Consider the following 122,509-nt stretch of genomic DNA (forward strand, 5'->3'; position numbering starts at 1 on the left):
TAATTTATTTTTTTTTTATATATGTAGCAATTTTTGTAATTATTTTTGTAATTATCATTCAAAAATTCAATTGTTTCAATCATAATCATTTTATAATTTGATATTTTATAGATAAACATACATATATATATAATAGTTTAATTTAATTATTATAATTTGATCCATTTTCTAATTCTTTTATGTTATTTGAAAAAAAGAAACAAAAATCAAATAAAAATTGTAGTTTTCTTTTTAATTTAAATTATATAATTATATCATAAATTTTCATCATTTAACCCAATGCTAAAATTGTAGTTGTTTTTATTAGAATAAATATTAAACTAATTTTAATCAATAATTTTATATTTAGATTATTTATTATTGGACTAGAATAATAATAATTTTTATTATAATTAATATTAAATATTCTATTACCACTATTATTCAATATAACTTCAACTTCACGATTTAATTTATCTTTATCAAATTGATTTCCTAAATTATTCATACCAGAACCATCTCTCATATCATCATCATCTTCATCATCATCGTCATCATCATCATCATCGTCATCATCATTATCATTACCATCTTCAATATTATTTAAATGATTTCTATGTTTATTATGTTTACGATGATTATGATTTCTATTATGACCAGTTCCACTGGTACCAATACTACCGGCACCATTAACACCATGTCCACCAGAATTTCCACCAATATTTCTTCCAGTACCACCACCATCAATACTACCATGCATTTGATCATCTAAATCATCATTATAATCTTCATCATCACTTGGATAATTTATATCACGAGATGCTTTTCTAGCATCACTATGCCCCATTAATTGTTGATGTTCTTTATTACATAAATCTTTACTACAATAACAATATGTGATACCATTTGCTGTTTTACAATCATCAATTGCAAATACATCACATGTTCTCATTATTTCTTTTCCTGTAAAAATTATAATTAATTTGTATTAAAAATTTTGAAAAATTTTTTTTTAGTATAAAAATTTTATAAAATTATTCTGCTAATTGCTGACTAGCTACATACTTTAATGTTATTGATATTCTATTTAATGAGTTAAAATTACATTTTCAGTTAGTTATTTGCTGGTTTAGAACATTAAGAACGTTTTATATTTATGGCAATAAGAGAAACTAATCTAAAACTGGTCGCCGACCTACCAAACTGAAAACTCATTTATTTTGTGATAATTTTAATCGGGAATCATATATAATTTATGGGAATCAATAGAAATTAACATTAAAAATTTCTATTTTTAAGAATCAATTCAACAAGTGATATTGTAATTGTCTTGTGTAGTGTAGTGTATAAACTAGTGTTAACTGTATTCAAAGATTTCTCAACACAAATTTCATTGAATCAGGCATTAAATCAGGCCACCGTGAATGTTTGTAGTTTTTTCGTACATATATAAGAATAATTTAATGCTTTATACTTGTATAATAATTTTGATAATTTTTAAAATACCCTTTTAGTATATTTAATGATATGTTAAATTCAAAAAAGGAGTAACCATTAAATTTCTTTCTGAAGACAGTAGAATTTTAAGTACCTACATCAAGGCATATTTATTTTAAGACATGCATTAAAAACATGTTGAATACACGAGGATTTTGCTTAAACAGCATGCAATTGCATAATTTTTGAATTTATTTATACAAATTTATTTTAACACTCAAGTCATACATTTATATTCTCTATAATTACTGTTATATTATCTGATATTATTACAACATTAATTAGATATTTTATGCCAATAAATTTGAAGAGAGAATAAATTTATTTTGTAACTAAATATTTTATTAAAATTAAAAATAACTTAATGGTCTTTAGTTTTTAAATAATAATTTTAGTTATACTGACCACATTGCATACATTTTATGAGAGATTGTGATCATACTATGAATTTTACATGAACAGTTGACATTTTCTGCGTTTATTTAGGAAATAGGACTACTCGATCATCTTTTGGGGAGCTTACGGCTGTATTTAACTTAACAAATAGGGTATTTTTGAATTATTTGCTATTATTCTTAAAAAATGATTCTCTGATTTTCTTGATATTTCATTTACGAATTCAGTCATGTCTTATATAAGCTAATAACATTTTTTCAGAATTTATTTGACCTACCAGGCAGTAAGTATAAACCTTTACTGTAAGGCAAACTAAAACTGTGTAGTCCAACAATTGATTACAAAGAAAGGATCAAGAGATTTTTTTAGAGAAATCGGAGCCTGGAAAATGAAATTTCACTGCGCAAGTATTTTATAATTCAAATTTAATTAGGACAAACATTTTGATTTCAACTTGCTAAACGAACTTAGAGGAAAAAACGGTATAGAGTAGTATAAGAAAAAATTTATTGGAATTTGCATAGTAGTCGGTTATTCAGCAACACAATGCAGTCGCTTATCGTATGTCACGTCATATGCAATATTTAAAAAAAATTCTTATTCTTAAATATTAATTTTGTTGTCAATTAATTATTGGTTTTATATTTAAATTTTATGTTTATAGAAAATATTTTTAATGCACAAGTGATAACGCCCTGCGTTCATTACACAAATACTTAAAATGTCAAATATAAATATTCTTTAGATTTTCGCCTTATATAATTATTAATTATAAATTACAAAATTAAGCAAATTTTTACAACATACACACACATTATTTTTATTATTTTATTATAAAATTTATAGTGCGTAATGTCACTTTTCCTTCAATAAAAACTATCACGTCATGTAAATTTTGAAATATGAACCCTTTTGGAAACATTTTATATCAATAAATGATGAAAGTCATTTTATATAATGTGTTTTATGACATTAATTTAATTTTTAGTTGAAGACATGTCATGTTAAGTAAAGGTAATTAATGTCATATGCAATCGTTTATGACATGAAATAATTTTTCGAATTAAATTAATTCCATTTTGTGAGGTGATATTTTTAACGTATAAGGCAAAATTAGTGTTGTTAAGAAAAAATTAAAGAAGTGTTATATTTTTTTTTATCATATAAAGTTCAAGTGAACAGACAATTATTTAAAGAACATTTTAATATATTGTTCCAAGAATTTTTGGTTTATTATAATTTTCCATACATGTATGTATGTTTATGTGAAAACATGCATGCTTGCTATTTCATGTATTTTTAGGCACGAAATGGCAAGCATTTTATTGAAAATTTCGAATCATAATCTTTATCACATCTACTGATCGATTCTGATCCACTGATTGAATGAAATATTGTAAATAAATTTAATAAAACTGTTCCTTAACGGCTTCAGAATATAATATTTTTTTTACTCTCAAAAGATTCGTAATATAAAAATGGATGTATGGACTTACATAAAAATTTGAAAACTTCTAAAATTTCTGAATAAATTAATATACACGAATTAAAAAACTATATACATATATAAATTTTATGAAATCATTTTTAGACATTTTTGTCCGTCCGTCCGATTACAAGATAACTTAAAAACGAATAATACAATCGACATCAAACTTTTACAAGTTGTTTCTTTTCTGCCAAGGACCGATTGGACGAATTCGAACAACGGGTTTGGGTAGCTCCCATACAACATAGAGAGGTTAATTTTAATGGCAGTCGCGTGTCCAATCATACATATCCGTGGACTTTCTATAGAATGATTTCACAGGTTCGACATACGATGAAAGTTAATTCTAAATATTTAAAAAAGCAATTTTTAAACTCAGATTGACAAGGTGCAGGGTATAATTCGGCCCAATTATGCCAATTGAAACGATTTTACATGTTTCTGTGTTGCTTGACAATATGAGAAGTGTTGTCCTTTGAAATGAAAATATAACAAAGAGTACAAACATTAAAAATTTATGATTTTAATTTGATTTTTTCGTATTTATTTTTGTCTCATTAATTACCTTTAATTTGTGTTATGCATCCCAAATATTCTGCTGGACATTCAATTTCAAATTTCTTTAAATCCATTGATCTATCCATTTCTTCACAGGGTGGTGAATCAGGATATTTTGCATCAATATAAAGATTTTCATCACCACAACTGTAACATTTTAATGCGAGTGCATGGGATATAGCTGAAAAGAAAAATAATTGTTTTTTTATTATGAAAAGAAAAATTTAAATTAATTTATAATATTAAGGTATAGGCTCTAGGAATTTTTATGTAAGTGTTAAAGATAGAAGTTTTTAAAGTTAAATTTAAGTCTTAACTGAAAAATTTTATTATAATTTTGTTTATTATTAATTTATGTACTTGGAAATTCTACATTCCGTAGCATTTCCCTTTACATATATCGGAATTTGAAAACCGAAAACTCAAAGTACAAAGTATAGAATCAGTGGCAAGAATAGTTTGTAACAATCGGGTTGTTGCCCTTCAGATTCGAAAGTTAATTGACTCTATCTTAGAGGTTATAGAAGTTACAGTATTTTGAAAGTTTGCGAAAAATAGACGGTAATATGGTCACAATTTTTGATACAAGTTTTTGAAATGGTCGGAGTTTGTATGATAACTGCCAAAATAATATAAGCAACCACTGTATGAAAATAAACAAAAAGTTGTATGAATTGTGTGCGTGACAATTATCATACAACTCTTAAAATTTTTCATTCGTACTAGTATCAGAGAATTGGCACGGTCACCTTTATATTTTCTTGATTAAAATCAAATTTTTGCTAATAGGGAAGATTTTGTTTTTAGAGACCATTAGAACAAATACCAAAACAGCAAAAAGGAACCAAAATGCAGAAAGTAATAAATTTTTGAGCGAAATGACCCTGTAGTGTGTAAAAAGTGGTATTGGATTATCACTATCCTAAAACCATATTATAAATATAAGATTTATTAAACTCTTTACAAGATTTATATTATAAAAAAATTTAATTAAAATAATTAAATTAATGCCAAAATCACTTTATTATATTAATTAACTATAGTATACATAGAAGTATAAAGGATAAAAAAATATTTACATATACATACAATATATTTATATATATATACCTATGTAATTATAATTTTGAAGTGTTAAAAAAATTCCACTTAATACTCTTGAATTAAAAATAAATTTGATGGGCATCGTGTTAAAATTTCTTTCTCATCTAAACTCAAACTCTTTAAATTTAATTAAATGCCTGCGGGCTTAAGTATTAAAAGTTAACTTTAAAATTTAATATAATTTTATTAATTTATTCTGGGAAAAAAAACGATTTTTGTATTCAACAAAATTTAATATTAATTCGTTATAAATATGTATATATATATATATATATATATATATATATATCAATTTATGTATATAATAAAAAATTCGAAAGACTTGATTTTAAGTGCGATAACTAATTTAATAAGCTAATTTCTTTATATACATAAAATGTCTACTATAATTTATATACCATTGACTTATAATTATTTAATATATATATGTATAACACTTTTCATTATAATTAAAAATTCTAGTATACACTTTTTAATATTTATTTAACAAAAAGAAGAAGAAAATAAAAATTAATTTTAAATTTATTTCACAAATCTCAAATGAGAAGAAAGTATGAAAACTCATTCATATTTGTTATATTTGCAAGGAAATTGTCTGTTAAGTGTTATAAAAGCTTAATTGCATTTCCTGTAGTAATATTATAAATTAAAGAAAAGGTATTTGCATATATTAGTATAATTTTGTTATAATTCATAATTTTTGAAAAAGTGATTTTGCAATCTGCTCTTCATACTTAATTAATGGGTGCGTTCAAAACGCTGAATCACTGAACGCCTTTAATATTGTTATTGATATAATTCTTTACTGAACAATTTACATGATCAGTCTCTTAAAGCGATTTATTTTCTCAGTTAATTTTTTCTTTTTAGAAATTAAAAATATTTTATTAAAATTTCATTGATAATTATTGTATAATCAGAGCATAAAATAAAATTAGTAGTATTTATTAAATATTAATAAATAAATTAAAAATTTATACAGCTAAAACCAAACGTAAATACGACTACTGTACAGTAAGTTAATAGAAAGTGTCACATAAACTAAAAATAAATTCAACAAAATCAATGCTACTGCACAATCTGGCCTTAAGAACTCTTTTACTTATGTTCGTACAAAAAACAGACGAATACAAACTAATTTCGCGCAATCTACGCATCACTGGCTCGGAATTTTGAAAAGCTCGACCGAACTTAAGTTGCTGGGATTCCCCTGTATTAAAATTTGACACAATGAAACCGTGGCAATCATGTTACCCACCACAAGTTGATCAATAAAAACTTTATCGGAAACCATCTTACGACATCGAAGGGACCTTAAGGTCAAAAACTGAATCATACTCTTATGAAGCTGCAATCTAAACGAATCCGATCAATCCATTCCGCGAAAAGCGAAACGAAGGAAACAGCTCTGCACAGCTTCAATACGATTTAAATGAATTACAATTTTATGAAAATTACATAAATGAAAATTTTCATATTTACCGCTCACTCTTAGTACAGTTGGAACAAGAAAAATGTAAATTCGTATGAAAAAACTCTGACTCTTCCACATCCTTTATTGTTTATGCAAATTTTTTTCAAAAAAATTCGCCTATATAGAAATTTTAATATTAAAATCAAATAATTTTTTATGTTTGGAGAAATTTCCAATGAAAAAAATTATTCTATCACAAAATCTTTGAAACGTAAAACAATTCCATAAAAATTTAGTTATTATCAAGTACTTTTCAATTAAATTAGCGAAAACCGAAAATATTGAAATAATTTTTTTAATAATTTAGGTGAAAATCTTTATTAAACTGTGTTAATAAAAAGTGTCTATAGAATTTGTGCCACAAAATTTCTTCTTTTATTATTTTATACTAGGTATAAATGTTAATCCCATTATTCTAACAAATAATGTGATTTTATATTTGATTACTGATGAAGGGATAATAATATAGTTATTTCACTTATGTGAGATGAAACTACTTTTTCTATTTCAATTGATTTAATTTCACATTAAGCCACAATAATTTTGAATAAAGTTTTATTTATATTGTGCGATCCTATATTGAGTACAATTTGATTTTTAAATCTTTGATGAGCAATATACACACAAGATATACTCACGGAGATTTTTATTCACGAATTTAATTTATAAAGTTAATTAATTTTAACGATTCAATTGCCGTAAACCAAAAATTTTATCTTTTATATTTATACTTTTTATTTTATATACTGCGAATTCTAGTTAATAGAATTCTAACAATAATGTTAATCCATAAATGTTGTGGCATACTCATTCAATATTTATTATGTACATATTAGGATAATATCGATGGTGAGATGCATAGATATGCTAAGTAATAAATTTTTCAAAATGCGTTTTTTTACACCAATACTAATTTGGAACGGCCCTTTTTGTGTGGTATAGGTTGCAGTAACGTAAGTGAACTTGTTTCCGAGATTGTCGGAGTTCAAGTAGGTTTAGTGTAAATGCCGAAGTAGTAAAAAAAGTGCTTTCTTAGAATATTTCCATTACAAAAACTGATATACTGACAAAACACAAATATGCTAAATGCACGACCTTTTTAATTATACAACGTTAGAGTAAGTGGCTTCTTTTCGAAAATTTTAAATTTGCTACTTAGTATATTTGTGCGTTTCCACATCGATATTATGCTTATACACATATTTGTACATAGTTATATATATTTGCTTTATAATCTTATTAGTTGAATTAATTAAATATTAAGTGTGAAAAGTTTATTTAATATTTAATTAAATTCTCAAAATATTCACTTCAAAAGTATTCATTTCTATTCATTTCAATTTGTTCAAATAAAATTATAATATTTAATTTTATATTTATTTCGAAAAAACATAATATTATGGTATTTATTCGTGTAATATATAAGGACTCTTTTAACAAAATTCGAAATAATGGAAAATTTGTTTTGATTAATATAATATGCATGAATTGCACTGATAATAATTTGAATATCTAAGCATAATATTACGAATATATATAGATTTTTAATATATAGTACGATTATATTATATGGAAATATAGAATATACTATTGATGTATGAGATTACTATAATAAATGCAATAAAATTCAAGTATAATGAATTTCAATTTGATTAATATTATATTTAATTGTTATCAAGTTAATTGCGGAGTGCATATACAATATATATATAACAGTTTAATATTACGCTATTATGCAAATTAAAAAAGTGTTATATTATTGCAAATAGGGTAGTTGTCTATTAAATATATAACTATTAAATATAATAATAGTCAAAATATAAGACCAAATACTTTAAAGTCACAAAATTTTGTCTTGAATATTTAATACGCAACTGTTATACGTATATTAGATGTGAAAATGCAATAATTTCAAATAATGTTACTGAAACCCCTCGTAACCTTTAGACAGTACATTCGCTTAAATTTTAAAACAAAAGAAAGTGAATGAACTCATTCAAATTAATTTAGGGCGTTTTATTTATAATGCACACTCTTTGAAGCTAAAATATTAATTAATAAACATTAATTTAATGTTCTTGTATAAAATTATAAAAGTGAAATTTGATATCAATCTTATCAAAGATCCTTTTATAAAATAAATACATTCAAATTAAAGCAAATGGTTTGCAAAGTAGCAAATTTCTAATTTATTTAATTGGTATATTGAGTTATTGCATACTTTCAGGATGTGAAGTAATATAAAAGAAATTGGAAAAAACAAAGTGGAATTAAAATTATGAACGGCAAAATCGATTAGTTAAAGGGAACCATGTTTGACAGAAATTTGATAAAGCTTACGATTTCAAAGGAATAAGTTGGCGAAAAATAAAATTCGGTAATTTTGTAGATAATTGGACTACAGTAGGGATGGGAGCATAGAAAAAAAGTTTAATTTTTGTCCGAAATAGATTATGTACAATTAAAGACTATAGAAGTTGTTAAAATTTTGAACCCATACAACTTGCCATCTAAGATAAAAATAACGTTACGAGTTTAAAAGGAACGAGTTGAATTAGTTAACGGTTAATTTCAACGGGTATTTTGTTATATTATGTTTGTTTTATTCCTTGTCCTAGAAGAAACAATTCGCCATTTTTATACCCTGCATTTCGTGAAGGGTATATTAACTTTGGTATGGAGTTTGTAACTACTTGAAGGAGTCATCTGCGGTATAAACATATATATATATTCTTGCTCAGCGTAAAATTCTGCGTCGATTTAGACATGTCCGTCCGTCCGATCGCACGATAACTCAAAAACGAATAATGCAATCGATGCCAAACTTTCACCAGTTTTTTCTTTTGTACCAAGGACGAACCCTATTGTTATTGGACTAAGTCGGACAACGGGTTCGGGTAGCTGCCATACAACTCAAAGAGTTTATTTTAAATATTTCAAAAACTAATAAAGCTATAAATATAAAATTTTGTATACATGTGTCCAATTATATTCTACACATGCTCTAAAAATTATAATGGGATAGCTGCACCGGTTCGGGTAGCTCCCATACAAATCCAAAAGCTTATTTTACATAATATTTGGAAAAGTAATAAAAAAGTTCCAAAACAATATTAAATGTTTATGATTTCGTCCGACAAACGGACAGAATTTACGAATTATATTTTTTTGCTCAATTTTATTGTGAGTGTGTTAAAAGTAAACATAAGGTCCATAAAATTTAAATATTTTCATGTACATTCAACATATTTGCATACAAATATATTGCATGTATGTAGCTATGTATATTAGTGGGTGCACTGCATAATAATATGAGTAAAATACTATGAACAATATGATTGTATTACATATTCAATATTATTATTGTTAATATAACGGGAAAACTAATACTGTTGAACACATAATTTACAAAAATGTCAAAAAATAATAATTATATAATGATTATTATTTTAAATTAGATTTTTGATGGCACTGAACTTTTAATGTAATATTACAAACAGTATGTTGTATATGTGTACATCTATTTTATACAAAGATATTGTGAATGATATTAGAAGTGTCATAAAAATAAATAATTATGTTGACATTACTGCATAATACTTATTTATATTCTTTTATTAATAGATAATATACACATATGCATACATAAATATGTACATGCATAAAGGTAATACATATACATACATATTTACGTACTTATTACGCATAAAATTAAAACTAAATAGGATGCATGTATCCGGATTTTCATCATACATCATTGCCAACATAATGAGTAGAACAAACACAAAAATAATGTCATCAGTCATCACTTTTCCTTGTAATAATAACAATAATAATAATAAATTTTGTTGTATGTCGGAAAAGAATAAAAAAAAATTAAATAATATGATGAATAATAATCATAAGAACAACAAAAAAAAAAAATAATGTAATTCATCAATTTAAGCTCATTTAAAATCACATCAATTTTTGTTCTTTTTCATACGGTATAATCATACGATATGTGTATTTAGGTACAAATATTATAATACGTATGTACATTCATTAACTAACTATCCACAAATATTTAAGAAGAACAGCTTTAGATTAGAAGAAAAATTGTCATTCATTAACGTTTGCTACTTGCATTTGAGAGCCTATAGTTTGAAATCTGACAGCTAGAAGAGGAAAAAATACACACATTGTTTCCTGTCTTATTTTAAATAAGGTGTGATGACTACTGTTCAAGTAAAATTCAAAGAGAAGATTAAAATCATGCTTTCGTTTATAAGAAAAAAATTCTTATGTGATCATCACATAAGCTTTAGTATTTTCTTTAGTTTAGCGAATATATAATACCTTACAATATGAAAATGGGCTTCAAATACTTGTTTCAAATTTTTGAGGATACTAGTAAGGTTTTAGTTAAAAACTTTAGAAAAACGCGAATTTTGCTCTTATCTTTGGACCACTAATATTCTCTGCAAAATTTGTCACCGATTAACGGCAGCGAACTGAACTGAAATATTTAATTTTAACAAATTCCGACAACTAGTTACTTAGTTCGGTTTCCTGGCCGTGATATTTTCAAATATTTCATAAGTTAATTGATTTAATACCCTGATACCTGATTTCTTTACGCTTCTCTATACCATGAAAAATACTTTGAAAGTCTTTGATTGTCTTTCTCCTAACCCTACTCCCTTATTTAAAGTATTAATGACGTAAACGTTGATGGATTTGCGTTTTGTATTTAAAATTATTTCAATGTTTTAATTTGAGAGAGTGTGATGACTTTAAGCAAGTACAAAAGTGGCATTATATATTAAAATATTAAAAAATAAAAATAATAAATAAAAATTGTAACGGTGTTTATTAAAAATTTTGACATTAACAATTGTGGATTCCGTTTGAATTACTTATTGCTTCTACAAATGGCGATATTTTATTTTTTATAATAATGTGTAAATTATGACCTCAATGCATAACGTAATAGAAAGATGTCGCTACTGACTATACTCATACACTGTACGTACATAAACACATCTACCTATATTTAATATTTTTCACATTTTTAAATAAGATTGATAGAAATTTATCACTCTATTTTAATATGAACGACAAAAATTGGGAAGTATGTGTGTTTATTTACTTACATTAATATATGTGTGCCAGTTCTGTGACAAGACAATGATAAATTAAGAGAGTAAAAAAGAAAAAAACGAGAATTTGTTTTGCTTTATTTATTCAAAGACTTCAATCATATTAGTTTGGATAGGGTTAAAACATTTATCATCCGAAGAGGAATCTAGCATGTTTTGCTTTATTTCGTTGTATCTGTAATGGTACCCACTAATTTTTGTTGTCTTATTTTAATCAAATACGCATTTTATGCTACTTACTCTTTATAGAGTCAATGTCACATTCAAATAAAATTTATTATTAAAAAATTGTAGATTTCCTTTTTAATAATATTATTATTATTGTGACATAATCTTTACCAATATTTACACATAAACATTGTATGACATATATGTACATATACAGAAACCATTTAAAAATTACCAGAAGATTAAAGTCAAAGGATTAAGTACTCATTTCCATAGGAACTAATTAATTGATTTCCTATTTTAATGAGTCATGAAATGAAAATCTTTAAAAGTGTAACAGAACTAAAGCTGTTTGTAATGGGGCTTTCAAAAGTGTATATGCGCATTTACATTAGATGCATTTCATATTTTGCATATATTATATTGTAGCTTCTATCTGTAATGATTTTGTTGCTAAAGACGCTCAGAAATTACTTTTTCCTACTTAAACTACACGATTTATGAGTACATGATTACAAAAATTTCAATATTTTCAAATTTACTTCAATATTTTTTTCTGTTAGCAAAGCGTAATATAGCAGGCAAGAAGCAACTTTCGTCGATTAATAAGGCTTTTGTTTTTAATAGATATTTAAATTCCAAAAAAAAAATTTGTACATATATTCAAAAAATTCTCATATTTCAGCTAATATTCAATATTTTTTTTTGATTTTTGCTTTGTAATCAGTTTAATCTTCTAAATCCAGTTAGACAACTTTTATAATCTGCTATATTAATAATTATTTTTATTTAATAACTAAAGTTAAAAGAAAACTTGAAATTCTTAAGCTATGAAACATTTGCATGAAAACGTAATTAATATCGTCTACTATATAAAATAAAATAAAATTCCATAATATAACAAAAAAGTCAATAAAAATCTTATTTTGGTGGCAATACATAATAATAAATACAATAAAATCATAGTGTTACAAGACTGCTTTAAAATTCTCAAGTTTATATATGTATGTATATAAAATTAATATTTATTCAAACACGATGTATTAGTCTATATGTCGGATAGCCGGGTTGCTATCGGAGCGCTGAACTCATTTTCAGTATCCTTCGCGGCAGTATGGAGCTGTCTTGAGAAGCTCAATATGTTAGGCAGATGCCACCGGGTCACATTGTGTTGGGTGCCGGGCCATGTGGGCGTGGAAGGAAATGGGGCCGCTGATGCGTTTGCAAGGAATGGGGCAAACAGACCTCTTCTTGGGCCTGAGCCCTTCTACGGAATCGGACCAAATACTATTCGTTGGGAATTAAGGAAGGAATCAGAAAGAAGGCGGTCGGAGCGCTGGAGAAGTCTTCCGGGGCTGCGGCAAGCCAAGGAGCTCCTGGGAAATTATGACCAGAAGCGACTTAAGAAAATTATAGGTATGGGCAAAACCAGGTGAGAGTCTTCACCGGCATTTTGACGGGTCACTACAGGCTTAGGGGACACCTTAGTCGGCTGGGCCTGGAAAATGAGGATACTCGCAGATTCTATGGGGAGTATGGGGAGACCTCATTGCACCTCCTGGGGGAGTGTGATGCTCCTGCTCATAGGAGGGGGGAGGTGCTGAGGGGCTTTGCTCTAACGGTGGCGGAGTTACGGTCTTTCACAAGTTGCTTGTGTTCATCAGGAGGTAGGTCTCGAGCGTATATTGTAGGGCATGTCCCGCACTCGGATGGGGGCGCACAATAGATCCTTATACGTGGTCGCGGTGCACTGTTGCCCCCATCGTACAAATCTACAAATCTAAAAAATCTAGTATTAGTCTGTTGTAATTGAGATAATTGTGTGATTTAGGAGGAAATAGCAAGCTGGAGCTAAATTGCATATACATTTTTGAAGAGTTCACCTTGCCTTTAACATGTAAAGATGACAGAAATTTTCCATGTCGGACGTTTGATTTAAAATTTTTTAATAACATTTTAGAGATTTGATGTGTATACAATTTTATTAACAGTTAAAAAGATCCTAATCATCGACAGCGACTCTTTTACGATATTCTCGTATTTTTCCTTAAGAATACAGGCGAACCTTCAATTCTAAATTAATTTATAGATAGAATTTGCATAAACTTATTTAATTTATTGCTCTGGACAATATGTTTTGTAAGTTTTTTTTTATCAATTGTGTAAACTATTAATTAATTGCAAAATAAAAGCAAGTCAACTAATTCAATGATATATGGATAAATATTTTAATTGCTTGAATAATTAAGCTTTATATACAATAAGATTAATAACAAATTATAAATTAATGACTTATAAGTTGTAAAATTATAAAATAGCATTTGTTTCACTAGGAAAATCTTGATAAAATTTACGATTGTTAATTAATTACTTGGAATCTAGAAATAAAATTTCTTGGAAAATCATTAAAAAGCGGGTGTGGGTATGTTTAAGTTTTTTCACAATAATTGTACAATAGTCTGTTTAGATTGAAAGTTTATAGAGATTATACAAAGCCGGTATAGATTGATTAAGAAAAGTTACTGCAAATGCAAATTAGTTTTAAACACAGCAATTACGTATGCAACTTAACGCTTAGATAAAAACATCAAAGGTAATTGTTACATTGTTTCAAATTTATTGCAAAGAAGACAATAAAAACTAAAATAAGTATTAAGATTCTCAACACCAGCTCCTATGTAGAGAAGTTAGCTTGAGAAGAGACAAGAAAAATTTCTTAAAATTGAAACCTCTTAACTCAATATTTTGGTATATAGAAAAAATGTGAATGAAAGTGAATGAACTCGTTCTGCAATAATTTGCAACCTTAAATTTGTATGATGAGAAGAATGAGACCGTTGTTGTTGTGTGGCTTAGGAAAAAAAAAACTCCATTTACTTCGCATATAAATATAATTTGGAAAAGATAGAATTTTAACAGAGTTGCCATAATTATAAATTAATGCTAATTTAATAAAATATTTAACATTTGTAGTGTGAAAACAATAATAGAAGAATTTTAAAAATTTTAAGAATAGAAAATGACAAAAGAATTAATTAAGAATTTTAAAAAATCTTCATATGATCAAAGAATTTCATAAAATTTAAAAATTTTTTTTTCTTTTTGCATTTTTTATGAAATCTGTCAAACTTATTTGAATATCTGTCATCTAAAAACTGGAGACCAAAGCGGATAAAATAAATAAATTTTATTTTTTTTCCATCTCAAATGAAGAGTTTCTTTTTCTTTTTTTTGTTAAAAAGCTTTTAAATTTTGGCAGAATTTCATTCATATTGTAAAATAAATAAAGTTAAAAAAAAAATAAACAAAAAATAACAATAAAAATTTAAATACGACCACTTTTTTTTATAATGAAAAAAAAATTAAAAAAATTAATAATAAATTAAATGAAAAATATAGTTTAGGAAGAAACGAGAAAAAAAATACCAATAAGAAGAAAAAAAACGAAAAACAATAAAAAAAACGTCTTATGATTAGTCGCCTCTGGTAACAAATTGGGACATCCACGAGAATCGCTCGTTTACGGTTGAACACCGTCCAAAAAATTATTTTCAAACAGCAAATTTATGCAAACATGCGTACGTAAGAATATATATGATTATACCCATACAAATGACACAAACATGTCTACATTATTTAGTATATTAAGTAGGTAAATATAAATTATATTTTATTGTGAGCGAAAAACTAAAACGTGTTAAGCGCAATTTTAATGAATTTCAGTTTTATATGGAAAATAGATTCGGGACATTTCGTTTTTAAAACATTGTACCGTTAATAAATACTTATGGTCTCCATATCAATGATACGCTGAAAGACATATGAATGTTAAGACAAAATTAGTACAAATATTTGTGATTGAATTTTTGGATATTTCAAAATTTGTATGTTTCGGTGATTCTGCTTAGACGAATTGTACGAAAAGATTTCTAAACTAAATCATATTACAATCCACTGAACTTCAATACATAAATACACAAGAATTTAGATTTGTTTCCAATCGTACAACAGCCGGGAGAGTAGAAAAATTTAGGAAGCCCGACACAAATTTCGAATACTCAATTTCGAAACCACAGTCCGAAATATCATATGGCAAATGCTTTTAAATTAAAAAAACATATGTAAACTAAAAAAAAAGTAAATTTAATTTCCAAATTCTAAACCCAATTTGAATTTTATGATATTTCTTTAAATTTTTATGATATTTCTGAAAATTGCACATAAAAAGAAATCTATTTTCACCATATCACAAAAATTTATTAGCATACAAAATTTTCATGTTCACATATACACATACATACTTCATTATAAAAATTCTGTGATATTAAAATAAAATCACAAAAAGAACATTTTCGGTTTAAATTTTTTATTCATCGTTTCTAAAATATGAATCAGAAACAGTTGAAATTCTCAAGGTGAAAATTTGGGTGGCAATCAACCTGAAACATATTATAGCAAACAATAAACTTTAAATTCACTTTTTCAAATCATCCAAATAGTTAATATAATCCCTGTATCCGGATTCTTAAATTTTTTTTCGGGTATTAGATAAAATATTTCGAACATTTTAAACAAATCTACACGAAACGCTAAAAAAAAAACAGCAAATGATTTGTAAAACGTTTTGTTGTTTTTATATAGAAAGTTAGAAGAACAGGTGTACCGATTATTCTGTTGAATTTATGTTGTTCTTTTTTAATGACAAATTAATTTTTTAGTATGGCCATGTTTATATTAAATTAATTTTTTAATATTATATAGCAGATGGCATGTTCATGTTCAATAATAATTCAAAAAATTAATCTGATTTTTCATTAAAATTGAAGAGAGAAAAAAAAAGAATATTGTAAAAGTAAAATTATAATTATTTTTTAATTATACAAAAATTCTTAATGATGACACTGACAAATAATGAGGTAGGTATTGAACTAAAAACATAATGTGGGCGTAGATTATTATAGCAAATGTTTGTGGAAAATAAAATAAATTTGTGATTGTTTTAAGATTTAATGACTATTTTTTTAATAATTTAATTTCCAATTCAACGCCTTTCTCTTCAAAGCCTTTCCTCTTAAAATTAAAAAAATTTATATGTATACATATTTTATAATATATTTCTAATAAAAAAACATCCACCTTGTATCGGACATGTAGGTTATAAGTGTATACCACGACAATAATTAGGTATTTTGAATTAAATTAAAAATGAATTTTTATATAAGAGAAGATTTGCAATATAAATCAAATTCATTTAATTATTTATGAATTAGTCCTACTCGAATAACAGTTTAGAAGTGTATATTTAAAAAACAATTATTGAAAAAAATTTAAACATGTTCTTAATACAAAAATTTTTAATGACATAGCAGATATTTTGAATTTTATAAATGCTTTCATAATGCATATATTCTTTAAGTTCAATTCTAATTATAAGACTCAATATATTCAAAATCAGAGTAGTTATTAGTTAACACTATTAACTAATAATTATTTCACAAAATTTATTCAAATATAAACAAGATTGTAAACATTTTAATTTTCTGCGCTATTGATTTTTGCTTTAAATTGTCACAGCAATTTCATTCAAATTTAAAATTTACATGTAGTATACTAATAAAACCTTTAATGTCAAAGTTAATTAAAAACAAGAGAAAATTAGAAGTAGATGATATCAAAATCATGTTAAAGTTGTTAAAATGTCACCTTCAATGAAATATAATATGGGCATAATATGAATTTGTACTAGATACTGCACAACAAAAAAAAATTTGTTTTTAATATGCAATGATTTACGACAATTAAATCTAAATATGGTAACTTGTAGTTACTTAATAGTAATTGGGAATTCATAACGAGGTTATGGAAAAACAGTATTTTTATCAAAAAAAAATTATTAAATTTAATGAGAGAATGACAGGCAATTTAAATAATTGTCATTTACTTACAGTGCTTAATATAATTTTGGATTCAAAAACTTCTATATTATTAGAATTAAAATACTAGTTTCCAAAAAATTTAATTCTAATTATGGTAAAAACTTGAACTCGTTGACTCATAATTTTGCATGATTTCAAAATAAAATTTTATTTCATTTGATTTTGAGCAAAATTATATTTGGATTTGTCATATTTATTTGCCAGATAATGGTGAAACTCGCTAAAAATTTGAAAATATTTTGAAATTGATCAAAGAAGTTGTCTTTTTTTCTAAGTTAGAAATTGAATTTAATAATGAAATCGAAATAATAATAATTGTTTTATGTTAATTTTTGTTGACCACCACTCAAACTCTTAAGTCCATGAATAAATGCAACATATGCTCTAAATTCAAGAGTGTCAATAGGGTATAAGGTGCTTACTTCTCATTCACATAATGAATCGGATGTGCATCAACTGAAATAAGTTAATGTTTTAAGATTTTGTCATCTTGGGATAACAGAAAACAATAATAGTGTCAAATTAAAAATAAGAGGCAAAGTGGTAGCGGACGTATCAGTAAAGTTTACGTAATTGATGAATGCAAATTGATGAATGAAGTAGTATATAACCACAGCCGAAATACGTCATGAGTTTGTGGCAATGTTGTGCTTTGAAAAGAGCAGCGACCCCTCAATTGATGACTATAATAAAGATTCATGTTAAAATTATATGGTTAAAAGTTAAATATGCACATTTATTAGTATTTTAGATTAATTTTTAGAGGTTAACTGGTAACACTATTACTATAAAATTTTCTAGAAACCGTTTTTTAAAAGCAATAATAAAATATTTTTGGTGATGCAACATAAGGTTTGGTACACAAACAAAATTAGATTCAGATTTAAATTCAAGCATAAGCGAAAGGGAATGCAAATCATTGTTGCTAGTAATTCTGATACGACAATTGCAATATGGAGTTTTATCAATGAAAAGCCTTAAGAATCGTTATGTTGTAATAATTTGCGGACCATATCATATTGATTAACCCTTTTAAAGCTGAAGCCCATTATTATTATAGAAAGCTTAATAATAACTTAATAAATTTTATAATATTTCATATGTCCTAGTTTTAAATGCATTTAATCTTCACACTTATCATGCGATTTAAAATTTTAGTTAACAGAAATGCTTAATTCCATACCAAAATAGCAACAATATGCACGTAATGAACGCATTTCCTAAATCGATTGGAATTTACAACCGCATAATATGTAAATATTAAAATTTCAAATTTTATGAATTGTCGTAATATTTTGTAAATCGCGTATAAAATTGGGACCACATGGTGTCAAATGAAAAAAAAAATGATTTTTATTTCTAATAAACCAAAAACATTTTATAATGACATGGTGTGTTCAAATCACCGCACATATAATTTTTTTTTTATTTGGTTTTCTATTTTTCAATAATTAATTAAATTTTGAGGACATTTATGAATATTTTACAAAACAAAATAATTATTTGCATAATCTACGATGATTAGAGTTTTTTGTTTATTTTGAACGCATATTGTGAATTTTAAAATTCATTAATAAAATTATGTGAAGCCACAAATGAGTGCATAAAGGTGTCAAATTAAATTATTTATAATTTTATTTTTATTTTTCTTTTGGAAATTTTTGTGTAAAATTTATTCATAACATTTTTTTTTATTGCATTTATTTATTTTTATAATTTTTTTTTTTAAATAAAACATTTTATTTATTTTTGTAGGTGATTTTGATTTAATAATATTATTTTGTTTTTGTTGAAGAAATAGATCCAATATATTTTCGTATATATAAGGGTCATGGTGGAATAGGAAACAATGGTAAAGCATTAAAATGCTTACATAACAAAAATGTGCTCAAAATATTATTATATACAGTTGAACACTGATAAATGCACACTGATTTATTCGTAAATAAATTGCATTTAAACGATCTTTGCATCTATGCGTGATGGAAACGTAAATTTATATCGAAACGTATGTAAAAAAAATCGAGACTATTTAGTAGAATTTAAGCGAGTTTCACGTTTAGACGTGTTGTTTACATGTTCGTTCGACTATAATAAATCGCATTTATACGTTAAAGTGGCGCACATAATAACGTTGTATAACTTAACATACGTGGATTTTTTTTAATCAAATGGATGATTTTTATTCAAAAATCTACATGAAATTTATCAATATCGTAATTAAGTTTTAAAAGTTACAATATTTTCTATTTTGTTTTCATATTGAAATTTTCTCAGATTGATTTTTTTTTTAAAATAAAATTTTTAAAATTTTAATTTAATTTATTTTTAGCTCTAAAAAATTTTTAAAATTCAATAAGAGTTAAAAACTCTTTTATATCAGGCGCCTTCTATGATGACTTAAACTTTAATTGGAACTGGAATTTAATTGAAACTGGAATTTAATTAGAACTGGAATGCTCTATTATTAATTAACATAGAAACCAAAAAAAAAGAAGGTTTACATATTTTAAAAATTTTTAGAAATTTTTATTGTGCCCTAAAATGATAAGATATGTACAATTCACAAAAATATATACCGGTGCCAACATTGTTAACCAATTATTGCTAAAACAAGCGTTTAACCAAAAAAATGGTGCCTTTTATTAAGTAACCTTATAAAAAAAACAGCAATTTGATAAATAAAAGTGATTGAATTCATAAAATAAAAAATTATAAAAAATAATTTCTAAACAAATTTCACTAAAGCATCGTAAGTACACGTATGTAAGTGAGTATCGTAAGTACATACATAAGTGCGTATATAAATAACAACAGAAAAATTGTATCCTTTGAGATGCCCTTTTAAAAAAATATATTAAAATTTCAAATATTTTCCGCCAGAAAATATTTTTAATTTTGAGGCGTTAATAAAGGATTGTATTATGTAAAAATTGCAAATTTCCGAGTCAACAACAGATACCAGGAATTGTAAAGAAAAGTCACAATTGTCAAAGTATAATATTCAAAAGGAATCTGCCACCATATAACGCAGTTATTGTTAAATTAATGATTAAATTTTTAATCGTCAGTGAAATTGATATTTATCTTTCAATATCACAATCCCGTATGCAAAATACTTGTGTATGAAAACAGATCCTAGGCTTAGATGATGGGAAATATGTGTATTAGGAAAAGTGAATTACATTATGAGGAAGAATTGAAAAAATTCAAGTATTTTCTGGGAAAAGAGCTATTGTCAATATACAACAATATTTTTATATGATTGTATTAAAATATTTAGGAAATTTATACATTACGAATTTTATGGGCTGCGCTAATTAATTAAACATTCAAAGTATTTCATTATTTCGAAATATGATGTTATAGGAAAATGCATCCGGAATATTATGGTGTCACTGATCCGATGGAATTAAAAATAGGCAGACCACCATAAAATTTTCTTATTACATCATGTTAATATCGAAATCTTTTTGTCAGTTTTTGACTTTTTCAGTTTTTTTGGGGCACTTAAGTGTACAAATCTATTGTACACTTAAGTGCCCTAGCATATTGCTTTCTTTCTGGAATAATAATACTTAGCTCGAATTTGTACGTAATTACGTTACAACAATGTTCAATTGTTTCGCGTCATTGCAGCATTGAATTTTTGATTTCTAATATTATTGACTTCAGCCAAATAATGTAGAATTTTAAACTGATATTCAACTCTTCTGATACACTTTAATATTAACAAGTTGTCGTCAACGAGATTTTTGTTTTCTTCATTATTTAATAATTTTGTTCTGAAATAATATAAGAAAATTTATCATAAAATTATCATAAAAAAAACTAGTCCAAAAATAAAATTTAATTTTATGCTAATTTGCTAAAACGCTTAGAGCATTTAAGTCACTTGATGAACGTCACATTAATGGTAGGCTTTACAATTATTAAACTTCAAATGCGTATATAGTATTATTAATTATTAAACGCATGCAGGTTGTAGAATAAATAAACTAGGCATGTGCAAAAATTTATTTTTATGAGATGATTGATTATATTAAACGTTATGTACATAATTATAATAATAACCATCTTTGATTAGAACAGTATTAATCGTTGTCATGTCAAAATATTGTCGTCTTTCTGTACATGTCTATATATGTATGAATTTTCGCTTGTAAGAAGTATAATAGGTTATCAAAGTATTAATAATTATTTCTGTAATAATTACTTAAAAATTTATCAAAATGTCAAAGAATATTTTCCAAATCAACTTAAATATTCTACTTTTTTTTCTAATTTATCTATCGAAAATTTTATATAGTTTTAGGAAAATTTTGAAATTTAAATACAGGTTGCGTACACCTAATACAAAATGTTATCATATATATAAAAAATGTCCTTCAGAAACTAAAATATAGTGTTCTCAGGTGGCAATGCCGGCATATTTTATTTACAATTTTTGATTTAAAAATTCAAATTATTAAAAATGTTTTGCAGATTTTGACATCATTAAATCAATAAATGTAATCAACTAAATGTAAATTGTTTAATCATACCTTCTAATTTTGGTTGCGAATATTTTATGTTCCCCGAAATACAAGGAGTACTTATACCCCATGAGTACAGAGAGTATTTAAAAGTTATTACTTACTGGTAACAATATTTATATAAGCATATAATTTATATAAGAAATCATGCATAAAAAATCTATGAATATATTTTTTCATTCTACATTATGAAGGCTATAACATGTGCGTACATTTAAAATTTTTAAAAATAATTGAATTACTAAATATTATCCTATCCAGTTGTGCCTGTAATAAAGTGAATAAATAAACAGATACGATTAAAAATGACTAGACATTAATAAAATATTTCATATATTTTTATTAAGATTTAAATTATTAAATGGGAATGTGTGTGTATACCCCGTAGGATGTTTTACAAGTAAAATTTAGTATATTAACGGTAATGGTAATCTTGATGTCCCATAAAAATTTTATTAAAAGAAGATTTATGGAATTTTTATGTAATTAGATTATAATGAAAAGAAGGTTACATTGTAAAATTCTACAACTTGAGTTACTGACAAATGAAATTAATTCTCAAAATGTGACTAATTCGTCATAAGACCAAAGAAAGCTAATATGAAATATACGAATCCAGATCAATAGGCTGACAAATAAACGGCCTGGCCGGCAGACATCTTTTAAAAATAGAATATAGACGCTTCCCTAACATGGAGCACCATAAGATCCCTTATATTGTATGCAATGCGGTCGGTAGAAATGCCATTTTTAAATTCTTAACATTTTCAGTCGAATTACAATAAAAACGTCACTTAAATTCGGTTTTTCTAGCAAATTTCAAATATTCTTTTTTTTCAATACTAAAAGAAAATATTAAGGGTTTTCAACGTATACACACAAATAGAATGTTTCAACAAAGGTTAGGGAAATGGAATGCTTCTTTAGACATTTATTTTAATATTCAGAAATTTTTTATTTAAAATAAAAACAAAATTTTTCCATTTGTATTTTTATGTATACTTTAAATGGAAAAAATTTCAATGATATGGCAATTAATTTAATAGCGCAATTTATTTTGTTTTCATAAATAAATAAAAATGTTTTCAATAGAAGAATCCTTTGTTCTCTATATATGCACATACTTAATTTTATGAAGGAGCAAGCATTAATATCTAATTTTTCTATTATGTTTTTCATGCATACTTACTATTATTATAACTCACCGGCATTGAAAACATTATGTTACTGTAGGAACACGAAATTCTTAAAAAAATCTAGTTTATTCCAATGGACTTAGTTAATTATTGCTGTGCAGAATTTGAATTAATAACTTAATTATAAATATCAAGGACCTCTTACATAAGGGTATCAGAGAGATTCGATGATATTCCCGAGACAGGACTCTAGAATACACTCTCTTTTCGATTATGCATCGATATTGAGGTGAACACAATATCGGTAGAGTTCAGACAATCGCAACCAATATCAAAATCTGCATAAAATTGTCTGTGATTTCCCCATTGCTTAATGGTGTCCGTTCACATTATGTTGAAGGTATACACGTAGTTTTTATAAAACGAAATAAATTTTCGATGTTTGATTGTAACAATTACAATTTTGTTATGAATTAAGGTACATTAGTTTGATATAATATAGAGAAGATTTATTAGTAAATCATAAATTAAATTAAAATCTATGAGGTCTATCAAAGAATGTAATAAAATGCTTTTAAATTTTATATTAAATAACTACATACAATATATAAAATGTATATGATCCAATAATAATGAAATGAAAGAAAATTTATTGTTGATTATAACAATAATAGGATCATAATAATAAGATTGTAGATTTTTATTATATAAGAGTACATTAAATGAGAATACAATCATATTATTTACTGAATATCATTTTTAACTAAATTACAAAAAAAATAAAAGAGTGCCATTTTTCAATACTTGTTTTGAGTTTTTGAAAATAAATTTTTTGAAGAGATACTTTTATTAAATTATGGTAACTCAAAATGCATCATAATAAATGTTCTTAAAACTAAATTGCATAGTATATTTTTAAAGATTGTATTGAGCGGCCGAAGCAGCTCACAATACGGGGAAAACTTATCACACGAATGGTGCCCATTTAGATGTTCATTTTATTGAGATTCCACTTTTATCAAATTAATCCTATGCACCTAAAAGGTATCGTTATTTTTTCTTAATGATTACGAGATAGTACAACTAATAAGTTAAAGTTTTGTGAAGACAAACGTTCATTTAAAAAATTGTCGGGTTGTTATTTTTCGTTATAGAATGCTGCTATTTGCCACCAAGTACAATTGTTAAACAAAAGAGAAAGTTGTTTATTTCTCGGGAACACCTTCTCGGGTACAAACCAAAGATAATATTGTAAACTCTCATGTAAATGATTATTGGAAAAAAATTTTATAATTCTTGATATAAAAAGTCAAAATTAGTAGACAAAAATTAAGTTCAATGTAAAGCGAAGTTGGAAACAAAATACTAATCTCAATATATAGCTCAAATAGAGCTACCAAATTATGGAGAAATTGTCGAAAATACTAGCAAATGCCAGTATTTTCGACAATTTTTGAACAAAAAAAAAAATCTTTTGTTTTTTTTTGCCTTGATCTTTTACTTAGGTCGCTGATCTTTCTTTAATCGCATGGGAATTATATTAAGCTTAAAGCTAACAAGCTTTATATAGCTTTAGATTTATATTTTCGTTTTTGTATTTTAAATGTGATGTCCGTCAAAAATGTTCATTTAAGTTGGTAACTTAAAATTTCCATACCATTATAATTTTCGTTTTTTCCGTTTCGAAAAACGTGACAATAATAACGAAAAAGGAAAATAGAGCCGTGGCGGCGATAAAGGAACCAAATAGAATAGAATTTTTTTTTATAGATTTTATCGAATATTTTTAAAAATTTGTTCTCTTTTTATTTTTCTCTTTTTGGTTTTTCTCTATATTTATTTTTTACTTTTCTCTTCAAATATAACCTAAATAAAATGTTATTTTATAGAAAATAATTTGTCAACAAAAGAAGGAAATAATATAAGACGAAAAACCAACACAGGAAAATAACAAAGAAAAGAAAAATAAAAAAAAAAGCAGGAACTTAAGAATAGAAGAAAACATAGAAATTTCTGAAAACCGTAAACGAGGAAAACAGAAAAAAATAGTTAAGGTTACAAAAGGAGGATTGGTTCGGGCAAACGAGCGGGCGGAACGTAGGTTTTGATAAAGAACATCCAAGATAAATATTATGTAATAAAAATCCATGTTATTTTTAATGTTGACTGTGAACATTGAAAAGGAATCGATAAAAATCTATCTTCATTTTCGTTTTCATAAAAATTATCTATAATTTTTTATTTCGGTTATAAAATATTTATGTACGAGTATTATGTACTTATTGTGTGTATTATTGTATATATAAATATGTGTAGGAGGGTTTTCTGTTATATTTTCTATAAAATAAAGAACGAGTATACAAATCTCTTTTTATATATTTAGAAATGAAAACAAAGAGAAAAATTGAATTGAAATGAAATAAATCTAAATTTGTTGTCAAAATGTATTATGGTTGAACTTTTAAGATTACCAAGGTACGTATGTATGTATGTGTGGATATAATAATGTATTTGCTTTACCTATATGGACATGCAATGGAAATCAAAATAAATATTAATGGGAAAGTTGTAGGTGAATAAAGTTTCTGTGAAATAACCATACACAATAAATTGGTCCAAAAAAAAAAGTAGGAAAAGTTTTACAGAAAACTTTCAATTTCTTTACATTTTTTTTTGAGGAAATTGTAAAAAAAATTAATTCGGAACAGAATAGAAAAATTTTTGGATTTAAAATGATTTTTTTAAGAAATAAATTGAAAAAAAAATTTTGTTTATATTTTTAATTTCTTAATTAGATTTTCGATTTCTTCATGTTTTTTACTGATCGTCTTTGTGTACTTGAAAAGTTTTTTTTACAATCAAAATTATTACAATTATTACAATCGGGACTGGTTATTCTTAACTAAACTTGCTTGTACTAAATTACATAATAGTATATAAAAAATTTTTCAAAATAATTTTGATAGTCATTATAAGCTTTTAAATGTACTGAAGTAGCCAAAGGAACGAGTCAAGGCAGGAATAACAATTCCATACATACTTGTAATAATTATGAAGATTACTGTGGAAAGTAATATCGCGAAAAACTTGCCAACAATTTCTTTGTACTTCTATAACCTCAGTTGATAGAACTTCCAATTAAAAAGCAGAACAGGTTCAAGTCTATTTTGACGAAAATTTTTTCTCGGTTCTTTCGCTCATATATTTGTTTGTATGTTCGTATATTTGTTCGTGTTTTCCGTTTATTAATTGAAATTGAAGACGAACTTATTTTAAGCTAATTTTATTGTAGTATTAGTTATTCTGGCATAAAGTGCTATCCCCACTCCTCTTCTACCTTTATTTTAACATATATAAACCTTATATTAAATAAAATAATTGAATTTAAATTCATATCTAAAACTCAAGAGAATTTTACTACTATTATTTAATGATAGTTACATGGATAATTATTTTATTATTCAAATGTGATTGACATTTTGACAGCTGACATATTCAATTTAATAATTTCGTATTGTTAATTTGAAAAAATAAAAATTGAAATTAGATATATGTATGTATGTATAATATATAAAATTATTATATATTTTTTTTATATTATATAAAATTTTGAATAACTTAAGTATTTTTGAGATATTCATGTTTCGTTTTATTAATATTTAAATATTATTAAAACGAAATATGAATGTATGTAATATGTAAACCATCTACACGAGATAGCAGTTGCCATACAAAATAATTAAATAAATAAATTTTAATTTAGTAAATTTCAATGTTTTAAAATAAAAATGAATAGCTATTGACATCTCTTTAATAACATTCATGTTTCACTTCATTTAAAAATTTAATAAAATTTTTAAAAAGCAACCCTTGTATCAAATGTACTGAAAAGTAAAAAATAAATTTCGAATATAGTACATCCAATAAAAACAAAGTTGAAGAGTTTGATTAAAAGTGGTGTTAAAAGTTTTGTTTGAAGAATCTTACAAAAACGGATTTTGAGAAACAAACGGCTAATTTTATAAAAAAGATTTTGTTTCTTGTACATTGCATAAAATGAGTTGTTTGACGATTCATCGAACCGAAATTTTATCAACTTTACTCTTGTAGTATATTTCTAGGGGAAACAGTCTACAACTTTTCCTCAAATTTCAAGCATGCACAAATATTGTTTTTCGCTAGGAAGGAGTTGCATAGGAGCTTGTGAGATCAATATATTGCATTGTAATCGCACTTATTTGAAGCCAATCGGATTGGTAGAAATAGTTTAAAAATCGGTTAGAAAACCACAAACATTTGAGTTACTGCAAGGGTTGTAAAATTGTTAAAAGTATGAAAAGAAAAGTATTATCATTTTCTGTTAGAAATGTATTACATTTAGTTATAGTTCTAGAAATTATCATTATATTATAGATCTAATCAAAAGATTCTGTGACATGCAGAGATGTAATTATTAAACTAATGTAATTCTTCATTCAGTATAGATGGGCTGCAAGATAATCAATTAATTATAGACTATATCCTACTTAACAATTAATTAACACTATTGTTTACTTATTCCATATAAAAGTAGCCATAGTTTGGGGTTGTATGTACTGTTTTATAGTTTCTTTATATAATTTAAGAATCTCAGTTACACTGATTCCAAATTTACAACTTTTACATAATTTATATATGTATATACATATGTATATCTTTATCAAAAAATTACTTTATGGTTATACCGAGTGACATTAAAAACAGTTCCTGTTGGAGATGCAATTTCTCTCATGAAATAAATTTTTTGTTATAATTATTTATAACTTATAAATCATAGAATACAAAAAAAAAATTATATAATGTATATCTTTTGTTATTTTTCATTTAAAAAAGTAATAAAATTTAATTTTGAATTTCATTTGTCATCATATTTAGGAATACTCAATAGATTTAAAAGTGTTAAAGAAATTAAAATTAAATTTAAAATTTTTATAAACAAACATTATTTTACATTCATAAACATATACATATATACATATATATATTCATACATACGTAAATATAACACATTTAAATAATTCATGGGCTCAAAATTGATTTTAATTTCTGAATTTTTTACTTTTATTCATGATATCATAATATTATGATAAAAGCTGTGATGTTGTTGCCATAGGTAAGCAATATACAGTAGCATTTCAAAAATATTTTAGAAAATATTTTTGTCATATACATATAAATATTCATATAAATCTGTAATAAAGGTGAAGGATTGATAAATTGGAGGGTTAGTTTACAAAATACTTAAAAAAGAAATGAGGACTCTAACAGACATTCCATTTTTAGTTTTACAACTGTTTGATTGCTTATTTGTATTTCGTAGGTTTAGATTCAAGCGCGCACACATGCATCTGTATGATCTAACAGTTTCTAGTACACATACAATGAAATGGTTTCTAGTTTTTTACTAACCGGTTGCAATTTAGTAATTTCAAATAGTTTAGTTGCTAAATTATTGGCGCAATTAATTTTCACAATCAAACAGTAATTACAAAACAAAAAATTGAATGTATGCTAGAGCCGTAATAGTTACTTAAAGGAACTCGCACTTAAGAGCCTTAACTCTTTTATCAATAAACTTTATAAAAAAACTATTTCAATATTATATTTATAATATTTGAATATACTACTCACTGTATATACATATAATTTTTAAATATCTGTGTGTTTCCGAAGTTTTCTATTTCTATCTTATTCTTTCATTATATTTCTGAATATTGTCTCTATATACAGTTTATAATGTACAAAATAGGTAAGATGAAGAAGAAAAAAAAAATTTATCCAATAAAAAATTTGCATTAAAAATTTTTCATATTAAAAACGATTTAAATCGAAACAAGCAATAAATCGGTATTAAAGTGACAATTTAATGAAGTTTTATTATTGAATTTTTTTTGTTTTTTTCTCATTGTTATCATCAGTTCAACACTATCTTTTACAATGTAAACTTCATTTGAACATATTTTCAAAAATGCTGGCTGTATGGACCTACATGTATTAGGAAGTGTTTACACATTTGAAAATTTTATAATAAAATTTCGTTTGACACATAAAACTGTACTTGATCAAATCGTCTTTCAAATTGAATTTAATTTTTTGATTTTTCTTGCATTGTAATTTCCTTTTTTTTTTTGGAAAAAATTATAGGAAATTAATTACTTTCTGACACATTTTATGTCAAATTTTATTTCAAATTTAATGTCAAAACAATATTTTGATGAGTCTTATCAAATTTTGATTTGATTTTGATACATCAAATATTGTTTAAGGTCCTTTTAATTAAAATTACATCGTAAAATTATACTTGGAATTCTATATGTCAAATTCTCATCCAATCATTCAATTTTATTAAACTATCAAATTAAACTATAAATTTTCGTTTGATGTGTAAACTGTACCCATAAAGGCAAATACTGTAAGTATGTACATACTTACAACTACTTATACTCGTATGTATATTTACGATATTTAAAATGATAAATTATGCAAAATTTATGGATATTTTATGTCGATTTTAAAAATTATTACCTAAAAAACTTTTTTAGAAAGAGAAAGAAAGAAATAAAAATGAAACGAAATTGGTACCTACAAAGAAGTCTTAAATCTTAAATTGTAATTTAAGATAAAACAAGAATTTCAAATATTTAAATACGAGCATTTGAAAGTACACGTATAATGTACTTTGTTGAGTGAGTGAGTACACAATGGTTTCAAAGTGAAAAATTTAAATTCTTCAAATTGTAATTTTTTAATACATTTTTGTTTTATATTATGCACATATTTTGTTTTAAATGTTCAGATTTATTCTCCGTGATAAGAAATAAATTTTATTTTAACAATTTTTTTTTATTTTTACAATTAAAGATTGATTAAGGTTATATTTAATAATAATAAAAAAAGAAGGTATGAATAATAAAATAAAAGAAACATAAAATGCATAATATCTTCTCTTTCCATCTGAGAACATAAAATAAATGCAATGTATAAAAGCACGAAATTGTTATGATCGGTGTTACTTCGCTGTTTACGATTTTAGATTTATGTAAATCAAAATTATCTCATTCTCATATTCATGATTCATGACTGATGTAAGTTTGAGTTTATAAATTGTCTTGAAAGTATTTTACGCTACGTAACTTTTGTCTTTAACATACATAGATAATTATGTCACAGAGTAAGAATCGAATTTGTTGGAAGCCTATATACGCTGCAAATTTATGAAGACAATTTTGATAACGAGTATAGAAGAATATAAGAACGGTGACTCATACGCTATGTTCATGTTCGGCGCTAGTGAGCCAGAGTAACAGATCACTTCTGCCTCGCTTCTTTCTGTACTCGTCACGATCTAATAGCGAATATAATAGCTTAAACGCTTTAGTGAAATATGCAGGTAGTACATTTCCTAATTTATGTACTTCTATACTTCGGTGAGCTGCGTTGACATAACCTTTAATTAATATACGGTAATATTTTGGATATAAATTTCTAGTGTATGTTTAAATACGACATAATATACAATACTCCATTTTTTAGTAATTTTCCATCAAGTATTTTAGTCAACATTTTCCAATGAGCAGTTACACATCTTAACACTACGAGTATCAAAGAATAAAATAAAAAGGTGAGATTTTATGTTTCTTGTGAAAATTTTATATTATTATTTTTTTGTTTTATAAAAAATTGATAAATCATGGATGATTTTCAGATAATTTGGTGTTATTTGTAAAGTTTAAACAGATTTAGATTTTAAAAATGAAATGTTTATATTTTTCTCTATTCCTTCTATATACCAATATTTAAATGTGGTAATTTTATTACACCAAATCAATAAAAATTAAAAAAGAAATACAAATTTACGATATCAAAAAAGGTTTTAAATTTCGGTAATTATTTAGAGAAGCATTTTAGAGCAAGATAAGAAGAAAAATGTATGGGAAAATTATCTTTTACGTTAATGATAACATAATTTAATACTTTGATTTTTCCATTTGTGCTCGTTGGACTTGACCAATAAGAGTTTATCTGAAAGTGGATAATGGATGGACATTTTTTATTTAAGAATGTTATGTTGAATTTTAATTTAATTTTTTATTCCTTTTTTATACATACTTCGTTTCTCCAGAGAATGTGTGGATTATTTGAAAAATTATTGCTATTAAATTCATTGGAAATAATAAAAATAAATTTCAGGTATTATTTTTTAAGCATTTTAAATTTGAACAGAAAAAAAAAGAAACAAATGCATTTTCTAATCTAAAGTTATAAAACGGGAGCCATTACAAATCGAAAGAATTAAGATTTTGTTAAAAAATCAATATTTTAACTTTTTGTGTTAAATCACGCCTGAATTCATTTGATTTCTTTATTATTTCATAATTGTTGCTCTTAATTGTGGTAGTATGAAAATGTCAAAGTGGAACTATAGTACAATAATGGCAATTGAGGCAGTACGCGTTTATTGTCTTTATGAATTTCCTGATAAGGAGAGATTGGGGATACTTGATCACTTCGAAAACTTATATTTGGGGCTTTTTTTTATATATTGGTATGAAAAGAAAACTTCCTTTTATTCGGAATAAAATAATTCTTTTTTTTTTTTATTTTTCGCTAATATATTTCGTGCGCTACATACGCACTTTATCAAAGCTGATTTTCTTCTAATTAAGACAACAAACAATAAAAATTGAAATCTATTAAAATTGGGAATATTATACCTGACTTAACATAATCTACCTGACTTAATCTAGAATTTTATTATTTATTTTTCTTTTTTTTTTTTTTGTTATTATTTACAAACTAAATTTATACCTGTTTTAAACCTTAAAACTGGTCAAATAATTAATTTAAAGAGCCAAGTAAAGGTAACGCGGCTAACCTTCGTCCGTGTTCAGTAGGCAGTCCTTGTTTGATTTGTATATCTGCATGCTTTCATGAACTTCTCTCCTGTGTTTTCCTTTTACCTCTTTTAATACCTTTAAGTTATCTTCCGTGATTGTGTGATCCATTTCATAAATATGTTTTGCAACCATAGAATCGAAAATCCGGTTAAAACCTACTCTCCTTGTACGTTTTATTTCACTTAAATGTCCCTTAAGTCTTGTTATAACAGGTCTCTTCGTTTGTACTATGTAAAATTTATCACAATTATTACAATTGATTTTGTACACACCGCATCTTTCATGTATCTTCAATTTATCCTTAGCCGAATTTAACAAACTCCTAAGTTGATATTTACTATTGGTTTCCGATGTCCGAATATTGTGTTTCCTTAATTGTTTATTTATCAAGTTTGTACAGTGATGATCATAACTTAAAGATGCTCATGTTGTTCTTTGTTCTTCCAATATCCTGTTCTGTTTAAACAATGTGCTCATATTCTCCTGCTCAATTTTTCGTTTTTTCTTCCTAATGAGTTTGCTAATACGTTCAGTAGAATAACGTATAACTTATATTTGGGTTTTGCTACAAACAATTAACAGCAATTTATTATAGTTTAAAAATGACACTTACAGAAAAATATTTCTGAATCAATCCAAAAATTCAAAAATACGGAAATAATCAAGTCATGCCAGTTAATGCAAATTCAACAAAAATTGATTTATTCTGAAACATTTTGCAAAAAATGTTTTGAAATTCAATTAAAGCAATTGGAATATTGAACTTGCTGCAAAGACTTCGAATAGTTGCAAGAAATTTCCTCCGATCGGGGTACGAAATCTTATTTGAAAATTTACTATTATACTATTACAATTGTGACCTTTTAAAACCACACATAAAATAAATTTTTAATCGCATCTTTCAAAATGTTTTTATGAAATTTTTTTATTTTTTTTCGCAATTATTAAATAATAAGCATAAATAACAGCATGGCAATTATTTAAATTGCCTACAATTTTCATTTTATTTACTTTATCTATGTATAAAGTATTTAAAGCTGTAGCAAAACACAAAATAAACCATAAATTTGATACCAATTAATAGTGACAACATTGTTAAAGCTTTTATACTTTATATAGTGTCAATTTGTAGTTTTGTTTTCTCTAATAGCTCGCTTACTTGTTGTACTACTTACAAAAAAAGCAGTTTCTGTCGCAAAAAATTAAATTTTCTATCACTTATACAAAGTAGAGCAACGTGATACCCAGTAGTAAAAAAATAGAAAAATATGTGCATATCACGTATATAACAGGCGTTAAAGAAATGAATTTGGATCAATATAGATTAAACGTTTCCTAAGATTTTAATGTTATACTTAGTATGTGATATACAAGTAGTATAAATGCAATAACACAACAGTATAATAATAATAAAACATTACATATTGTGACAGTGTGCATAATGTATGTGCAATACAGCAATTAATTAAGAGGTCGTATACAAAATAATTTCAGTATTATTTATGTCATTGCATATTATCTGAATATATATGAAAATAAAAATGAAAAGCTACACATTGGTCACATTATGTTTAATTATATTAATCCACTATATTTATAGAATTTGTATTTTACAACATAATTATAAACTATTATGTTAGCTGTCATGTACAATGAGTACTGTGTGACAATAAAATGGGTAACATAATGAGCGTTTATAATTAATTCAAAGAAAAACAGATAAAAAATACAATTTTGCATATAACTGTTTATTATTGATCGATATAGTAATCGATATTATTCCTTTACTAAAATATAATTCGTCACGACTAGTTCTTAGGTGGTCCATTTAAAATGCACAAATTTGAATAATTCAAATAGTTACGCTTGAATATTCTTAATCACATTTGAAATATCGTTTTCAAATGCTGTGTGGGCTATACTGGAAAGTTTGCAGGCATATTCCCAAAGAAAGTATTCTAGAAATGTCAAATCACATTTTTTAAAAATTTATATTCTTCAATATCTTCTTATTCAACTGAAAGTCCTTCTGTGGAATCGGGAACTGGAGAGGTGGCGTTCGGAGCACCGGGAGTGTCTTCCAGGCTAAGGAGCTTCTGGGAAATTATGAACAGGGGCGCTTTCGGAATATAATAGGGCTCAGTAGGAATCAGGTGAGAATTCTCACCGGGGTCTTGACGGGACAGTGTCGCCTTGGGGCTCACCTTAGAAGGATGAGGAGTTCCCGACTTATCTTCTGGGGGTTGCGGGATCGTCGCTCGTTTGAAAAGGGAGGTACTGGGGAACTACGTGTTCACATAGGCGGAGCTGCGACTTACCGGTCCTTTTATATCTTTTTTTAATATTTCATGTCTTTCAAAATACTTTGAATTCATCGGAATTCAAGTTACATTAATTGAAAAGTATAAAAATGAAAGTTTCATAGTAAAATAAAGTTCCGCTTTAATTTTTGAACTTACTAACGTTTGAATGCTACTCGAATTTGAAAAGATAAAAATAAAGTAAAAAATAAATCAGTCTTTATTAATTGCCTTTTAAAAGTTTGAATAAAATTATGAATTAGTTTTGATTAGTGTTTTTATTATTATAATTTTTAAATCTGTTCCACTCAAAAATGTCCAATTATCATAGTTTCGGACAGCGAGTAAAAATTCACAAAAAAAAAATATTAAAAACAAAAATTTTAATATTTTACAAACAATTTTTTTTTTAATTTCTCCCATTTTTTTTTACTTAACAAGCTTCATCCATAAAATCGCTAATCATAACATGATTTCTAATTATAAAATCACTATAACTAAGTATACATATATATATGTACGTATATATTTATATGTAGGTATTTTTTATACAACATTTTTATTTATTTTTCACATCCAAGACTAAAAAATTAAAATTACATTATTAATTTACAACGTGGTTTTTTTTTCTACGTCAATAAGTTTTTCCTTTCACTTCACGAAGAAAAAATTAACATTAAATATCGATTAAATTACAATCATCTCAAATATCGCACAAAAGCGTTTCGATTACAACATCGGCAATGATCAGTGAGTTTTTATAATCGATTAAAGAGAAATTTATGGAAATATGAAAATTTATTTTTTATAAAGATACATGTATGTAGTTAGCGTTACTCATCTTAATTTATTTTAATTATTAAGGCGGAATATTTTGTAAGTAGGACTTAGCAGGATTAATTTTACCAGTACCAAGTATCGAACAGTTATTTTAATATTCGATATCGAATAAGTAGCCATATTTTGTAAAAGTAGTGGAAAATTTCGGAGCATATTTTGTTGAGTAGCAATTGGAGCCCAAGCAATGAAACATTTAACTGAACTTTGACTCAAAAATAATTATTGGAATGTCCAACACTTATTTGTTTTTTTCCGATCTTTCATTTTTATTATTTAAGTATTTAAATTTAAATAAGTGATAAATTTAATACTAAACGAGAAAAAAAATAGAGTTGACCTTGTCAACTCTGTGATACCCGTACGAATTTGTTATCCTATGTGCGAATAACTAATGTGCCATAACTAACTATGGGGCAGACTATGACTTTAAGTTGCCGTATTACCATATTAATTTATGCAAAATTTCAGTACTATGTGTTATTCAAAATACTGGTTGTGCCAAACTACTATTGATGTTGTATGGCAGCTACCAGAAAGAGCCAAGAAATTTTAGCGAATTTTATCAAGCACATCGGCCCTACTAATATATTCACTTGTGTGAAATCTCAATATCACAGCTTTTATAGTTTCTGAGATATAGTCAAATAACTTTTGAAGTTGTATGGCAGGTACCAGAAGGAGCCAAGTAATTTCAACGACTTTTATGAGACTCATTGGCCCTACTAATATATTCGTTTGTGTGAAATTTCAATACCATAGCTTTAATAGTTTCTGAAATATAGTCAAATAACTTTTGAAGTTGTATGGCAGGTACCAGAAGGAGCCAAGTAATTTCAACGACTTTTATGTGGCATATTGGCCCTACTAATATATTCGTTTGTGTGAAATTTTAATACCATAACTTTTATAGTTTCTGAGATATAGCCAAATAAATTTTGAAGTTGTATGGCAGCTACCCGAACCGGTACCCCGATCATGTTCAATTTAAATAGGGTTCTGGCACTTACTACAATAATTCATTTGTGAAAATTTGGTGAACTTAGCTCAATTAGTTTTTGAGTTATCGTTGGGACGGACGGACGGACGGACGGACGGACAGACAAAGCTAAATCAACTCAGAATTTGACGCTGATCAAAAACATACACTTGAGTCTATATCTGACACCGTTATTTCTTAGCGTTACAAACGGTAAGGCAAATTTAGTATACCCTTCGAACATACGTTCGTACGGGTATAAAAATTATAATAATGATTTTTTCAATACTCAATGTCCAGTACTATGAATGCATATGTATGAACGTATGTATACACAACAAATAAGTGTATAATAAGTGTTCATGGCAGCGTACGTCACTTTATTTATACATAAATAAATCCTCATTTTTTAACCTACTTATAACTAGTTGAAAAACGTTTTAATGTTTTTAGTAATTCGAAACGATATTTTACTTGTCATAAATTAAACAGAAAGAATTTACAAATAATGTGTGTCGTAATTAATTTACAAAACTTTATTTAAGGAAATTTTTATATTAAAAGAGAATAATATTTTTACTGTACAAGTGGCAAAAACTATCAAATTACAATTTTCTATATACCATTTTGACATTTCTTTCGATTTTTTTTCTTTTCAATTAAATAAAATTGCCAAACTACTCGTTTGTTATTCGTTGCTCTATCTCACGTTTTCAGTTGAATTGAAATTAAGTAAATAGAAGAGGAGAACTTAAATATACGTTATGTAAATATTGAATATATCAGACTAGGATATGTTTTATATATGGTTTTAGAAGTAATGGCAAACTATTTTGTGAGAAAAAATAATTTTTTTTTAATAAAAATGAAAATAAATTTGGTATATGTAATAAAATTTGGAAAACTCTTGTGAATATGTACAACAAGGTACGTGCTTTTTCTATGCGAAAGAGATAAAAATTGAAATATTCACGCATCTTTACAAAAAGAGCTTGGAAATGTGAAAAAAAGCAAGAATAAATGATTCATATCATAAATTTACTAATGGTACTACCAAATGAAAAAAATATTGTTTGTGTTAAAAATTCTCAAACATAAATTCAAAGTTTTGATTAGATTTTCTGATTACAAAGGAATTAAATGGAATGCTTGGGCTGTTTCCGAACGTATCTTACTTCTCACTGAAATCTAGTTTATCGCACAATTTCTTTTAGCCGAAAACTTTGAATAGTATCTAATGTATTCGGACCTTAGCGCATTCCGCACTAGATTATCTGTCAAAAATTTAGTGTTGTAAAGCCCACACTAGATGATCGCACTTCGAACTAAATTTAAAGTAAATAAAGTTGAAAAAAAGTTAAGAGTGTGACATATGAAATATGACAATATTTATCTAATATTGCTGTAACCTTCACAAATATAACCGAATAATGCTAAAATAAAAGCTTTTTTTTGGCGTTCTCACAATAATTTTGGCATAAAAATGTTATAAAAATATCCACTGATGTAACAATTATTCTATTCTGAAGGATTTATTAACTGTCACAAATTTAATAGTGAGCATTAAAATATTTTCGAAAAGTGCTAGTATGATACCTCCGGGAACAGTCTTAGTAAACAATTCATTTAATACTACTATTAACTTGAAATCTGTGACTAATTTAATCTAGAATTCGCTTTGTTTTTGTTAATTAAATGGATATACATATGTACATGTGGATATACATAGGTAAGTAATTTACAAGATTTATGAACTTTTCATAATTTTATATCAAATTATCAATTCAAACAATTTCTTATACGATTTTACTTTTTACTTTGATTATAGTAAGTATTAATTATCATTAAAATACTAAAAAAATTGAATTAAAAATCTCGTTCTTACTGAATATCGAAAAAAACAAAACACAAAATCGGCAAAAAGAAGAAAACGTTATTCCTTTGATCTGTTCATTCAACATCTTTTAGTGATCAATTTTTTCCAATAACTTGTTTATTTACAGTTTGTTATTATTATTTTTTTTATAAATTTTATTTTATAGTTTATGTTTAAAACCAAATTAACATTTTCAACTTTTTTATTATCAAAAGACAACAAAAACTGGTTTTCTGACATTAAATTACATAAAAAATCTTTTATTTAACATTTTAATTTTTAATATAAAAGAAAAAAAGGTGAATGCGAAACGTTAGCATTTATGGACGTATGTACGGATTCAAAGATTTTTAGCGTTAAAATTTGACAAATTTTCCCTTCTATGTGGTAGGTGCACAAATATAAAATAATACAAAATGATTTGGTTCTTCTTTATAATTTTCGTTTATAATACTCTTACAAAGAAAAAGAAAGAGTTTTTATTTTCCAGAGTTAGTAAAGATGCTTTTACGTATTTCAGTTACACATTACAATATAATCATAGCAAGTCTGCATATAGTAACAATTGTAACCATTTTTGTTGAAAATAAAAGCAGTAGATTGCTTGAAAGCAAATTAATTCTTAAATCTCATCTCATATCTAAATCCAGTGAAAAAACTTTTAAAAATTATTAAATTTAAATCTTTATTAATCACAAATTATATTTATCTGGTTACATGCTTACCCTCTTTTTCTTTTTTATCGGTTTAGGAGCCATTTGTTTTTGATTATAAAATATAATATATCGTTACGTTACATAACGTAGCGTTAACATAACATAATGTGAAACATAATATAACGTATGCAACGTGTAATTACGTTATGTCACAAATTACATTACACAATATGTAATGACGCAACGTGTAATTTGTGACATAACGTAAGGCGTAAAGTAACGTAAAAAAAAGTCTATATATGTTGGTTCTATTTATCAGGACCCCTAGTATAATATACTTGACATTATAATAATTTCTCTATCCCCAGATTGAGTGGAATAAATTTTTTTTCATAAAGTTAGTGATTTTGTTTTTTTTTTTAAGAATGTGAATCTTTTAAAATAATCTTGATCTGTGCGAAAAACAAAAAAAAAAGAATACGAAAAAAAATGAATTTTTTTCTTTTAATTTATGATTATTGTTTCGAATAAATTTTTTAATATGTTTGAAATTAACAATTTATAATACGTTATAGGCTATTCTAGTGACGGTATAGTACAAATTCTTGGTATAGTTACGGTTCAAGGTAATTTTATGAATTCAAACATTCTTTCAGAATATCATCTACAAAGTAATGTTGAATAATAGAATATTTTTGCATAATTTACGCCTCGCCCCACAACTTGACTCGAATTTTGTAAAATATTGCATTATGAAGAAAAAATTCTGGGAATCAAAATATTTTAAAATTGAGTTGCTATTCAATAGAAATTCGAATTTCTATTGATTGCAAAGAGAATTTCGAAAATTTTTGACATCAAGAATTGCAGATAATAATTGTGGTTTAGAGATGATTCAACTTTTTTATTGCTAAGTTGAATCATTTTACTTAAATATTTTTGCAATAATCCTATGTTCTTTTACTTGATTGTAAACTACGCCAACCGCGTTATTAAAAATATTTAGTTTTTTCTTTTTTAATACTTACTTAGTTTATAAATATAATTTTAATTAATCAAAGGTAGATCTTCATATTTTACAATTTCTAATTACATACATTAAGACAAAAGAAAGAAATACTTGACTACAAAGTATTTATTTAAGTAATTACAAATTTTGATTCTATTTTTTCTTATGTTGTAATTAAGTAATTGGAAATAAATAGTTACAAAATTGCAAAATGTTATGTCATAGTGGTGATGTTATGCGAATAAAAACATATTTAATGAGTATTTTGTCAATACAAGATTACATTTAAATATTTTAGAGAACGAATTAAGTTAAAAATAAATCAGTGAAATAAATATTTCGACCATATGGAAGTTCTTTTATCCGAATTCAACTGTTTTATTAAATAAAAAATTTATTAATTTTTGGGGGATAACTGAGTAAGTAATTTGAATTTAAATTTCATAAAATTAGAATTATAATCTATTATAGATTATAAAATAACCACTTCTTTATTCAAAACTGTAAATACGATGAAATGATTACCTGTAAATTACGATGTCCAAAAAAAATCAATGCTGTGTCTCATATAAAGCCCAAATTTTGTCAAGAATATTTTAATTAACAACAAAATATATATATCCGTCCGACAGTCCGTCCGTACGATAACTCTAAAATGGAAAAAGTGAACACCATCAAGTTTTTAGAAATTGTTCATTCAATCTGCAAAAGACGGCTACAATTGGATTTTTGCTAATTCAAACGGTGGGCTCGGACAGTTACCATTCAATTCTAGAAGCTAACTTGAATATTTCAAAAATTATAGTTTTGAAGCAGAAAACTAGTATATTAACTAGTTAGGGTTTAATTCTTGCTATTTTTTAATATAGATTAATCTTTCATTTCATCAGTAGAAAGCTTGCGCGAAAAAGTGTAAATGTTCAAATTTTTCTCAAATTGATTATTTTGCATATTTAAAATAAATCACTCGCTTCATTCTCTAGTTTTCTATTTAAGAAATTTATTTGTGGCGAGTACTTAATTACCACTAATTTTTTCATAATTTTGTACAAGTATGAAAATAATTAGCAAATTTAGTTTCCCTTTTACATCTCATTCGAACAAAATTATATATTTAATTATTTAACTTGCTCTAAAATTATTAAAAGTTATAAAACCCCAAAACTATACTCGTTTACATTAGTTACACAACCATTCACCACCATTTAACTTATAGTACCTGTTACAATTCTGATTAATTGGTTCATTTTAATTCAATAATAATTATTTATTAAAATCAAAAATTTAAATTATAAATAAATTAAATTTTTTCTTAAAAATTTAATATTGTAAATTAAATCTCTTCCAAAGTTATTTGTTTTTTTTTGTTTATCTTGAATAAATAATTCCAATAGTCCAAGATTAAATTTGAAAAATTAGTCGATTAAAATGCTAAATAATAAAAATCGAAAAAAATGAACATTTTTTTCAAATTCATTGTTTAAATTTTATGTTAATTTCTAATAAATATTTAATCACATAATTATATTTACAATAATAAGACAACTAGTCTTTATTTCTTAAATGGAGAATAACGAAAACACTGTATTCGAACCTAATATTACAGGCATTAATGTGGAATGTATATAGACAATTATTTAGTAGCTGCTCAAGTTTTTTTTTTCTGTTAATCATAGAATGAAAAATAAAAGAAAATCAAGACAAGTTTTGTAATGATACCTAAGTGTATAAAAAAGTAAATAGCTCCTCACTTTCATAAGAAGTACATAATGAATATAGAATTCTCAATGTAAATCCTAATAACACTATTATAGTGTATATTACAGAATTAAAGAATGTATGGTCAATAAATTCCACGGTTAGTATTCACCACACAAATAGATCTGGAACAATTCATTGATATACTCAATTATTCATATGATATGACCAAATCAGAGAGCCGGATCTGCGGTGAGCTTCGTCTGAAATTAGATGAAACTCCGAAACACTCACTGTTCTGTTGTAGGTCAGTTTGGTTTTAAAAACTATAATGTATTTTTTGTTCCCTTTATATATTTGGCTTCTATACAGCTTCTATACATACAATTACATACATATAGTGGGGGAAATCTCAAACCTTTATAAGGATCAAGGTAAAAAAATGTATACCAAAGCCTAAATTCCCTTCATAGCAATGATGCACGCCTGGCCTTATCCCGCCTAATTACCGTCAGTCAAGTACAGGTACAGTCATAGGTGTAGTCATTAGGCAAAGTCAGTCCGACTACACCAAACAAAGTATATATTCCAAACAGCGTATATGGATATCCTAGTAAGCGATTGCTATCAAACAATTCCCAGTTCAGACATTAAATAAAATTAATTTCAAATAAACGTTAACACCGGTTTTTTACACCTTCCGAATTCCATAAAAATTTAATATTTTCGTCATTACGTATTTGACCATGAAAATATTTATTTAGTTTTTTTCTTGTTGTCTCTGGTAACAGTTTATCTCAAAAAAAAATAATATTAAAATATTGGTTACTTTATAAAATACATAATCTGAATTTGAACCGGAAAACTTTTTTGACTTATTACGAAGTTCAAAGAAAAAAGTTAAAAGCTTTTTTAAATTTTTTTTTTTTTTGCACCTTAAATAATTCATTCTTATTTAGAAGTTGGTCGTTCTTTCATCATTGAATTGTTAACAAATATACAAGTGTCACAGTTTTATTATAAATCCATTAATTCAATAACTAAAATAGCATAGATTCAAAACTTACCTACCTGTAGTAACCACAATATTAATTATAGCAGTGTGTACGTTTATTAATTTGATCTTGAATTCATAATTTATAACTAAATTAAGATTTTTTTTTTCATAATAGACCTTTATATGAATGCTACACGAATAATTAATGAACATTACAATGTAATATTCTTTCATATAGTTGTAAAGAGTTCCAGCTGTCGAACAAGTTAAAAATTCAATAAGAACACAGAAAAATCGTGTGGGTTTTTATTTTAATAATTGAAAAATACAATTTAATGATCATATTAAAGTGGTAATTAAGGTTTTGTTTAACAATTATTTAAACTTACACTATAATTATATGGAATTATGAAGTAGCACATAATTTTAAACATGACCATTAAAATTTACGATAATCCATAAATATAGAATTCAAAACAAAAAAAGAAAACATCTGAGAAATTTTAAGAAGTGTGGTCACTGTTCAACGAGAATCTGATAAAAGTAACAAAACGTACATTGTATGTACATTAAGATATTTTCCTAAGAAAATTCGAGGGTATACGCTTGTATATTTGAGTAGAGAAGTCTTGAAACATAATATCAATTGAACAAATATATATTGGATTTGTTTATAAATTGCATTTGTTTATAAATAGAAAATGTCAAAGCCCTAATCCCAATTTCAGAATAATTTTTCCTTAATTTTTCCTCATACAAAATAGGTCTCAAATGATGTAAAATTTTTTAAAACTTGTTAGTCTTTGTAGTTATAAATTGTCACATGCTGAACTAACGCTAATTGTGAATTTGTACAACTATGGGATACGGTTTAAAGTAGTGAAATAATGAAAGTTGTTAACATGGAATTTTCTCATATATGTTAATAAAGACCTTTGTATATCTTTGGTTGGTTGACGTGGTAGGTGCAGCAGGTCTACAACACACAAATGTGTGATTTTGCTATCACTATACCCAGTGATCACCAGGTTATCATGGAGTATACGATTACATAACCTGTCTGGTACCGCCCAGAACCGGACACTTGCAGATATAGTGAAAAATGACATCCATCCAATCCTAACCGCATGTTTCATCAATGGCCAGTGTCCCGTATAGACTGCAGTCAGGAAGTCATCTGATTTCATACGGTCGTATATGTTTAGGTAATCATGATTACCAGTGACAGTAACCATAAAGTATAGAAGGTGTAGAAGTGGTAGGCCTTATAGTAGCCATAAAGTATAGATGGTGTAAAAAAAATGGTACGTTTTAAAGTTCTTCTGGCACAGTGGCCTTGAATAAAATCATTTGTAGCTTTGATTCAGTTTTTGTCAGTTGCTTTGATTGCATATATATTAATCTGCAGAAGAAATAAAAAATTGAAATAAAATTCTCTTATCAGAAAAAATCCTGACAAGTTTGCACGTTAATATCGTTAGATAATGTCTCCCTTAATGTTGGAGAATTAATAAAAATAAAAACTTAAGAAAACAAGCCGAATAATTTTTCTAATTACTTCCTTATAAGGATTAATTTTAACACCTTGAATAACAACACCTTGAATAACACCAATAATATTTTGCCATATATAATATATACATACACATGGTGTTCATATAGAACTTAAATTTCTTGGAACAATATTAACACTTTAATAATGTAATTATTTTGTTAATTGCGTACCCATATACTTTTATGTACATACAAAATATGTATGTGCCACATAATTCCAATATAATAGGGTAATAAAATTTTAACTAGGTACGAAAAAACAGCAAGAAAATTTTTTATTTTTTAATGTACAAATTCTAAGATGAAATTTTTCATTTTTAATTGAAAAACAGCAAAAAAGGATCTAATTAAAATGAAATTTACTTGTTTTTTTTTCTCAAAAAAAAGAAAGAAAGAAAAGATTGAAATTCTGTTGCATACTCTTTAGAAAAATGTTGCTAATTATTAATTCAATTTATTTAATATTGGTTTAAAGGTGTAAAAAAAAACAGGTAATTTTGTAAGAATTTTTGCACGAGATTATTCTTGTTAAACATTCTTAAACGCAATTAATTTTCTAATGAAAAAAAAAAAATTCTTTTTCTTACAACACACCGTAATTTTTCAATATTGTATTTTTTTTATTATGAATTCCGCGTTTCCAGGTTTTTCTTTATTGTTGAGCTAATTGAATAACGTATATTAAACGTTCCGGAGATGTTGTTTTTCTGACATGTGATTTTATTTTTATTGACGTCAATTATTGATTGAATTCAACATATTTTTGCTTTCGCTTCATATCAAAAGAATCAATTTCTTTATACTAGAATGACATTTTTTTAAAACAAATAAATTGTTTGTGTTTTAAATGATTTTATTCTTTAACAAAAAACTGCTCTAATAACGTTTTAAATTTAATTAATGAAAATGTAAGAAATAGAGTAAAATAGTGAGAGAATTTCTGTGCCTCTTCACTTAAATTCATAAATATTTAAGACAAGAAATGAAGAATTTGCCAAGATACTATTCACTAACAGTTAACATAGAAGCTCGACTTAATTGTTCAGAAAAACTTTAAAAAATAGTCAAGTGGTTCCTTTTTAATTGAAAATTTAAATTGATTGATGACTTATACAATTTGATTGTTTTAGAATTATGTTACGTAACTGAGTATTATAATTGACTGTAACCAAAAAAATATTTTAAGTAATTTTAATCTTTGTAATGACTTTGCATTTTTATTTTAAAGAAATTGTTAATTTGCCCAAGTTATATTAAATTAACCTTGCCGATTAAATTTAAAATAATAAAAAATTGGAATTGAAAAATTTTTTTTTAATATCATTTGCGGAAAATCTAAATAAGAAAATAAATCAAAATGGAATGACTGACAAGGCTTTAAACCTTACATTTGTATAAGGAAACTAATAAGTATTTTTTAAGACTTTAAATATTTCCAAATTTTTGCATAATGTTTTGAAAGAATAAAGAATTAGAAATCAAAAAAATTAGAAATTAATTTTTTGTTTTTATAATTAAAATAAACTTTAAGCCGATCTTTATTATACCAAAATAATAGAAAAATAAAATTATGACTTCAAAAGAAAGAGCAGGTCTCTACGTAATTGTTAAAATTTTTGTTATTTTCTGCTTCTTACCATAAACAATATAGTACCAGTACTAGATTGGTAAGAGTTAACAAATAAATCTGGACATACACAAAAAAAAATCATAATGAATACGGCAAATGAAAAATTCAAAAAGCGAATTTGGTGAAATCAAATGAAAATTAAGTTAAGATCAAGATATTAAGCTATTAAGAGTTTGTTCTGACTAAAATGTTTTCTGTTAGAAGTAAATACGAGTATAAAATGCTTAAAAAAATACCACTTTAATTTTTCTTAACATTCAAAACCAAATACCTACCCACATACACATATACATATGTAATGTAGTTGCAGTTCTAAGAGCCAACATGGAAGATATTACAATCAATTTGAGTTGGTGCTATTTCATTATCATCATCATCTGTTGAGTTTACAGCTCGCGGTCAGCCTTAACCACATTTACAATTTTCCTCCATTCCGATCTATCTTGAGCGGTAGCTTTCAATCTTTGTACGCCAGCAATTTCTTTCTATTTCATCCAATTATCTAAACTTTGGCCTGCCTCTTGCTGTCGTATTGTGCGGCGTCCCGTCAAAGTATTTTTGTGGTAGTCTGTCATCTGTCATTCTCACGATGCCTATCTTAATCTTTTTAATTTTATAAATTTTATTAAATTTTGTCCATTTGTTAATTTTTCCAACTCCTTGTTGGTTCTTCATTTGTATTTATGACCGAATATTTTTCTTAATTTTAATAGTTTGTGCTATTTAAGCGAAAAATTTCACAAATTTACTCATTGGAAATTCTTCAAACTAAATTATAAATTTTCTTTCTAATTTTAATTTTAAAATTCCAAGCACTCTAAGAGTATTTATTTCCTTTTTATTTTTATTAATATTTTCCCAATATTCGTTTAATACTTTTGTTTGTAATTGCACAGTTTTAATGCAAAAAAACATTTTTTTTCTGAAACAGAATTATAATTTCAATTTCAAGGACTATCATACCAGCATTATAATATTTTTATATTTCAATCAAATTGAAGTACCCCTTAATCAGCACATTAACTTCTGTTATATCTGGTATAACAATATAAACAAACTTCTGTCATATTTTGTAATTGTCATATTTTCAAAAAATATAAAAAATTTCATGAAATTCCATTTTTATAATATTATTTTTAACTTTAATTCAAGTAAAATTAACTTACACACTTCACAGTATTATTTTTAGTTTTATTAAGATGACTGTTAAAAAAATTTCAATTGTTAATGACACTTTTTCAATTCTAGTGTATATAATGTTTAATTAACTAGCGTTAACAGAAATAACATTGACTCAAATATTACCAACTATATTTTATAATTCAATGGGATTTTTCTTCTCTATATGTCTTTATGTATTCATAATATAATGTTATTGTTATTATTATTACTATAGTATAAAACATGATAATGACATTCCTTTGTAATAGATGTCAGGCAACAATCAAGTATCATTAAAAATAGAATAAGTAATCAACTAAAATTAGCAATATAAGTATATAAAATAATTTTAAAAGAAAATAAAATGGTTAAAATTAATACATACATTCGTGCGTATGTACTCATATATCCGTTCGGTATATATAAACATTTACTCCTTATTGGATAATTTGATTCGCGCGACGTTTATTCAACAATGTATATGTACATATGCGTAGATATGCATGTATAATGGTGTTATAAAAATTTATGTTACATGAATTTTGGAATTTGGTTTTATCATCTTGAAGCCTGTTAATAACATTTTATTTTTACTAAATACATACATTATGTGAATTATATTTATAGATGTGTTTGTGTTACGTAGATTTACGTTAATTTTACTGGTATATAGTTAATGGTAATTCTATTATTCAGAATTGTGATTATCACTTATTAATGATCTCACATGTTAGTTTTCACAAAGAGAATAATAATTATGTTTCAAACATTATAAAGGAACCATATAATATCGGATTCTCTAGGCTGTTTACTGCAATTTTACCTTCCAAACGGGTATATTAATAGGAATTCATTTACCCTTTATACAAAAACTGAAATACTGGAATTATGAACTTAATTTTGTTCAAATATTTCAATTATCACAATCACATCTCACAATTATCATTAACTTTCACTGAAAGTTAATATGAAATGTTTAGAAAACGGGACAAATTTTATTGTCCAGCAAATCCGAATTAATTGGAATTTGACAAGCAATTCAATCAAAACTTTATAGAAATGTACTTGACCTATAATTGGACACACAACTGGCAAGTTTCATCTGACTTTATTATTTTCCGAATATAAAAAAATTTGCTTTCAGAGTTGTATGGCAGCCACCCAAACCAATTGTCCGAATTGGTCCAATTACAAGAGTTCGCCCTTAGCACAAAAGAAACAACTTGTGAAAGGTTGGTTTCGATTGCATTATTCGTTTTTGAGTTATCGTGCAATCGGACGGACGGACAGACATCTTTAAATCAACGTAAAATTTTACGCTGACCAAAAATATACATTATACGTCCATACCGCCGATGACTCCTTCAAATGATTACAAACTCCATACCAAAGTTAATATACCCTTCAGGAATGTTCGTGATATAAAAATATTATTATGTTGTTTAAATATTGTGAATAGCCTTTGAACAATATTTTAAATTTTCGATATAACAGCAATATAAAAATTGAATTGTTACCACTCTCATCGAATACGTCAACGTCAACAAATCACTCCCGAGCATGGGTTGTGTCTTAAATATATGTATTACTGTTGTAGATTTTATTAATCATCATACCATATCTAATTGGTTTTTCATATTTTTAATATTGAAAACATTATCCCATATTCGCTCATAATATTATGGTTTTCGAAATTACGTCATATAATGCAATTGACTATAATACAAAATATTATGTTCTTTATCCTCATTACATTTAATGCAATATTAATTATATAAATCACTCCTATGTGTGTGAATGTGTGCGCATCTGGGCTGTTATACTAAATTATACATAACATACACAATCAAACAAATACAAAGTCAAACATATTTTTTCTGAATGCCAAATATGTGAAAATAAAGTCAAAGTTTTTTTTTTCTTTCATTTTAAATGAAATACGAGACGCCATAGAGTCTTTTGGCAATTTTGCAACTACAAGTACATACATACATAATGTACTTGATGTTTTAATTTACAAATATGAAAAAAAAAATTTTCAAATTTAATTATGAATATTTAATTTTCTTTTAATTTAAAAAAATTTTATGTACTTTACGTTTTAATTTATTTTAATTTTTACTATGTATGCGAACGCTTAAGTCAACAAAAACCCTTAACACGTAAATTTACAAAAAAAAAGGATTTTATTTTTTTTATTAAATGCATTTTCATTAAAAAAAATATTTTCATCATATTTCGCACATTCAAATTACTTTCGCTACCTCAAAAAAAAAAAATTTTAAAGCAAAAACCAAAAAAAAAAATATAAAATCAAAAAAAACGCGCGTCTTACCGTCTATGAAAATTAATTACTCATACTTAAATTTACATTTAATTTTAATAGAATTCGCAACTTTTTTGCTTTTAATTTTCCTTTTTAATATCAATATTGTAGCACTTTATAAAAAAGGCAAAAAAAGAAAAAAAAAAAAACTTTTTTTTCAGGTAACGAAATTTTCAGGTAACGCATATTACGCACTCATACTCAAACACAAAGAAAAATTAAAACCGCTTTAACACCTGCCTTTTCTTCTTTACCATTTTTGCTTTCTCTATCTCTCTTAAACGTTTTGTATGCGGTAATTATTCAACAACATAAAATTGTACACACATATATTACATGTGTAAGTATGAAATATACGTCATAATTAAAGGGGAAAAAATGAAATCCCTTGATGAGATGTTGACATGTGTATTTGGTAATTTTTAATATTATCAACATTTTTTTTTAAAATTGTTATACAGAAAATTAAATTTAAAGTTTGTTAAGATTTTGCTTTTACATTTTGAACAGGCAAACAAAAAAAAAATGGTTGAAAGTTGTAATGAATTTTGGGATTTTTGGGACATGAATCAAAATAGTTTGTTACCGTCGTGTCATAAAAATTTAATATGCTCACTAAATTTCATGAAAATTCATTAATATTAATGTAGAAGTTCATTGCAGATATGTTTATGTGGACGAATGGCAGGAAATTGTAATCATGCCGAATTGCTGATCTGCCTTCTTATCGTTGAAATTATTTTCATATCCTCCTTCGGAGGTGTGTGGAGTTGAAATCGAAAATTCTCTACTGAATCAGGTCATGGCAGTTTTATTCTAGAATATATGATAGAAAAGGAAGAAAATACTATAAGGTTCGCTATTAAATTATAAATTTGCCAAAACATGATAATTTTCGAACAGAGCAGTTAAGAACGGAAACGTCAAAAAACTATTATAAGCATGTTCAAAAACCTGTAAAAATTCTTACAAACATTTCAAGACTATTAAAAATTTAGAGATAATACCCCAGAAAGTTGAACTTATGTACTTATATAGAAAGTTATGATATCTGCTTAAACCATATAGAAAAGTTGAGCTAGGTATACTTTCTGGAAAAATGTTGGTTATTTTTATTTATAAGAGTCAAGGCAGAAGCAAAACTTGGGAGTTGCACTCACATTCTGGTAAAATGACAATTGGCCGTCGCTTACAAGTTACAGCGTAAGGTAACAGTCGCAAAAGTCCGCTAGAATTAATTTCGTAAGTGATAATGATTTAGAATTTTATAGAATATAGGTTATTTATTTAAAGTTCTAAAATGTTTCCATGTTTTTAATTCTAAAATAATCTAAAATTCTAATTAAATTCGAAATTATATAAATTAAATTGCTTAATTTAAAAAATATTTCGAATTAAGATATTCCACAACAACAAACTCTGGTTCAGTATTTTTAATTCTTATTTTCTATTTAAATATAACAATTTGCCTTAATTAGTAATCTTAATTTAACTTACATTTCCACAAATTTATTAAGGTAATTAAAAGTAACAGACTTGTAATCCCAACACACCACTAAATTAAGCAATATTTCTTAGTTTTTATCCTATGTATGGGTAATTATTTTAAATTGTTCCATTTTAAGGCTCAGAGTTTTAACTTTTACATTAAAATACCCTAAGGATATGCTGGTCTAAGAAAATTATTCATTTTTTTTTTTTGTACAAAATTTCTTTTTACATCTTTATTATTAAAATATTTACCTTTAATGCTTGATAAATATAAAAATTTTAAATTAAGTAATTTACAAACGTACATCATTTTTTGTCGATGTATATGTACATATTTAAACAAGTACGTTTGTAATTATGATTTTATTAATGTACACACAAGTTACATGTACATATAAGAATGTAGAATCAAAAATTAAAAGGATAACTATATTAAATTCTGTATGCGGTATATGAAAATTTTCTTTAACGTTATAAAACGCAAGTTAAAATTTTTCTTCCTCTTAATTTAATGGAAGCAGTTTTCTTTTTCTTATTTAATTTTTTTTCTTTATATTTTAATTATAGTCATTTTGGGAATTTGAAAGAAGATATTCTTTTTTTTTATTCTTTTCAGGAACGACATTAATAAAATAGAACAGTTAAAAAGAAAATTAAATGATGGTAACATGGTTAGGAGAATATTTTTTTTATAATTATGTAAAAGGATTGATGATATTTTTTCAGTGTATATAATGAAAATGAATTTTAAATTGAGTTTTAATTAATTAATAATTGTTTACGGTGAAATAAATTTAATTTAATAATAACATACTAAAATTTATTCTAAAGATATTTTATGATCTAGGGAATTTTTGAATTCAGGTAATTCTTTAATTCCCAGTTATCTTTAAATATGTATTGTAAGTTTAGTTTTATAATAATTATACTGGAGGTTTTTAAAGAAAAAAAAAATATTAATTAAGTGATGATGATCAAAATTATGGTAATAAACTGCATTGGCCATGCAATAATAACTTACAAATTGTCATAATGTGCTAATATTTTTTTTTTTAATTAAAGAAAAGGAACTAGTTATTTCAGTGTAATTAATTAATATAACAAAGAGTAAACATTTAATATTTGTAAATAATGTTCAAATGAAAATGTTCCTTGAAAAGCACGTGAACCTGGACTTTTATCAAATTATTTAAATTTTATAAAAAAAGAATAACGAAGTGCGAATTTCTGGAAGATTATGATCGGAAGCGTTTGAAGAATATTATGGGGTTGGGCAAGAATCAGATGAGAATTCTCACTGGGGTCTTGTCGGATCACTGCAAACTTAGGGGGTACCTCAGTAGACTGTGCCATGAAAGTGGAGATACTTACAGACTCAGTAAGGAAAATGGGGAGACCTCATAGTACACTTTCTGGGGGAGTGTGATACTTTCGCCCGTATAGGAGAAGGGAAATTCTGGGATGTTTTACTCTCACTACGGCGGAGTTACGGTCTTCCGGGCCTTACAAATTGATTTAATTCATCCCTTCTCCTATGGGTGCAAGCACCACACTACACCAGAAGGATAATACGAGGTTTTGTTTCACAACGGCGGAGTTGAGGTCTTCCAGGCTTCACAAATTGCTTGAGCTCATAAGGAGAGTAGGTCTCGAGCGTGTGTTGTAGAACATGCCCGCGCTTAGAGGATGGGCACAATAGATCGTTATACCTGGTCGTTCTATTACCCCGGTTGTACAAGTCTACGCAATCAACAATAATTTATACTTGCGGTTCTTATCCAAATTCTTTATTTTTGTTACAAGAAAACAAGCAAACCAATTTTACGTAGCTAAATAGTTTCTTATTTTGTATATTATATCTTGTAATTTACATATACATTGCATTTACCCACAGGTTGAGTATACTTGCGCATAACACTTGCAGTTAGAAAGATTTTATAATTTAAAGTTTATTCATTATGCTATTTAACGACTTTTAAAGTTAAACCAACTAATTTTATCTTTAATAAGTATAGTATGTGACATTGGACCGTAGGCATTTAGAAAGAAGACAAATGATTATAATAAATTTGAAAAATTATTTATTACAAGTTTAAAAAAATATTGCATAAGTTTGGGGACATTTATTCAATAATTTGCATATTTTAATAAAAATTAATTTTAAAATTAGAATGTAAAATTAATTTCGTCGTTTTGTGACCTTGTACAAAATTTTTAAAATTTTCAAATATAGATAAATTTTCAACAATTTGTTAGGCAAAAAAATATGCTTTATAAATTTCACGAATTTATTAGTTTTTTTATAAAGGTGCATAGATGACATGATTATGCTATAACATAAGAAATATTTATTTCCTATATGTTATAGCGCAATATAGAATTAATACGTATACAAAGTTTAATTCTATAACGCTGTTAGTTTCTTTCTTATATTAAAATATGCTCGCATTAATTTTCTATGAATTCCATTTGAGAATTCCAAAATTTAGAAATCATCTGTAAATTATTTAGATTAATTACACATAATTTACAAAATGTTCATATTTTTTAATTTTAACAGTAGACACTTTGAGGTTATGTCTAAAAAATAAAAAATAAGTGTTTAAAATCAATTTAATCGAATTTTTCTTTGTTACTATATTAACCGTTCACGTACATTCAAAATTATATTATTAAGACATTTTTTAACACGAGGGAAAGCTAATGACCTATAACTAAAGAGTTTTGTAAATCAAGATCACCATATTATAATTATAAGTGCGATTCAAAATCTCTAGCTGTGAATACAACAAAAAAAAGCTCAAACATAAATTGAATAAGTTTTTTTTTTTTTAAATTTTCAAATTTAAATAAATGATTTTCTTTATTATTATTATTTTCGCCGTGTTTAATATAAAATTTATAGTTATTTACACGCCATTTGTTTATTTACACATTTTAAAATTATTGCACAATTTTTCATGGTCATGATAAGTTTTTTTTTTCGGTTTTACTTTTTGTTGCTCGTGAATGTGCTTGATTATTTTAAAATCGCTGATTTACTCTCAGCGGGGCACTCAATATACACACGATATAGAAAATTAAATAGTAAATTGAATTTTCTTAAATAATGAATTTAGCCGTCTCTTTAGTTTTACTGTTAATATTATGGTTTGTTTATAATTATTTTGAATTGTTATTGTATTAAGTATTTTTGTTTTAAAGTAAACTTTGATTAAGTATATAGAAAAGGAAGAAATAACGGAAGCTTTGAAAAATCTAAATATATTTTGTATTTTTTATTCGATACCGAATGTTTATAACAAATAAAAAAAAATCTGATGTGGTCAGCACATAACCGACCGCAATGTGTATTGTCTAGTTAAGTGAAAGTGTTACAGAATATTATAAAAACGCCTGTTAAATACTTCTTTCCAATTTTAAGGGCGTTAGTAAGCTTATAGTTAACATACATTGAAAAATGTAAATTCGGCTCAATGTAGAGTTTCGCTTTGTGCTACCCGAATTCCCTGGAATACTCACCAGTTAGTTTTGATAATAACTAGATCTCAAATATCAAATTTCAAGTAATTCAATCAATCGATTCCGTAGATGTGGTAAAAAATATAAAATCGGCCCTCAGATCAGTTTCCGAGCCCTGATCTTCCCAAAAAATTTACGTGTTCATTGTTTTAATACGACGAATTTAAATATTAAATTTCAATGAAATCGGTTGATTTTGTTTCTTAATATACACAAAAATGTATGTTTGGCCCGTAGTAAATGTCCAGTTGCTGACGCCTGATTTCTTTCAAAAGTAAGGAGGTTTCCGACAGACCGACAGGTTGCCAAAAATAGTTTATTTACACTTCCCTACTATGGAGAAGTGCATTCTCACCAAAACTCGATATGCAAAATTTGTTGCCATCACATAACCTACCTATTGTATATGCAACACGGTCGATAAAAAAAGAAAATGTAGGTGTGAAAGATTTTCTATTAGTTTTATTAAAACTTGTGTTAGCTGCTAATAAACAGTTGATAATTTTAGTTCATACTAGATTTTTGTATATAATACATATATATTTTGATATAATTTAGCTTAATATTAAGAGTCAGAAGTATCAAGGACAGTTAGTTTTAATTTATTTGTCACTTCTTCAAAATAAATAAAACCTCAAAATCAAAATTTTATACTGCCATAAAGTATATTGAATTAAATTTTACTTTGTATTTCTATTGGATTTACGAAAAAATACACAATAGAATTTTAATTGAATTTTTAAAAAAATTAATTTGCAATTTATTTGTCCAAATAGCTAGCTATTTTATTTTTACCAACCATGCAACCAGGGAGATTATATGACGATACCATGTTTTAGATGGAGAGTTTTTGGTGAGAACGCACTTCTCCATACTAGGGAAGCGTATATAAAATCTGTCTGTCGGTGTGTCGGTAAGCGTGTATCTCAAATTCGAATGAACCGATTTTGATGAAATTTTCATGATCAACTTTTGGGATACATCAGGACTCAGGAGCTGGCATAATTTAATATTGATTTCGAAACTCTACTAAAAGCTTAATTTACACTTTTTTTCGATTCCGAAAAATGTCAACCATCTTCTTAACTTTGCTAAATCGGGCAAATTAAAATTTTTAAATTAAGCTAATCCAAAAAGTTCCAAAAAAACGCTTACCTTTTTGTTGTTAAGAAGAGGTAGAATCGCTATCGAATCCAAAATTATATAGAAAGGGCCAGATCTTAAGAATAATAAAAACCTCAAGAACCAGATTGTCAAAGAATATTTACTTGAAGTTTCTGCAGAAAATTTGTTTTTTACTCCTTGTACTGGCGAAAAACTATCTCTTTGGGTAGCCACAGTAACTTCTAAATTCCTTCCATGTTATTTTGAATTGAAGCATAGCAAATTTGTATTTAAAAAGAATAAAATGTACTGATAATTTAATTGCAATAATAAGGAAAATGCATTAAGCAAATTCTATGATTAAAATTTATTTGGATTTTTTAATTAGGGCGCAATCCACGAGTTTACAACTTATACATTATGCTTGAGAAGACATGAATTTCAAAAAAAAAAGAAGAAAAAATATACAAATTGACTTTTTTATTTAATTATGTAGAGCACTTAAGTGCTCATGTGGAATAATTTTTATCATTAAAATTTTTCTTTTTTTTTAATTTAATATTAAATTTCTTTTTTTTTTTAAATAAATGACATACATTGTAGGTATTTTATGTTATTTATGAATTAATCTTCATTGAAGGTTGATTGTAATTCCAGTAAATTTTATAATATCTTAATAATAAGCATTTTTATATTATGGCATTCTTTGTTTTAATAACCTTGGGAAACTTTATAGTGAAATTCTTAAATAATTAGCTTTAGCATTGTTAAAATACGACATAAAAACAAAATAAAAGGAATACATATTTTTTGTAACCATATGTTGAAAAATTCCGAAAGAATTTTCTGTAATTCTTTGAAAAATATAGAGATTTTGAAGTAAAACAAATATTCTCACCCTGCAATTGAATTGGGAAACTAAATTACAAAGTAACAATAACAGGTTTTAAAGTGAAAATTAAAAAAAATTTGTTAAACATTGTTATAGAATCCGTTAGAAAATCAAGACACAAAAAATGAGACACATATAATTAGGAATAATTATAAAACTATTTATTCATTACGGACTTATTTCAGAAGATTTCATTTTGCGGTTTAAGAATAAAATATCATAAATCGACCAGTAATTAATGTTATATGAGTAATTTGTACCTGTAAGTTTCTTTAAAAAGTTTATATTAATTGTAAAAAGGAAATTGATTTATTTATAGAGTAAGATTTGTAAAATAGAGTCTTAAGTTGTCGTCTTCTACCGAATAATATGACCCTCTGATTTTTGTGCTACACACTTTCAATCAAATAATACTTAATCCGCAGTAACTAAAAAATTTATTTATACTCAATTCACGACATCCTTAAAATACTCCATACATACTCAATGTCTGGAACCATTTTGTATGTTTACTCTTGAAAACAACGCGTTTATACAAAAAATGTAGATTATAAATTATATCTTTGCATTTTGTTTGATAGAAGAAATAAAACATCACCCGGTTCCCACCAAATCTAATTGAAATTAAAATAACTAAAGATGCGCTTGTTTGTCCAATGGCTTTTGCTGGCCTTTTGTTCTATATCAGATTGGGCTTCCTTGTTTTAGTGTACACTTTAAGAATTTTCTAACAGAATTTGTTAAATTTGTGTCGGTCGATTTTCAATCCTTTAAATTTGAAAATTTTTCATGGCAGTGCGATTAATCTAAATATGGATCGTTCATATTAAAATTGATTTAAATCTATTTGCGATTCCCAAACTCCATTATTTTTCATGAAATGATAGGTCTATATTTGGAAAGACCAACATTGTATCATAAAATAATACACGGTCTTTTATCTAACCATATTTTTGAATTATTTGCAATACAAACATTGCAATATTTCATTTGCAATAAAAATGGACTTAGGTCATTTTCAAAATAAACTGTCCAACCAAGCAATTTTTTTTTTAAATACATCGAACAAAATATATGAACAATGTGTTGATGTTTAAACGTGTAGTCCATCATGTCTTATTTGATTTAATTAAAACGTCTTTCATTTTTTTTTTGTTTTCAAATTGAACTCAATTTTATGTTACTTAACATGCATGCGTATTTTATAATAACATTTCTCATTAAAATTTCATAGATCGTTTTAAAAAAATTCTTAATTTTATATTACATAAAATATTTAACACCCTCTGGTTTTGTGTCATTTTATTTTTACATACATTATGTCAATTAAAAATCATATATATAATGTATAGAATGAGACATCATGCATATTTATTTACAGTCAGTCATCGAATTTAAACCAAAAAAAAAAATCTAGAACAACATAAAATGATTTTCACCTCTTGTATATTTTAAAGAGAAAACATAAAGATGTAAGTAACATGAAAATGTAATTATTTCATCTTTACGTGCATTCACATACCCAGACAATAACAATAATTATGATAAATCGCTACTTAATAATCTTTTCTTCATATCTTAATTTGAATACTAAATATTATCATAAGGAAAACAAAATGAATTTTAAGTGGAAATTCTCCAACTTTTTTTATTTGTTTTTGCAAAAGAAAACGCAAAGTAAATATTTATAGAATTATGGAGGCTGGTCTATAAGTCCCATTGCAATTTAACTAAAAGTCAAAATTCTTAAGAGTATTGGTGTTAAGAAAGATGAATCAAATATTGGTTTCCTGTGGCTGTACAATGAGTTCAAAAAAAAATTTTTAATTGTTATTTATTGAACTATTTTGGTTTTCGAAATATTAAAAATTTAAGATCTTTCAAAATAATGACATTATGATACTTGTGGTGTCTATTTAAGACCACAAACCAGAAATAACACATTTCTTGTGCTTATTCAGAATTTATAAAATTCTTGATTTTAATTCCAGTTGTTACTGTTCAAATTTCTGAATTCTAAACATTTCATTGTTTAATATGGAAAAGAAAAAAGAAAAATTCTTTAAATATTTGCACATCTTCCACAATTTTATGCAAACACAATACATTATTTATAACAGGTATCCAATTAACATTTTATAAGTATATATGTACATATATTATCTAGGCAATCTTATTGTTATTATTATTAATATTTATCAGGCTCAACAACACTGTATTAATCATAATAAAATGGTAACGTTAAAATGAATACAAAAAAGATAACATTTAAATTATCAACAATTCATTGAAATTCAAATGATTGTTCGAAGACATTGCATACAAATACACAAATAGTGTTGATAGCTAAGCATCTTGAATACTTGAAGAATTGTGAAAATGTATAATTGAGAAAATGCTATCTTTAGACATTAAATTGATATTTTCCTTATTGCCAGGTTGTTATATCGTTTTTCAGTTTAAATCATCTGATCGTATTCTTCAACATCTTCTCTTAAGCATGCGGGTCTATGATATTTTTTCTATATCATTTGGTGTCATCTTCTATTCGCATAAAAGTTTCGAGGTTTTTTTTTGTACATAAAAACGAAAAAATTGTCCAACATTTTTTTTTTTTCACACCTTAAAAAATTTTCAACACTTTTTTTTTTGTAATAAAAAAGAACACACAAATAAAATAAATTTAAATATTAAATAATGGTGTTTTTTATAATTTCCATATATAAAACTTTATTTTTTGAAGAAAAAAACCATAAAAAAAGAAGACAAAATGTGAAGACTTAAAACTTGTTAAATATTTTAAAAGTTACCTACCTCAACAAGAAGTTCGAAATAATATCCTTAACTGATTGCATTTCTATTACCCATTGTATATGTGCTTGTATCCTTCTTACATTATTAAACACATATTACGTAGTTTCGTTTAAAAGGAATTCAGTTCGAAAGTTTTTATAACAGAGTAAATAAAATATTTTATGAGTTTTTTTAAACAAAACAAAAAAATATTTAGAGTATAACAAAATTCATAAACTTTACGAACTTTTAAAGTGTAATATGAAAACCGGTTTTAAGTCAATTTTAGGGAAAATTATTTTTACCGGTAAAAACAAAATTTCTATTATATAAGGTAAGTATTAAGTTGATTAGGTGTAGATAATATTTTCAAATAGTTTATCCCTTTTAGATCCAGACGCATAATAGCGCGCTTCCGGTGTCATAATATTCAGTTTTTTCCTTTCAGATTGAAAACCAGAGCTAACATTTGAGCTAAATAACGAAAACGTTCATAAATCTTTGAAATGAACTGGCTAAACGGCTACCTCATTATAGTTAGTAATATGACATTTGTAAGAAGTAAATGGCTATTAGTATTACGCCAACTTGTATACCAATGAATCGCCTATGTGCACCGGTTTTATTAAGCATTTCTTTTTGAAATCAAATTATTTCGAAATTTTTTTAAATATTAAATTTCGCTGCAAGCACAAACTTTTCGTTTTGTTGATTGGTTGATAGTAGAAGGATACGCTCTAGGTGGTTCCATACATTGAACGACAGGATCCGAACTAAGTGATCCGTGCGAATATTTAGAACGACTACAATGGAATTAACCCACGTAAGGTAAATGCATGCAAATTTATAGTACTGTAGTTCTTTATATTTTTTTATCTCATATAAAAACAATCGATTGGGAAATTGAAATATGTGAGGTAGTTTTTAAATATAGATTTCGTTTCACTAATATAGGTATTTTAATTTTTAAAATTTTTGCCGACAACCGAATTTGAAAATAGGAGATTTTCCATGGGCTCGACTCAAAACTCAAGCGGCACATGAAATCACTATTGAAATTTTATAATGCGATTTGTATACATGTATGTATACTTAAACTATTTTTTTGGTTAATTCATAAATACTCAATTTGTGTTTCTGTAATTGGCTTGGCGTTTTAAAGATTATCACCGGTGTTTGATATATTGAAACTCAACGTAAGATTTTTTTTTTATATTCCCCGGTGAGCACCGGTTTAACGAATAAAACTAGATTTGCTGGCCGGTTATTGTAGATTTCAAGCGAACCGAGTGGGACAGGAGTAACCCCCCAAGCCACCGCAGCCAATCTGGACTTATTGTAGCCTCCCTGCGCTCCCATCTATAATATCCCCATTGCTGGTCAGTTATACATTAAGACTCAAGGTAAGTAAGGAAGAAGGTAAGACTGTAAGTAAGGAATTTTTTAATTTATAATCAAGATCAAATACTAGAAATTATAAATTTTTAATAAAAAATTTTAATGTGCAATTTTTCAAAAGTATGTACTCGTAATTTTGTCGGCTATAATTTTGTTGCGTGTAATATTTAATCTTATGTACTTTTCAACACCATCACAAACATTATTTGAGAGGATTGAATACGCAAATATTTGGCAAGATTATTGACAGTCATACAAATTTAAACCAAACTTCTTTCATTTCATACATAAAAAATTTTATTTACCTCATTGCAACAAGTGAACTTTTTAAATTGTTTCTTTGCGAGAGATAAGTACGTATGATGACTTTAAATTTTTAACGTACGACTTAGGGATCAGCATTACTGAGAAAAAAGATATTTTTAACGCAATATTTTTTTACTCTGATACTTGGATAAATTTTTATTGTACATTTTCTGAAATATTTTTATTTGCTCTGCATAAAAACATTATTCAAAATTGAATCTAAAAAATTTTTATTTTGCTGATTTTTTCTATAAAATTTTATTTTTGGAAGGCATAAAATTCTTCGAAGCTTAAATATTTGAAGACTGTTATTAAAACAAATTTTGAAAAATAACAATTTTTGCGGAAAAAAAAAATATGTCCAGCTGCCTTCTTTCTATAAAAAATTATCATAATCATCATAATTAATTATAAAAATAGATTTTAGAGTTATATAATGTATAGATGAACCAATGCAATGCGAGCACGCTAACGTATGTGATTGTTTTATATAAATTCAAATAAACAATATTTTACACCTCACATGGTTTAGCTTCAAATCTAGTAAATGTTATTTTATAAGTATATAATGATGTACGGATCATTTTAATTAATTTTGTAATCTTTATGGTGGTTATTTTTATGCTCGTACGATCTATAATCGCAGAACATTATAAATTTTTTATTCTACTTGTAATACAGAGTAATAACAAGTAATAATCAGAAAGCGTTCCCATTTTGAACCGATTAATTTTTGTCTGCTCCAAAGACATTTATACAATGCTTAAGTTTAGATGGCTTTATCAAATTTTTATGAATGTTTTATAGTAGAAAAATCGAGAATTCTACATCATTTAAACGAAATGTACTAATAATTTTCCATATTTTCCTAGAAAATGTGATATACATAAAATTTATGAATAGAAGTGCAAGAATGTGGCAACCATTATCAAAATATTTAAGTATATTCCTGGAGTATTTGAAATTAATTAAAAAATATTAATTTTTCGTTTAATGTCACACAGTTGAGAGGGTCAACTTTTCAATTCTCGCCTTTATCTATCATTTTTACTTGTAAATAATTAACTTTATTATCAACTCTATTTGATTATATTTTAAGGACCTAAATATATGTAAGTATGTATATTTCATAGTATTTATTTCACCTGTTTTGGATATGTTGAAAAACAAAGAAATTAAGTTTAATATTTCCGAAAAAATTAAAGGGAATTTTAAAAAAAAAAATCTCTTGTATCTTATTTCGTATTTACAATGAATGTACAAATTTGTATGAAACCTTTGCCGAATTTTCTCAACTTACTAGATACTAGAATTTACTAACTAAAGATACTAAAAAAGTTATTAGTCTTTTGAACAGTTAATTTAGAGATTCGATTTGAAAAATTATACAGAAATTACTCTAATTCGACATTAAAATAAAATAATTGTCAAATTCAAGTATTGCCATTAGTCGTTACACTAATCCCAAAATATGTACCTAATTTTTACAGTTTTATTATTGATTTAGTAAGCCATTTGTCATTAAAATTTTTGATTCTTACTTTGTTTTAATATCAAGGTCAAATTAAACTCTTTTACGTAACAAAATAAATTAGACATGAAAAGGGTAATTCCATTTGGTTTAGATAAGTATAAAAAAAAAAATGTTTTTCCCATTAATAATTAGCAATATACTTACTTTAACAATATCCGGTATAGAATAAAAAAAATATTAAAAATTTTTTTCTTTTTGCTTATGATTAGTTGCCGAAAAAAAATGTTGGATAAATTACTATTAACGATTAATAAATAATTTCCCCAAATTGATTCATACTTTTTATGACGTCATATTCTTTAAAGGAGCAAAAAAATTCTAGACTAACAACTTTCGGCGATTAAAGGGGAATTTCAAATGTAACGTATAATTTCGAAATTCGTTTAATGTTCAAAAAATCACATCCTTCCAAACTATTCAAAATTATAATACTTAAAAATTTGAAATAATTCGACATTGCAGATCCATTTCAAACAAAATGTTTGAAATTGTCATAAAATTTTAAATTTCAAACAAAATATTACTTGCGTTTCAATATTATATATGGCATATTTGTAAGGATGAAAAATATATATATATATGTATATATGTATACATAATTAACTTACCATAAATTAGTAAAACAATTAACCTGTAAAAAAACATGACACTTGGAATTATTGTTACTTTTTTGGCGCGTTTTTCTAAAAACAAAATTATTTTAATATATTTCCGAGTATATTACTATTTTATATATATACTATATATATATATATATATGTATATATATGTATGCGCGTATAAAAATTTAAGAAATTTTTTCAAAAATTTATTTTAAATTTTTCTTTTTATTTTTATATACAATAAAATATATAGGATATTCTTTTTTTTTGTATATTTTATTATGAACTTCTTAAAATAGTTTGTGTATTTAGTTGTTGACAATGTTTTTATATACTTTATATGAGTATATATATTTTTCACTAATTAGGATCTGTTAATTAAATCATCTAATTAAAAAACAAAATAAATAAGAGAAGAAAATATTATGGAAATTGAAAATTCAAAATATTTTTTTTTTCATAAATTATGCCGGTTTTTATGTTATAACAATTAGTAAGTTTAATATTTTAGTATATACTAAGTTCCTACATAATTTTGTATAGGTATATATGTAAGTATAATTAAAAATCGTGTTCGATTTAGCCTTCCAAATTCGGATTTCGTATGACTTTAATAATTTAATTAATTTTCATTTATTTAGAACTAGAAAACGTTTTAATTATAAATTTATTTTTATAAATATTTTATGAATAAATCACTGATTATTAACAAATTATTAAATAAAAGTTATGTATATTTTTTATTATTGTGCCATTATAATTCACTATTTTCTGTTATACACCATTATTATTTTTCACGCTAAATTAAATGCCTATATGTTATATTTGTTCTATATATAGGTCTATTATGTTTTATCAATGTGATTTTGAAATTTTGGTAACGTTATACCGTATTCGCGTAATAATTTAATGTCAATGTCTATTTACTATTATATCTAGGATTGGCATATAAGGAAAATGTCAATATTTATGAAATAGCATGGCATATGAAGATAATTTCATAAAATATTTCGTATATTATGTATTTATTAATTCTTATTTTTGTTATTATGTTGTTAAATCCATGTAAAATAATATAAATATATAGGCAAGTAATTTTGTTTTTCTCTATTTAGTATATATATTGTATATTTATTTTTAACAAGATAATAAATAATGTAATAAAGAAAATGTCATAACATTGTTTGTTCTCTTAAAATAACAGACAAAACGGTATAAATGATATTTTATTAAGACTTACTTGTTTTTTTTTTCACTTGTTTTATTTTTTTCGAATGATTTTATATTTTGTTTTTTTTTTTTTTTCTGTGTGTTTGAATTGCTCTTGATTATATTTTTTGTTGGTTAATGTTAGTTATGTTGTCTTATTATAATTTAACATGGTATTTCTTTTATTTTTTCGTTTTTTTTCTTATAATAATAATTTTAGAATTTTATTATGGAAAATATTTTTAGTTTATTAAATTCCAATTATAACTGATATTTTCATTTCATATTATTTTCTTATTCTTGTTATATATAGGCTCCACTTGTTCTATTCTTTATCTATATATTTATTTTTTTTTTAATTAAGAGAACATAGTCACACGTTTGCATGTCCAAATATAATTAAGCGTGCATAACTTAAATAGAAAAGTAACAATAAATTAAAAATATTTTATTATATATGTATTTATTTTATATATATAGGTATGTGTAAATAAATAAATAATAAATTTTAATATAAGCACATCTTCTTCATATTATTATTATTTTATTTATGCAGTATAACTTCCGGATTCCAATATAACGGTGAGAGAAAAGAATAAAAAAATATACTGTATTCGTTATTTTTGTTTTTTATTTCTCTTAATTTGCTGTTAATAATTTTTAATTAATATTTTTTTTTATTACAATTCTTGTTTTAATTATTCTTTTATTAATATTTAAAGAAAAATGTGTTAATTTTGCGTTATTTTTGAAAAAAAAAAAATTAATACATTTTTTTTTTATTTTTTCCTCTATTAATTTTAAAATATGTTTAAAATCCGATTTCATATTTTAATGACGACATTTCAAAATTTTTTATACTCGTATTTGTTTTTTTATTTTTCTAGCGCTTTAATAATAACATAAATTTTACCGTTTGAAAAATAATAAATTTTTTCTAATATTTTTATCCATTTTCATTAATATTTTTTCTTCTGTTGGATTGATAAAAATTTATTTTTATTTATTATCAGATAATTAATAAACGTATAACATAATATTAATAGATAAAAATGATAATTTATAATTTTTTTTGTATTTTTCTTTTTAATTTTATATTCCTTTTATTTGTTTTTATAAAAAAAAAAAATCCTTTTAATTCAAAACGCGTACAACCTTTATCATACGCGACTGACAGACTACTGATTTTTCAAAATAGAAAAATATTCAAAAATCTATAAAAGAAAACTCTGTCGGTGTCATCATTATCATCATCATCAGTACCAATCACCATTAACCGTATGAACCAACATGCTTGCTACCTACTACAATACAATACAATAATAATATTTATAATATCTACGAAAAGTTTATAAATATTACGAACTCCAAAAATGATGATAGAGAGGAGAAAATAAAAATAACAAAACAATAAAAATAATAACAGAGACCAAGCCAAAAGCAAATATTTTTTATTATGTTATTATTTATTTGTTTTACGATATGTTGTTCATGATTATACCGGTGTTTGTTGGCTATGTTTTTATTTGAGCGTATACGCGAATATGCAGCTGTTTACTTTTTTTTCTTACACATAATATTTACTTCTCTATTATCAGAAAATATATGAGAGGTGAGAGTAACTCTCTCAAATGGCAAGATAACATGCATTTCCACAAAAAAAAAATCATGTTAAAATTAATCTGAAACTCAGCTGGTTTTTGACATTATTTAATATTATTTGTGTGTGTCATAATGTGTATGTATGTTTGTATATATATATTTAAATGTACCTTTTCATTTGATTTCAACTTTAGTTTTCCATAAGAAAACTATGATAATAACATTGATAACATTGATGGAAATGGAAAATATTTAAAAAAATGTTGCTGGAAATATGTTTCGAAACAATTTCTGTTTTATTCGACAAAGAGAGGAATCGAGAAATGAAAATAATGAGAACATGTTATAGAGAAAAAAAAATTCTAAAATATTTTTAAATGAGAGAAAATTTAAAATGTATATATTGTATATGTATGTATGTATTATATATTCAAAATTGTATTTGTATATAAATATTGTTTTCTATGTGTGTGTAAATGAATGAATGATGCTTTTTAATTTTTTCAACTTCTCTTTTAATATTAATACTACAAAAATAATAAAAAATCCGAGAAAATAAATTAGAAAGAAAAATTAAATCAACTAACAGTTTACCGTTTCTTCTCCATTCTTAAGTCTCCACTCTCCACATTATTAAAAAAAAAATCTCAATTTTCTTTATTTTTTAAGTTGTTTTCTCTAAGAGAAATTTAAGATTTTATGAGATATTAACATTGTTGTTGTTAGAATATTGGCGAATCTATTTAAATAAATTTGTGATAAAAAATTTTTTTTTGAGTTTTATTTATCGTAATATTGCTCATTTATGTTTCTTTTTATTCTTTTAAATTGTTATCTTTCCAGACTCAGAGTCGCTAAGCTTTTATATAAGAAAACCTGTGCGTTAACAAAAATATTTCCTTATATACTTATAAAGTACGTTACTATGTATTTGTATTTAGCTACACTAGAGATCTATATTTATTTATAATAGAATAGATGGATATGATGTTATTTTAGTTATAAAACAATATTGTTCTAATATATGTAAGTATCGAACGATTTTAGTTCCGAACGGTTATAATATTATAATGCGCGATAATTTTGCGAAAAAACTATTTTATTACTTCTTTATTTTTATATATGAACATATTTGGTTGTAAGAATAAATATGTAGATCGAATCATATTTTAATAACGTTTTGTATTATATGTGTTGTCAGAATGATATACATGTGTACCTATACTGAAGACATTCGGCAAATTTTCTCACACGTAATATTTTAGCTAAAGATCTGAAAAAGGTGATGAAAAACACTTTGGTTAGGGGAATGATTGACAACCCGAGGTCAATGAAGCCCATCAGCTTTTCGTCATTCGTTATTAAGACATTGAAGAAAATAGTGGGTAAACTTTTCTTATTGTGAAAATGATTGCGTGCCTTGGTCCATAGAGAAATTGTGGCTTAATAGGTGAATCAGCTAGTACAAACTAGTTGGTGGATTCTTTCTAACTGCCTTATGGTGTGCCTGTGAAACCATTGTGAGATTAAATATAACTATGACCGACTTTTCAGGATGATGGTTTTTAGTAAAGACAAATAAAATGTGATAAACAAGTGGTTGGGGGGCAGTGAATTTCTAATGACATTTTTGATATAATAATAAGACAGCCCTATTATTAAATTCTTCAAACTACAACGCTAAATTTAGTCAGGTTCAACTGTACAACTGTAGTATGACTATACTATGTGCTGTTAAAACAAGAGAAAGAAATAAAGAAATGTTTATAAATATAAAACCTACAATATTTAAGACAACATATGGAACTTTGAACGTAAAAAGAGCACAAGGAAAAAAATAATAGAAAACACAAAAAAAAATATTTCTTTTCTTTCTTTTTTCTCTCACTTTTATCTTGTAATATGAACGTTAAGACGGCCTTGCCTTTAGTCAATCCTTATTATTCATTTGGTTTTTGTGCAATATTTTATATGTTATACAAAATGTTACAAGTTTGCATTTATATATATAAATTTAATTATAAATAAATATACCATTTCAGCGTTTCACATACAATATTCAAAATGTTGTTGAAATGTAATTATTATGTAACAAATGTATGTGAATACTCGTATGTTAATATTCTATTGTAGATTGTTACATAAATACAATGTTCCATGAAAGATCCGATATAATACTAAAAATGACAATTCAAACATGTCTTAGGTATGTATATGCTGCTCATCAGCAGCTGAGTAGAAGGAGCAGCATTAACTAAAAATCTTAAATTTCATTTTCATCATAACTTTGAGTTTTTGCTCTCTCAACATTTCTGTGTAAAATTTCAGTTTTCTCCTTGATTTGTTTTTCGTTTTGCTATTTTACTTTTTGAATAGAACGTATAGCATAGCTATATAAAATTTTTTCTTCAACAACATTTTACTATACTTTTACTGTTACCGAATGTATATTCATTAATTTTATTGCTATGCAATTATGTACATATGTATATGCATACATTTATATTATGCAATATAACAGTCACATGCAGTACAATGAAAAGAAATGAATAAATAAAATTATAATAGTTTTATAAATATATATATATGTATATGAACGTAATATGTATATGTATGTATATAAAAAATATCCTTCTGGTGCATGCATGGTATCATCATCCGTAAACAACAATCTTCAATTTTATGTTCTACATATTATTATATGCGTATAAAAGAATAAATACATCAAAATTATTTTATAAAGCAACATAATCAAAATCAACATCAACTTACATAATAATTGTTTTTCCTATTTTTTTTTTTAATTTTTTTTCTGTTTTTGTGCTTAATAATATATTATGTATATGTACGAAAATTTGTTCATGCATATATCGGGTATAAATGAGTAAACATAAATGCTATTACGACGGTAGTTTAATAAAATATTATTTCACATTTCAATATAATTTGTAATTATATAAACTCATGCAAACCCTCCTGTTAAAATTGTATAAACTCGAAACATGCTCTTGTGAAAATTTTCAAAAACTGGTCGATATTTTACCTCATAATTTTCAAAGATGACTAAAAATATTCTTTTAAATTTAAAAAAAAATAGGAGTTTTTTTTGTACACATGTTCTAATTCTAATACGTGACGAATTTGTCAAATTTTCGAACTCTTGATGGCGATTTTCAGTACAAATAAAAATGTTCCGACTTGAAATCGTTTTATTACTAAACAATAAGTATTAATTTACTCATACGAGAATAAAATATCTTAAAACCCTGTAAAATGCATAAAATTTCAACCAAATAAAATCTCATCGCTGATTGCATATTTTTAGGAGTGAAAATCATAAATAGATTATGATTGGGTAATAACAACTTACATAATACTAAAATGTATTTCAAAGAAAAAATACTTTACATGAAAAAAGTTTAATTTATAAAAGATATCGTCGCCTTTCAGGTCTTACATATATCTTCACTTTGCAAATATTGATAGTCCGCATTGAACGAACACGAAATCTCTTGGCGATATGAAGAAAAATCAGTATCAGTCGGCGATATATAGAATTAATACCCCATTAAATTATGAAATTACATTTCTATATCCTCGAACATACCTTATTGACAGTTCGTATTATTTTGTATAGTACAAGAAATATTTTAATTTATAAAAATTCTAAAAGATGGCCGAACATATTTATTTTTTCTTATAATACATATTTTACGTAAGTCATTTTCAAGTCGTAACTTATTGTACATTTCTCGTAATATTCTTTCATAAAATCGCATACCACACAAATAATTTTATATATGTATATTATAAGCGAATAAAGATTGAGTTGACAGTTGAAATGGATTATATTCTCGTCCTGCTTTTTATATTATTCATATATTACTGACGACGGTATAATTTTTCTACATATACCGAACTATTTTCATAATGTTTTATTCTTCTGTTATATTTTATTGCTGTTATATTGCAACTATATATAGATATATATATACAATGTACATGGTTTATTTGGGTATGGTTGATGTATCCATAATGTTGAGACAGGTAAAGGTATAAAAATTATTGTTGTGCAATATAAACAAGAAACGATTTCGAAATTTTTCATTTTATTTTCTTTTCCGTTTTCCTTTTTTTTTTTGTGCTTATTTTTATGTTGAATTTTCTTTTGTCCTTTTAGTTTTATTTTTTTTTATTACGATTCTTTTATAGAAGAGTTGGATAAGTCTTATTTTTTTTGTTGATTTTTTTGTTTACAATACGAAAAAAAAATGTAGAGTAGAAATATTTTAGAGTTGTGCAAAGGAAGGAAGAGTAACAGGAGATTTGAATATACATTTTTCCTTTTTCATTTTTATTTTTATTATTTTTGTTGATTTATTTTTGTGCTGTGCTTGTTATTTGTATTTCTGCGGCGTGTGCCATGCGGTGTATGATTTTATTATTATCATTTTTTTTTTGTTTTTTTTTTTTATTCTGAGTATAGGACACAGTTCACATTATTCTATTTAATTTTTATTCTTTCTATTTATTTTTCTTCTTTCTATATTTATATTATTATACATACAATAGTTATATTTGTTTGCATAAACATATACCTATATTATTTATGTATGTATGTATTGAATCAGCACGTTCTCATGCCTAAAGAAATTATAAAGAATATGAAAAATGAATTTATAACTGTATTTTTGTATGCATGTATATATTTTTCCTGAAAATTATTCTATATTTTATTATATATGTACATACAGACGCATAGAGATTATTATATATGAAATGGTATGATGGCATTGGAAACTCATGCATGTATATTGATTAATTTTTTGCAATAAAAAATTGTTTTATAATAGATTGTGGATTTAATAATAATAGTTATATAAAAATAAATTATTAAACATAAAATTCATACATACATATACATATGTATGTATGCATAGCTCTACAGGGTGTATTTGATTAATTCGGAAAGGTATTTTTTTAGGTATTCTCATTAATAGAATAAGATTATTTAACTAGAAATAGATTAAGCAACACAACCAGATTATTGGTTCAGTTAAATGTGTAATTGGTTTAAATTTTTGTTTGTCATAATCTTGGAGTTTAATATTTTGAATTTGACATTAAAGGCATAAAGGATACCTTTAAAATTGTGACAGAAAAGAAGATGTTGTACTTAAAGTAGAATCTATGGTGTTTGGAATTTAATTTTGTTTAGTGTAATAAAATTGTAATCTGATCTTAAAATTTGCAGTGCGGTTGGAAAAGTCTAGATGCTGCAGTATCTAATGTTATAATTATTGGAAGCATTAAAATTTCTCACTCACTTTTTGTGAGAAACCAGGAAGTTGTTTATTTGATTTTAATTTTGACCCTTGATTTATTTAGCACTTAAAGCAAAATTCTATCATGTTTTTTAATAGTAATTAATGACTATTTAATAGTAGTTGTACAACCTTGTAGAGTTTATAATCATTAACATTGCAGCATTAAGATTACCTAAAACATTTGTATAAAATTAAAAATCATATTGAATTGCAAAAAAAAAAAATACTCACATAATTGAATAACCAATTATTTGGAAAGGTTCTATTGAGGTACTCTTAATCTATAAAAATTTACAATTTCCAGAAGATTATACAAAACCAAATTGTCATAATTAAAAGGAAATATCAATGCAGCATGATTTGAGAATCCTTGAACACATATGCCTCATATTATTTTCATAATTAATTTTTTTTTTGCATCATTCTAATCTTTTTCTTTTTTAATTTTCGTGTCCTTCACTATTATTTTTATATACTTATTGTTATGTAGCACAACGATATTACGTAAAATATTCGTGTATATATAAAATGTGTACAAACAAAAATTTTATGTGTTTAGCTTAAATATTTTTGTATAGGTGAAAAATTTATGACTCTTTCTTTTCTATGAAAACTTTAAAAACCAAAAAAAAAAAATAACAACACACAACTTAAAAATAAGAAAAAAGTTTTTGTATTTTTTTTTTTGTGGTGTTTCAGAGGTCTTAATAATCTTCCTGTTTTTATTATATTTTTCATTTTGCCGGAACAACAAATATTTAATGAGAAATTCGGATTAAACTAAGCATGAGATGAAGTTTTTCAGGTGTAAATAAATCATGATATTGTCCTGAGGTTTTCCTTCTTCATAGTATTATTTTTTCTTTGTTTTTATATATTTTTATTATTTTCAAAAAAAAAAAGAAAAACTTAAACTCTTTTTGTATGTTTATTTAGAAGAAGAAGATTTTTACAGCATTCGGTTTGCATTAATAATAAAAAAATATTGTGTTATAATTAGAAGAAGTTTTGTGCGAGCATGAAGAGAATATGAAACGAGAATAGCGATTATTTCATAAAAAAAAAAAAAAAAAAAATAAAAATTAAAAAAAAATATTATGAGAATCTTCTTTTATTTTCTCTCTTTTTTTTCTATTTTATGTTGAAAACTTTATTTTTCGGAAATTGTTAGAAAATCTTAACTGCAGATGAAAAAATATTGGAGATTTTGTATAAGAAATTTAAGTTTGAAAATATTACAAGACGACACAATAGGTTTTAACTATATTTATAATTCAAAAGGTTACAAAAAATTTGGTGTTTTGTAAAATTAACGCCTGCAGCTAAAGAACGTCAGTACAGTGACATCATTCTAAATTGAAGCAAAATATTTTCACAGTAAGTGCTAAACAGAAATTAGACAATATTTTAATTGATACTTGTTACAGCTTAGCTTCTGGTACTATTTTTAATATCATTCATAGGATGATCGTTGTGTATGGTATATAAAGAGTAAATTAAAGTATCTGATAAAGCATTTCAATCTAATTCAAATCTAATTTAAAGAAGGAGTAAATTAGAAAGTTAAGGTCAAATCGTTATTCAGATTTGAATTAGACTGGAAATACTGAATATAGTGTAGAAGGTGGGTCTATTAAGAAATTTTCATTTTAAGTGATAAAATTTGTATCTCGGTGGTGTCTTCAGTAAAGTTGCACTGAGTAATTGAAATCTCATGTTTATTAGATAATTAGGAATGAAGAAAGATTTTTCAATTAGAATTCTCAGGACTGATACAAGAGCACCTTTTTGAAAAAAAACTGTCCATACCTGAACCAGAATTACATTTATTTTTTCAATTTGTTTTTTAAAAATTTCTGAAATTTTAAATTTTTCTACTTGATATTATCAATTATTTATAAGCTCTATTTTTAAGGGCAACGTATTCTGTACACATAAACAAGTTTGTGAAATAAATAGTTAACTATATTGTATAAAAAAGGAGTTAAGTAGAGAAACACCTGAATAGAATCGGTAAAAAAAAAGTATGCAAAGCAAACTATTAAAAAAATAACTAATGAGGACTTTATTTTCCTATATATGCGAACTTTCCTTCAGACAGCATAAGCTCTATATTTATTATAAGGTTGAATGTAGGTAAATTCAGGGTGACATTTTTATTATTACCTTTTTTTTTAATACGACCATTTTTATAAATTTTCATTTTGTGTTTTTTTTTTTTGGCTTTCTATTTTATAAATCCTATAACTGCAATAGTGGTATAATTTGCAGAATTATAAAATTTCGGTATTCATTTGTAATGTTGTACAGATGACGTAGTGCGATGAATTATACTCTAAATTTTTGTATTAATTTGAACTTAACAATAAAATTAGGGCAATTATGTATTTCAGATCAATTTACTGCAACGCGGAGTCAAGTATTTTAAGTAGACTGCAATTTAAAGCTGCAAATTTGAGGTTTGCAACGAAATGTGGTGTTCGTATGAACCAAACTGGTAAAGAAACGGAATAATTTTAGGCAAAGAGAGGTTCTTTTTAATTTTGTTTCAAACAATTTTGTGCTTCGCAGTTTGTTAGTTTAGCGTAGAGTTAGTATGTACAATAATTTTCATTGTTTCCGAAAAAGAGTGCAGATTGTCTCATTTAATATTGTTAAACCTAGATATAAAACGAAGGAAGAAAGAAAAGAAGAATAGGAACTTTAAAATCCTTTTCGAAAGGAAACTTGTTAAATATTTTAAGGAGAAAAAAAAAAACTTCAGTTTATAGGTAAATAAATTTTCTTTTTTAGGTCTTTAGATTAAGGATTTTTTTCTTTGTTTTTTTGTTATTTGTGTTTTACTAGGAAAGGCGTAGAAAATAATATTAAATTTTTAATTTACATAGAAATCACGTATATTTCAAGTTTTAAAACGAAAACAAATTTCAAAAATTGAAATACGCGTCATTTGATATTTCTGTGGTTTGAGGCGAAAAATATATAAAATATGAAATACAATTTACTTTAATAATATTGTTAAGTAATTGCAAGATTTCAGAATATAGATTTAGTAATTTAGTCATTTAAAATAACGATATCCAATTTAAATATCTCAAAAAAGTTTCCATATAATTCTGTAAGTTATTCGTTTAAAGATAGGAAGTATACACAAAAAATCTCCTTATCCATCTTCCATTTCATTGCTTGAAATATGAGATATAGGGAAAGGTCTAATAATACAGACATATTATAGCTCTGTATATACAAAACATACGAGGCAAATTTTAAGCATTCTTGCAAAAATCAAATATAGGTAAAGTGAGCAAATCAAATATAAGTAAAACTTTTGTTCAGAAACCGTATACTGCAGATCGGATATGTTTCCTAAATATATTTTACCGGCATTTCAAATAACTCGACATTTGAAAATCTACGAAAATGTTGGCACGCAATGACGGCAGTTTAAACAAATACAAACGATTGAAATCTGATATGCTATTTGAATTAAAAATTTTTACAAGTAAAGAGCCAATTAAATCTTAAATATGACAGCATTAAATTTTCTGACAAACTGAGCGGACTTATTGTTTTGTTAGTTACTAATTTTTTCAATTTTATATTTACTCTTAACTTAAAATAAATATTAAGGGCAAATTAGATAATTAAATTGTAATTACACTACATACTTACTTCGGTTCGTAACTTTTTATTTAAGAACATTATGGTATTCAAAACCGGTTCCGTTCTCTAAAATATGTCCGCTTTAGCTTTTTTGTTTTCCCCCGAACCTACATATTCGAACCTTTAGTCGGAAGTTTAGTAGTTCAGAAAAATACGAATGATATGAAGAATTCTGCTATGCTCGTGACAAGAGACTCCCCTGGTTGAGGTAGTTAATTTTGTAAAATTCTATAGCATCAATTAAATGATATACCGCTTATCAATTCTTATCTTAAACAACTGATGTTATAAAATTTCACTTTGAAATATTAATTTAAGTTTAATTTACTCTAGTTACGATATTGGGAACTCATTTATCTTCCGGCTATACTACCTTATATTAAACATTTTCAAATTAAGGTCTTTAAAGAATTATTTTTCTTAAACCAGTAGAGTATAATGTAAAACTAAATAAAATATAATGCATATTAGACTAATACACTTAAAATGGGACAAGAAATTTTCTAATTTAAATACCTAAATTTGTTTTTTTGTGTGTTCTTGTGTTTTAAGTATCAAAGGAGGAAAAAGGTTATCGTTTACATGGAGCTTCTTTTTTACATTTTTAGAAAATTTTTGGCAAACAATTACTTAATGCAATCCTTTTATTACATTATATGTGAGAAATTTGGTAGGTGTTCGATAAAATTTTTTTTTCAAATCCTACATATATGTTTGTGCTCTAATTTCAAATTTGTTAAGATTATATTAAAGAAAAAAATTGTTTTAGGGTCTTTTTTATTTGTGTTGGATTACAAAAAAAAAATTGTTTTTTCTTCATTTGCAGGAAGTTCCAAAGTGTTAAGTTAAATAGGAAATGTGAGAAATCTACTTTTAATGAATTGTAAATTTTAAAATTCTGTGTTGTAGAAATGAATGAGTATTTAAACCTTTGCCGTAACTCATGAAGTTAAAGAGGCCGAAAGGCAACTTAATTATTGTGGAAACAAAGAGACTATTATTCGATTTCATTTCGAATTCAAAATTGCAAGACAGTCTACTTCCCACTTATTCTCTATTTTACGTAAACATTAAATTGAAGAAATTGCTTTTTCGTAAAGTTATTAATTTTTTGAATACTTTTTGTACTTATTTACTAATTTTAATGAATACTTTAAAATAGACTGTAACACTGTCTTTTATATTTTATTCTTTTCATATATGGATTGTAACTCATTTCAAATAGATTCACATTAATTTTGCCATTAATTTTAAATATTTCAAAGCTATAAGTCGAAAAGTTATTATTTCAGTTGTTTTTGTACTAGAGAATTACACTCTAATTCAATTTCTAAAATATTTGTTGTACAAGCTAAAAGTAGCCATTTGAAATTTTCACGTTAAGCTTTCGTAATATTTATATAACAAATCTAGAAGGTGTGCTAGGTCAATATTATGATGAAAACTAAAAATACTCGATTTATGTATAAATTTAATAGCTTTGAAAATTTACCGGTCATTGAAAGAAGTTACAAAATTAAGTCAGTTAAAAAATATAATTTTTATGGCAATATTAAGATTACACAAATAACCTTTGCAACATTAAAATTTGTAATTTTTTACACAATAAGTGATTTGGGGTATTCACACATTAAAAGAAACTACCTGAATTATTGTTGTTACGTAATAGAAGATTTTTTTACTGAAAAATAATGCAAAAAGAAAAAAATCTTTTTATTTCAATGAGCAAATGGTTACAAAAATTTTATTGATTATCTAATATTTTTTTAGTGACTGAAATTTCTTAATTTTTGGTAGCCTTTATTTTCTAAATTAGTTCACCGTTTATACAGACAACAAGGCGTATGCATTATAGGCTCAGTTATCACTGTAATTTGATTATCGAACAATCTAAAAATTTCCTCTTCAGTTTACTATCGTACCTCATATGTTCAGTATTATTACTTAAAATATGAAATTACCGAAAAGTTGTAACCCAATTTGTGGCAAACATTTTAACAATCGAAATTATTTTACATTTTAATAACAGTTTTTGTAACATGAACAACATTTTAACAGTGTTTTTTTTTAAATTCTGTATTAATGAAATCAATTGATTAGTTTGTTGGGAATTGAGGTGAGATTTCTTTTCTACGAAAGCAAATTATTGTTGCCAATATAGGAAAAAATGGATTGCTCTTAAATCAAACATATCGGAATCATATTAAATTTTTTATTTGTTGTTTTTTTTTCAGATATAAAATACCCATGGTGCAAACCAATATTTCGATATAGTATTTGTAGGTGTGTATATAAAAGAAACTTTTCTAGCACAAAGGGATTAAGTAATTGAATGAAAAATTTTAGGCGTCCATATAGGAAAATTTTGAATACTTTACCTTTTTATTCGTTTTGTTTTTTTTTTCTAAATTCTAGAAAATTTTTTAACAATGTGGTTGCAGATATTAAAAAGAAAAGGTATACTAAGAACTTAAAATAATCTAAAACTACAATGTTTTATTCATAATATCCAAAAAACAAAAAAAAAATTGAAGTTACTGAAAAATTTTTTTCAGTAAATTTTTTTCTTTATTTTTTTCAACAAATAAAAAAGTGAGTAAACAAAAAAATATAGAAACTATACAAAGAGAAAAAACTACATATTTTAAGTTGAACTTTTCTAAAATTTTCAAAATAAAAAGAAAGAAAGGCCCTTTTCCTACACACCATTCTTCATATTACACCATTTCAATTTTGGAAATACAATCCTTTCTTATTTTTCTCTTAAAATATTTAAATGTAATATGGTATAAGGGATTTTACGTAGAAAAAAAATTTGTGTACATGAAAGGTAAAAATGAAATTAAAGAATTGAAAAACAAAAATCAAGCATAGAATTTGCATTAATTTCATTTCTCTGATATCACATCAAGTTCTCTCATACATTATGCGTACGAATTGACACACATTCAAGCATTCTCTGAAATATATGTTTTTATTTTTGTTTATAAATTGACAATGTTGACAATAACAATAACAAAATATCAAGAACGCAAAACAAAAAGTAAACATAAAACAACTCAACAACGGTAACACAACACAAATACAACAAAATAAAATATAAATAAATTATAAAAACAAAAAAAATAAACGAATAAATAATAAATAAGAAAACAAAAGAGATAAATAAAATATAAAATATTTAAAAGGATCTTTTCAGCCTTAAAATATATTTTACGTTAAGCATATTTAGCTAAAAATACCAAAAAAAAAAAGAAAACATAAATGAAGGGGGGGGGGTAAAACAAAAAAAAGCAAAATTTATCCTGACAATTTGACAGGTTACACACTAGATAAAATACGTCATGTTATTTTTTCTCTTCTATTCTTTTCTTTTGTTTTTCACATCTATTTTTGCCATTTCAATTCTAAATCTGCTGCAAAAGGGAAAAGGAAAAAAACTATAAATAAAATATTAAAAAAAAAAAAATTAAAAAAGTGAGAAATTTTTAAATACGTGATGTGTTAAATTGAAATTTTTGGGTTTTATAAATGAAACCGAATTTTTATTACCAATGTAGTATAGCCGAATGAGAATATATTTTGTGGTTCTTTTCAATGGCGTAACATGATGCGATGCAAAGAAATGTGTATGTATGTATGTATATGTACAGCTGTCACAATGACATAAGAAAAAAACGAGACTGGTAAATTTTTTTTGAAAATTCATTATCATTTAAAAGGTAGGTGTTGAAAATACAATTGATTTTAATTCAATTATGATATACTTTATATTTTACGGATAACATGCAAATGGCAATTGAACACTTTAAATGAAAGAAATATATGTGGGTAATTACTCACAAATATTTAATTATTATGCAATATCAAATACAGTAAAAATAATTTGATGAGACATCTATGTTATTATGAAATATAAGATATAAGGATTTCTTCTATAAAATTCAAGGCGAACTTTTACACTTAATGAGTATTTCGTCAAATTCTTGGGATTAGTTTCTTTCTAAATTATTTCATTTTAATTTATTCCTAAGAATGATTTAATTTAATTCTATGATAATAATGTATAAGGCCAAACTATTTAAGACTAACTAAATATAAGGTTGTGATTTGCGATATTATTCGCACTCTTTTATTCGAAAGCTATTCTTTAAAAAAGAAAATTGTTAAAATTTTTTAAGTAGTTCAAAGATAATTAAATAAAACGAGAAAAACCTCTTTCAAAAGTTTGACTAAATAAATTTTTTCATGAGCATTCTATGATTTCGAGAATTTACCGGGTACTCGTTTACAAAATTTAACTTAATCTTGTGTATAATTTTTTAAATTAAAAAAAATCTAATTGTTTAATAATAAATTCGAATAAAACGGCTTGTTTGTAAATAGTTGGACTTACGCTATTTTAGCGATTTACTTATTCCAGAAATAATTACAAAAATTTGCATATTATTAGGCGTTTTATTTTTTTTGTTTTACTGAATGTAAATTATTCTAATTCGTAATCAAAATTTTTAATATTTGTGTAAACGGCCGAAGTTGCTTGGATAGTTTAGTTGAAAAATTTGATAAGTTTTAATTTTAATTGCGTGACATAATCAGAATTTAGTTTTTAAATGAGAAATTTATTTATTTCGCCGAAAATGAATTTGAATGGTGAATTTATAAAATAAATTTTAGAATTAACGTGCCTCATACAACTCGAAGAAGAAACTCAGCTATTAATAACTTTAATATAGCGAGTTTTGTTCGGTTTTTTTTTTTTTAATTTCTCGAACACTCAATTGAAAAAGAAGCCCAGAAATAGATCAAAAACTTTTTAAAAATTTTCTTATTCAAATTTTTAAACTTTTCTTACTTTATCAGTGATGTCAGTGTTATGACATTTTTCTTTTGTTTTTTTTTTTTATAAAATATTCTTTTTGTCAGAAAAGGCCAAAATAGATCGCGTTATGAATCCTTTTTCTTTTTTTAGATTTTTAACGAAAGCTATTTAAAATATGAAAGCTTGTGGAATATTTTATGAAAAAAAAATATGTTTTCCATTTTCCCTCTTCCTTGCATAAAATATTAAAGGATACTTCAAGTTTTTTGTGTAAGATATGAAAGAAATGATATTTTTTTTATTGATTTTTTTTTAAATAAGTTTTTGCTCAAGTTAAAGTTTGAAATTAATTTAAGAAAATTTTCTTGTACAATAAACTTATATAACACTTGAAAATAAAATGAAGTTTGTTTAGAACTTCGGTTTTATTTAATGTCTATATAAATGTACTCAATGTAATGTAAGACGCCATTGAGTTAAAACTTTTAAATTTGTGTCACTCTTGTTAAGTTTTGTAGCTCTATTTAGAGAAATTGTTCGCAATATAAAAAGTAAACGTGTAAAAATTTTCGATTGTTTTTGAATATCACAATATGTAAGACTTTAATTTTTATTAAAACTTGGTGTAATATTTTTGTTATTCTTAATCCGGAACATATATGTGACACATCCCCTCTCTTCATTCTATTGAAATAATAACATATTTTAATCGTTAATGTAATATACCTATATTTATAATTTGTCAAGCTAATTTCATGCAATGTTGCCTTTTTCCGAAATCAAACTAAATAAAACATAGGTGTACCATAATGTAAGCAGCTGTTCTATTAAAAATCACAATGACAATTATCTTAGTTCATATATGTAAGATAATTGTGAAATTGAATAACATATGTAAATTTATTCCATTGTGAATTTTAATTGCCTTTTTACGGTAATAAATTTGCTAGTATAAATTGTTTTCGTTAGATTATTTGGTTCTAACGTACTCTAAACTACAAGTTCTTTTTATTTAATTTTTTATTACCAAACAGTGTTAATTTGGAAAAGAAATTCTATTGTTTTCTGTACTTATACTAATGCTGCTATTTCTCAGAGTATAACATATTTTTTTCTTAAGTTAAGATGTTATTGTGACAAGTAAGTGTGAAAATAAACAGGGAAATTAAAGAAATTAATCAAACTGCTTTGAAGTAAGTAGGTCGGCATTGTTATGAGTGAAGCTATATAGAGTATAATAAAATTTTAAATATATATTTTGTAATTTAAATTTTGTAAGTGAAACGTTTACACTAAGTTTAGAATTTTATTAATTGCGTCTAGAAATTTCTTGGCTTAAACACGAATAAAAGTTTATGTATGTATATTAATACAAACTGAAATGAAAAACTTATTATTTCTAAATAAGCCTATTTAGCGAAAAAATTAATTCATAATATGTTGGCATGAAATTGTTCTATGCTCCACAAGTCATTCAATTTGATGACATATGCCACGGAAATTTTAATAATATTCGGTATACATTTAAATATTATAATTTTCACTTTAGATCTATAGAATATACTAAAGGCTCTTAATTTGTTTCATGCTGTGGGCATTTCACAATTGTATTTAAAAAAATAATATCTAAACTGACCGACTAAAATAATGAATTGTTTTTGTCATTGTTTTTAGATTATTTTATACGTATATAACCATATAATTAATAGTGTACACATCACTTTTCACCAAAATAATAAAATGGAATTCAATGAGCAACTCAAAGGGGTACCATTGTTTTGAAACCAAAAAATTTCCAATAGAAAAACCGCTATAGTACCTAATGAATTGTAGAAAGTTCATTATTTTTTTTTAAATTAATAAATATACTTTCATCTTTTTCATTTGGTGGTTCCCGAAAAGGTGTTGAATTCAATTTATTCAATTCTCAATTAATAAATGCATAAAATGTAACAATTTATTAATAACAGAAAAATTTTACAAAATTTTTAACGTAGGTAAAATTTTTTTTTAAAAATTTGTTAAAAATTTTAAAAACATTTTAAATATATTTAAAACAACAACAACAACAAAAAAATTTAACCCGGGCGCCGTTATTTAGACAAGAAGAAATAAAAAAAGAAACTGTAAATCTTAAATTTAATTTTTTAAATCGATTTTTTTTTTGTATAGCAAATAGCTGCGCACGAAAAATTAAATGTATATGTGTATATGCATTTAGATTTTTGTAATTTTGATGACCATGAGAGATTTTCGTTTCTCTTCCTATATTATGTAGGTACAATGAATGTACGAGCATTGTAAAACAACTTTATTTCATAATTCACAATCGATCTATTAAAAATTTTCTCAGCTTTTTATTTGACACATGCATTCCTCTACATAATAATTCAACAATACTCTTGTCACGAATTTTTCTACATAATAATTTACAACATTATTACGATATTGTCATGTAATATTATATAGGTGTAATGTTATTACACTGATTTGACATTTTGTAAAAATATAAAGTTTTTGTTTTGGTCTTTTTTGTATGATTTAAGATCCGAATCATTTGTATGATCTGCAACTTATACCGTATATGTGTATAGATAAACTATAATAATTAATTATATTTTTTTACATGGTATTATGTCAAATTTTTTTTTAACGTATACAGCTATTTTGATTGTGTATATTGTTAATTCGGTTTGGTATAATAAACTTCAAAAAGATCGCTTTCAACAATCGATTTTGATTAAATTTCAAAAACAAAAAAAAAAATATTTTCATTCATCTGGTCGCTTTTGAAAAGCGATTTTTTTTTTTTTTTAATAATAAGTGTGTATGGTGAAGTATGATTTATCATAAATGAATTTTTTATGCATTTTCATAAGTATGAATTTTTTTTGTTAATTTTCATTTTAAAATAAAAATTATTATCGGTTCTTACACTATTATGTTGTAGAGCAGCGAATATATTTTTATTTAAAATTAAATGTATGTTGTTTGCATATATTGCATATTTTTAGGAACAGTGGTACAATAAAGACCTATTGCTAAAGTTGTATGTACAATATATATGAAAAAAAAAGTTCTATTTTTGTTTTCTATTATATAAAAGATCAATAATATTTGGTAGATTTCCTGACACAGAACTATAGATAACCAACATTATTGCCGAAATACTCCTAAGTATATGCAATTTACATTGGAATTAAAACTCAATTTCATTTTTATTATATTAAGCATATTTTACGTTAATATAGCAATTATTTCTAACAAATAATTGATTTTACAAAAATAATATACAAAGCTTCATAAATAAGATTTTACTGTACACGTATCGCTTAAATTTAGGAAAGTTTCGAAAATCAGAAGTTTTACCACTAAAATATTTTTAATTGCAAGTCAACCTTGACACTTAAGCATATTCAGAAAAGAAGTTTATGTATATAGCTAATCACAAGTACCATCTAACATTCACTGTAAGTACAATTATCTGACAGAAGTCAATCCAGTCATAAATTATGTTTTGTAAACAATGTAATGTTATGGAACCAGATCGTGTTTTTTTTTCTCCTTCACTATTTCTTTTAAAGATTACGAAATGTTAAGTAAATGAATTTTATTGAATAGTTGAACTGATCTGGTATATTTTAATGCACTGTAGCTTATGAAAATTTCCATATGATTCTGAATAATAAGTTTTAATCAAAATATGTTTCGTTTCTGATATTTGATATTTTGACTTAAAAGATTGAGATAATTTTTTCTTCTGTAGTTTAATATATATACATATAAGCCAATTGAATTATTTTAAGGTTATCGAGTTCAGTGTCATGTTATGTGAAACAATTCAATAGTGCCATTATGATTTATTCATAATTATGCAATTATTTTGTCAAAAAAATTTATAGATTTAGATTAATGAAATTTTTATTATTATTATTATTATTGTTAGTAAGAATGAAATTTTGATTATTTTTAAAGGGAATGAATGAAATGCATACAATGATTTTATATAGAATAGATTGATTGGAGTGAAATGTGATTAATAACAATATTAAGTTAGTTGTAAAATTTCCAGATTTTTCTTACCACTGAAAATATTCTGAAAGTTTTCATATAAAAGTTCAATATTTTTTGAATTTAATTTTATAAGAACTCACATTGAAATTTTATTTTTTTAATAATTGTTTCGATATATGTATAATCAAATATTTAAGCCTGTCTGGGCTTACGGTATTCAATTATAGGGTTGCGTTGCGCAGACTCATATTCAATCTATTCAAAGATTTCAAAATAAGGTATTACGGGACATTGTAGACGATCCTAGTATGTCCGTAATGCCGATATACACAGTGATCTCACGATCCTAAGTGTCACAGACGAAATTAAAAAGCAAGCAGCCAATCATAAAATGCGTTTATATAATCATGTCAATATCGAGGCAGTTCGATTGGTTGACAATCAAAACTTTTTTAGGAAACTTAAAAGTACGAGACATCTCGAGTTAGTTTAACGTTTTTTATAATCAAAATAATCAAAAAAGTTGGACCAAAATTAATGGTTTGTCGTTTCCGGCTAGCTTTATAATATATTTTGAGGAGGGTGTTTTTTAGAGGATTAAAGTTCCACACTACTGCTTTTCGTCTGACAGTGTCTTTCGAGATTTTCCACCCTTCCTCCCGGTAAAAAAAAAAAAAAATTTAAAAAAAAATTAGATCAGATACTAAAGTCAAATGATTTGTTATTGAAGGTCCATTCCTGAAAAAATAAAATTTTCTCAAGATTCGGATTCTCGCAAGGTCAGTTTGGAAAAAGTTCCTGAAAAAAAATTTGCTAATCGATTCATAAACTTGTATTTGGACATCCAATTTAGAAAAAATGAGAAAGTGACAGACAATACGCCGACGAGACAAAAGTTTGCGAGTTTGTTTGAAGAGTTTATAATTTAAACAATTTGTTCAAAATTTATTAAACCTATTATAAAACAACATTGTATTTTAGTTAATCTAGCATAATTTGCCAGTAAAAATATCCCAACATTGTTCCAAGTATCAGAAATTAAAATTTTTAAAAATATTTTTTTTTGTGTTTCTTAAATAATTTCATTAACAATTTTTCTTGATAATTTGGTACGGTCACAATACAATACCTTGCTGTATGCAATGCAGTCTCTAAAAAATTCTTAACTAATAGATATTTGAAATGTCCTTTTGTTTGTTTTAATTATTTGCTAAAATAAAGTTTTAATACACTTTAAAGATTAGTGCTAAAAGACATTTGCAACTGTTAAAAATTTTCTCCACCTTCATTTAATTAACAACTTTTTTATTTGCTGTTTTTGTTTTCCTTTCGCAATATAACTTCAACAATGTCTTGTTTTATAAATTTTAAATTATTCTTTAGCTCACAGCTTGAAATCGCAAGTAAAATTTCACTTGTCTGATTGTAAGAAAAGAAAAAAAAAAATAGAGAAAAACAAAGAATAAATAAAACCAAACAAATTGCACCTTCCGGCTACATAGCATTCAGCATCCCGTCGACAATTTTAAATTTTATTATTTATCTTTTCTTTGGTTTTTTTTTTAACGTTCCCACTGTTAACTTCAATTATGATGTTGGTTATTGGCAATTAAGTGAAAAACAGAAAAAAAAAAAATATAAAAACAAATAAAATTGCAATTTTAACGAAGTATCAAAATTTTAAAAAGTATATAGAGAATTAAAAAATCTCTTCAACGGTCATAAAACACAATATTAACTATGAAGTACTTTAAGATGTTAATGCAGGTAAGAAAATAATGAAAGAATTCACCTGTAGTTTTAAAAATAATATTTTGTTTATGAAAATTGCAGAAGCTGCAGTCATAATAATGAACTCTGTTTGTTTTTCTTTTGTTTCGTATTGCTGCAGGGAAAATGTAAACATTGAACGCCATGCAATTTTCACATTACTTAATATTTTTTTTTTGTTAGTTCTTTAACAATGTATTAATTTCTATATACAACAATCTGACAGTTGATAATAACTGGGAGATATTTTCGTTTGATTATGTTTAATTGATTTAATTTTATTGTGGTTCTTATTCATTGTTTGTATTCGGAATAATATTGTAGTTTTATTTAAATGTTAGCAAAAATATTGCATTTGCATTAATATCGTATAGTTTGCTTCTTGAGATTGATACCCATTGGTGGCTTAATCAAAATTTTTAAATATAAGACGTTTCATTTTAGAACTTGGTTAGATTTTTGACTAATTGTAAATTGGTTTACTCGTATACGATGTTCTTACAGAGAGAATGAATTGGCATTACTTAGGAGTAGTGAGGTAAGTAGTTAAAGTGTAAAGCAATATGGTTGTAGAGGTGAATGAATACATTTTAATGACATTTGTTGAGTAACGTTAACATTATGAGCAGAATAATTATTGTATAACGGATTGGCTTATTGGATAATATTTCTAAACTGATTTTAAAAGACCGTTTGAGTTCCATTAGAAGTCACTGCTAGAGTTATTCAGTATACAAGAAAATTTTTATAAAATTTTCACAATTTTGCATTATTTATGAAATATTTGTTTTAATATTTTATTCCATATTTAAGATCCGATTTTGAAATATGTACTCGTATGTATAATTGAAGTGTTTCGTATCAACAAGTTTAAGAGCATAATTGTTCCGCTGCTCTTATTTAAACTAAATATATACGGTATGATTATCGTTCAAACCTATTCTATTATCTACCGGCTGTTTCTATTAAAAGGTATAATTATAATGTGAAAAGAAACATTTTAGTTTTAATCTAAGAAATGTTTTCATGTTACTTAGCAAATATATTTTATTAACTAAAATAAATATTGAAGTCAACTTTCTAAATATGTTATAAGAATAGTGTTAATATGGTAAATGGTAAATATTGGTCCGTATATTTTGAAAAGTGACGATTTATACACTATGTATAGTTAAACTAAACTGTATATTTATATGGACGTAGATAAACCAACAATTATTTAGTGAAATCATTTTTTTGCCTCAAGGTAAGAACATATCACTATTTATGGTTTTCTCTAATGTATGCAGGAACATATAGTGTGTGTCACATAAATTTCATAAATTGATTTAAATAATCAACTTTTAATGGGAATCCTTTCTATAAAGAAAATAATTTAAGTCAAATTTATTATACAAATAGTCTTTAATTAATATTTTTATTTATGATGGCAGACTTGTCTTCTTGTAAAAAATTATTAAGTTTTAAAGATCAGTTAACGAAATAAAATAGAAAAATTTTAATTAATTGTAATATTTACTTTATTAATTTTTGAATAGGACAACCATACTAGGAAAATAAATCTTGCTTACAATATAAAACTAATTTGATAAAACCTAACATTAAATATAGAAATAATAAAATCAATGAGGAAATAATTAAGTTTACTACTAATGTTTATTAGGAGCAATTTTAGGTAAATTTGGATAAAAAAATTACAATGTTTAATAGAAGTAATTTTAATAATAAAAATGTTAGAAATTGTAATTGAAACTGAAATTAAAACATTACTTAATATGACATTAAGGCATTGTTTACACATCGAACACCAATATATACAATGAATGAAATTTTGATAAGAATTAAATGGTATTTCAGTTTTCTCATCAAACAAAAAACACGAACGTTTGCGCATTCAACATTTAGTAGATCAAACAAAATCCGCTAACAATATTTGATACGTAAAAGTTGTCTTTACGTAATATTTGATACGTAAATAATGAGAATAATTTGTTGCTTGTGTTTTCTACTCACTCATACGTTTGTAATAAACACCGAGTAGATTGAAATTTCACAGCGCTCAGATGTTTTTTCGATTATTATCTACGTAAAGAGCACGAATGTATTTCCTGTAGTTGCTAGTGCTATACAGAAATTGATGCGGTAAATCGGGTGCGGTTGTCAAAAAAAAATTAGGATTCATATATTTAAATGTACTATATATTTAATATATTTCATATATTTAAAACTTTCGAACCCGACTTTCATAGTATTTCCATTCAGACCGAATAATGTATTCCGAAAATCAATTACTTATGAAAATTTACTATTAAATCCAAAATTACAAAAGTTCATGATAGAAGAATATTCTGCTTTTATTACATTTTATATCAAACTGCAATACAGAAGAACACAAAACCATTTGCTTGTCGCGCTAATAACAAATTATTTACATATGTAAATGCTATTATTATAAAACATAAATAGTAAATTACTTTTGTAAATTAATTATTTAATAACTTTTTGTTTATTATCAAAATAATTCACACAATTTAATAATAATTAAGTATTCCCAATTTATTTTGTATCACTTAACAAAATTTTCAATTTTTAATTATTAAAATATACAAAATATTGTCTTTTACGAGTATTACTCGTAAAATGGTAGAACATTCAATGGAAAACTCTAATTACATAACATGTACCAGATGAATCTAATTAATATGCCAATCGTATTTCTATATAAATAATTTGTGTATTTATGAAAATAGTCTTTTATATACTCAAAAATTTATGTGTGTCACTTAATTTAAAATTTTTAGGTTTGTTTTTTAGTATTGTGATGTAAATTTAAATTAGGCGTTAATAAATTTAGCCGTAATAAATAATTTTTTTTTAAAGATTTCATAAATATTCTTAAGCTTGAGTAGTAATTGATCAACAGCAAAAAAAAGAACTGTACGAGAAATTGAGTGTTTATATAAAAATATTTAGTTTTCGTTTCGAATATTATATTAAAGTTAATAGTGCGTGAGTTCTTTGTATAATAATTTAATATACATATAACGTTTTGACTTCTCCAATATTAACCAAGCACATTGAAATATACATTAATTACTGCCTATAGTGGTAAATTCAAGTATCTCATTGTTTACTATAAAATCCGAAAGTGATTTTCCTCTAACTACCTCATGTGAACCCAAATCGACAATTTCTTGCCAAGAAACTACTTTATTTTTTTGACATTTACTTAATACTTTCACTTGCCGTTTCTGTGTAATTGATTTATAATGCTTCTGGTTTTAATCACCTAAAAGCTTCTTGGCATTCTTTGATAATTACAATTTGTTTTTTCGATTTTTCTTCTTGGATTTTTTGTTATTGATGTTTTATTTCTCTGTCCTATGATTGAACAGAATAATTTTTTTATATAAAACCTTATTCAATTATTTCGAAGCAGAATTCCTTTTATTTTTTTTCAAGAGTTGTAATATTATACATAGACATCAATTGCGTAGCGTGTAAATTTCTTCGTTTTATGATTATTATCTTCATTAATGATCTAGATAACAAGAATGGTCTTTCAAGTGTCAATTTGTTTATTTGCTAAATGAACATCTTGACATGTGGTATAATGAATATATATATGGGTCAGAAAATTTTTCAATATGCCTATACAAATTGCACATATCTACATTAAATATAATCAATTGAAAAGATGGTGAATTATTTACATTATAACGTTGATATAGATAGAGAAATTAGAAAACATATACTAATATTTTGTAAATAAATATAATATAATTGTATCAGAGGAATTGAAGTGCCTTCAACCGTCAATAAGCCGCATAAAATGTCAAAGAAATTGCAACATTTTTAATTGAAAATTAAATATTTACATTTTAAGAATTATTATTGAAATTTGTAAATAATACGCAATAATATTCCGAAAAGGGTATTTGCAAGACTTTACAATTTAACTTAATGAAGAATTAATTAGATACAAATAATAGTTGTTTCCTGAATTAATAACGAATAAAAATGTGTAAGTTACAGTATCGTGGGTGTTATCATAAGAAAGAAGACTGTATGGTTTAGTGCCTGGCAGCTCTTAAACTTGCTCTACTTTCTACAATATATTTGTGTTATACAATATTTGAAAAATATAAATACTTTAGTTCACTTTATATGCTCATAAAACTATAATATTGTACTTAAAATTACATTTAATTTTGTATTTTTTTTCGAAATTTTGAACATTACTTGCTTAGGTTCCGATTAAACACAATAACTCTAATATAAAAATTTCTAAATTTTTATATCCATACTTACTTAAATTATAATCGATATACATCAATACAGTTGACCAATTTCTTGAAATTTAAACTGGATTCCCAATTGAATTGTCACAACTGGAAATGATCCACTTCCAATGTTTTATGTTTTCTTCAATGAAAGTGATAGCATTCTTTATATGTAGGTATCAACGTAGGATTTTATTATTGAAAAAATATTGGAATCAGATATAATGATTTTCTATATAACAATATTGACTAACATGTTTAAAAATTTTCCTGTTGTAAGCTACATTATCCTAGGTGAAATCCAAAGAATCTTCAATCCATTCTTCATACTATATTTTGCACATTTTTTCTTACATATGTTCCAATGAAATAATTTTGTTAGTTATTGATTTTAAATTTCAAATTAAAATTACGTAATGGATTACCTAAATTTTAATTTGAAATTTCTTGGGTAAAATATTTTTACTCCTAGAGGATTTCAAATTAAAAGCTTTATTATTAAGTAATAATATTATATTAATTTTAACACTTTAATTAAAATTCATTTCTTTTACCTTTAGTCTGTTATTATACATTATTATTATATTAATAGATGCTATTATTATGTAAATATGTCTACCATTGCTTGAACTTGCGCAAATCCTTTCTATAAATATTTCAAATTACAATCACAACATTTTGAACTTACTTCATAACTATTCTTTCTATATTTTCTAAAAAGAAAAATTATGCGTTATTCTTTTCAAGTATAATATGATATACTGGATCTTAGATTTCAGCCCCCCTTTTAACATAACGTTCAGTTGTTTTCATATATCCCCTTAAGTAATTTTAATTTATTTCCATTTAAATCAGAAAATTAAAAAAAAAATTGCAGAATATTCCATTTTTCTTTTTTTTTTTCTTTCTTGTGTACTTACATTATTAGAGCCTGCTTAAAATGACGTTGACTTTTTTTTAAATCTCATATGATATTTATAAAATGATAAGAATGAACAGTATATACAAGACAATAGCCCATTTTTTGTATAACAAAAATAAGTTACCACTAGGTATACAAATTCTTGTATGCACTCATATGTTAGTGTAGGTGAGTTTCCTCATATAAGAAATTTTATTATGTTTTTAACTGCCTTTACATATACGCTATAATGCATATGTATATGTGTATGTACATATGCATATACATATTTTGTATTCATAATACGTGCATGTATTATAAAATACAAAAAACATATCTACGTACATTGGACCTTTAAAATCATATACGGTAGTTGTTTAAGAAAAAGTAGAACATAATAGAATATATATTATGGTAGGACCTCGTTAAAGGATTGAATGTCGAATTAATGATGGTGCTTTGCTGTAAAAACAAAAAAACAACGAAAAAGAAAATTAATAGAGGTCTAAGTGCACCCATGGGTATTATGTTTTTTTTTTTCATACACTGTTTTGTAATCATTATGTTGTGTGGTTGGTTTGTCAGTTAGTTAGTTAATGTTAACTAAAGTAGGCTATATGCGAATACATAATATACTACGTATATATATATACATAAATGCATACATAATATGTGTATTTTATAAAAATAATATAAGAAATTAAATAAAACAATTTTAATAGAATAACTGGAAAACCTACCACAGAACAACTGAAACAACAATATCATAATGGTAACATAAACATAAGTATGTGAAAATTATTACGTGTACGCTTCGTTTAGTGTTATCATCATATTATGTTAATTGAAAAATCTGGAAATTTTTCACTTGTGATGTATACAACATACATTTATATTGTAAAAAAATTACGTCAAAATTACATACGGTACATAACATAAAAACTATATGGATATATGTGATACCATATTCAGAAAATATGTGATTTTTATATTATTTTTAACATAATTATGTAGGTGACATATGTAAATGAATTACAGTATGTTTTAAAATAATTAAAATAAAATTGTTTAATATTGTAATATAATATACAATTTTGGCCTAGAGAAATAAAATTTTCAAATTTATTTATTATTGTTGTTAATTTAGTTAATATATTTGATAATAATATTAAAATTAAAAATAATATTCACATTAAGTATAGTTCTTTTACTTATAACAATGCTTTTGAAATGATGGTAAAATAATGTAATTTATAACTTATTTGAGTATTGATAGACCTGGGCATAATAATAATGTAATAAAGACCCTGACATCACAAATACATCACAATTTTCGAACTAATGAATTCATAAATATTATCATCTTAAAATCAAATTAACCTCTATAGAATAAGCCTGTATCAATTTTATTGTTGAAGGAATTAAAAAACTTTTGTCTAAAGTTCTTTGGCATATTATAAAAATTTAGTTAAAAAATGCCAGTATTAATCCATTTCAAATTCCAATTTCTGTCTACTGTAGCATAAAACATAAATAACTTCTTTATAAGTAAATATACATTTTTTTGAAACGTACTGTAAACGATTCTTTTTATCGACCGTCATGTGATGGTAACAAATTTTGCATATCGAGTTTACGCTGGGAACGCACTTCTCCATAGTGGGCAAGAGTAAAAAAACTATCTTTAGCTGGCTAAACTAGAAGAGATAGAGCGATTTTGAGTGTTTTTTGTGATCATTGGGAATCCACAGATTCTGCCAATATATGATAATAGGCTGTAGCAAAAATATTTTTGGAGATATTTAACAAAATCTTTTGGAAAACTTTAAACGCGTTTTCTGGCTAAACTAGAAGAGATAGAGCGATTTTAAGTGTTTTTTGTGATCACTGGGAATCCACAGATTCTGCCAATATATGATAATAGGATGTAGCAAAAATATTTTTGGAGATATTTAAAAAAAACTTTTGAAAAACTTTAAACGCGTTTTCTGGCTAAACTAGATGAGATAGAGCGATTTTAAGTGTTTTTTGTGATCACTGGGAATCCACTGATTCTGCCGATATATACGAGTAATAATAGCCTGTGGCAAAAAAATGTTTGGAGATATTTAAAAAAATCTTTTGGAAAACTTTAAACGCGTTTTCTGGCTAAACTAGAAGAGATAGAGCAATTTTAAGTGTTTTTTGTGATCTTTGGGAATCCACAGATTCTGCCAATATATGATAATAGGCTGTAGCAAAAATATTTTTGGAGATATTTAAAAAAATCTTTTGGAAAACTTTAAACGCGTTTTCTGGCTAAACTAGAAGAGATAGACCGATTTTAAGTGTTTTTTGTGATCATTGGAAATCCACAGATTCTGCCAATATATGATAATAGGCTGTAGCAAAAATATTTTTGGAAGTATTTAAAAAAAGATTTTGGAAAACTTTAAACGCGTTTTCTGGCGAAACTAGAAGAGATAGAGCGATTTTAAGTGTTTTTTGTGATCACTGGGAATCCACAGATTCTGCCGATATATAATAATAGCCTGTAGCAAAAAATTTTTGGAGATATTTAAAAAAATCTTTTGGAAAACTTTAAACGCGTTTTCTGGCTAAACTAGAAGAGATAGAGCGATTTTAAGTGTTTTTTGTGATCACTGGGAGTTCACAGATTCCACCAATATATGATAATAGGCTGTAGCAAAAATATTTTTGGAGATATTTAAAAAAATCTTTTGCAAAACTTTAAACGAGTTTTCTGGCTAAACTAGAAGAGATAGAGCGATTTTAAGTGTTTTTTGTGATCATTGGGAGTTCACAGATTCCGCCAATATATGATAATAGGCTGTAGCAAAAATATTTTTGGAGATATTTAAAAAAATCTTTTGCAAAACTTTAAACGCGTTTTCTGGCTAAACTAGAAGAGATAGAGCGATTTTAAGTGTTTTTTGTGATCACTGGGAGTTCAGAGATTCCGCCAATATATGATAATAGTCTGTAGCAAAAATATTTTTGGAGATATTTAAAAAAATCTTTTGCAAAACTTTAAACGCGTTTTCTGGCTAAACTAGAAGAGATAGAGCGATTTTAAGTGTTTTTTGTGATCACTGGGAGTTCACAGATTCCGCCAATATATGATAATAGGCTGTAGCAAAAATATTTTTGGAGATATTTAAAAAAATCTTTTCCAAAACTTTAAACGCGTTTTCTGGCTAAACTAGAAGAGATAGAGCGATTATAAGTGTTTTTTTTTGATCACTGGGAGTTCACAGATTCCACCAATATATGATAATAGGCTGTAGCAAAAATATTTTTGGAGATATTTAAAAAAATCTTTTGCAAAACTTTAAACGCGTTTTCTGGCTAAACTAGAAGAGATAGAGCGATTTTAAGTGTTTTTTGTAATCACTGGGAGTTCACAGATTCCGCCAATATATGATAATAGGCTGTAGCAAAAATATTTTTGGAGATATTTAAAAAAATCTTTTGCAAAACTTTAAACGCGTTTTCTGGCTAAACTAGAAGAGATAGAGCGATTTTAAGTGTTTTTTGTGATCACTGGGAGTTCACAGATTCCGCCAATATATGATAATAGGCTGTACCAAAAATATTTTTGGAGATATTTAAAAAAATATTTTGGAAAACTTTAAACGCGTTTTCTGGCGAAACTAGAAGAGATAGAGCGATTTTAAGTGTTTTTTGCGATCACTGGGAATCCACAGATTCTGCCGATATATAATAATAGCCTGTAGCAAAAATTTTTTTGGAGATATTTAAAAAAATCTTTTCCAAAACTTTAAACGCGTTTTCTGGCTAAACTAGAAGAGATAGAGCGATTTTAAGTGTTTTTTGTGATCACTGGGAGTTCACAGATTCCGCCAATATATGATAGTAGGCTGTAGCAAAAATATTTTTGGAGATATTTAAAAAAATCTTTTGCAAAACTTTAAACGCGTTTTCTGGCTAAACTAGAAGAGATAGAGCGATTTTAAGTGTTTTTTGTGATCACTGGGAGTTCAGAGATTCCGCCAATATATGATAATAGTCTGTAGCAAAAATATTTTTGGAGATATTTAAAAAAATCTTTTGCAAAACTTTAAACGCGTTTTCTGGCTAAACTAGAAGAGATAGAGCGATTTTAAGTGTTTTTTGTGATCACTGGGAGTTCACAGATTCCGCCAATATATGATAATAGGCTGTAGCAAAAATATTTTTGGAGATATTTAAAAAAATCTTTTCCAAAACTTTAAACGCGTTTTCTGGCTAAACTAGAAGAGATAGAGCGATTATAAGTGTTTTTTTTGATCACTGGGAGTTCACAGATTCCACCAATATATGATAATAGGCTGTAGCAAAAATATTTTTGGAGATATTTAAAAAAATCTTTTGCAAAACTTTAAACGCGTTTTCTGGCTAAACTAGAAGAGATAGAGCGATTTTAAGTGTTTTTTGTAATCACTGGGAGTTCACAGATTCCGCCAATATATGATAATAGGCTGTAGCAAAAATATTTTTGGAGATATTTAAAAAAATCTTTTGCAAAACTTTAAACGCGTTTTCTGGCTAAACTAGAAGAGATAGAGCGATTTTAAGTGTTTTTTGTGATCACTGGGAGTTCACAGATTCCGCCAATATATGATAATAGGCTGTACAAAAATATTTTTGGAGATATTTAAAAAAAATCTTTTGCAAAACTTTAAACGCGTTTTCTGGCTAAACTAGAAGAGATAGAGCGATTTTAAGTGTTTTTTGTGATCACTGGGAGTTCACAGATTCCGCCAATATATGATAATAGGCTGTAGCAAAAATATTTTTGGAGATATTTAAAAAAATCTTTTGCAAAACTTTAAAACGCGTTTTCTGGCTAAACTAGAAGAGATAGAGCGATTTTAAGTGTTTTTTGTGATCACTGGGAGTTCACAGATTCCGCCAATATATGATAATAGGCTGTAGCAAAAATATTTTTGGAGATATTAAAAAAATCTTTTGCAAAACTTTAAACGCGTTTTCTGGCTAAACTAGAAGAGATAGAGCGATTTTAAGTGTTTTTTGTGATCACTGGGAGTTCACAGATTCCGCCAATATATGATAATAGGCTGTAGCAAAAATATTTTTGAAGATATTTAAAAAAATCTTTTGCAAAACTTTAAACGCGTTTTCTGGCTAAACTAGAAGAGATAGAGCGATTTTAAGTGTTTTTTGTGATCACTGGGAGTTCACAGATTCCGCCAATATATGATAATAGGCTGTAGCAAAAATATTTTTGGAGATATTTAAAAAAAATCTTTTCCAAAACTTTAAACGCGTTTTCTGGCTAAACTAGAAGAGATAGAGCGATTTTAAGTGTTTTTTGTGATCACTGGGAGTGCACAGATTCCGCCAATATATGATAATAGGCTGTAGCAAAAATATTTTTGAAGATATTTAAAAAAATCTTTTGCAAAACTTTAAACGCGTTTTCTGGCTAAACTAGAAGAGATAGAGCGATTTTAAGTGTTTTTTGTGATCACTGGGAGTTCACAGATTCCGCCAATATATGATAATAGGCTGTAGCAAAAATATTTTTGGAGATATTTAAAAAAATCTTTTCCAAAACTTTAAACGCGTTTTCTGGCTAAACTAGAAGAGATAGAGCGATTTTAAGTGTTTTTTGTGATCACTGGGAGTTCACAGATTCCGCCAATATATGATAATAGGCTGTAGCAAAAATATTTTTGGAGATATTTAAAAAAATCTTTTGCAAAACTTTAAACGCGTTTTCTGGCTAAACTAGAAGAGATAGAGCGATTTTAAGTGTTTTTTGTGATCACTGGGAGTTCACAGATTCCGCCAATATATGATATAGGCTGTAGCAAAAATATTTTTGGAGATATTTAAAAAAATCTTTTCCAAAACTTTAAACGCGTTTTCTGGCTAAACTAGAAGAGATAGAGCGATTTTAAGTGTTTTTTGTGATCACTGGGAGTGCACAGATTCCGCCAATATATGATAATAGGCTGTAGCAAAAATATTTTTGGAGATATTTAAAAAAATCTTTTCCAAAACTTTAAACGCGTTTTCTGGCTAAACTAGAAGAGATAGAGCGATTTTAAGTGTTTTTTGTGATCACTGGGAGTGCACAGATTCCGCCAATATATGATAATAGGCTGTAGCAAAAATATTTTTGAAGATATTTAAAAAAATCTTTTGCAAAACTTTAAACGCGTTTTCTGGCTAAACTAGAAGAGATAGAGCGATTTTAAGTGTTTTTTGTGATCACTGGGAGTTCACAGATTCCGCCAATATATGATAATAGGCTGTAGCAAAAATATTTTGGAGATATTTAAAAAAATCTTTTCCAAAACTTTAAACGCGTTTTCTGGCTAAACTAGAAGAGATAGAGCGATTTTAAGTGTTTTTTGTGATCACTGGGAGTTCACAGATTCCGCCAATATATGATAATAGGCTGTAGCAAAAATATTTTTGGAGATATTTAAAAAAATCTTTTCCAAAACTTTAAACGCGTTTTCTGGCTAAACTAGAAGAGATAGAGCGATTTTAAGTGTTTTTTGTGATCACTGGGAGTTCACAGATTCCGCCAATATATGATAATAGGCTGTAGCAAAAATATTTTTGGAGATATTTAAAAAAATCTTTTCCAAAACTTTAAACGCGTTTTCTGGCTAAACTAGAAGAGATAGAGCGATTTTAAGTGTTTTTTGTGATCACTGGGAGTGCACAGATTCCGCCAATATATGATAATAGGCTGTAGCAAAAATATTTTTGAGATATTTAAAAAAATCTTTTCCAAAACTTTAAACGCGTTTTCTGGCTAAACTAGAAGAGATAGAGCGATTTTAAGTGTTTTTTGTGATCACTGGGAGTTCACAGATTCCGCCAATATATGATAATAGGCTGTAGCAAAAATATTTTTGGAGATATTTAAAAAAATCTTTTCCAAAACTTTAAACGCGTTTTCTGGCTAAACTAGAAGAGATAGAGCGATTTTAAGTGTTTTTTGTGATCACTGGGAGTTCACAGATTCCGACCAATATATGATAATAGGCTGTAGCAAAAATATTTTTGGAGATATTTAAAAAAATCTTTTGCAAAACTTTAAACGCGTTTTCTGGCTAAACTAGAAGAGATAGAGCGATTTTAAGTGTTTTTTGTGATCACTGGGAGTTCACAGATTCCACCAATATATGATAATAGGCTGTAGCAAAAATATTTTTTGGAGATATTTAAAAAAATCTTTTGCAAAACTTTAAACGCGTTTTCTGGCTAACTAGAAGAGATAGAGCGATTTTAAGTGTTTTTTGTGATCACTGGGAGTTCACAGATTCCGCCAATATATGATAATAGGCTGTAGCAAAAATATTTTTGGAGATATTTAAAAAAATCTTTTCCAAAACTTTAACGCGTTTTCTGGCTAAACTAGAAGAGATAGAGCGATTTTAAGTGTTTTTTGTGATCACTGGGAGTTCACAGATTCCGCCAATATATGATAATAGGCTGTAGCAAAAATATTTTGGAGATATTTAAAAAAATCTTTTCCAAAACTTTAAACGCGTTTTCTGGCTAAACTAGAAGAGATAGAGCGATTTTAAGTGTTTTTTGTGATCACTGGGATTTCACAGATTCCACCAATATATGATAATAGGCTGTAGCAAAAATATTTTTGGAGATATTTAAAAAAATCTTTTGCAAAACTTTAAACGCGTTTTCTGGCTAAACTAGAAGAGATAGAGCGATTTTAAGTGTTTTTTGTGATCACTGGGAGTTCAGAGATTCCGCCAATATATGATAATAGGCTGTAGCAAAAATATTTTTGGAGATATTTAAAAAAATCTTTTCCAAAACTTTAAACGCGTTTTCTGGCTAAACTAGAAGAGATAGAGCGATTTTAAGTGTTTTTTGTGATCACTGGGAGTTCACAGATTCCGCCAATATATGATAATAGGCTGTAGCAAAAATATTTTTGGAGATATTTAAAAAAATCTTTTCCAAAACTTTAAACGCGTTTTCTGGCTAAACTAGAAGAGATAGAGCGATTTTAAGTGTTTTTTGTGATCACTGGGAGTTCACAGATTCCACCAATATATGATAATAGGCTGTAGCAAAAATATTTTTGGAGATATTTAAAAAATCTTTTCCAAAACTTTAAACGCGTTTTCTGGCTAAACTAGAAGAGATAGAGCGATTTTAAGTGTTTTTTGTGATCACTGGGAGTTCACAGATTCCGCCAATATATGATAATAGGCTGTAGCAAAAATATTTTTGAAGATATTTAAAAAAATCTTTTGCAAAACTTTAAACGCGTTTTCTGGCTAAACTAGAAGAGATAGAGCGATTTTAAGTGTTTTTTGTGATCACTGGGAGTTCACAGATTCCGCCAATATATGATAATAGGCTGTAGCAAAAATATTTTTGGAGATATTTAAAAAAATCTTTTCCAAAACTTTAAACGCGTTTTCTGGCTAAACTAGAAGAGATAGAGCGATTTTAAGTGTTTTTTGTGATCACTGGGAGTTCACAGATTCCACCAATATATGATAATAGGCTGTAGAAAAGATATTTTTGGAGATATTTAAAAAAATCTTTTGCAAAACTTTAAACGCGTTTTCTGGCTAAACTAGAAGAGATAGAGCGATTTTAAGTGTTTTTTGTGATCACTGGGAGTTCACAGATTCCGCCAATATATGATAATAGGCTGTAGCAAAAATATTTTTGGAGATATTTAAAAAAATCTTTTCCAAAACTTTAAACGCGTTTTCTGGCTAAACTAGAAGAGATAGAGCGATTTTAAGTGTTTTTTGTGATCACTGGGAGTGCACAGATTCCGCCAATATATGATAATAGGCTGTAGCAAAAATATTTTTGGAGATATTTAAAAAAATCTTTTCCAAAACTTTAAACGCGTTTTCTGGCTAAACTAGAAGAGATAGAGCGATTTTAAGTGTTTTTTGTGATCACTGGGAGTTCACAGATTCCGCCAATATATGATAATAGGCTGTAGCAAAAATATTTTTGGAGATATTTAAAAAAATCTTTTCCAAAACTTTAAACGCGTTTTCTGGCTAAACTAGAAGAGATAGAGCGATTTTAAGTGTTTTTTGTGATCACTGGGAGTGCACAGATTCCGCCAATATATGATAATAGGCTGTAGCAAAAATATTTTTGGAGATATTTAAAAAAATCTTTTCCAAAACTTTAAACGCGTTTTCTGGCTAAACTAGAAGAGATAGAGCGATTTTAAGTGTTTTTTGTGATCACTGGGAGTTCACAGATTCCGCCAATATATGATAATAGGCTGTAGCAAAAATATTTTTGGAGATATTTAAAAAAATCTTTTCCAAAACTTTAAACGCGTTTTCTGGCTAAACTAGAAGAGATAGAGCGATTTTAAGTGTTTTTTGTGATCACTGGGAGTGCACAGATTCCGCCAATATATGATAATAGGCTGTAGCAAAAATATTTTTGGAGATATTTAAAAAAATCTTTTCCAAAACTTTAAACGCGTTTTCTGGCTAAACTAGAAGAGATAGAGCGATTTTAAGTGTTTTTTGTGATCACTGGGAGTTCACAGATTCCACCAATATATGATAATAGGCTGTAGCAAAAATATTTTTGGAGATATTTAAAAAAATCTTTTCCAAAACTTTAAACGCGTTTTCTGGCTAAACTAGAAGAGATAGAGCGATTTTAAGTGTTTTTTGTGATCACTGGGAGTTCACAGATTCCGCCAATATATGATAATAGGCTGTAGCAAAAATATTTTTGGAGATATTTAAAAAAATCTTTTCCAAAACTTTAAACGCGTTTTCTGGCTAAACTAGAAGAGATAGAGCGATTTTAAGTGTTTTTTGTGATCACTGGGAGTTCACAGATTCCACCAATATATGATAATAGGCTGTAGCAAAAATATTTTTGGAGATATTTAAAAAAATCTTTTGCAAAACTTTAAACGCGTTTTCTGGCTAAACTAGAAGAGATAGAGCGATTTTAAGTGTTTTTTGTGATCACTGGGAGTTCACAGATTCCGCCAATATATGATAATAGGCTGTAGCAAAAATATTTTTGGAGATATTTAAAAAAATCTTTTGCAAAACTTTAAACGCGTTTTCTGGCTAAACTAGAAGAGATAGAGCGATTTTAAGTGTTTTTTGTGATCACTGGGAGTTCACAGATTCCGCCAATATATGATAATAGGCTGTAGCAAAAATATTTTTGGAGATATTTAAAAAAATCTTTTGCAAAACTTTAAACGCGTTTTCTGGCTAAACTAGAAGAGATAGAGCGATTTTAAGTGTTTTTTGTGATCACTGGGAGTTCACAGATTCCGCCAATATATGATAATAGGCTGTAGCAAAAATATTTTTGAAGATATTTAAAAAAATCTTTTGCAAAACTTTAAACGCGTTTTCTGGCTAAACTAGAAGAGATAGAGCGATTTTAAGTGTTTTTTGTGATCACTGGGAGTTCACAGATTCCGCCAATATATGATAATAGGCTGTAGCAAAAATATTTTTGGAGATATTTAAAAAAATCTTTTCCAAAACTTTAAACGCGTTTTCTGGCTAAACTAGAAGAGATAGAGCGATTTTAAGTGTTTTTTGTGATCACTGGGAGTGCACAGATTCCGCCAATATATGATAATAGGCTGTAGCAAAAATATTTTTGAAGATATTTAAAAAAATCTTTTGCAAAACTTTAAACGCGTTTTCTGGCTAAACTAGAAGAGATAGAGCGATTTTAAGTGTTTTTTGTGATCACTGGGAGTTCACAGATTCCGCCAATATATGATAATAGGCTGTAGCAAAAATATTTTTGGAGATATTTAAAAAAATCTTTTCCAAAACTTTAAACGCGTTTTCTGGCTAAACTAGAAGAGATAGAGCGATTTTAAGTGTTTTTTGTGATCACTGGGAGTGCACAGATTCCGCCAATATATGATAATAGGCTGTAGCAAAAATATTTTTGGAGATATTTAAAAAAATCTTTTCCAAAACTTTAAACGCGTTTTCTGGCTAAACTAGAAGAGATAGAGCGATTTTAAGTGTTTTTTGTGATCACTGGGAGTTCACAGATTCCACCAATATATGATAATAGGCTGTAGCAAAAATATTTTTGGAGATATTTAAAAAAATCTTTTGCAAAACTTTAAACGCGTTTTCTGGCTAAACTAGAAGAGATAGAGCGATTTTAAGTGTTTTTTGTGATCACTGGGAGTTCACAGATTCCGCCAATATATGATAATAGGCTGTAGCAAAAATATTTTTGGAGATATTTAAAAAAATCTTTTGCAAAACTTTAAACGCGTTTTCTGGCTAAACTAGAAGAGATAGAGCGATTTTAAGTGTTTTTTGTGATCACTGGGAGTTCACAGATTCCACCAATATATGATAATAGGCTGTAGCAAAAATATTTTTGGAGATATTTAAAAAAATCTTTTGCAAAACTTTAAACGCGTTTTCTGGCTAAACTAGAAGAGATAGAGCGATTTTAAGTGTTTTTTGTGATCACTGGGAGTTCACAGATTCCGCCAATATATGATAATAGGCTGTAGCAAAAATATTTTTGGAGATATTTAAAAAAATCTTTTCCAAAACTTTAAACGCGTTTTCTGGCTAAACTAGAAGAGATAGAGCGATTTTAAGTGTTTTTTGTGATCACTGGGAGTTCACAGATTCCGCCAATATATGATAATAGGCTGTAGCAAAAATATTTTTGGAGATATTTAAAAAAATCTTTTGCAAAACTTTAAACGCGTTTTCTGGCTAAACTAGAAGAGATAGAGCGATTTTAAGTGTTTTTTGTGATCACTGGGAGTTCACAGATTCCGCCAATATATGATAATAGGCTGTAGCAAAAATATTTTTGGAGATATTTAAAAAAATCTTTTCCAAAACTTTAAACGCGTTTTCTGGCTAAACTAGAAGAGATAGAGCGATTTTAAGTGTTTTTTGTGATCACTGGGATTTCACAGATTCCGCCAATATATGATAATAGGCTGTAGCAAAAATATTTTTGGAGATATTTAAAAAAATCTTTTGCAAAACTTTAAACGCGTTTTCTGGCTAAACTAGAAGAGATAGAGCGATTTTAAGTGTTTTTTGTGATCACTGGGAGTTCAGAGATTCCGCCAATATATGATAATAGGCTGTAGCAAAAATATTTTTGGAGATATTTAAAAAAATCTTTTCCAAAACTTTAAACGCGTTTTCTGGCTAAACTAGAAGAGATAGAGCGATTTTAAGTGTTTTTTGTGATCACTGGGAGTTCACAGATTCCGCCAATATATGATAATAGGCTGTAGCAAAAATATTTTTGGAGATATTTAAAAAAATCTTTTCCAAAACTTTAAACGCGTTTTCTGGCTAAACTAGAAGAGATAGAGCGATTTTAAGTGTTTTTTGTGATCACTGGGAGTTCACAGATTCCACCAATATATGATAATAGGCTGTAGCAAAAATATTTTTGGAGATATTTAAAAAATCTTTTCCAAAACTTTAAACGCGTTTTCTGGCTAAACTAGAAGAGATAGAGCGATTTTAAGTGTTTTTTGTGATCACTGGGAGTTCACAGATTCCGCCAATATATGATAATAGGCTGTAGCAAAAATATTTTTGAAGATATTTAAAAAAATCTTTTGCAAAACTTTAAACGCGTTTTCTGGCTAAACTAGAAGAGATAGAGCGATTTTAAGTGTTTTTTGTGATCACTGGGAGTTCACAGATTCCGCCAATATATGATAATAGGCTGTAGCAAAAATATTTTTGGAGATATTTAAAAAAATCTTTTCCAAAACTTTAAACGCGTTTTCTGGCTAAACTAGAAGAGATAGAGCGATTTTAAGTGTTTTTTGTGATCACTGGGAGTGCACAGATTCCGCCAATATATGATAATAGGCTGTAGCAAAAATATTTTTGGAGATATTTAAAAAAATCTTTTCCAAAACTTTAAACGCGTTTTCTGGCTAAACTAGAAGAGATAGAGCGATTTTAAGTGTTTTTTGTGATCACTGGGAGTTCACAGATTCCACCAATATATGATAATAGGCTGTAGCAAAAATATTTTTGGAGATATTTAAAAAAATCTTTTCCAAAACTTTAAACGCGTTTTCTGGCTAAACTAGAAGAGATAGAGCGATTTTAAGTGTTTTTTGTGCTCACTGGGAGTGCACAGATTCCGCCAATATATGATAATAGGCTGTAGCAAAAATATTTTTGGAGATATTTAAAAAAATCTTTTCCAAAACTTTAAACGCGTTTTCTGGCTAAACTAGAAGAGATAGAGCGATTTTAAGTGTTTTTTGTGATCACTGGGAGTTCACAGATTCCGCCAATATATGATAATAGGCTGTAACAAAAATATTTTTGGAGATATTTAAAAAAATCTTTTCCAAAACTTTAAACGCGTTTTCTGGCTAAACTAGAAGAGATAGAGCGATTTTAAGTGTTTTTTGTGCTCACTGGGAGTGCACAGATTCCGCCAATATATGATAATAGGCTGTAGCAAAAATATTTTTGGAGATATTTAAAAAAATCTTTTCCAAAACTTTAAACGCGTTTTCTGGCTAAACTAGAAGAGATAGAGCGATTTTAAGTGTTTTTTGTGATCACTGGGAGTTCACAGATTCCGCCAATATATGATAATAGGCTGTAGCAAAAATATTTTTGGAGATATTTAAAAAAATCTTTTCCAAAACTTTAAACGCGTTTTCTGGCTAAACTAGAAGAGATAGAGCGATTTTAAGTGTTTTTTCTGATCACTGGGAGTGCACAGATTCCGCCAATATATGATAATAGGCTGTAGCAAAAATATTTTTGGAGATATTTAAAAAAATCTTTTCCAAAACTTTAAACGCGTTTTCTGGCTAAACTAGAAGAGATAGAGCGATTTTAAGTGTTTTTTGTGATCACTGGGAGTGCACAGATTCCGCCAATATATGATAATAGGCTGTAGCAAAAATATTTTTGGAGATATTTAAAAAAATCTTTTGCAAAACTTTAAACGCGTTTTCTGGCTAAACTAGAAGAGATAGAGCGATTTTAAGTGTTTTTTGTGATCACTGGGAGTTCACAGATTCCACCAATATATGATAATAGGCTGTAGCAAAAATATTTTTGGAGATATTTAAAAAAATCTTTTGCAAAACTTTAAACGCGTTTTCTGGCTAAACTAGAAGAGATAGAGCGATTTTAAGTGTTTTTTGTGATCACTGGGAGTTCACAGATTCCGCCAATATATGATAATAGGCTGTAGCAAAAATATTTTTGGAGATATTTAAAAAAATCTTTTCCAAAACTTTAAACGCGTTTTCTGGCTAAACTAGAAGAGATAGAGCGATTTTAAGTGTTTTTTGTGATCACTGGGAGTTCACAGATTCCGCCAATATATGATAATAGGCTGTAGCAAAAATATTTTTGGAGATATTTAAAAAAATCTTTTGCAAAACTTTAAACGCGTTTTCTGGCTAAACTAGAAGAGATAGAGCGATTTTAAGTGTTTTTTGTGATCACTGGGAGTTCACAGATTCCGCCAATATATGATAATAGGCTGTAGCAAAAATATTTTTGGAGATATTTAAAAAAATCTTTTCCAAAACTTTAAACGCGTTTTCTGGCTAAACTAGAAGAGATAGAGCGATTTTAAGTGTTTTTTGTGATCACTGGGATTTCACAGATTCCGCCAATATATGATAATAGGCTGTAGCAAAAATATTTTTGGAGATATTTAAAAAAATCTTTTGCAAAACTTTAAACGCGTTTTTTGGCTAAACTAGAAGAGATAGAGCGATTTTAAGTGTTTTTTGTGATCACTGGGAGTTCAGAGATTCCGCCAATATATGATAATAGGCTGTAGCAAAAATATTTTTGGAGATATTTAAAAAAATCTTTTCCAAAACTTTAAACGCGTTTTCTGGCTAAACTAGAAGAGATAGAGCGATTTTAAGTGTTTTTTGTGATCACTGGGAGTTCACAGATTCCGCCAATATATGATAATAGGCTGTAGCAAAAATATTTTTGGAGATATTTAAAAAAATCTTTTCCAAAACTTTAAACGCGTTTTCTGGCTAAACTAGAAGAGATAGAGCGATTTTAAGTGTTTTTTGTGATCACTGGGAGTTCACAGATTCCACCAATATATGATAATAGGCTGTAGCAAAAATATTTTTGGAGATATTTAAAAAATCTTTTCCAAAACTTTAAACGCGTTTTCTGGCTAAACTAGAAGAGATAGAGCGATTTTAAGTGTTTTTTGTGATCACTGGGAGTTCACAGATTCCGCCAATATATGATAATAGGCTGTAGCAAAAATATTTTTGAAGATATTTAAAAAAATCTTTTGCAAAACTTTAAACGCGTTTTCTGGCTAAACTAGAAGAGATAGAGCGATTTTAAGTGTTTTTTGTGATCACTGGGAGTTCACAGATTCCGCCAATATATGATAATAGGCTGTAGCAAAAATATTTTTGGAGATATTTAAAAAAATCTTTTCCAAAACTTTAAACTCGTTTTCTGGCTAAACTAGAAGAGATAGAGCGATTTTAAGTGTTTTTTGTGATCACTGGGAGTTCACAGATTCCACCAATATATGATAATAGGCTGTAGAAAAGATATTTTTGGAGATATTTAAAAAAATCTTTTGCAAAACTTTAAACGCGTTTTCTGGCTAAACTAGAAGAGATAGAGCGATTTTAAGTGTTTTTTGTGATCACTGGGAGTTCACAGATTCCGCCAATATATGATAATAGGCTGTAGCAAAAATATTTTTGAAGATATTTAAAAAAATCTTTTGCAAAACTTTAAACGCGTTTTCTGGCTAAACTAGAAGAGATAGAGCGATTTTAAGTGTTTTTTGTGATCACTGGGAGTTCACAGATTCCGCCAATATATGATAATAGGCTGTAGCAAAAATATTTTTGGAGATATTTAAAAAAATCTTTTCCAAAACTTTAAACGCGTTTTCTGGCTAAACTAGAAGAGATAGAGCGATTTTAAGTGTTTTTTGTGATCACTGGGAGTGCACAGATTCCGCCAATATATGATAATAGGCTGTAGCAAAAATATTTTTGGAGATATTTAAAAAAATCTTTTCCAAAACTTTAAACGCGTTTTCTGGCTAAACTAGAAGAGATAGAGCGATTTTAAGTGTTTTTTGTGATCACTGGGAGTTCACAGATTCCGCCAATATATGATAATAGGCTGTAGCAAAAATATTTTTGGAGATATTTAAAAAAATCTTTTGCAAAACTTTAAACGCGTTTTCTGGCTAAACTAGAAGAGATAGAGCGATTTTAAGTGTTTTTTGTGATCACTGGGAGTTCACAGATTCCGCCAATATATGATAATAGGCTGTAGCAAAAATATTTTTGGAGATATTTAAAAAAATCTTTTGCAAAACTTTAAACGCGTTTTCTGGCTAAACTAGAAGAGATAGAGCGATTTTAAGTGTTTTTTGTGATCACTGGGAGTTCACAGATTCCACCAATATATGATAATAGGCTGTAGCAAAAATATTTTTGGAGATATTTAAAAAAATCTTTTGCAAAACTTTAAACGCGTTTTCTGGCTAAACTAGAAGAGATAGAGCGATTTTAAGTGTTTTTTGTGATCACTGGGAGTTCACAGATTCCACCAATATATGATAATAGGCTGTAGCAAAAATATTTTTGGAGATATTTAAAAAAATCTTTTCCAAAACTTTAAACGCGTTTTCTGGCTAAACTAGAAGAGATAGAGCGATTTTAAGTGTTTTTTGTGATCACTGGGAGTTCACAGATTCCACCAATATATGATAATAGGCTGTAGAAAAGATATTTTTGGAGATATTTAAAAAAATCTTTTGCAAAACTTTAAACGCGTTTTCTGGCTAAACTAGAAGAGATAGAGCGATTTTAAGTGTTTTTTGTGATCACTGGGAGTTCACAGATTCCGCCAATATATGATAATAGGCTGTAGCAAAAATATTTTTGAAGATATTTAAAAAAATCTTTTGCAAAACTTTAAACGCGTTTTCTGGCTAAACTAGAAGAGATAGAGCGATTTTAAGTGTTTTTTGTGATCACTGGGAGTTCACAGATTCCGCCAATATATGATAATAGGCTGTAGCAAAAATATTTTTGGAGATATTTAAAAAAATCTTTTGCAAAACTTTAAACGCGTTTTCTGGCTAAACTAGAAGAGATAGAGCGATTTTAAGTGTTTTTTGTGATCACTGGGAGTTCACAGATTCCACCAATATATGATAATAGGCTGTAGAAAAGATATTTTTGGAGATATTTAAAAAAATCTTTTGCAAAACTTTAAACGCGTTTTCTGGCTAAACTAGAAGAGATAGAGCGATTTTAAGTGTTTTTTGTGATCACTGGGAGTTCACAGATTCCACCAATATATGATAATAGGCTGTAGAAAAGATATTTTTGGAGATATTTAAAAAAATCTTTTGCAAAACTTTAAACGCGTTTTCTGGCTAAACTAGAAGAGATAGAGCGATTTTAAGTGTTTTTTGTGATCACTGGGAGTTCACAGATTCCGCCAATATATGATAATAGGCTGTAGCAAAAATATTTTTGAAGATATTTAAAAAAATCTTTTGCAAAACTTTAAACGCGTTTTCTGGCTAAACTAGAAGAGATAGAGCGATTTTAAGTGTTTTTTGTGATCACTGGGAGTTCACAGATTCCGCCAATATATGATAATAGGCTGTAGCAAAAATATTTTTGGAGATATTTAAAAAAATCTTTTCCAAAACTTTAAACGCGTTTTCTGGCTAAACTAGAAGAGATAGAGCGATTTTAAGTGTTTTTTGTGATCACTGGGAGTTCACAGATTCCGCCAATATATGATAATAGGCTGTAGCAAAAATATTTTTGGAGATATTTAAAAAAATCTTTTGCAAAACTTTAAACGCGTTTTCTGGCTAAACTAGAAGAGATAGAGCGATTTTAGGTGTTTTTTGTGATCACTGGGAGTTCACAGATTCCGCCAATATATGATAATAGGCTGTAGCAAAAATATTTTTGGAGATATTTAAAAAAATCTTTTGCAAAACTTTAAACGCGTTTTCTGGCTAAACTAGAAGAGATAGAGCGATTTTAAGTGTTTTTTGTGATCACTGGGAGTTCACAGATTCCGCCAATATATGATAATAGGCTGTAGCAAAAATATTTTTGGAGATATTTAAAAAAATCTTTTGCAAAACTTTAAACGCGTTTTCTGGCTAAACTAGAAGAGATAGAGCGATTTTAAGTGTTTTTTGTGATCACTGGGAGTTCACAGATTCCACCAATATATGATAATAGGCTGTAGAAAAGATATTTTTGGAGATATTTAAAAAAATCTTTTGCAAAACTTTAAACGCGTTTTCTGGCTAAACTAGAAGAGATAGAGCGATTTTAAGTGTTTTTTGTGATCACTGGGAGTTCACAGATTCCACCAATATATGATAATAGGCTGTAGAAAAGATATTTTTGGAGATATTTAAAAAAATCTTTTGCAAAACTTTAAACGCGTTTTCTGGCTAAACTAGAAGAGATAGAGCGATTTTAAGTGTTTTTTGTGATCACTGGGAGTTCACAGATTCCGCCAATATATGATAATAGGCTGTAGCAAAAATATTTTTGAAGATATTTAAAAAAATCTTTTGCAAAACTTTAAACGCGTTTTCTGGCTAAACTAGAAGAGATAGAGCGATTTTAAGTGTTTTTTGTGATCACTGGGAGTTCACAGATTCCGCCAATATATGATAATAGGCTGTAGCAAAAATATTTTTGGAGATATTTAAAAAATCTTTTCCAAAACTTTAAACGCGTTTTCTGGCTAAACTAGAAGAGATAGAGCGATTTTAAGTGTTTTTTGTGATCACTGGGAGTTCACAGATTCCGCCAATATATGATAATAGGCTGTAGCAAAAATATTTTTGGAGATATTTAAAAAAATCTTTTGCAAAACTTTAAACGCGTTTTCTGGCTAAACTAGAAGAGATAGAGCGATTTTAGGTGTTTTTTGTGATCACTGGGAGTTCACAGATTCCGCCAATATATGATAATAGGCTGTAGCAAAAATATTTTTGGAGATATTTAAAAAAATCTTTTGCAAAACTTTAAACGCGTTTTCTGGCTAAACTAGAAGAGATAGAGCGATTTTAAGTGTTTTTTGTGATCACTGGGAGTTCACAGATTCCACCAATATATGATAATAGGCTGTAGCAAAAATATTTTTGGAGATATTTAAAAAAATCTTTTGCAAAACTTTAAACGCGTTTTCTGGCTAAACTAGAAGAGATAGAGCGATTTTAAGTGTTTTTTGTGATCACTGGGAGTTCACAGATTCCACCAATATATGATAATAGGCTGTAGCAAAAATATTTTTGGAGATATTTAAAAAAATCTTTTCCAAAACTTTAAACGCGTTTTCTGGCTAAACTAGAAGAGATAGAGCGATTTTAAGTGTTTTTTGTGATCACTGGGAGTTCACAGATTCCACCAATATATGATAATAGGCTGTAGAAAAGATATTTTTGGAGATATTTAAAAAAATCTTTTGCAAAACTTTAAACGCGTTTTCTGGCTAAACTAGAAGAGATAGAGCGATTTTAAGTGTTTTTTGTGATCACTGGGAGTTCACAGATTCCGCCAATATATGATAATAGGCTGTAGCAAAAATATTTTTGAAGATATTTAAAAAAATCTTTTGCAAAACTTTAAACGCGTTTTCTGGCTAAACTAGAAGAGATAGAGCGATTTTAAGTGTTTTTTGTGATCACTGGGAGTTCACAGATTCCGCCAATATATGATAATAGGCTGTAGCAAAAATATTTTTGGAGATATTTAAAAAAATCTTTTCCAAAACTTTAAACTCGTTTTCTGGCTAAACTAGAAGAGATAGAGCGATTTTAAGTGTTTTTTGTGATCACTGGGAGTTCACAGATTCCACCAATATATGATAATAGGCTGTAGAAAAGATATTTTTGGAGATATTTAAAAAAATCTTTTGCAAAACTTTAAACGCGTTTTCTGGCTAAACTAGAAGAGATAGAGCGATTTTAAGTGTTTTTTGTGATCACTGGGAGTTCACAGATTCCACCAATATATGATAATAGGCTGTAGAAAAGATATTTTTGGAGATATTTAAAAAAATCTTTTGCAAAACTTTAAACGCGTTTTCTGGCTAAACTAGAAGAGATAGAGCGATTTTAAGTGTTTTTTGTGATCACTGGGAGTTCACAGATTCCGCCAATATATGATAATAGGCTGTAGCAAAAATATTTTTGAAGATATTTAAAAAAATCTTTTGCAAAACTTTAAACGCGTTTTCTGGCTAAACTAGAAGAGATAGAGCGATTTTAAGTGTTTTTTGTGATCACTGGGAGTTCACAGATTCCGCCAATATATGATAATAGGCTGTAGCAAAAATATTTTTGGAGATATTTAAAAAAATCTTTTCCAAAACTTTAAACGCGTTTTCTGGCTAAACTAGAAGAGATAGAGCGATTTTAAGTGTTTTTTGTGATCACTGGGAGTTCACAGATTCCGCCAATATATGATAATAGGCTGTAGCAAAAATATTTTTGGAGATATTTAAAAAAATCTTTTGCAAAACTTTAAACGCGTTTTCTGGCTAAACTAGAAGAGATAGAGCGATTTTAAGTGTTTTTTGTGATCACTGGGAGTTCACAGATTCCGCCAATATATGATAATAGGCTGTAGCAAAAATATTTTTGGAGATATTTAAAAAAATCTTTTGCAAAACTTTAAACGCGTTTTCTGGCTAAACTAGAAGAGATAGAGCGATTTTAAGTGTTTTTTGTGATCACTGGGAGTTCACAGATTCCACCAATATATGATAATAGGCTGTAGCAAAAATATTTTTGGAGATATTTAAAAAAATCTTTTGCAAAACTTTAAACGCGTTTTCTGGCTAAACTAGAAGAGATAGAGCGATTTTAAGTGTTTTTTGTGATCACTGGGAGTTCACAGATTCCACCAATATATGATAATAGGCTGTAGCAAAAATATTTTTGGAGATATTTAAAAAAATCTTTTCCAAAACTTTAAACGCGTTTTCTGGCTAAACTAGAAGAGATAGAGCGATTTTAAGTGTTTTTTGTGATCACTGGGAGTTCACAGATTCCACCAATATATGATAATAGGCTGTAGAAAAGATATTTTTGGAGATATTTAAAAAAATCTTTTGCAAAACTTTAAACGCGTTTTCTGGCTAAACTAGAAGAGATAGAGCGATTTTAAGTGTTTTTTGTGATCACTGGGAGTTCACAGATTCCGCCAATATATGATAATAGGCTGTAGCAAAAATATTTTTGAAGATATTTAAAAAAATCTTTTGCAAAACTTTAAACGCGTTTTCTGGCTAAACTAGAAGAGATAGAGCGATTTTAAGTGTTTTTTGTGATCACTGGGAGTTCACAGATTCCGCCAATATATGATAATAGGCTGTAGCAAAAATATTTTTGGAGATATTTAAAAAAATCTTTTCCAAAACTTTAAACTCGTTTTCTGGCTAAACTAGAAGAGATAGAGCGATTTTAAGTGTTTTTTGTGATCACTGGGAGTTCACAGATTCCACCAATATATGATAATAGGCTGTAGAAAAGATATTTTTGGAGATATTTAAAAAAATCTTTTGCAAAACTTTAAACGCGTTTTCTGGCTAAACTAGAAGAGATAGAGCGATTTTAAGTGTTTTTTGTGATCACTGGGAGTTCACAGATTCCGCCAATATATGATAATAGGCTGTAGCAAAAATATTTTTGAAGATATTTAAAAAAATCTTTTGCAAAACTTTAAACGCGTTTTCTGGCTAAACTAGAAGAGATAGAGCGATTTTAAGTGTTTTTTGTGATCACTGGGAGTTCACAGATTCCGCCAATATATGATAATAGGCTGTAGCAAAAATATTTTTGGAGATATTTAAAAAAATCTTTTCCAAAACTTTAAACTCGTTTTCTGGCTAAACTAGAAGAGATAGAGCGATTTTAAGTGTTTTTTGTGATCACTGGGAGTTCACAGATTCCACCAATATATGATAATAGGCTGTAGAAAAGATATTTTTGGAGATATTTAAAAAAATCTTTTGCAAAACTTTAAACGCGTTTTCTGGCTAAACTAGAAGAGATAGAGCGATTTTAAGTGTTTTTTGTGATCACTGGGAGTTCACAGATTCCGCCAATATATGATAATAGGCTGTAGCAAAAATATTTTTGAAGATATTTAAAAAAATCTTTTGCAAAACTTTAAACGCGTTTTCTGGCTAAACTAGAAGAGATAGAGCGATTTTAAGTGTTTTTTGTGATCACTGGGAGTTCAGAGATTCCGCCAATATATGATAATAGGCTGTAGCAAAAATATTTTTGGAGATATTTAAAAAAATCTTTTCCAAAACTTTAAACGCGTTTTCTGGCTAAACTAGAAGAGATAGAGCGATTTTAAGTGTTTTTTGTGATCACTGGGAGTGCACAGATTCCGCCAATATATGATAATAGGCTGTAGCAAAAATATTTTTGGAGATATTTAAAAAAATCTTTTCCAAAACTTTAAACGCGTTTTCTGGCTAAACTAGAAGAGATAGAGCGATTTTAAGTGTTTTTTGTGATCACTGGGAGTTCACAGATTCCGCCAATATATGATAATAGGCTGTAGCAAAAATATTTTTGGAGATATTTAAAAAAATCTTTTGCAAAACTTTAAACGCGTTTTCTGGCTAAACTAGAAGAGATAGAGCGATTTTAAGTGTTTTTTGTGATCACTGGGAGTTCACAGATTCCGCCAATATATGATAATAGGCTGTAGCAAAAATATTTTTGGAGATATTTAAAAAAATCTTTTGCAAAACTTTAAACGCGTTTTCTGGCTAAACTAGAAGAGATAGAGCGATTTTAAGTGTTTTTTGTGATCACTGGGAGTTCACAGATTCCACCAATATATGATAATAGGCTGTAGCAAAAATATTTTTGGAGATATTTAAAAAAATCTTTTGCAAAACTTTAAACGCGTTTTCTGGCTAAACTAGAAGAGATAGAGCGATTTTAAGTGTTTTTTGTGATCACTGGGAGTTCACAGATTCCACCAATATATGATAATAGGCTGTAGCAAAAATATTTTTGGAGATATTTAAAAAAATCTTTTCCAAAACTTTAAACGCGTTTTCTGGCTAAACTAGAAGAGATAGAGCGATTTTAAGTGTTTTTTGTGATCACTGGGAGTTCACAGATTCCACCAATATATGATAATAGGCTGTAGAAAAGATATTTTTGGAGATATTTAAAAAAATCTTTTGCAAAACTTTAAACGCGTTTTCTGGCTAAACTAGAAGAGATAGAGCGATTTTAAGTGTTTTTTGTGATCACTGGGAGTTCACAGATTCCGCCAATATATGATAATAGGCTGTAGCAAAAATATTTTTGAAGATATTTAAAAAAATCTTTTCCAAAACTTTAAACGCGTTTTCTGGCTAAACTAGAAGAGATAGAGCGATTTTAAGTGTTTTTTGTGATCACTGGGAGTTCACAGATTCCGCCAATATTTGATAATAGCCTGTAGCAAAAATATTTTTGGAGATATTTAAAAAAATCTTTTCCAAAACTTTAAACGCGTTTTCTGGCTAAACTAGAAGAGATAGAGCGATTTTAAGTGTTTTTTGTGATCACTGGGAGTTCACAGATTCCACCAATATATGATAATAGGCTGTAGCAAAAATATTTTTGGAGATATTTAAAAAAATCTTTTCCAAAACTTTAAACGCGTTTTCTGGCTAAACTAGAAGAGATAGAGCGATTTTAAGTGTTTTTTGTGATCACTGGGAGTTCACAGATTCCGCCAATATTTGATAATAGCCTGTAGCAAAAATATTTTTGGAGATATTTAAAAAAATCTTTTGCAAAACTTTAAACGAGTTTTCTGGCTAAACTAGAAGAGATAGAGCGATTTTAAGTGTTTTTTGTGATCACTGGGAGTTCACAGATTCCGCCAATATATGATAATAGGCTGTAGCAAAAATATTTTTGGAGATATTTAAAAAAATCTTTTGCAAAACTTTAAACGCGTTTTCTGGCTAAACTAGAAGAGATAGAGCGATTTTAAGTGTTTTTTGTGATCACTGGGAGTTCACAGATTCCACCAATATATGATAATAGGCTGTAGCAAAAATATTTTTGGAGATATTTAAAAAAATCTTTTCCAAAACTTTAAACGCGTTTTCTGGCTAAACTAGAAGAGTTAGAGCGATTTTAAGTGTTTTTTGTGCTCACTGGGAGTGCACAGATTCCGCCAATATATGATAATAGGCTGTAGCAAAAATATTTTTGGAGATATTTAAAAAAATCTTTTCCAAAACTTTAAACGCGTTTTCTGGCTAAACTAGAAGAGATAGAGCGATTTTAAGTGTTTTTTGTGATCACTGGGAGTGCACAGATTCCGCCAATATATGATAATAGGCTGTAGCAAAAATATTTTTGGAGATATTTAAAAAAATCTTTTCCAAAACTTTAAACGCGTTTTCTGGCTAAACTAGAAGAGATAGAGCGATTTTAAGTGTTTTTTGTGATCACTGGGAGTTCACAGATTCCGCCAATATATGATAATAGGCTGTAGCAAAAATATTTTTGGAGATATTTAAAAAAATCTTTTGCAAAACTTTAAACGCGTTTTCTGGCTAAACTAGAAGAGATAGAGCGATTTTAAGTGTTTTTTGTGATCACTGGGAGTTCACAGATTCCACCAATATATGATAATAGGCTGTAGCAAAAATATTTTTGGAGATATTTAAAAAAATCTTTTGCAAAACTTTAAACGCGTTTTCTGGCTAAACTAGAAGAGATAGAGCGATTTTAAGTGTTTTTTGTGATCACTGGGAGTTCACAGATTCCGCCAATATATGATAATAGGCTGTAGCAAAAATATTTTTGGAGATATTTAAAAAAATCTTTTCCAAAACTTTAAACGCGTTTTCTGGCTAAACTAGAAGAGATAGAGCGATTTTAAGTGTTTTTTGTGATCACTGGGATTTCACAGATTCCGCCAATATATGATAATAGGCTGTAGCAAAAATATTTTTGGAGATATTTAAAAAAATCTTTTGCAAAACTTTAAACGCGTTTTCTGGCTAAACTAGAAGAGATAGAGCGATTTTAAGTGTTTTTTGTGATCACTGGGAGTTCAGAGATTCCGCCAATATATGATAATAGGCTGTAGCAAAAATATTTTTGGAGATATTTAAAAAAATCTTTTCCAAAACTTTAAACGCGTTTTCTGGCTAAACTAGAAGAGATAGAGCGATTTTAAGTGTTTTTTGTGATCACTGGGAGTTCACAGATTCCGCCAATATATGATAATAGGCTGTAGCAAAAATATTTTTGGAGATATTTAAAAAAATCTTTTCCAAAACTTTAAACGCGTTTTCTGGCTAAACTAGAAGAGATAGAGCGATTTTAAGTGTTTTTTGTGATCACTGGGAGTTCACAGATTCCACCAATATATGATAATAGGCTGTAGCAAAAATATTTTTGGAGATATTTAAAAAATCTTTTCCAAAACTTTAAACGCGTTTTCTGGCTAAACTAGAAGAGATAGAGCGATTTTAAGTGTTTTTTGTGATCACTGGGAGTTCACATATTCCACCAATATATGATAATAGGCTGTAGCAAAAATATTTTTGGAGATATTTAAAAAAATCTTTTGCAAAACTTTAAACGCGTTTTCTGGCTAAACTAGAAGAGATAGAGCGATTTTAAGTGTTTTTTGTGATAACTGGGATTTCACAGATTCCACCAATATATGATAATAGGCTGTAGCAAAAATATTTTTGGAGATATTTAAAAAAATCTTTTGCAAAACTTTAAACGCGTTTTCTGGCTAAACTAGAAGAGATAGAGCGATTTTAAGTGTTTTTTGTGATCACTGGGAGTTCACAGATTCCGCCAATATATGACAATAGGCTGTAGCAAAAATATTTTTGGAGATATTTAAAAAAATCTTTTCCAAAACTTTAAACGCGTTTTCTGGCTAAACTAGAAGAGATAGAGCGATTTTAAGTGTTTTTTGTGATCACTGGGAGTTCACAGATTCCGCCAATATATGATAATAGGCTGTAGCAAAAATATTTTTGGAGATATTTAAAAAAATCTTTTGCAAAACTTTAAACGCGTTTTCTGGCTAAACTAGAAGAGATAGAGCGATTTTAAGTGTTTTTTGTGATCACTGGGAGTTCACAGATTCCGCCAATATATGATAATAGGCTGTAGCAAAAATATTTTTAGAGATATTTAAAAAAATCTTTTGCAAAACTTTAAACGCGTTTTCTGGCTAAACTAGAAGAGATAGAGCGATTTTAAGTGTTTTTTGTGATCACTGGGAGTTCACAGATTCCGCCAATATATGATAATAGGCTGTAGCAAAAATATTTTTGGAGATATTTAAAAAAATCTTTTGCAAAACTTTAAACGCGTTTTCTGGCTAAACTAGAAGAGATAGAGCGGTTTTAAGTGTTTTTTGTGATCACTGGGAGTTCACAGATTCCACCAATATATGATAATAGGCTGTAGCAAAAATATTTTTGGAGATATTTAAAAAAATCTTTTGCAAAACTTTAAACGCGTTTTCTGGCTAAACTAGAAGAGATAGAGCGATTTTAAGTGTTTTTTGTGATCACTGGGAGTTCACAGATTCCGCCAATATATGATAATAGGCTGTAGCAAAAATATTTTTGGAGATATTTAAAAAAATCTTTTCCAAAACTTTAAACGCGTTTTCTGGCTAAACTAGAAGAGATAGAGCGATTTTAAGTGTTTTTTGTGATCACTGGGATTTCACAGATTTCGCCAATATATGATAATAGGCTGTAGCAAAAATATTTTTGGAATTATTTAAAAAAATCTTTTGCAAAACTTTAAACGCGTTTTCTGGCTAAACTAGAAGAGATAGAGCGATTTTAAGTGTTTTTTGTGATCACTGGGAGTTCAGAGATTCCGCCAATATATGATAATAGGCTGTAGCAAAAATATTTTTGGAGATATTTAAAAAAATCTTTTCCAAAACTTTAAACGCGTTTTCTGGCTAAACTAGAAGAGATAGAGCGGTTTTAAGTGTTTTTTGTGATCACTGGGAGTTCACAGATTCCGCCAATATATGATAATAGGCTGTAGCAAAAATATTTTTGGAGATATTTAAAAAAATCTTTTCCAAAACTTTAAACGCGTTTTCTGGCTAAACTAGAAGAGATAGAGCGATTTTAAGTGTTTTTTGTGATCACTGGGAGTTCACAGATTCCACCAATATATGATAATAGGCTGTAGCAAAAATATTTTTGGAGATATTTAAAAAATCTTTTCCAAAACTTTAAACGCGTTTTCTGGCTAAACTAGAAGAGATAGAGCGATTTTAAGTGTTTTTTGTGATCACTGGGAGTTCACAGATTCCACCAATATATGATAATAGGCTGTAGCAAAAATATTTTTGGAGATATTTAAAAAAATCTTTTGCAAAACTTTAAACGCGTTTTCTGGCTAAACTAGAAGAGATAGAGCGATTTTAAGTGTTTTTTGTGATCACTGGGATTTCACAGATTCCACCAATATATGATAATAGGCTGTAGCAAAAATATTTTTGGAGATATTTAAAAAAATCTTTTGCAAAACTTTAAACGCGTTTTCTGGCTAAACTAGAAGAGATAGAGCGATTTTAAGTGTTTTTTGTGATCACTGGGAGTTCACAGATTCCGCCAATATATGATAATAGGCTGTAGCAAAAATATTTTTGGAGATATTTAAAAAAATCTTTTGCAAAACTTTAAACGCGTTTTCTGGCTAAACTAGAAGAGATAGAGCGATTTTAAGTGTTTTTTGTGATCACTGGGAGTTCACAGATTCCACCAATATATGATAATAGGCTGTAGCAAAAATATTTTTGGAGATATTTAAAAAAATCTTTTGCAAAACTTTAAACGCGTTTTCTGGCTAAACTAGAAGAGATAGAGCGATTTTAAGTGTTTTTTGTGATCACTGGGAGTTCACAGATTCCACCAATATATGATAATAGGCTGTAGCAAAAATATTTTTGGAGATATTTAAAAAAATCTTTTGCAAAACTTTAAACGCGTTTTCTGGCTAAACTAGAAGAGATAGAGCGATTTTAAGTGTTTTTTGTGATCACTGGGAGTTCACAGATTCCGCCAATATATGATAATAGGCTGTAGCAAAAATATTTTTGGAGATATTTAAAAAAATCTTCTGCAAAACTTTAAACGCGTTTTCTGGCTAAACTAGAAGAGATAGAGCGATTTTAAGTGTTTTTTGTGATCACTGGGAGTTCACAGATTCCGCCAATATATGATAATAGGCTGTAGCAAAAATATTTTTGGAGATATTTAAAAAAATCTTTTGCAAAACTTTAAACGCGTTTTCTGGCTAAACTAGAAGAGATAGAGCGATTTTAAGTGTTTTTTGTGATCACTGGGAGTTCACAGATTCCACCAATATATGATAATAGGCTGTAGCAAAAATGTTTTTGGAGATATTTAAAAAAATCTTTTGCAAAACTTTAAACGCGTTTTCTGGCTAAACTAGAAGAGATAGAGCGATTTTAAGTGTTTTTTGTGATCACTGGGAGTTCACAGATTCCGCCAATATATGATAATAGGCTGTAGCAAAAATATTTTTGGAGATATTTAAAAAATCTTTTCCAAAACTTTAAACGCGTTTTCTGGCTAAACTAGAAGAGATAGAGCGATTTTAAGTGTTTTTTGTGATCACTGGGAGTTCACAGATTCCACCAATATATGATAATAGGCTGTAGCAAAAATATTTTTGGAGATATTTAAAAAAATCTTTTGCAAAACTTTAAACGCGTTTTCTGGCTAAACTAGAAGAGATAGAGCGATTTTAAGTGTTTTTTGTGATCACTGGGAGTTCACAGATTCCGCCAATATATGATAATAGGCTGTAGCAAAAATATTTTTGGAGATATTTAAAAAAATCTTTTCCAAAACTTTAAACGCGTTTTCTGGCTAAACTAGAAGAGATAGAGCGATTTTAAGTGTTTTTTGTGATTACTGGGAGTTCACAGATTCCGCCAATATATGATAATAGGCTGTAGCAAAAATATTTTTGGAGATATTTAAAAAAATCTTTTGCAAAACTTTAAACGCGTTTTCTGGCTAAACTAGAAGAGATAGAGCGATTTTAAGTGTTTTTTGTGATCACTAGGAGTTCACAGATTCCGCCAATATATGATAATAGGCTGTAGCAAAAATATTTTTGGAGATATTTAAAAAAATCTTTTCCAAAACTTTAAACGCGTTTTCTGGCTAAACTAGAAGAGATAGAGCGACTTTAATTGTTTTTTGTGATCACTGGGAGTTCACAGATTCCACCAATATATGATAATAGGCTGTAGCAAAAATATTTTTGGAGATATTTAAAAAAATCTTTTGCAAAACTTTAAACGCGTTTTCTGGCTAAACTAGAAGAGATAGAGCGATTTTAAGTGTTTTTTGTGATCACTGGGAGTTCACAGATTCTGCCAATATATGATAATAGGCTGTAGCAAAAATATTTTTGGAGATATTTAGAAAAATCTTTTGCAAAACTTTAAACGCGTTTTTTGGCTAAACTAGAAGAGATAGAGCGATTTTAAGTGTTTTTTGTGATCACTGGGAGTTCACAGATTCCGCCAATATATGATAATAGGCTGTAGCAAAAATATTTTTGGAGATATTTAAAAAATTCTTTTCCAAAACTTTAAACGCGTTTTCTGGCTAAACTAGAAGAGATAGAGCGATTTTAAGTGTTTTTTGTGATCACTGGGAGTTCACAGATTCCGCCAATATATGATAATAGGCTGTAGCAAAAATATTTTTGGAGATATTTAAAAAAATCTTTTCCAAAACTTTAAACGCGTTTTCTGGCTAAACTAGAAGAGATAGAGCGATTTTAAGTGTTTTTTGTGATCACTGGGAGTTCACAGATTCCACCAATATATGATAATAGGCTGTAGCAAAAATATTTTTGGAGATATTTAAAAAAATCTTTTCCAAAACTTTAAACGCGTTTTCTGGCTAAACTAGAAGAGATAGAGCGATTTTAAGTGTTTTTTGTGATCACTGGGAGTTTACAGATTCCGCCAATATATGATAATAGGCTGTAGCAAAAATATTTTTGGAGATACAGTAGAAATCTGCTCTAGTGAACGCCCGACTTTATGAACTTCCCAGTCGAGTGAACACAAAAATTTTAGCATTGACTGCCTTACACTGTGAACAAAAATTTTTATAAGTGCCCAGTATAGTGAACAAATTTTACAAAACTGTTTTTTTTTTATATTATTCTTTTTATTTTTCTCATTGTAACGGGATTTTTCAAGTTGAATTACAAAAGAGAGCATTATTTTGTTTATTTAACATATAAGTCATACATTGTGTTAGGTAATGGCATTCAATTAAAGTGTAATTTTGATAAAATGAAAGTGTTCAAGTTTTTTTTAAAATGCCGAAAACAAATATTAAAAGAAAACATTTGAATTTAAATGAAAAAATTAAAATTATAAAATCTTTAGAGTCGGGAGTAAGTGTTGCAATATTATCTAAGAAATTTGGTAAGGCTAAATCAACCGTGTGCGCGATTAATGGGCTGCAGACAACGATATCTTGTTAACCGACCAAGTCACACCTAGAAATATAAGAGAAAATATTGTTTTAAAAATATTTTTGGAGATATTTAAAAAAATCTTTTCCAAAACTTTAAACGCGTTTTCTGGCTAAACTAGAAGAGATAGAGTGATTTTAAGTGTTTTTTGTGATAACTGGGAGTTCACAGATTCCACCAATATATGATAATAGGCTGTAGCAAAAATATTTTTGGAGATATTTAAAAAAATCTTTTGCAAAACTTTAAACGCGTTTTCTGGCTAAACTAGAAGAGATAGAGCGATTTTAAGTGTTTTTTGTGATCACTGGGAGTTCACAGATTCCGCCAATATATGATAATAGGCTGTAGCAAAAATATTTTTGGAGATATTTAAAAAAATCTTTTCCAAAACTTTAAACGCGTTTTCTGGCTAAACTAGAAGAGATAGAGCGATTTTAAGTGTTTTTTGTGATCACTGGGAGTTCACAGATTCCGCCAATATATGATAATAGGCTGTAGCAAAAATATTTTTGGAGATATTTAAAAAAATCTTTTGGAAAACTTTTAACGCGTTTTGTGGCTAAACTAGAAGAGATAGAGCGATTTTAAGTGTTTTTTGTGATCACTGGGAGTTCACAGATTCCACCAATATATGATAATAGGCTGTAGCAAAAATATTTTTGGAGATATTTAAAAAAATCTTTTCCAAAACTTTAAACGCGTTTTCTGGCTAAACTAAGAGATAGAGCGATTTTAAGTGTTTTTTGTGATCACTGGGAGTTCACAGATTCCGCCAATATATGATAATAGGCTGTAGCAAAAATATTTTTGGAGATACAGTAGAAATCTGCTCTAGTGAACGCCCGACTTTATGAACTTCCCATTCGAGTGAACACAAAAATTTTAGCATTGACTGCCTTACACTGTGAACAAAAATTTTTATAAGTGCCCAGTATAGTGAACAAATTTTACAAAACTGTTTTTTTTTTATATTATTCTTTTTATTTTTCTCATTGTAACGGGATTTTTCAAGTTGAATTACAAAAGAGAGCATTATTTTGTTTATTTAACATATAAGTCATACATTGTGTTAGGTAATGGCATTCAATTAAAGTGTAATTTTGATAAAATGAAAGTGTTCAAGTTTTTTTTAAAATGCCGAAAACAAATATTAAAAGAAAACATTTGAATTTAAATGAAAAAATTAAAATTATAAAATCTTTAGAGTCGGGAGTAAGTGTTACAATATTATCTAAGAAATTTGGTAAGGCTAAATCAACCGTGTGCGCGATTAATGG

General features: G+C 26.8%; 1 protein-coding gene across 2 annotated transcripts; it reads right to left on the reverse strand.

The window, feature by feature from the left end:
• Positions 1 to 207: 207 nt before the first annotated feature.
• LOC129613001 (protein PFC0760c-like) lies at positions 208 to 65,394 on the reverse strand. 2 transcript variants are annotated; one of them, XM_055526877.1, is made up of 4 exons: positions 65,137 to 65,394; positions 63,021 to 64,636; positions 3,927 to 4,100; positions 208 to 942 (listed from the first exon to the last, which is right to left on the reverse strand). In XM_055526877.1, the coding sequence occupies exons 2-4, from the start codon at positions 63,055 to 63,057 to the stop codon at positions 272 to 274; spliced, it is 882 nt and encodes a 293-aa protein (XP_055382852.1). In that variant the 5' UTR covers positions 63,058 to 64,636; positions 65,137 to 65,394; the 3' UTR covers positions 208 to 271. The 2 variants fall into 2 exon arrangements, with proteins under 2 accessions (XP_055382852.1, XP_055382851.1); XM_055526876.1 differs by lacking the exon at positions 65,137 to 65,394 and having other exon boundaries at positions 63,021 to 65,086.
• Between the last annotated feature and the right edge of the window lie 57,115 nt (positions 65,395 to 122,509).

Source organism: Condylostylus longicornis, unplaced genomic scaffold (assembly GCF_029603195.1).
Source record: "Condylostylus longicornis isolate FDR11 unplaced genomic scaffold, ASM2960319v2 ptg000080l, whole genome shotgun sequence".
In the NCBI taxonomy this organism is placed as follows: domain Eukaryota; kingdom Metazoa; phylum Arthropoda; class Insecta; order Diptera; family Dolichopodidae; genus Condylostylus; species Condylostylus longicornis.

What these genes read in the sequence shown, in the direction of transcription:
- LOC129613001 (XM_055526877.1), bottom strand. Translation starts at nt 63,057, where the DNA reads ATGTTTTTTTACAGGTTAATTGTTTTACTAATTTATG. An exon ending in AATTGTTTTACTAATTTATG is followed by an intron (nt 4,101 to 63,020) that starts GTAAGTTAATTA and finishes TTTTCTTTTCAG; the next exon opens with CTATATCCCATGCACTCGCA. An exon ending in ATGCATAACACAAATTAAAG is followed by an intron (nt 943 to 3,926) that starts GTAATTAATGAG and finishes TAATTTTTACAG; the next exon opens with GAAAAGAAATAATGAGAACA.